The 130,969-nt window shown below is 50.0% G+C and overlaps 6 protein-coding genes across 12 annotated transcripts in view; 2 read left to right on the top strand and 4 right to left on the bottom strand.

Annotated features, from left to right (window-relative positions):
- Nucleotides 1–2,019, bottom strand: part of LOC110592005 (ciliogenesis associated TTC17 interacting protein) — a 6,362-nt gene extending 4,343 nt beyond the window's left edge. The window contains exons 1-3 of the mRNA XM_021702980.1: nucleotides 1,995–2,019; nucleotides 1,739–1,831; nucleotides 56–256 (exon numbers count right to left, since the gene is read on the bottom strand). Coding sequence (XP_021558655.1) covers nucleotides 56–256; nucleotides 1,739–1,831; nucleotides 1,995–2,019 — 319 coding nt within the window. The remainder of the gene's footprint in view (nucleotides 1–55; nucleotides 257–1,738; nucleotides 1,832–1,994) is intronic.
- An 8,374-nt stretch (nucleotides 2,020–10,393) lies between these two features.
- Nucleotides 10,394–69,824, bottom strand: PNKD (PNKD metallo-beta-lactamase domain containing). Of its 3 annotated transcripts, XM_044913755.1 has the most exons (10): nucleotides 69,678–69,751; nucleotides 68,771–68,939; nucleotides 16,768–16,883; nucleotides 16,489–16,601; nucleotides 15,768–15,826; nucleotides 14,954–15,046; nucleotides 14,368–14,531; nucleotides 13,573–13,659; nucleotides 12,533–12,648; nucleotides 10,394–12,314 (listed from the first exon to the last, which is right to left on the bottom strand). In XM_044913755.1, exons 1-10 carry the CDS (start codon nucleotides 69,742–69,744, stop codon nucleotides 12,141–12,143), a joined length of 1,158 nt encoding a protein of 385 aa, XP_044769690.1. In that variant the 5' UTR covers nucleotides 69,745–69,751; the 3' UTR covers nucleotides 10,394–12,140. The 3 variants fall into 3 exon arrangements, with proteins under 3 accessions (XP_044769690.1, XP_021558997.1, XP_021559000.1); XM_021703322.1 differs by lacking the exons at nucleotides 68,771–68,939; nucleotides 69,678–69,751 and adding an exon at nucleotides 30,810–31,006; XM_021703325.1 differs by lacking the exons at nucleotides 10,394–12,314; nucleotides 12,533–12,648; nucleotides 13,573–13,659; ... (3 more) ...; nucleotides 16,489–16,601; nucleotides 16,768–16,883 and adding an exon at nucleotides 67,279–67,655 and having other exon boundaries at nucleotides 69,678–69,824.
- Nucleotides 49,955–66,341, top strand: TMBIM1 (transmembrane BAX inhibitor motif containing 1). 2 transcript variants are annotated; one of them, XM_021703324.2, is made up of 12 exons: nucleotides 49,955–50,048; nucleotides 58,610–58,842; nucleotides 60,206–60,306; nucleotides 61,083–61,147; nucleotides 61,320–61,352; nucleotides 61,864–61,914; nucleotides 62,439–62,478; nucleotides 62,715–62,752; nucleotides 62,950–63,037; nucleotides 63,373–63,468; nucleotides 64,431–64,484; nucleotides 64,909–66,341. In XM_021703324.2, the coding sequence occupies exons 2-12, from the start codon at nucleotides 58,650–58,652 to the stop codon at nucleotides 65,053–65,055; spliced, it is 906 nt and encodes a 301-aa protein (XP_021558999.1). In that variant the 5' UTR covers nucleotides 49,955–50,048; nucleotides 58,610–58,649; the 3' UTR covers nucleotides 65,056–66,341. The 2 variants fall into 2 exon arrangements, with proteins under 2 accessions (XP_021558999.1, XP_021558998.1); XM_021703323.1 differs by having other exon boundaries at nucleotides 61,320–61,373.
- A 290-nt stretch (nucleotides 69,825–70,114) lies between the features above and the next one.
- On the top strand, nucleotides 70,115–75,051 carry LOC110592382 (angio associated migratory cell protein). 3 transcript variants are annotated; one of them, XM_021703347.1, is made up of 11 exons: nucleotides 70,115–70,313; nucleotides 70,774–70,932; nucleotides 71,625–71,744; nucleotides 72,229–72,368; nucleotides 72,619–72,763; nucleotides 73,055–73,138; nucleotides 73,243–73,358; nucleotides 73,504–73,607; nucleotides 73,759–73,849; nucleotides 73,998–74,152; nucleotides 74,576–75,051. In XM_021703347.1, the coding sequence occupies exons 1-11, from the start codon at nucleotides 70,193–70,195 to the stop codon at nucleotides 74,649–74,651; spliced, it is 1,311 nt and encodes a 436-aa protein (XP_021559022.1). In that variant the 5' UTR covers nucleotides 70,115–70,192; the 3' UTR covers nucleotides 74,652–75,051. The 3 variants fall into 3 exon arrangements, with proteins under 3 accessions (XP_021559022.1, XP_021559024.1, XP_021559025.1); XM_021703349.2 differs by having other exon boundaries at nucleotides 70,777–70,932; nucleotides 74,576–75,045; XM_021703350.1 differs by having other exon boundaries at nucleotides 73,998–74,156; nucleotides 74,576–75,045.
- A 315-nt stretch (nucleotides 75,052–75,366) lies between these two features.
- Nucleotides 75,367–78,288, bottom strand: GPBAR1 (G protein-coupled bile acid receptor 1). The gene is given in 3 exon segments (XM_021702981.1): nucleotides 75,367–75,499; nucleotides 75,501–76,477; nucleotides 78,130–78,288. Coding segments are annotated over 2 exon segments (1,065 nt in total). The 5' UTR covers nucleotides 76,433–76,477; nucleotides 78,130–78,288.
- Nucleotides 78,289–82,559: 4,271 nt separating this feature from the next.
- On the bottom strand, nucleotides 82,560–111,907 carry ARPC2 (actin related protein 2/3 complex subunit 2). 2 transcript variants are annotated; one of them, XM_021702759.1, is made up of 11 exons: nucleotides 111,789–111,907; nucleotides 111,490–111,571; nucleotides 103,658–103,692; nucleotides 101,785–101,897; nucleotides 97,147–97,192; nucleotides 93,835–94,021; nucleotides 93,087–93,180; nucleotides 87,585–87,711; nucleotides 86,001–86,101; nucleotides 85,435–85,535; nucleotides 82,560–82,801 (listed from the first exon to the last, which is right to left on the bottom strand). In XM_021702759.1, the coding sequence occupies exons 2-11, from the start codon at nucleotides 111,561–111,563 to the stop codon at nucleotides 82,777–82,779; spliced, it is 903 nt and encodes a 300-aa protein (XP_021558434.1). In that variant the 5' UTR covers nucleotides 111,564–111,571; nucleotides 111,789–111,907; the 3' UTR covers nucleotides 82,560–82,776. The 2 variants fall into 2 exon arrangements, with proteins under 2 accessions (XP_021558434.1, XP_021558435.1); XM_021702760.1 differs by having other exon boundaries at nucleotides 111,848–111,872.
- Between the last annotated feature and the right edge of the window lie 19,062 nt (nucleotides 111,908–130,969).

The raw sequence follows: 130,969 nt of genomic DNA, 5'->3' as shown, positions 1-130,969 counted from the left end.
GTGGGAGGGAGGGGAGGAAGGATGGAGGTGAAGCATCAGGCAGCAAGAACTCTACCCAGGAGGGAGTTTCCGCAGAGCATTTTGTCCATGAAGCCGCGGCTAAAGGCGTGCACGAGGAGGCAGTGCGACCTCACACCAGATTCGTCTGTGTATTTCCCTGTTTGCACCTCAATGATCAGCTCTCCCTGAGGCTCCCCTGTGTCCGAGACCATGGCCAGAGTCTCGGAGAATAGCAGCATCTGCAGCTCCTCCTGCTCTGGGGGTGGGGTGGGGGTCCCATGGGCGCAGATAAAGCCCCAGCTCCTGGGCCTCGGCTCTCTGACCCTCCCCCCAGCAGGGTCCCACCCACCCCTTCTTCATCCCCCGGGTCCCAGGCAGCTCCTGGCTCCCTTCCCTTGGCCTGTACAACAGCCAGCAGGTGAAGACCTCGCCACCACCCCCAGTCCCCATGTCCTTGGGGTCTTCCCTTGACAATTATCAACAAATAGGGGCGCCTGGGTGGCTCAGTCGGTTAAGTGTCTGCCTTCTGTTCAGGGCCTGATCTCAGGGTCCTGGGATCGAGCCCTGCATGGGGCTCTCTGCTTATTGGGGATCTGCTTCTCCCTCTCCCTCTGTGCTCTCTCTCAAATAAATAAATAAATCTTTTATTTTTTATTTATTTTTTTAAAGATTCATTTATTTATTATTTTAGAGAGAGAGAGAGCACGAGCACATGAGCAGGGGGAGGGGAGGGGCAGAGGGAGAGGGAGAGAGAATCTCAAGCAGACTCCCTGCTGAGCAGGGAGCCCTATGTGGGGATCAGTCTCAGGACTCTGAGATCATAACCTGAACCAAAACCAAGAGTCAGACGCTTAACTGACTGAGCCACCCAGGTGCCCCAAATAAATAAATCTTTAAAAACAATTATCAGGGGCGCCTGGGTGGCTCAGTCGTTAAGCGTCTGCCTTCGGCTCAGGTCATGATCGCAGGGTCCTGGGATCGAGCCCCGCATCAGGCTCCCTGCTCCACGGGAAGCCTGCTTCTCCCTCTCCCACTCCCCCTCCTTGTGTTCTGTCTCTCTCTGTCAAATAAATAAATAAAATCTTAAAAAAAAAAGCAATTATCAAAAATAAATAAATACATAAATAAAAAGTAAAAACAATTATCGGGGCGCCTGGGTGGCTCAGGCGGTTAAGTATCTGCCTTTGGCTCAGGTCATGATCTCAGGGTCCTGGGATCCAGCCCATGTCAGGCTCCCTGCTCAGCGGGGGGTCTGCTTCCCCCTCTCCCCCCTGCTCGTGCTGTCTCTCATTATTTGTCTCTCTCTCTCTTAAAAAAAATACACAAAAAACAAAAAACCTTTCTGTATTAAGAAAATATATCTATCGGGGCGCCTGGGTGGCTCAGTTGGTTAAACGACTGCCTTCGGCTCAGGTCATGATCCTGGAGTCCCGCATCGGGCTCGCTGCTCGGCGGGGAGTCTGCTTCTCCCTCTGACCCTCCTCCCTCTCATGCTCTCTGTCTCTCATTCTCTCTCTCTCAAATAAATAAATTAAAAATCTTAAAAAATATCTATCTATCTATCATCTATCTATCTATCTATCTATCTATCTATCTATCTATCTATCTATCAATAGGCCTCGAACCCTTTCTGCGTCCCAGGGGAATCAAGGCTGAGAGAGACGGGGCCAGGTCTGGGCCTTCTGTCTTCCCTCCCCTTCACATCTGTGCTCCCCATGCCCCCACTGTCCAGGCTCACTGAGGTTGCTGAGGAAGTGGATGGCTTCAGCATTGGCCTTTGGGGCTGGCAGACTCTCTTGGGCTGAGGGCTGGTGGTCCTTGGCTTTGGGGCCTAGAGAGGGAGGAGAGGCTGAGATGGCAACCTTGGGGAGAGGGACAGGGGTGGGACAGGGGTCCCCAAAGCAGAATCCCCCAAGGCCACCCCAAGGAGGATTGTGAGGGAGAAGAGGGGAAGATTCCTCTTCAATTTCCTGTCCCAGCAGCCCTGTTCCCACCTGTGGATTGAAGTTTAGAGGACATGCTGCCGGCCTTCTGCTACCCCGGCTATGTCCAGCTGTCTCCATGGCAACCGGCAGCCAGCTACCGCCTCTTAAAGGGCCATCAACACACCTCACAAAACACCCAGACCTTGGAGGCAATGGTAGGAACTGTGCGCTTTGGACCTGCAGAGGGAGCATTTGACATGGCAGGGGGATGACATGGGTCATTAGAATGACCTTAGGGAGCTCCTGGCTGGCTCAGTCGGAGGAGCATGTGACTCTTGATCTCGGGATCATGCGTTTGATCCCCATGTTGGGTGTAGAGATTACTAAATAATAATAATAATAATAATAATAAACTTAAAAAAAAGTGACCTTGAAAGTTGTGGCCCTGAGTCAGACGTGGCCTCACACGTGTAGAACCCATTGGGAGCCACGTGTATAGGACCACATGTGAGAGTGATGCTGGTAACAATGACAATCCCAGCAAACCCTGCAGCCATGCTTACCGTAGGCCCGCACTGTTCTGGAGGGCTGCACACACGTGATCTCATTCAGTATTCAGACCAACCCTGCGAGCAGGTCCTTTTTTTCCCTGCACTTTATGACTGAGAAACCTGAGGCACCAAGAGGTTAAATGTCTTCCCAGGGTCACGCAGCTGATACAGTTGACCCTTGAACAGCATGGGTTTGGGCTGCCTGGGTCCACTTATATGCGGATGTTTTTCGGTAAATATGGTACAGTACTGTAAATGTCTTTTCCTTATGATTTCTTTATTTTTTTTAAGGATTTTATTTATTTATTTAGAGAGGGGAGGGGCGGGGGAGAGGGAGAGAGAGAATCTCAAGCAGACAGGGGACTCAATCCGACGACCCTGAGATCATGACCTGAGCTGAAATCAAGAGTCCGATGCTTAACCGACTGAGCCACTCAGGCAACCCTCTTCTTTATGACTTCTTAATAACATTTTCTCTCTCTTACTTTATTGGTAGAACACCGTATATAATAATAGAATATACAAAATACGTGTTAATCAACTGTTTTATGTTCTGTAAGACTTTGATCAATAGTAGGCTATTAGTAGTTAAATTTGGGGGGAGTCAAAGTTATACCTGGCTTTTCTTTCTTTTTTAAAATTTTTTCTCTTTTTTTTCTTTAAACACAATGTTCAGTTTTATTTTTTAAGTTTATTTATTTAAGTGATGTCTACACCCAGTGTGGGGCTCTAACTCATGATCCCAAGATCAAGAGTCACATGCTCCTCCCACTGAACCAGCCAGGTGCCCCTATGCCCAGATTTTCAACCGTGTCTGAAAGGGGGGAGTGTTGGCATGCCTAACCCCCATGTTGTTCAAGGGGCAACTGTAATTGGCAGAGCCAGGACTCAACTCAAGCCAGTCTGGCTCCTAGAGATAATTCAAAGAAAAATGAAGCAGCAAATAGACAATACATTGAATCCAAACAAGCAGCTCCACAGCATGGGTAGTAATCAGTACCAAAGACGAAAACTGAATTATGATAGGACTCAAACCCCAGGCTGTGGGCTATCTGGTCCCCACCTTGTAAGTTTTCAAGTCTGCATCATAGTGGCTATTAAAAGGGGCTCAGCCCAACAGAGTAACAAAAAAAGAAAACTCTTGTCCAAAAACCTCAATCACTGAAGGAGCTGCCCCCCAGCCCCCATCATAGCCCTCAGGAAGGTAATCTTCCAATGTCTTCTCATCAGGTAATTATCTATCAACTTTGGGAAGATTTAGAATTATGTGTAGAATTGCTTGAGACAATCGAACTAAAAATATTAATTTTTGTGTGTGTCATATTGTGCATATTTGGTATTTCAAGTTCTTTAATTTGGCGTGGAAGCATGCTTAAAAGATAAGTCTTGAGGGACACTTGGGTGGCTCAGGCAGTTAAGCGTCTGACTTCAGCTCAGGTAACGATCCCAGGGTCCTGGAATGGAGCCCCCCATTGGGCTCCCTGCTCAGCGGGGAGCCTGCTTCTCCTTCTCCCTCTGACCACCCCTCTCCCCCACTCATACTCTCGCCCTCTCTCTCTCCCAAATGAATAAATAAAAAATCTTAAAAAAAATAAAAATAAAAAAAGAGAAGTCTTGAGATTCTAATTTACATCAGGCAGTTGAATGGCACCTGGCTGGCTCAGTCGTAAGAGGGTGGAACTCTTGATCTTGGTGCTTGGGGGTTCAAGCCCCATTTTGGGTATAGAGATTACTTAAAAAAAAATAAGTAAAACAAAATCTTTAAAAATTAATAAATTAGGCAGTTGAATAATTGATTTAAACTGAACTCTGAAGTTAAATGCTTACTGGAATTGTAAGTAGAACCAAAACATTTTTTTTAATCTTAAAATTAAAAAAATAAAATAAAATAAAAACCTTGAAATTTGCTTTATTTATTTATTTATTTATTTATTTATTTATTTATTTATAAGTAGGCTCCACACCCAGCATGGAGCTCAATGCGATTAAGACCTGAGCGGATATCAAGAGTTGGACACTCAACCGGGCCACCCAGGTGCCCCCAAATTTACTGTATTTATATGTTTACTTTTAGTAGATTGCAGCTAAAGTACTTGGGAGGCCGGTTTCTTTTTTTTTAAGATAATTGAATTATTTTTATTTTGCTTTACTTTTTTCCAGCTTTATGAGATATAATTGACATGTAACAATCAATTCCTTTTAAAAAGGAGGTAGAAGGTCTGGGATGAATAAATACAACATAAACTACCTAGAGCAGTTGCAATTTTTTTTTTTAAGATTTTATTTATTTATTCATGAGATACAGAGAGAGAGAGAGAGAGGCAGAGGCAGAGGGAGAAGCAGGGTCCCTGCGGAGCAGGGAGCCCGATGCGGGACTCGATCCCAGGACGCTGGGATCATGACCTGAGCCGAAGGCAGATGCTTAACCGACTGAGCCACCCAGGCATCCCAGCAGTTGCAATTTTGAAAAGAGGACCAATTATTAATCAAAGCCCCCTTAAAAGTTATTATTAACATTTACTGGATTTATGATTAAAATATGACGGGTAAATTGAACTTAAAAGTTTTAAAAATGTTTATGTTTTAAAATTTGCAATTTAAGAAACCGAGTATTAGTTTTTAAAATTTTATTTATTATTACTATTTTTTTAGTAAGCTCTATGCCCACTGTGGGGCTTGAACTCATGACCTCAAGATCAAGAGTCGCATGCCCTATGCACTAAGCCAGCCAGGTGCCCCCTAATTTTATTTACTTTTTAAATTTTATTTTGAGTATTAATTTTTAAAAGCCAAAGTGAATTCTGAAGAAGCCTTTCTCTGCACGTGAGAGACTGTCAATGGCATTAAGAAAACTCACAACTACTTTAAGAGGTAGTTTGTTAGTTCCTCAAAAAGTTAAATGCGGAGTTACTATATGACTCAGCAATTCCACTCCTAGGTCTATACCCAAGAGAACTGAAAACATCTGTCTGCACAAAAACCTGTACACAGATGTTCATAGAACCATAGCATCATTATTCATGATAGCCAGAAAGTGGAAAGACCCCATATGTCTGTCAACTGACTCACGGCTAAACAAAATGTGATGTATATACACACAATGCAATATTATTCAACCGTAAGAAGAGTAAAGTACTGACAGGTGTCAGAATATGAGACTTGAGAACAGGCCTAGTGAGAGGAGCTGGTCACAAAAGACCACGTATTGTCTGATGCCACGTAATGTGATTTGCGTAAACCTGTGGGGACAGAAAGCCTGGTGTGGGTATGCAGAGGCACAGAGTGACAACAAATGGGCACTGGCTTTCTTTTTGGGATAATTGTAAATGTTCTAAAGTTAGATTGTGGGGCCCCTGGGTGGTGCAGATTAAGCGACTGACTCCTGGCTCAGGTCGTGATCTCAGGATCATGGAATCGAGCCCCATGTGGGGCTCCTCAATCAACACAGAGTCTGGGTTTCTCTTTCTCTCTCCCCCTCTGTCCCTCCCCCCCACCCCCAAACACGTGCTTTCTCTCTCTCTCTCAAATCAATCAATAAATCTTTTATTTATTTATTTTAAAGATTTTATTTATTTATTTGACAGAGAGAGACACAGTGAGAGAGGGAACACAAGCAGGGGGAGTGGGAGAGGGAGAAGCAGACTTCCTGCGAAGCAGGGAGCCCAATGGGGGGCTCGATCCCAGGACCCTGGGATCATGACCTGAGCCGAAGGCAGACGCTTAATGACTGAGCCACCCAGGTCCCCCAATAAATAAATCTTTAAAAAAAATAAAATTAGATTGTGACGGTCACAAAATAGTGCATATACTCAAAACCACTGAGTTGTACACTTTAAAAGGATGAATTTTGTGTTATGTAAATGACATCTCAATAAAGTTGTTAATAAAAGATAGATTTAAATAAGATCTACAAAAAGCAACCCCTATTGCTTTCATATGTAAATTATATAAAGGTGGAAAAAATATTTTTGATTATTAGGACAAAGTTGGAAAAAAAAGAAGCAAATTATGGCCTAGATGCTCTTTAAGGGGTGCCCATGTGGTTCCCTCCCTACTATGCACCCCCCTCCTGGCCTGAGGGCAGATTTGCTCCCAGAGCTCTTTACCCTTTAGAGTTTCCCCCCTCCCTCCTCCCCTGTCTTTGGTGAGGCCCCTGGAGCTGCACAGGACTCCCACCTGCGTGTCCACACAGGCTCCCATTCCTGAGAGCCCAGGTTCTTTCTCATCCCCCACCCTGGCCCCCCCAAGACCCCTTCCCGTTCGTGCTGGCTATTTCCTGCTAGGAGAGAAAGAAACGTGACAAAGTAGTTCACAGAAGGATCGACATCCAGTTTGTTAGTCCAATTTTTAAACCTCTGTAAGAGATCTGTTACAGACCCTTGTTACCATTCCCCCTTAGAGGCTGCTAGGCCAGGGGAGGGAAGCTCTGTAGCAAGTTGACCTACTAGCTGTGCGGCCATGTTGGGCAGGTTGGCCTCTCTGAACCTGTGACAGGCACAGCCAGTGTCCTCCCAGCCCCTGGGATCAGCACCTACAGAACCACAGCCACTAACGTGGAAAGGGCTCACGATGTGCCCAGCTCAGCAGGTATGAACTCACTCAATCCTCACAATCAGCTTCCACGGTGGTGCAAGCCATGCCCTCAGCGGATGCAGGAGAGACGGAGGCACAGAAAGATTAAGTAACTTGCCCAAGGTCACCCGGTTAATAAATGGAAAGCGTGGGGGCACCTGGGGGGCTCAGTTAAGCGTTTGCCTTCAGCTCAGGTCATGATCCCGGGGTCCTGGGATCAAGCCCCTATGTCGGGCTCCCTGCTCAGTGGGGAGCCTGCTTCTCCCTCTCCCTCTGCTGCTTCCCCCGGCTCGTGCTCTCTCTCTCTCTCTCTCTCTAATAAATAAATAAAATCTTAAAAAAAAATGGAAGTGTGGACCCCAACCCAGATGGGCTGTCTCCAGAGTCCATGTTCTTAATCAGTTTGTCCTACTGTGTCTGAGGGACTGGCCCTCGTTTATTAGTAACAGTAAGAGGAGAGAGAGGTGGCTGTTCACTGAACACCACTGTGCATCTCACTTAGTTCTCCCAGTTGCTCTAGAACGGGGCTCAGTGACATGAGATGCCTGACTGGCGTCACCCACGGTTAACCAGAGGCAGAACCTATATTCCTATCCAGACCCGTCCCTCTCCAAGTCCTCTCTCTGCCACCCTGTCCCATCTTATTATCAAACTATTATCCATCCATCCATCCATCCATCCATCATCATCATCTATCATCTATCATCTCCTTTTCTATTGGTTCTGTTCCTCCGAAGAACCCTAAGACAGATGTCTTTCTCTGCATCTTTTGTGGGGCTTTGCCTATAGTTAGGAACTCAGTAAGTGTAATTGCCTAGGGTTTACTGACCACCTGGGTTAGGTTCCCACCCACTTTCAAAGTCTCCGTGTGTGGCCAGGGCCTTGGAGGTCTAAGCCCACCCCCCCACACACAGGTAGGCACAGGGCTCCTCGCGATCACATGGCAGCTTCCCCGGTCTTTGTTCCTCCCTGGAACGCCTAAGGCTGACCATTTAGTGTCCTCCCTTTCTCCTTTCCTGCCCCTAGAGACAGTCTGTGATTCAGGAAAAAATGAACTGCTTGCTGGTTATTTTTAAAACTAGGTATTATTCAAATACCTTTGGGGCCACCTGTCTACCTCCATTTCTTCTATATAATGAGTTATAGCACCAGGAATCTGATGTAGCATTTTCCAAAGTGACTTCATATGCCCTTGCTCATCAGACTCTCCTAATAGCCTCTAATAAGTGGAATTGTTGGTGAACGTCAGTGATTTGGGGCCTTGCATCATTTCTGGTATCAGACCCCCTATTAGTCCGGGGGACATTTTCCACAGCCTCAGCGCACCTTTCAGTTGGGTCTGACACTGCCCTTCCAAGTGTGGTCATGTGACCTAACCTGGCTGGTGAGAGGGGCCCATTCCCCTAACTCCTGATTGGCTCAGGATTGGGCACATGACCCAAGCTGAACCAATGAAACTCAACCCTTGCAACTATTGGAGGTCCTGCTAGGTTTGATGAACCAACTAGTAGCCTGTAAGCCTAGAACTTACAGACTTGATCTTTCCACTGCAGGGAGAAAGCCTGGCAGAGAATGATACCAATGTAGAAGAAAGCTGAGCTGAATGATAAAATGGCCCTTTGAATCTGTGGATCCAGCGATACCTGCAGTCGCCAGGACATAATGTCCCACTTCTTAATTTCACCAGCTGATAAGTTTTCCTCTTGGTTTAAGTTCCTTACTGTTGAGTATGTCACTTGCACCTGAAAATGTTCTGACTCATTCAAGGTTGTCATCTCCACGGAAGGTGAAGAAACAGGTCAGGGAAGTGAAATTTGCCCAGGGTCACTTGGATGTTGCGTGACAGAGCTGGGAATGGAACCGAAGTCTCTGAGGCCAGTGACACCTGCTGTCTTGTAAGCAAAGGACAGATAGCCTGGTTATTGCTGGTCAGTGCCAGCACCACAGAAAGCATGGGCCATCATTCACAATAATGTCCCAGTGGGCTGATCACCTGAGGCTCTAGGAAAATGATTCACCAACCCTAGAGAACCATCACCAAACGCCCCTTGTAGCTGAGCATACCCAAAGAGACCTGGCCCTGGGGCTTGCCCATTCAAGATAGGAGTGACCCTGAGACAACCACAGAGCACAGAGAGCTGCCCTTCTTCTGGAAGGTGAGGACCATGGCCCCTTCCTCCACGCCCACCCTAAGTGCAGCCCTGATCCAGGAGAGCGGGGGCCATTGCCAAGGTTCCTTGCTTGGGGTGAGGGGCGCCTAGGAGGGTAGGCTGAATTGTGCCCAGGGTGGGAAAACTATGCCTTGGTCTGGCCCCAAGGAAATGTGGAATTAGGCCAGTGCTGCCCCATCTTCAGCCATATCAAGGCCACCTTTAAGAGTTCTGCTATGGGGTTCCCCGGGTGGCTCAGTCAGTTGAGCGGCTGGCTCTTGAGTTTGGCTCAGGTCATGATCTCAGGGTCGTGGAATCGAGCCCCGGGTTGGACTCTGTGCTCAGTGGGTAGTCTGCTTGAGATTCTCTCTCCCTTTCTCTCTGCACACATCCCCCACCCCACCACTCACGCTTTCTTTCTCTCAAATAAATAAATAAATCTTAAAAAAAAAAAAAAAAAGGAGTTCTGCCATGGCCCAGGGCCACCTTTACTTCATCCCTATTTCAATAAATATCTATAATTACTTTCATGAATTGAAAACTGCTTTCACTTTGTGGAAACAAAAGAAAAAAAGAAAACTGCCATCACTTGTCAAAAATATTGACCCCAGGGGCACCTGGGTGACTCAGGTGGTTGAGTGTCGGTTCAGGTCACGATCTGGGGGTGGTGGGATCAAGCCCCAAGTCAGGCTCCTCACTCAACGGGGAGTCTGCTTGTCCCTTTGCCTCCCTCTCTGCCCCTCCGCATGTACCTGTGTGCTCTCTCTAAAATAAATAATGAATTAAGAAAAAATATTGACCTCAAAGGTAGATACAATGAAAACAAAACCACAGTGTTAAAGTTTAACTCAAGATAGTTGGCCGACTAAGGTATGGACCCGGAGTCTGGCTCTGTTAAAGAGACGCATTGAAGAGAGGCTAGCGCCAGAGCCTTGGCCCTCAGGGCTATCCCTCTCCCCTGCGGCCAGGGGTGCACCTGTGCCTCCCAAGCTCTGGAAAACCCTGAGGTGAGCACGCTGTAACTCTGAGCAAGTGCACACGGGCCATGGGAGGGTGTATTTATAGCACTGTTTCCGGGCCAAGGCTCCTGGAGCGCAGGAGCTCCCAGTTAGCAGACTGGTAACTCAGACAGGAAAACGGAACCACCAGTAAAGATGATCTCACTGAGTGATCGAGCCCCAGTTAAATTATTCATTCATTCAAGATTTATTGAGCGCCTCCTGTGGGCCAGGCACCGTGCTGGGCGCAGAATTACAGAGATGCATAAGATACAGTCCATGCCCTGAAGGGTTCACAGTCTAGGAAGGGAGACAAACATGTAAACAAGTAACATACAGTGTGAGAAGTGCCACGAGGGAGAAGCATTTACAAAGAGCAGAGGTAGCCTGGAGGGTGAGGGGCATGGGGGTTGTCTTCCTGGATGAGGGGGCCTTTGAGGGGGGTTGTGAGAGATGAGTGGGTGTTTGCCAGGCAGACAAGGCCGGAGGAGCGGGGGAAAGGCATTCCAGTCTGAAGGAACAGCATGAGCAAAGGCACAGCGGCATGGAACTGCATGTCTCGGGGGGGCGGGGAACTCTATTCTGGAGGTATTGCTAGAGTTGGTACCAGAGGCCATGGCTGGGGACAGGGGCAGAGGCGGGATGATGAGGGGACACTGAGGGCAGGGGGTATCTCGGAGGCTCACCAGAGGCGAGCAGAGCCCGAGGGAAAGCTTGAACACAGGAAGAGAAGGCTCCCAGCTGACCCGAGGTATGCTTGCTCGAGGACCTTAGGGATCCTCTCTGTGGCCCTGAAGGGACCTGGACCAGAGACCAGAGGAGAGGCTGAGCTGGGTTTCAGACCTGGGGTCCTGGAGGCCACCACTCACTCAAGAGCTGACAGCTCTCTGCTCCCAGACTTCTGATTTCTGCACTCTGCTGAGTAGACCCCTTTCCCCAGCCAGGATGGGACCAAGGATCGAACGAGAAATGACATGGGGATGTTCTTGGCAAACCGCAGAGGGCCAGAGGAATGGCTTCGTAACTAAAAGAGGAGAGGGCCTGAGGGTAAAGCAGGAGTTAGAACAAGGCAGAAGTTCCTAAGAACAAGGGCCATCAGGAGAAAACCGCTGTGGCTGGGTGGAGGATGGCTCTCTGCCCCCTGGGAAGGGGGGTCCTTTGGGCCCCGCCTGTGGGGCTGCAGTCCCAGCTCCCAGTGTCTCCTCAGCCTGAGGGTGCTGTTTCTGTGGCAACCAGGACCCTCCCTCTTCCAGGCTGCAGGGGAGTCACTGAGGCTGAGACTGCCCAGACACGCAGACGTCCAGCCCTTTCATCTTTCCCAGAAATGGCTCTGTTTAAAAAATGCCTTCATGGTGGCGGGGGGGACACAGGGGGGAGGCTTGGGGAGGAGGGCCAGTGTCTCAGGACACCGGAGCCCAGCTACCCCTCTGAGTGACCACTTTTCCAAGGCACCACACCTCAGGCCACTCTGGGGGACCTGAGTGTCTTTCCCAAGCCTGGAAGGGAAAAGGGCGGAAAGGTCTCAACCCGCTCACGACTCCTGCTGGCCTGGGTTCAGGGGCTGCAGCGAGTGAGGCCTCCTGAGGGAGCGGCGACCAGCACTCTCTGCTTCCTCACCAGGGGCAGGAGCGGGACCAGGGAGGAGGCACCCTCCCAGCTGGGTCTGGAGATGTCCCAGACCCTTTCCTCTCGCCCTGGATGACTCAGCCTACCCTGCCCCCCCCATGGGATCTCCGAGCCTTTGACCAGCCTCCATCCTCTTGGTCTCATGGCCTCGTCCCCTCCGTCCCCTCGTCCCTCCTCCCCCCGACAGTGCTGGGGCCTGAGGCCCACTGTGGGCGCCGATGAGGTGGTGGTGGCAGCAATGAGGGGGATGGTGTGGTGCGGGTGATGGGGGGGGGGCCTCCCCGCCGTGGGGGGCGGGCTGTGGTAGGCTGGGGGCTGTCACTTGCTCTTGTGCAGGTCCTTCAGCTGGCGGAGCTTCTCCAGGAGCTGGGCCCGGGAGCAGCCGTCGTCCCGGGTGGGACCCGGGCCTGGCCCCAGAGCCTCCTGCAGCACCAGACAGTGCGTCCTCAGGAAGGGGTTGTAGGAACGCTCTTCTCCCAGGGTGGACGGGCACTGTGGGACGAGAGGCACCGGTTTGGCGGAGAGTCTGGAAGCCTCCCTGTCCCCTCCCATCTCAGGGGCCAGGGGGCCTCCCTTGAAGGCCTGTGTACCAAACATGTCGGGGCTCTAGGGATGGGTCTGCAGGCCGCAGCTCAGCATGGAGCGGCTCCTGCTGGGAGTGCCCTGGGCACCGCCCACCCCGGGGCTGGACCCCAGGCCCCGCCCCGCACCGTGCTCTTGCGCTCCATTCGCTGCCTCTGGACCCACTGCATCTTCCTCTCCCGGGCCAGGTTCTCGGGCTCCACCACACCTGCAAAGCCCAGGTTCTCTTCTGCGTACTCGTGACCTAAGGACCACCGGGGGGGTGGGGGTGGGGGCCAAGATGCAGGACACAGAGAGAGGGGTGGTGTGGTCAGAAAAAGCCCTCCGGCTACCTGACGACCAGGGGGAGGGCTAGCACTGCCGGGAAAGCCCCAACCACACGGGGCTGCTTCTCTAAATGTGGGCACAGGTCAGCCACGAGCGAAGGGGCCGAAGCGGTTCAGGGGCAAAACCGCCAGACCTGGAGCTGGGAGCCCCGCATCCTAGCCCTGACTCCGCCCCTGCCCAGCTGTGCAACCTCAGCCAAGTCATGGCATCTCTCTGAGACGCAGTTTTGTCATCTGACAAGTGGGAAAAATAATGCTCCTAGAACACAGATGTGTTCCCGGTGCCTAGGACAGAGCCTGGTATGCGTTTGGCATTCAATCAAGTATTTGTCAAATGAGTGGATGGATAAATATACGTTCCGAAGAGTTGCTGCCATCTCAGCGATGTGTTTGAGGAACTATGGCTATCCAATGTTCGTGGATGTATGTAGGGACATGCAGTGTCTGGACGCCTGGACGGACAGATGTGCCACATACATGCATGGGGATGGATGCACACGCAATGTGGGCTATGGATGCATGCAGTGGATACGTGCAGAGCGGATTTACTGACTTCTCTGATAAGCAAAGGCTGTTTTCTGTTCTCGGCTCTGGCTATAAAATATCAGCCATCTCTCTGGGATGCACTGGGGCCTGCAGGGCTCCCAAGAGGCCGAGGGCTGGCTGTCAGGGGCAGTTGGCGTGGGAAGCAGAGGCATTCAGAGCCAGAACTCCAGAATGAAGGGGGCTCTGCCCTCACGGCTAGAGTTGGCTCCAGAGCTGGAGTGGTGTCCCCTCTGGGCCAGCAGCTGGGGCGGCTGGGACTCCAGGGGAGTGAGGGAGGAGTGGGAGGGGGACCTCACCAGGCCACAGCAGAGTGTCATCCCCCAGCCCCAGCACCGTGTCCAGGGAGCTCAGCATCGTCTCTGCGGTGCCCTCAAAGGTCCGTCCTGGTGAGGGGCAGTGGGTGTGTTACAAGGTAGAAGAACACAGCTCAGTCTAAGGTACATGGAGGGGGGTGGGGACCAGCGTGCATAGCTGGGGCTGGCCACCAGGCCTCAACCTGGCCCCTGCCACACTCACCCCCCAGGCCTCTACGTCCTCCTTCCCACTGGTTGCTGAGCCCACAGTCACTCCCCAACCAAGCCTGTGGGAAGGCCCGCATTGCACATATTGACGCGTGGATGGAGAGGGGGATGGAATCTTCAGGCTGAGTGCCCAGGGCCCCAGGCACAGTTGGTGTGGGGTGGCTCTTTTCCACGGAGCACTTCTTTCTTTGCCTGGGCTGCCCTCTGAGACTCCGCGCAGCCTGGGACCGTGATCCTCCCCTACCCACGGGTCACCCTCTCATTCGGCGCTTCTCCACTTTTTGCAACCTAGTCTCTCCAGGTACTGAAGAACTAGGTAGGCTCTACCCAGTGGAAACAAACGCCCTGCCAGGTCTGTACTCAGTTGCAAGCATTGTCTCATTCTGTGCATCCCCTGTGGGGGAGTCGTGAGGGTGTTCAAAACAATGGGCTAACGCGACGGGAGTAACAGCAAGGCAGTGTCTGCACTGAAAGCAAAGTTTTCGTGCACTGCATGCGGCTGTGCTGTCCTTGGGTCTCTGCCCTGACCCCTACCCCCCACTCCTGCTTCCCTTTTTGGGAGGAACTCACCACAGCCAGAGAGGAAGAGCAGGTCCCCTGAGAAGAGGCAGGAGGGACCCTTGTAGGGCTCCCCATCCAGCAGGTAGACCAGATGGCCTTGCGTGTGGCCAGGAGTGGCCAGAGCCTGGATCTGAAGCCGTCCCACGCTAACCACATCTTGATGACACAGGGGACTGAGAAGCAAGGCAGTAGGGGAGAGAAGGTGCTAGAGCTTGGGCCGTGCTGATCCTTGCCCTACCCGAGGCCCAAGGGGCTGGGTGATTTGAAGGAGGCAGGGACATGCAGTGTCTGGACGGAGCCTTACTGTTTGCCCTGCTCAGTCCTCAGGTCCAAGAGGGAGAAGGGGACAGACACACCCCACACCAGACAGGGAAGGCACTGACAGTGCCCAGGGCTTCAGATCCAAACCCTCGCCTCTCCCTCTCTTGGGGACCATGGCTGGGTGAGTTGGGGGGTGGGCTGTGATATGCCCTCTAAGGGCCACGAAGGGCTTCAGCAAAGATCCAACTGCTGGCAGTCCTGCAATAGTCGACTGCACGATGGGGTGTGGGAAAGGGGGCACGGAAGGCCCACCCACCCCGGGTCAGGGACTTACTGGGTGAGGTAGGGGATGCCGTCCTGAGGGCTCCCATACACCCGACAGTCCTGGTGCCGCCGGCGGAGGTCACGGTTTCCTCCACTGTGGTCCCTGGAGGATGGCAGAGACAGGCAGGGACTCTGAGGGGCAATAGTACTAGGCCTCTTTGCCTTCCTCGTTCCAGATCTCCAGGCCTTTGAGCCCTGAGCCCTAGGCTTCTGAACTGAGCCAAGCTGTCCACACCTCTAGGCCTTTGTTCGAGCTGCTCCCCTGCTCTCAGTGTCATCCCCACGACTTGCCACCCCTCCCCTCCATCGCCCAGCCAGTGCCGACTGATCTTTCTGGACTCTCTCAGCTCCAGGGTCATCAGCGTCTAATCCCTCCAAGTGGATCTGGTCACACTTCACCAAGGGCCTCCACCTCGTGTACTTTGTGCCAACTGCCACCTAAATGTTTGTCATTGTTGTACACTGTCACACAGGCTGTCTCCCCTACCGACTATAATCTCCTTGAGGAAAGAACTCACAGGGTTTGCCCATGTCCTGAGCACACTGGGCATCTAATACATGCCCAAGGAACGAAAGATAAATGCCTGCCCTGCCCTCCTCTAGGGTTTCAGGAGCCTGATAAGTGCTGCGGTGGGAGACCCACCCATTCCCTCCTTCTCTGCTGTGCCCCCATGACTTTATGAAGAAGGTGGGTGCCCTCGCATCCTGACTCCCTGCCCCCCAGCCCAGCCTGTCCTCACTGGGCCTAGTCCTGCCAAGCCCACTGGGGCAAGGGTCGGCCAGGGAAGATCATCTGTACCCAGACCCCCACCCCAGCCCCTTACCAGTGCTTGTGGGTGCAGAGGATGGCAACCAAATTAACGCCCTCCTTTTCAATGGAAGCCTGGGGGAGAGAAGAGGTACTGAGACGGAGGAGCAGTGTGCAGGAAGGGACAGGGACGCAGGTGCTGGGCAAAGGGGGGAGAGCAGGGAGGATGAGGGACAGGGAGGTGATGAGCTAGAGAATGAGAGGGTAGGGAGGAGAAGGCTGGGGAGAAGGGGGGCAGCTGAGGCTGAGCCAGGGCATAGGGGAGGCCATGGGGAGGTGGGTGGAGGGAGGCGCGAGGGGCAGAGGAACACACAGATACATGTGCACACAGAGAAATAAGAAATGGGAAGGAAAGATGGAGAGACCCAGACACTGACAACACAGATGAGGAGAGAAGTAGGAGGGTCAGAAAGGTGCCACAGAAAGTGAAAGACAGAAGAAACCTCAGACCATGGTCCTGAGTCAGCATCCCTTTCCGTCTGGCTCGGCTTCCCCCTCGGCTGTCCCCGTCCCCCCCACCAGCCCCCGCCATGCCCCGGACACTGGCCCCACCCCCTGCTGTGGTTGTGGGGGGTCTCTGTGTGTACTTGCATGTCAGGGTCTGTGTGTGAGGGCACAAGGAGGGGGCACATCCCACCGGCAGAGGGATCAGTGACAGCCCCTCTCCAGTGAGGGAAAGCTGCCAGTCCCCACGATGACCCAAAGTACCCCTGCCCCGCCCCCAGTCCTCCCCTCACCTGTACGGCCTGAGGGTCTGAGGGGTCCACAGCCACAGCCAGCCGGGCATGGGTGTCGATGATGAGGTAGCTGTAGTTGTCTGAGAGGACGGGGATGGGAAGCACCTTCACTCCTGGGGGACAGAGACGGGCCGTGGGCGGGGTGCCTGCCGGGCAGGGAGCCCAGCGGTCGAGGGGGGTAGTATGATGGCGCGTAGGCGGGGGTGGGGGGGGGGGGGGTGGGGGGTGGGGGGTGGGCACGGCTTGGGGCCACGCTGGCCCGGGGCAGCCAGAGCTCACCGTTGAAGAGGCGGGGCTGCGTTCTGGAGTGGCCTTTGGGGTAGCGGTTCCGAGCCCTGCGCAGCTGCTGGCGGTAGAAGAGGTACCCGAGCCAGGTGCGCGTGTACAGGCTGTACCTGCAGGGCGGGAGGTCTGCGCTCAGCCCCGCCCCCGTCTCCACCCTCGGCGACACCCGCAGTCGGCGCGTCTCTGCCGTCACTTAGTGTGTGCCTCCTGTGTGCCCTGCTCGGTCTCTCGGTCCTCAGGCCGAGAGGGAGAAGGGGACAGACACCCCCAAGCCCCAGGCCCATCGGGGGAGATATGAGCTGAGGGATTCACAGAAGGGACTCAGAGGGTGAGGGGTTTAGTCCCCAAAAGGGGTGGAGGAGTTAGGAAGCGAAATGAGGTGGGAGACATAGTTCCAAAGAGCAGTGGCGCATCACATCACGCCGGGGAGCTGCTGAACCAGATTCCCTGCCCCGTCCCCCTGTCTTTGCTGGCTCAGCCGGTCCGGGGTGGGGCCTGGGAATTTGCATTTCTAACAAGCTCCAGGTGCTGCTGGTTGCCGCTGGCCCGGGGACCAAACTCGGAGAGCCTCCGGGTCAGAGGAAACAACAGGCAAGGCCAGAGGCAGCAGACAGCAGGGCCTTGTTTGGGGAAACTATAGAAAGTTCTGTCCGGTGGGTTGGTGGGTTGGTGGAGGAAGCAGGCAGAGGCGAGGCGGGATGGCCTGACCACACTCCCTCTTCCCACCACCATGTCAGGCCATCTCAGGCTACAAATGCGACAGGCGAGAAAGTGGCACAAGGCACAGAGGGGTCTTGTGACTAAGAGTCCTCCAAACACAGGATGGCGGCATGCAGGGCGAGCATGTGACCGGCGCAGGCACACACGGCCCCACGCTGGGTTCAATGCTCCACTGCCGCCATCTTGAAATTCTTCATGATTTTACCTTTGGATTTGTGTCCCGGAAGTGAAGTCTGATAGGACGAGGGAATGCCGGGGTCGAAGCCCACACAGTATGCGCATGCTCGGTCCCTGCTGTTTCCCCCCGCCCCACGTTCACGGTGCCCACGAGCACAGGATTCTGGTGGCCCCACCGTGGTGGGGATTCAAGACTCAAAGGGGATACAAGGTGAGTCTACATCTATGTATACAGAGGCCACGCCTTTGGTCCAAACCAGAACGTGCTTCAGATGCATAAAGAAGGTGTTCTAAGAAACACAAATGACCGAAAAACCCTGCCCCATCCTTTCTTACTCGTGTTACTTCCCTGTATGATCCGTTTTCGCTGCAAACAACGCTACAGGAGGCAAGGGAAAGAGGGTAGCCCATCTGTCCTGTCCCTTCCGTCCTCCCTGGCTCGTTAGTAAGCCGGAGGCAGACGGGGCTGGCAGAATGTGGGTGTACCAAAAGTGAAAATAGAAACAGGTGATTCCGTTTTGTGCGGCATTTCCACTGCTTGGGTAAGAACAAAATACTGTGTACAAGCTAGGAAACGTGAATTACAGTTTCAGTGATTTCATATGTGACTTAAATGTCCTTATATTTGCATTTGAAACTGGGATTGTACAGGGGTGCCTGGGTGGCTCAGTTGGTTGAACCTCTCCCACTCGGTTTCAGCTCAGGTCCTGATCTCAGGGTTTTGGGATAGCGCTCTGCGCTGGTGTGGAGCCTGCTTGGGATTCTCTCCCTCTCCTACCTGTAACCCTCCCCCCCCACCCCCCCCCCGCAAATCAAAAACAAAAAACTGGGATTGTATATAATAAAGCAAAAGGCAAAATTCATGCTGATAATTTAGATTTTTAATTTTTCTTTACTTATGCTGATGTTAAGTAGCAAATTAAAAACATCAGGACGGGGTGCCTGGGTGGCTCAGTCGTTAAGCGTCTGCCTTCGGCTCAGGTCATGATCCCAGGGTCCTGGGATCAAGCCCCATATCGGGCTCCCTGCTCCATGGGAAGCCTGCTTCTCCCTCTCCCACTCCCCCTGCTTGTGTTCCCTCTCTCACTGTGTCTCTGTCAAATAAATAAAATCTTTAAAAAAAATAAATAAATAAAAACATCAAGACAAGTCAAAAGCGAAATCATAGAAGAAAGGAAAAGCTTATATTTTAGTATCTTTCATGGCACCTTTTTCCTGCTCTTTGAGCAAGAGGCTCCAGATTCCATTTTACACCGGGCCCTGCAAATATTGTGAGCAGCCCAGCCAGCTCAGGACGAGCCACTTCAAACTGTCTCACACCTTGGTCTCTCACAAGGAAAAATGAGACCAGGGTGGGGTGCTGGGCTGCTGGTGTCAAAAGCCTCCTGTGTCAATGTTTAGGGTCATCCAGCAAGTCAGTCAGAAAAGGGGCAGGGATTCTGGCTGATTAAGACTGAGACAGAGAAGTGGCACCTTGGTGGTTCAGTTGGTTAAGTGTCTGCCTTCAGCTCAGGTCGTGATCCCAGAGTCCTGGGACTGAGCCCCATGTCGGACTCCCTGCTCAACGTGGAGTCTGCTTCTCCTTCTCCCTCTGCCCCTCCCCCCTGCTCGCTCTCTCTCCTGCTCTTTCTCTCTCAAATAAATAAATAAAATCTTAAAAAAAAAAGCCTGAGAGGAGTCAAGGTGCAGGGTTGGGGGTAGATGATGGACCCTAAATATCTATGGAGATTTGCTGTGTCTATCTTGGGGTGGAGGGGGCAGGGGCAGCCGCTCTTGAGGCCCCTTTGGGAAGAGCTGGCTGATTTGTCTACAAACAAGTTGGTCAAACATGAGCAGGTCTCCATGATTGTATTAGAGATTAATCACTGCCATCTCTGTTCTGGGTGCCCGTGCACCCGTGTGCCTTGGGAAATTGGACACCCTGTGGCAGGGTTTTGCCATGCTTTCTGTGTCTTTATGTCCAGTTTCCATAGTCTTTCTTTCTTTTCTTTCTTTCTCTCTCTCTTTCAGATTTTATTTATTTATTTGACAGAGATAGAGAGTACAGCCAGGGGGAGCAGCAGTGGGAATGGGAGAAGCAGGCTCCCCACTGTGCAGGGAGCCCGACGTGGGGCTCGATCCCAGAACCAACCCTGGGATCACGACCCGAGCTGAAGGCAGACGTCCAACCGACTGAGCCACTCCGGCGCCCTGGCCCTCTTTCTGTTTCATTTTCAAATCAGTTGCAGATCTTCCCACTTTCACCCATGCAACAGTATTTAGTGAGGCCTGGCTCGGCTTTGGGCAGAGTGAGTAAGGCAGAGTCACTGCCCTCTGGCAGCTTATACATAAGCTAGTGGGACAGGCAGGCTAACAAACACATTGTCAAGTCAAGATGACAACACCAAACTGGGCAACAGAACAGAGAATGGTGACATCAAGGAAGGCCACTCTGGAGGTGACATTTCTAAGAAGGGAGGGGGCCCGCTGGGCCAGAATCTGGGGAAGGCTCACCAAGAATGGGACAGACGGGAAGTGTAAAAGTCCCCGCGGGGAGGAAAGCACCCAGCCGGCAGGGGCTGCCCGTTCTCTGCGCTGTGCTCTGGTAATTACAGAGCCGGCGCACCAGATAGGCCCAGCAGGAAGGGATCGGCTGGAACAACATAAATGTCCTGGATCGGATTCTAGACCAGAAGAGGAATGTTAATGGGACAACTGGAAAAATTTCAGTAAGGTCTGGAGAGTCGGTAAGAGTTTATATGGACGTTAACGTCTCGGTTTTGCTGACTGTCTGTGGTTAGGGAAGACGTAGCATTCAGGGGAGCCCGGTGAGAGGTATAGGTGGATCCTGTGTACTGTTTTCGCAAGTCTGAAATTATTTCAAAATGAAAACTTAAAAGATCATAAATAAGTCAATAAAATCACTTTCGTCTGTGCCCTGACACCACCTTGCATCCATGCCTGGAGTCCTGTTCCTGACCTCACTCCTTCCTACTTAGGCTTATAGAAAGTGCCTGGGCCCTGGCCACAGGAAGCTCTGGGTTCCAGTGATGGCTTGGCGCCCCCAGCCCCGTGTCCTTGGGCGAGTTATGGGTCTCTTAGATCAGCTTCATCTAGAGTGGTGACACCATGACTTAGTCCTGCAGGACTGTGTGAACGTTCAGTGACATAAAACAAGATAACAAATGTGAATAGTCCGCCGAGGGCCTTGGTGGGTGGAAGGTTTAGCAACTGTCGCTTCCTTCCCGAATTCGGCCGGGGCCCCCTCACAGCTGTTGGAACATGGCTGTCCACATTCGGGAGGGACTGATAAATGTTGCCTGTCTTCCCTTACTGGATGCTTCTTATATGTGCTTTCTCCCCCAGCGAAGGTCAAGAGCCACGAGGGCAGGGGCTGTGCACTGGGAGGCTGCCATCAACAAGGCCCCTTTCTTTCATTCACTCTCTTCAGCAAATCCTTGCTGCACGTGCTGGACGCAGGGCAGAGAGCAGAGAGCAAGGCCGCCGGGGCTGCCAGACCCCAGACCAGGGAAGGAGTCAGTCAGAGGCGAGCGGCTGAGTGCAGCTGGTGAGGGAAGAGAGCAGCAGAGGGGACGCAGTCTGACTGCAGACAAGGTGCTCAGGGAAAAGGCCTGGCTCTTCCCTGACGGTCACACCTGAGCCGGAACGGAAAGGAGAGACGGAGGGCAGGCTGTCCGGGGCGCACCAAGGCCCCGAGGCAGGCAGGCATGTTCTAGGAGTTGCCAGGCAGGGCGGAGGGATGGAGAGTGCTAGGGAAGGGGTCAGCGGGGTGGGCAGGCCAGCCTGGGGGCGGGGGGGCATTGCTGGCGGGTTTTAAAGCGGGGAGGCACATGCTTTGACTTCCCTGTTTAAGAGCTTGGGGGCCTGCAGTGCTGGAGGGAGCGGTGAAAGGGCGCAGGATGGCAGGTGGCCGGAGGAACTGAGTCGTCAGTGGGGGACATGACAAGGGACTGTCAGGGTGACAGGACTGGAGGGGTGAGGCAGAGGTAGGGGGGAATGGATGCCAGACCTGAGATGGGTGCCCTGCTTGGCTATAGGGGGAGGGACAAGGTGGCTTTGTGGGCCTGAGGTCTGGGTCACTGTACAGAGCACCGGAAGGCTGGCCTGGGCTGGGAGGCAGGGGCGAGGACCCAGTGACTCTGGGATCCTATCGCCAGGCCTGCTCCTTCCCTGACAGTGACTGCTGTGTGACTCTCTCCAGCCTCAGAACTGTGGCTCCTTCTTCATCTGCCTGCTGTGCTGGCTGGGCATCACAGTCGCCAGGGTCCAAAACCGTGCTTGTCAGCTCCTTCCCGTATCCCCCTACGGCCTCGCTCTCTGGGAAAGGCCGTGTCACCCTCCCAGTGACACAGCTTGAGCTCCACATTGAACTCTCTCCCTGACATATGCTACCCCAACTGAATCCTCTCAGTCTCGCCTCCACAACCCAACATGGGCTGCGCCAGGGAACAGGCCCCCGAAGCTCTTCATGAGGTCCTTGCGAAAGCCGCCTTTCCTCAGCTCTCTGCCCAAACCGCAAACCAATGGAAAAATGTAAGTTCTTAAAGCGCCACCTGAACGAGTCCTGCTCCTGCTCAAGAGCCCTCTGTGGCTCCCCACTGGTGACAGGGGTGTGTCTGACAACCAGAATGATCTAGAGCACCAGGTCTCAATGTGCACAAAACTCAAATACACAACATTAAGCTAACAGACATACTACAGGGAAAACAGACAATCTGCAACAGTTATTAAAAATGCCAAAGCAAGGCGCCTGAGGGGCTCAGCCGGTTAAGTGTCTGCCTTGGGCTCAGGTCATGATCCCTGGGGTCCTGGGATCAGCCCCTCTGCCCCTCCCCCCACTTGTGTGCACACACACTCGCTCTCTCTCAAATAAATAAATAAAATCTTTAAAAAAATAATACAAAATAGGGGCGCCTGGGTGGCTCAGTTGGTTAAGCGACTGCCTTCGGCTCAGGTCATGATCCTGGAGTCCCGGGATCGAGTCCCACGTCGGGCTCCCTGATCAGCAGGGAGTCTGCTTCTCTCTCTGACCCTCCCCCCTCTCATGCTCTCTATCTCATTCTCTCTCTCAAATAAATAAATAAAATCTTTAAAAAAAAAAAATTAAAAAAAAAATAATACAAAATAACTAAAAATGCCAAAGCATGCAAAAGCACTATCTATATTGCTTGGGGATACAGGCGGATGCAGTGAAAGAATCAAGACAGCTGAGGGCACGGTCGAGGTGCAGCTCAGCTGGGTTCCCACAGGGGCAGGAAGGAGGTGGGCTGCGAGGTGGGCACAGGGACTTCACCATGTCAGTAATATTTTGTTGCTTAAGCTGGGAGGTCGGGGGAATTGTTATATTATCTATCTTCTTGTGAATGCCTCCAATACCTCCTGCAAATCTCAGACAACCATCCTGCCTCAGCTCCTGCCTCAGCTCCTGCCCTGCGGCCTTGAATACCCTCCAGGCCTTCTGGATTTACTCGAATCCTAAGTATCCTTGGGCACTCGGCTCAAAGCCACCTCCCTGCTCCCTCAGTGGCAGGGCCTTATCCACTTCTCCCTGGTGTCTAATCAGTGCCATGCATGGTGTAGGCGGACTCGGCTGGTGACCCAGCCTGCTCCTCCTGGCTCCTCCGCACCACCCCCCGGGGTACCCCCAGCCCCAGCACAGCACAAACTGGCTCTCAGAAAATGCTGACTTGGTGCCCAGGAACGGCTGGGGGGGGGGGGGGGGGGGGGCGGCCAGCATGCCGGTGTTAAAGCAGCGACCTGGTGCAGAGAGTGCTCCATCAGCTCTGCGGGCCCCATGCCCAGCTGTGGACCTTGTGACGCCTGGTGGGGGCTTATGAGCCCAAGCTGCAACCACCTCTGCCCCTGCTCACCCATCGGCTTCCCACGTCCCTCCCTCTCCCTGCTGCACCCACACACCTGGCCCAGCAGGGTGCTCTGATAACCAGGTCACCTAGACCCAAGGGCATGGGTGGGGCTGCATCACAGGGCACCAAATCCCAACCTCCCAGGCTCTGGGGTCTGGGCCCGGGGCCCCTGAATGGAGGAGATGGAGGGAGCACTGGACAGGGGTCTGCACACGCAGATGGAGCGCACGGGCTCATCTCCTCCCAACCTCACCTCAGCGTAGCCCTGAGCTAAGTGTCTCCCCACCAGTCATCTCCTGTCCACCCCCAAACAACCTGGAGGCAGCTACTATTCGTTCCTCCATGTTATAGACGAGGACACGGAAGCCCGGAAAGGTGGGAAGGGGTCCACTCAGGATCACACCAAAGTGAGTGGTGGGGCAGAGAATCATCCCCAGCAGCCTGATCCTAGAGTTCACACTCTAACTACTAACATCCTCCCCGAACCCCGAATGAGGGCGCAGGATGACATGAGTGGGCCTGAAGTATTTTCGGGTAGACCCACCTCCTCTGAGCGTCTCTGTTGAGAAAAAGGATATGTCAGGGTGATTTCAGTGACGCAGACACGCGGCCCAGTATCTGGCCGCTGGGACCTCTTGGATCACTGGTTTTAGCCTTTTCGAGACCCACACTTGGGCCGAACTCATTACATGTGCTGCATTTTGCTGATGAAGGCAGAGGGTCCGAGACCTCATGGACCTCCGGGTAAGACACCCTGAACTGGAGAATCCTGAAGGTCCCTTTCAAATCAAGGCTCTGATTCCTAATCCCGGATTTATGACTGGGTTGATGGTTCCATGGGCAGAAGAGTAGGAAAACAGAACAGACCCCAGCCAGGAAAATGTGAAGGTGAAGGAGTCACTGGGAAGAACCTGTCCCATCTGCTAGCCCCCCCACCTCGCTGGGAGTCACTGCCCCATCTAACGGGCCCCCACAGCTTCCTTTCTAATTTTGCCAGAGGCAAGAACCAGGAACGCACTCCCCGCCTAGGTTTCCCTCTCTGTGAAACCGGGTGCTCCTCCTCCTCCCTGAAGGAGCAGCTCAGCCTGGAAAGGTCACATGATTTACAAGATGCTGCTGACACCCCAGGGCCTGATGTGGGATTCAAACTCTCTGCCATGGGGTTCCCAGGCATTGTCAGAAAGGTGGGATCTGGGCCTGAGGCCACTGCATCAGAATGATCTGGGGTGCTGGTTAAACAGGAAGATTTGGACCTTTTCCTCTTCTCCCTGCTCTCCCCGCCCCCACCCTCAGCCCCACCCCCACCCCCGATGCCCTGGCCCCTTGCCTGGATTCTGATTCAGCAGTTCTGGGGCCCAGAACTACCCACTGTCCCTTCACCAAAAACAAAAGAAAAGTTTCCTAATTGGTCTCCTGGGACTCAGAAAAACCGCTGTGCAGGTTTGGGTGGGGGTGGGGGCAGATTGCCTGGGGTGATCCCCTGCAGTTGCCCTGAGGGGCCCTCCCTGAGGGCTTAGGGCTGGGACACAGCACCAGTCACCCCAGTGAGGGGTCACGGGCACACCTTTCACTCCCAGCCTCACTGAACAGAAGCATGGCTTCTCTGGCTTCTGAGTCTGAACTTCTAGCCCCATGGGAGGCCTGTGGGCCAGCTGGGGACTGAGACACAGCCCCTCCCCTCCCCCTGCTCCCTCAGACACCCAGTGCAGAACACACAATGGAGCTCTTCTTCCCCTCCTCCCGCGGGCAGTCTCCCCATCTGGGCCAGAGAGGCCTGAGGGCTCCCAAGTGTCAGTCCCACCTCGTCCTGGACCCTGAACTCCACTAGGCCCCAACACGCAGGCCCAGGATGCTGCGGCCTCTGGTCAAGGGGGCACTTTTGGCATCTCCTCTCATGCCCCCCAGGACACAGACTGCCCCAGGCTTTGCACCTCTTTATGAAACCAAACCCAGAAATGCCTGTCTGAGGGCCCAGGGGCCTGCTCTCAGGACCCTTAGGAACAGAAAGAGACTCAATGTTTTACACTTTCTCAAAACTGAGGAAACCAAAGAAGATAATGAGACAGCTAAAAAGGCCCTAGGGAGGGAGTTTCCTGAAGCTGCCGGCAAGCCTGGAGTTGGGGGGGGCACTTCCCCATTCCCAGGAGAGGGGCAGTACCTGCGCGGGGTCGGAACAGGCCTGCCCGGGGGACCACGCGGCCGAGCTCCAGGCTCCATGCCGGCCCGCAGCCCTCACAGCCCTCTCTGGACTCCATCCATCTTCCCCAGAGCGAGGAGGAGGCCGGCTGAGGGCTCTCAAGGGGAATCAGCGGCATCGCCATGGCTGGAGGCCTCTTGGCCAGGTCTCAGTCCTGCCTGCGACCCTGGCCACCTGCCCAGCCAAGGCCCCTGGGTTTTGTTTGATTTGGGTTTGGGTCTGTTCCTTCGGCTTTCCCCTGCTCTCCCTCACCCCAGTGCCAGGCCCTCTTGATTCAGTCCAGTTCCCTGGGCTAGGAGTCCAGTGGGGGAATCAGACCTGTGGACACCTAATGTAAGAACAAGCCAGAATGTGCAGTGAAAGCTCTAAGGGGGAGGCCAGGGCCAAGGTCATGCTGGAGGCTGAGATGAATTTGGACTGGGGAGGCTGGGCAGGCTTCATGGAGGAGACGGCACCTGCGCCAAGCTTTTCATTCATTCAGAAAACTTTTTAACAAGGGCCAACTGTGTGCCTGGCACTGTTCTGGACACTGGGATACATTACTGAAAGATATTTCTTCCCTCCTGGGCTCAGATTCTGGTTGGGGGAGGAAACCAATAAACCAATAGACAAATCAATATATAGGATGCCCTATGGTGATATGTACTATGGAGAACAATAAAGCAGGGTAGAGGGGAGAGCATGCAGGGGTGTGAGTGTTGCTATTTTTATATGGGGTGGTCAGAGCAAGACTCCCCAGTAGGGTGAGATTTGAGCAGAGACCTGAAGGGAGTGGGGCAGCAGACCATGTGGCCATCTGGGGGGAAGAAGGTTCTAGTGAGAGAGAACAGCAATCGAAGGGCTTAGAGTGTTTAGGGAAGAGCCAAGTGGCCGGAGTAGGCACCTTGCAGAAGGAGCAAGGTGAAAAGCATAAAAGGTGGGGTGGGGGATGGGCTGGTCACCCAGGACCTTGAAGCCATTCGGGAGGGATCTGAGCAGAGAATGGCACATTTCTGACTTAAATCTTAATGGTTTCGTTCTAACTGCTGCGCTGAGAATACTTTGGGGGTACAAACGCCAAAGGAAGTGGTCAGTTTAGGAGGCCAGGCAGGAGAGGACCATGGGTTGGCCCAGGGTGACAATAGCAGAAGTACGGATAGGTGTGTTCGGATTTGGGATATATTTTATTTTTATTTATTTATTTTTTTAAAGTAAACTCTACACCTAACATGGGGCTTGAGCTCAAGACCCCAAGATCAAGAGTTGTATGCTCTACCAACTGAGCCAGCCAGGTGTGCTTGGATGTATTTTGAAGGTGAGCTTTGAGAATGCAACAACATTTGACAGGTAGAGACATACGGAGGAAGGAAGGTCTGATGGGCCCCAGACAGAAGTGTAGAAAGAGTTCCAGGCCTGTGGAAGATGGCATTGGGCAGGTCTGCAGGGGGTGAAGGAGGGTCCCAAAGGCCTGGACAGGGGTGTAGGCAATGTGGCTCGGGGAAGGAGGCACCCACTCAGAGCCACGCTTTGGAGCCAAGGGGCCGCTGTGGATGCTGGGGCTGTAGCTCCCCAGGGTCCCAAAGGCCTGTGAAAGGAAAAGGACCCTGCTCCCCTCGTGCAGGCTGCGCTGGGGATGGCCCAGCCCACTGCCTCTGCGCAGCCTTCATTCAGGTCACAAGCAGGTGGGTCATTTACTTCAGGGCCCTCAGCCCAGGATTCTTGCCGCTCCTTGAAATCAAGCCAGTGGGCCTCACAGGCCCCAGAGAAGGGGTTCCTCTTGCAGAAATAGAGCAAGCAAGGTCTGTCCCAGGGACAGTTGGTTTTACCTGGGTCAGGAGAGTCAAGAAAGACCCTCTCTGCCTAGGAATGAAGAGGGGGTTTGGTCAGGGAGGATAGAAGGGCTTTGGCAGCTAGGACTGCCCACCCCAAAGGCTGGCTGTCATCTCCTTTCTCAGTTGTGCAAGACGTTCCGAGCCCCAGACGAGCTCAGCTTTGTTCCCCATTCACCCCCGCCCCCCCCGGGAGACAGAGGCTCTGCTCAGGGCCCCATTCTTTTTTTCTTTAAAGATTTTATTTATTTATTTGACAGAAAGAGACAGCGAGAGCAGGAACACAAGCAGGGGGAGTGGGAGAGGGAGAAGCAGGCCTCCCGCTGAGCAGGGAGCCCAATGCGGGGCTAAATCCCAGGACCCTGGGATCATGACCTGAGCCGAAGGCAGACTTAACTGACTGAGCCACCCAGGCACAGGGCCCCATTCTGCAACACCTTCTCAACTACCACTGAGGAGGCAAAGGGGCAAAAGGGAAACTGAGGCACAAAGCTGGTGGCACACATGGGAGAGTCCCATGCTCCTGATGCCAGCCTCCTCAGTCACCCCTGCCACTCCCTGGGGAACTTGTCGTGCCCTGCCTCCTGCCACAGTTTGGGTCCCTGTTCATGCTCCTTTCCCCTATACTTTGAGAGCAGCCACCAGACTCTGTTCATATCTGTGATCCCACAATCCCAACCCAGAAGAGTTAGGAGTTCACTGGATGAATAAAGGGATGTGGGATTTCCTGAGCGGTGGGTGGACAGGATAGGCTTGGAAAACAGGAGAAGTAAGGAAGGAAGCTCCAGAAGGAGCCTGGCCAATGCCACCCTACCACCCACTCCCCATGCTCCAGAATGAGCCATTGCTAACATTTCCCAAGCACTTACTATGAGCCAGACCTTTGCATTTGTATGCACAATTTCATTTGGTCCTCACGGGATCCCCATGAGGGAGGTACAATCACCATGCCCATTTTACAGATGCAGATAACCGAGGCACAGAGAGGCTGAGTTATCTATCCAAGGTCCCGTGGCTACTAAGCAACAAACCTTAGGATTCAAAAGCAGATTCGTCCAACCCCACATGCAATGTGCTTCACTGTCTCCCATGCTCCCATGTGTGTGTCTATCTCAGGTTAGCCTGGGTGTACCCTCCCTGATGCCCAGGCATCCCCATCCCAAGACAACTGTGGTTATGTCTGAGGAAAGCCCTTTATAAAATTTTCAAATACCACTGATTACTTGTGGTAATCATTAATTACTTGTTATTAATGATAACTGCTCTTCTCTTAGTATTTCCATCACCTGCTTTCCAGCGCCCAATGGAACCCTCTATTTGTGGTCCTCCCAGCCCCATGTTTAGGGTGGAGTGTGCCCCGCACTCTGCCCCTTCCCATCACAGCCTGTCCCATCCTATCCTCCCCTCCCCCTCCTCCCCATCCTTCCTGGAGGCAACCCCCCAGCAGCAACACCTGCCCATTTCCCCCAGACCATTTCCTGCTCACACCCCCTGTCCCTCCCAGCAGCCAACAGCCTTTCCCCCAAGGGACTGAACTGATTGTTTCCCAGACCGTGGAGGGGCAGGATCTGGAATTCTGATTCTAGGCACGCCCTTCTGCTCTGCAAATTTGGGGAGCTGATTCCAAGGCAATAGGGAGATCCAGACACAGGAAAGCCCAACAGAAAAACCAAATTGCAAAGAAGTTCTCTGAGAATTCCAAGTTTGGGGAATTTGGAAACTCCCAGATCCTAAGTTCTAGGAATACCCAGACCCTCAGGATTCGGAGAAGGCGATCTTGGAAATTCTTATTTCAGGACTTCTGATTCCAGTTCTTTGTGGAAACCTTTCTTTTCCACTTCCTCAGGCCATTTGTATGACTTCAATGTGACTGACTTTGAAAGCCAGAAGTAAATTTAAAAATCCTTCTCCACACAGAGCTGTGAAATTCCCAGAAATTTTATGGGGAAATTTTTTTTTAGGTCCCAAATATGAAATTATTTAAATATCTGTAAATCTCATTATTTAATGCTATTTGCAGAGCAATGGTGACTTGGTTGGAGCATTATCAAGAATGTGACCAATGTTGGGGTGCTGGCTGGCTCAGTGGGTATAGCATGTGACTCTTGATCTTGGGGTCATGAGTTTGAGTGCCGAGCCCTACGTTGGGTGTAGAGATTACTTAAAAATAAAAAAAAATCTTAAAAGAAAAAAAAGAATGTGACCAATGTTTGAGCCATTAGAGATGTGAATGCCCCAAAGGCACCCATGCAAGATTCTCTCTCCCCCCCATGCTTTTCCACTTTTCGCCCCACTAGCCGTTGTATCTACTCCTTAGACTGAGTTTGAGTAGAATCCCAGCGCTGAAGCTTCTTGGAAGATCTGGGGTGGTCTGGGCAGGAGGGATAAATTGTACAATGTCCTCTCTGAAGCTCAGGAAATTCCCTGGCTTAGGCCCTCGCCGAAACCTGGCCAGTGGCCAGGGCTCCCACAGTTCCCGTCCCCATCATAGCTGTCCTCAAGCTTGCGGTCCTGCCCCCTAGCCCTGGCTGGCTGCGGGAAGGGATTAGGGGCCCTAGGAAGCCTTCTTGTGGTACCCCCCCACCCCTTTAGTGTCTCCAGGCAGATCAGAGCTGGTTACCCCCCTTGTCTGGCCCAGGAAAGGGGAAAAGTAGGGGGAAGGAAAGAGTGAGGACCGGGGGAAGGGGGTCTGACAGGAAAAAGACATTGGAGGTCAGCGAACCTCCACAAGTCTGGCTGAGTGAGAAGGGTCGGATTTCACAGCCTGGGGCTCCAGACACGGGCCAGGGTGGGGGAATAGAAGGAAAGGGACGGACCTACAGAGTTGGGACTCTCGCTTGGGACAGAAGAGCTTACATTGTGTGGTGGGGAGCTGGGTGTTGGGGAGAAGGACAGGGACACATGGAGGGAGCTGGCGGTTTCAAGTGACACTTCGATGGTCTGAGGCATTCCTTCTCTTCTGCACCTGCCCTCCTTTTCCAGCTCCGTCTCCAGTCCCTCATCTGGCTCTTTTCCCCAGATGTCCTCTCATGCCCCCTTTCCCTGGCCTGCCCCTCCAATCCTTCCCCCGCCCATTCCAATTTTCCAGCCCCCCCAACTCCTGCTCTTCTCAGTTCCCCCAAATCAGTGGCTTCTCCAGCCCGCCCCTTCGATCGCTCTTGTCTGGCTCTGGTTGTCCCAGCCCCCGTCCGAACCCCCAAGCCCTACCCCCGGCCCCCGCCTCTCAGCCCCCTTTCCGCAGCGCGCCCGCCGCGGGAGCCCGGCACTAACCCGATTCGGAAGAGCAGCCGCTTGCTGCGCGCCATGAACAGGCCGCGGAGGGTCCGCCGCGCTCGGCAGCTGCGGGGGCTCACGAGCAGGACGAGGACAAGGAGCAGCAGCCCGCAGCCGGAGACCCACAGCCACGGCGCGGACCAGCTGGGCCAGGCCATGCTGGGGGCAGGCGCCCGCGGCCGACCGGGGGCGGGCGGGGCGGGGCGGGGCGTTGCTAGGCGACGGCTCGGCCCAGGCCCCTTGGCAGGGAATCGGCGGGGTTGGGGCCCCGCCCCCTGAACTGCCAGCCTGGGGGGGCGTGGGGGGCATCCTGGCCCCGCCCCGCTCCGCGACTCGCGTTCGAACCCGCCCCCTCGCCACCCTCGGCCGGGCGTAAGCCCCGAATGCCACCCGCAGGACGCGGCCTGGCCCCGCCCCCGCTGGCCGGCCCGGGAGCGGTCTCCGGACCTGCGCCGATCCCGATCCAAGATCTCCAGAGGGCGGGGAGGCGGTCGAGGCTCGACGGATGCCCCCCCACACCCCCACTCTCGACATCCTCCCACCTTCCCCCAACAGGGGGACTCTGCGAGAGGCCCTGGAATGGTCCTCTTGGCGGGAAATCTTAGCCTGAAACTTTTTCGGCTGGAAGGAACCTGGAAGATCATGTGGGTCAATGGCCATTCATTCACGTATTCATTCACTAAATTACTATTCTGTGCCCTCCTTTGCGCCAAGCACTGTTCTAGGCTCTGTGGATGCAAGGGTCAAAGACACACAGCCTCTACATTCCTGGAGCCTGCAATCTAGATTCTGGCAGGGAAACAAACCAAATAAGCCAACAAACATAATTATATACGCATTTATTTATATTTATATACACACATATATATACACACACACACATATGTACATATTTGTGTGTGATTACAAAGTGTGCTGTGATAAAGGGAGCGAGCAGAGGGGCCAATGATAAGGAGGACAGAGGACCAATTTAGATGGGCGTGGGCCTCCCTAAGCAGGTGACCTGTAAACCATATACCCTTAAGGATGAGAAGAGACCACAAAGGTCAGAGGGTGTGATTGAACCAGGATTATGCAACAATGGGTGGCAGAGACAGGAGTAGGACCTTGGTATCCTGCCTCCTAAGCCCAGTGGAATTTCCACATCATTCCCCCCACCCACCCCCTGCTCCCGCCCCCTGCACTGCTGCCTTCCTGATGGGTTCCAGAAGTTGTTGAGGTCAGTGGGAGGGAAGTAGATGCAAGGGCAGGCGTGGTGACATCGACAAATTTGGGCAAACCTTCTGGCTCCAGCCCTAGCCCTGGCCCAGCACAAGAAGGGAAGGAAATACCGCCAACAGTCAAGTTAGCTCTCTCCTGCTGGGAGTTGGTTGGGGAGGGAAGCAGGTGAGGCAGTGCTCTTGTTTTCTTCCCTGCAGCCTGGGCTCTGGCCTAAGAGGCTGGATAAGCTGACCCCCGAATCACACACTCTCTCCCTCTGATAGACAGCTGGACCTAAAGGCTGGGTCCCCAGCGTGGAGAGCAGAGACATATAGCATCACTATGCACAATAAATTGGAGGCCTCATCCTCACCCTCAAAAAAGCCAAGAGATGGGTTGAGGTATCCCTAAACGGAACTGTAATCCCAACACCTAATCCTGGCTTCATTCAGAAACCCCAGACATGCATGGACTTTCTCTTATATGGATACATCTCGAGGGCCAGAACCTATGGCCTTCTCCCTCCCTGTCTCCTTGCCCACGATCCAGCTTTTTCTCGGAGCCTGGCACACCAAAGGTCTGAATAAACACGTATCAGATAGAATGGAATTAGGCTCCCACCTGTGATTAGCTTCCCACCTGTGAGTGCCGCGCAGGAGGTGGAGAGGAGAGAATACCAACAGGCTACTTTGCAGAAGGCCCTTCCAGGCCAAGGGACTTTGTATGTCTCTAAGTCTGTGTCTGTACATGCAAAGTGAAGAATTATGAAGCCTTATCAAAAGTCATTGTGAACACACCTTTCTGCAGGTAAGGCTGTGCCAGGCATTATATTGGGAAATTAAAACACAGTCTCTGTCATCTGAAACAGGAAATGCAGGCTCAGCCATGAGCCTGCTGAGAATACAGAATGATCGAATTCTTACTCTCCAGACACACACACACCGACAAGATTATAGATAATCATCCAAGATGCATTTTATGAAATACATGGTGCCAGGACAGGGCTGGGGATAAGGAGTGAGGGTGGGTGTTTTAGGGGCCTCATGTGGGCTCAGGAAGCCCTCCTCTCCTCCCCTGGACTGTTCTGGAAGACTTCCAACATCTGCTCCGAATCTGCTTTGAAGATTTTATTTTTTAAGTAATCTTTACACCCAACGGGGGGCTCAAATTTACAACCCCAAGATCAAGAGTCTCAGGCTCCACTCAATGAGCCAGCCAGGTGCCCCCAAATCTGCTTTAGTGTCATCTCCTCTCCCATGAAAACCTTCTGTCCCAGCCAGACTGATGCCTCAGTATTCACCTCCTCCTGAACTTACACCTTATATTACCTAACTATTTGTCTTTCCCTGAATCCATCATATTGCTCCACATCCTTGAGACTTTGCACATGCTGTACCTTCCGCCCGGAGTGTCATTCATCCTCTGTTCCCCCAAAGACTCAGATCAGATGTGCTCTCTTCAAGAAAGCTCTTCTTGAACCCTCCGACCCCAGCATGGGCTTATGCATGGGCCCCTTGTGCAGCTCTAGGTCTCGTCCATAATCCTATCTTTCAATGCAATGCCTCATGCTATATATATAGATATATATATTTGTTTACATGTCTATCTCAAGAGTCTAGAGTCTAGAAGACTTTATTGTCTTCCTGAAGAGTAGGGAGTATGATTTAATTGATTCATCTTTGAATCTCCAGTGTCTGGCGTGGTACCAGATGCATACTAAATACTCACAAATGTTCTTTGAAATGTCCCAATGCCAAGGTCCCTGCTTAATGACACCAAGCCTATCTCTTCCACTTTCTCAGATGCCATTCTTGCCCTTGTCACCATGGACCAGGCACACTGTTCCTCAGATGGGCCAAGCTCATTCCCACCTCAGGGCCTTTGCTCATGCTCCCTCTTGGAACGCTCTTCCCTCAGTTCTTGAACAGGGAGCAGCTTCTCATCCATTGGGTTGGAGCTCAAGTGCCAGCCCCCCCCCCCCCATGATGGGAATAGCCTGTATCCTGCGCTGACTGATGATTACATGGCTTATCCCAGGAGCCCCCCACAGCGGGGTTTTTGCCTCACAGAAGACATGTGGCCAAGTCTGGAGACATTTCTGATTGTCACAAAAGGGAGGGGGAGGTGCGCTAGTGGCATCTGGTAAGTAGAGGCCAGGGATGCTGCTAAACATCCTACGCTGAACAGGACAGCCCCACGACAAAGAATTATCCAGTCCCAAATGTCAACAGTACAGAGGTGGAGAAACGCTTGCATAGGCAAGTGTGAAAATTCACCAGCTTGTGCCTTAAAAATGCGCGCACTTACCATATGTAAGCTATACATCAAATTAAAGAAAAATGCGACCTTCTCTGAGAGGCCTTCGTTGACCACTCCGTCACCGTCGGCTGTATTGCTCTGCTCACTTCCTTCATCACGCTTTTCACACTATGATGTTATTTTGTGATTCTCATCTGCCCCCCCTGCTGGAATGAAAGCCCCATGAAGTCAGGGAAGGATCTGTCTATCTCTGCCCCTCTGTATTCTCAGTGGGGTGCACAATGCCTGGCTCAAAGTAGATGACAAGCATCTGTTGAATGAATGAGTGAATGATAGAAACCAAGAATGAATGAATGATAATTTGGTTATTGCCACTGAGCCCTGTGACCGTCAGAAGACTAGCATTCTGACCAGTGGGTTGAATCCCTGCAGGACTGACATGCAGAAGCCATTCCCCACTCAGGAGGGTGGCTAGTGAACAGGGAGTTGGGACAAGCCTGGTGACGGCCCTTGGTTCATAACATTAGGGGAGGCTGCAGGAGGGCCAAGTCTGAGGAACCCTTCTTTGCCCATGACCTCCTCCCCTGAGCAGCCCGGGGTGCATTGCCAAGGCTAAGGTTTGCCTCTGCGACTCTCCTAGGAGAGACCCCCTTAATCACCTGAGTCAGGTGACTGGCAGTGTGTCATTCTGGCCTGTGATGGGGGGGCTTTAGAGCTTAACTCACAAAGAGTAAGCCTCCCTGCAGGTTCCTGGGGTGGGGGTAGGGGGTTCTCGAATCTGCCCCTTATCCACTTTGCCATCTCAGTTTCCCTGTCCCTGGTGTCTGAATCCTGTCTTCCCAACTGGCCCGGGACCTTCCATTAGGATCGAGAGCCTGCCTTCATCTTGCATCATAGCTCAGGCTTGATGCCTGGCGCTTGGCTGGCGGTCAAGAAATCATGGTATTGATGGTGGTGATGATGACGTCGATGATGATGAGTGGTCAGGAAGGATCTGAGACAGTTGGAGCTGTTTGAATGTTAGAGAAAAGAGACATCTTGTTGGACCAGTGTGGAGAAGTGAGTTCAGTGTAGAAAAGGCAGCCGGATGCAGCAGCGGTGGCTAGGATTATCTGGCCCCCCCTCAGCCCAGCCCCATATCTGCTGCCCCCATGCCGAGCCCACCTTCCCATTGTGAACCTCCCTCCAAGGCGCTGTGCTGTACACTCTGGAACCCTGGTTTGCGTGGGAACAAGTCCCACCCCCACCGCCACCCCCCTGACATCTATTTCCTTCCTCCCTCCTGCTGCCCTGCCTTCTGGAGGGGGAGCCTTCAGCCTCCGACACGTGTCGTGTGCCATTCCAGGGCAGGCTCACTGCTCCTCCTGCCTCGCGTGAAAACCTCTCTCCAGCCCTCCTCAGCAGCACAGTCACTGACCCAGCCCAGACTCTGAAGAGTAGACACCTGTTTTTGGTCTTCCTGCCTGCTTCCTGTCATAAGGGAATTCCAGCAAGCATGGCTCATTGGAACTTTCAGCTCAGCTGTTCTCAAACTTCAGAGAATCTAAGAACCACTCCGGGAGCCTGTTAAAATACAGAATCCTGGGCCTCTCCCCAAAAGATTCCAACTTGGTAGGTCTGGCTAGGGCCCAGGAATCTGCATTTATCGTAGGTTACTCTGAACTCTGCCTTGGCCTCAGTTCCTGACCTCACTTCTAAGGCCTTCAGTGCAACTGAATGGCCTACTCACGTGGTCACACCCTGGATCCCCCTGGAACTTCTCTACCTCGGAAAACCTCTAGTCCAGTGTCCTTCCCTCTGAACCCTCAGCCCCACTTCCTGTACTCCTTTATCTCTAGCCCCTCAAACCGTATGTTTCCTCCCAGCCCCTTAGCTCCTCCTGCCCACATTTCCTTCCCAGTGAGAACCTGGGTTCAGTCCCTGGAACCACTCACCAGCTGAGGAAACTGTCAGCTTCCTCACCCCCTTGGCCTACCAATCTTTAGCCTACCAATGTCCAGACCTGCCTGGACCAACCTGACAACCCACCTGCTCTGCCCCACCCTCATGGACAGGGCTGGAGAAAATGGCCATCCCATGTGAATGAGGGTCTCTACCATTCTGGCCTTACTGGGACCCCCAAAACCAATGCATGACAGTGCTTTGACTTTGCTGAGATACCTGCTCATGACCCCAGTTGCTACTGGAAACCTCAGGCCCACCTCCAATTCCTTTGCTTCCAGCCAATATCCTTCTTAGAGGAAATAATTTCTGTGCCTGCCCACCCCCTACAAATTGTGCTGCTTCCATACACATTTTTAGAGGAAATGCTATTAGCCTTGCTCATACCTTCAAGTGGTGTTCCTGCTGACCACTACTCTTTCTCAACCTGTGAGCAAATGTTAGTATCTCATTGCCTTAAAAAAACTTCCTTGACTTTGTGTCCCTTTCTAGATTCTGTTCTGCCATTTATCTCGACACAATTGAGCTTCCTGAAAGTTTGTCTCCATGGGTTTGGTAGATTGCATTTCAGTTCTCAATTCTTTTTTTTTTTCCCAGTTCTTAAATCTTCATCTCTCCCTGTAAACACATCCCTTGTCATGTGACTATGCACATTTCAATGAAGGTGAAATATATTTCCCCACACCATTGACATTGGGCTTGGTCTTGTGATTTGTTTCCGCCAGTGGAATGTTAGCAGACAATGATATAAGCAGAGGTCTTAAATATGCGATTGTGGTTGAATCTGGTCTCTATATCTATGCCTTTTGCTATGAGACCATCCCTCCGGCAGTTGCTGGTCTAAGGAGGATGAAAAACACATGGAGCCAATTTGACCCCACTCACACCTAGACCCTCCAGCCCAGCCCAGCAGATCCCAGCCTAGATCAGCTGAAACTCAGCCTGCCCGCGGATGCATGAGAGAATAATACTTATCGTATGCATCTCAGTTTTGGATTTGCTTGTTATGCAGCATGATTGCAACACTAGCTGATGGAGACAGTGGGACGCAAAAAGATTAGTTATTAGTTATTAGTGTCCAGGTGCCTGAAACCTGATGCTTGTATAACTGACCAGCTATTTGGAAAAGAGCAATTTAGATCTGTGCCTAACAGAGTGCAGCAAAATAAATTCCAAGTGAATGAAAGTGTTAAGGACATAAAATTAAACCATACAAAATTAGAGGAAATTTAAATACATTCAACCTCTGGACAGTGGAAGACTTTCTAGGGCTAAAAGCAATAGAAGTGTTTTTCTAATTTTTTTAGTAGGCATCTATTACTCTTAGACAAAAAGCAACTGAAGATCTAACAAGGGAAACAATTACCCTTTTAGCTACTTAAAAAAATTTAAACCTTTCAATTAAAAGAAAAACCATGGGATGCCTGGGTGGCTCAGTTGGTTAAACGTCTGCCTTCGGCTCAGGTCATGATCCCAGGGTCCTGGGATCGAGTCCCATATCGGGATCCCTGCTCAGCGGGGGGGCCTGCTTCTCCCTCTCCCTCTGGTGCTCCCCCTGCTTGTGCTCACGCTTGTGCTCTCTCTCTGACAAATAAATAAAATCTTAAAAAAAAAGAAAGAAAAACCATGCATGGGCAAACAGAAGAAAAAGCCAACAACAAAAAACGTGGAAAATATTTGCCTCAAATTTGTCACAGAGTTAATCTACTGAGTAAATAATAAAGACCTTTATAATATAAAGACCTTAATAAATAAGAAAACAAAAAGCCCCCAGTTAACAAAGGTATAGCAGATCCTGCACAGTGATTAATGCCCATTCTCCACTCCCCCCTTTTCCCTTGTTAACCCCTATTTTGCCAGCTCTCCTATGAATGGCCATAGCTTCCAAGTGAGCCCCTCCCCAGCCCTGGTGGGTGGATCTTGACTGGTCCAAGCCAATTGGTGCATTCTTTGCCCTGCCATGTAATTGGTTAGACCCAGGAATGTGATGCAATTCCTGCCATTAGATAATAATAGCAAATATTTATATAGCACAAATCATATGCCAGGTACTGTTCTAAGTGCTTTAGGCAGAAAAACTCTCAGCTCCCACAACAGCCCTGTAAGTCAAATAGTTATCATTCCCATGGCACAGATAAGAACATTGAGGCACTGAGAGATCAAGTCAGTTGCTTCACATTGCATAGCTGTGAGATGGGGTGGGAAATAGGCTGCAGGCCTTCTAGGAAGGTTTTCCTGGTTGTTGAAGAGGAATACAATAGGACTGTGCTCTTTTCTTGCTCCAGGATGCTGTCATCTGCCTGTGTGCCCGGAACTGCAGCAGCCATTTTAGGACTAGGAGGGAGCCGCCTGAGAGGATATTGCAACACGCTGGAGATGGCAGAGCAAAAGTGAGGATCCAACCAATGTCCTTGAAGACATAACCAAGTCCCTGAATTAACCAGTCTGGATTACCTTGCCCCTGGACTTCTCATTACATGAAATAAAAATAGTCCTTATTGTTTAAGCCACATTTAGTTGTTTTGTTTTTTGTTTTGTTTTGATACTTGCAGCCAAAGACATTCAAACTAATACTGTGGGTAAATTGTCCATTTTAATATAAAGTGGGGGAAAAACAGGATACAGACATGTATAAATTTTGTATCATTGATAAAGTTGCTGTAAACAAAAATGCATAGAAGGAAATCTAAGATGCTACCAGTGATGATTGTTGATTGATGGACTTCTGGGGTATCGCTTGTTGTCTTTTTCTTATATTTTAAAAATATTTTCTGCCCTACTATAATGAGAATGTTTTACTATTTTAATAAAAAATTATTTTAGGGGATGCCTGGCTGGTTCAGTCGGTAGAGCATGTGACTCTTGATCTCAGGGTCGTGAGTTCGAGGCCCATGTTGGGAATAGAGTTTACTTAAAATAAATAAATTAATTAATTAAGAAATACATGTATATATAATTTTATTAAAACAAAGAAAGCAGTCCTCCTTCCTGTCTTTTCACTTCGCACTGATTCTTAGACCACTCAACTGAGCTTCTGCCCCACCATTCCATCCTAATTTGGCTCTGACTCCTAGAACATCAAACCCCTTGGGGCATCTGGCCAGCTCAGTCTGTAGAGCGTGCGGCTCTTGATCTCGGGGTTGTATATTTGAGCCCACACTGGGCATAGAGATTACTTAAAAATAAAAAAATCTTAAAAAAACATTAACAAACAGGGGCGCCTGGGTGGCTCAGATGGTTAAGCGTCTGCCTTCGGCTCAGGTCATGATCCCAGGGTCCTGGGATCGAGTCCCACATCGGGCTCCCTGCTCCTTGGGAGCCTGCTTCTCCCTCTGCCTCTCTCTCTCTCTCTGTCTCTCATGAATAAATAAATAAAATCTTTAAAAAAACAAAAACAAAAACAAAAAACATTAACAAACAAACAAAACCCTTTGTCACTGTTCAGTCCTGGTCACCTAACCTCTGGGCAGAGCCTTCTTTTTGCTCCGCCTTCCCTGTCATAGTCTCTTCTGACTGTCCTCCCACAAGCATCCCCTTCTGCTGCCCTTGCTCCTGTTCCCCAGAGCTCATGACGTGGCCCTTTTACTTCCCGAGTCACATTCACTGCTCCCCCTGCCTCCACTTGACATAGAACGCATCGCTCCCAGAAAGGAACGTCCACCCCGGTTTCCCTCTCGAGTTCCAAATCGAAATGCCCATCCTCTTTCTGGTCATTTCCAGGTGTGGCAGGGCAGGTGTAGGGGATCCTCAGTCTCTTTCTTGGCAGAAGGGACTGAGGATCCGCACGGAGCTATTCTGACGACTAACCTTGATTACCCAAGTAGAGCACACAGTGCAGGGTTCATTTGCAGATATTCATTCAGTGATGTTACTGAATCTCGTATGTTTCTTGCAACATCGACGCCTGGTCCTTGTGGGCGTGCCAATACACATTTTAGGAATGGGTGCAGAGGGTGTGATCCTTGCCCTCCATTTCCCGCTGCCATCACCCAAATTTGGGCCAGGGTCCTAACACTCGGCCCACCCACCACAGACACCTCCGTCCCCCATCCAGCGTACAAAGGCTATCAGACAAAGCCTTTGGAAGCCCAACTCTCAATCAGGTCTGCACCCTCCCTGCTCAAAGCCAGCGTCTACACCATTAAATTCACATTGCTTGACTTAGCAATATGGCTTCAACCCAGTTTTCCAGCATCTTATGCTCGCGCTGCTCCCTTCCACGTGCCCCCCACCCCTTCGGTAGGTCTGCCCTGGTCACTGTCCTGGATTATTTGTCCCCTACACCTGCCCCACCAGGCCTGGAGAAATCCCCCAGGCACTCTTCTCTGGGTACCTTGTGCCCCCACACAGCCAAGGTGATCTAATACACTCCCGAAGCCCCTGGAACTCTTTGAGGCTGATTCTCAGTCTGGGGAGTTCTGCAGGCTCTCCCACGGGGAGAAAGGGGGGAGCGTGAGGTCAGTCCCCAGGGAGACAGCTACGTCCTACCTTGGAGCACAGCTCCTTGAAAGCTAAAAGTGAATTTAATCTCCCCTCTGAAGCCCCTTCTGATCACCACAGCTTATGCCCGGTCACTACTCTATCTCCACGCTCTGGAAAAACACCTGCCACATAGTTGTAAACAATGAAATGAATGGTTTGAAAAGTAACCCTCACGATTTTCTCCCTTGAACTGTGGTGGAGTCCAAATGGGGAGCCACTGTACCTTGTTTCCAGGACTGCGGCCTCCCCAGTCTGCCCCTCATCCCAGCGCCCAGTACCGCCCTGGACCCAGGGCAGAGTACCAAGTGCTTTGCTCAGTCACCAGGGAAGGAAGAACAAACCCAGTGTGGATGCTCGTCTACTGTGCACCAGGCAGGAGCGGCACCCTTGCGCATGTCCCTCCACTGTTCTAGCCACTGTGTAAGGCAGGCGATGGTGTCCTCGTGTTAGAGATGAACAGACTGAGGCTTGGCCGGGCTAAATGATGCACCCCCTCACAGAGCTAGTAAGTGACAGAGCCCAAATTCGGTCCTAGTTTTATCTGACCCCGAAGTCCAGGCTCATCCCACTGATGCTGTGTTGCTGGACTTGGCCAGGAAATGGAGAAGCCACTCAAACTGAGGACTGGAGGAGAACGCTGTGAACGGATTACAAGGCGACGCGCAGGGTACAGGAAGCCCAAGGGATAGTGCCGTTCCCCAGGACTCTGACAGGGGGGTCCTGGCACCACCTGTAGGCCTGACAGGTGAGGGCATGGAGCAGGTGTAGAACTTGGAGGGACAGAGATGTGTGGACAGGGCCACCTGACCTTAGGTTGAGGGATGAGCCGGTCCATGGAGACCCTTCATGAAGGAGAAGAACAAATACCCTGACTTCACGTGCTCCTCGACTCCCCTCTCTCCATTGGCCAAACCCAACCGAAGCTGGAGGACAAAGGGCCCACGGATGCGTCCACCCAGGCCAGCTCTGAGCAGTGGAGAAGGGCAGAGATAGTCGTGGGGGACAAAGGAAAAGTAGCCAGCCAAATGAGGCCAAAGAAGTTATGCGGGTTTGGGGTGGCTGTGGGTGGAGATGCATCGATTCTCCAGAGGTGGAGATTCCGCCACCACCTTCCATCCGACGCCCGAGACAGCTTCTAACGGCCGCCCTGCTCTCCCGCTCACACCCCAGCCCATTCTCTGCTCAGAGCCAGGGCATCTTCTTAAAACGAAAACCGAATCATGTCTCTCCTTGGCTCGAAATCATTCAATGGCTTCCCTTTGAAGTAAAATTCAAAATCTTTAACGAGGCCCAAGAGGTCCTGCAGGTCTGGCCCCTGCCCAGCTCCCCAGTCTCCTCTTAGGCTGCACCCCAGTGCTCACCTCACCTCAGAGTTCCCCGAGCACCCCAGGCACTTTCAGCTTCGGGGTAACCTCCGCCACCTCCACACAGCTTGTTCCTTCAGTGGAGAATGATCACAGCATGCCCGCATTGCCACACACACCACCCCCCATACATCACATATGACACACAGACACACATACCACCCACCGTCCACACACACACCCACACCACATACCACACACCACACACATCCATATCCACACACACCCCACACACCATATACCATACACGTCCACACACCATCCACACACACACATCCACACCACATACCACACACCACACACGATACACATCCATATCCACACACACACACCCCACACACCATATACCATACACATCCACACACCATCCACACACACATCCACACCACATACCACACACACACACGCACACACCCCCCTCACACACCATACACATACATACCACATACATCCACATTTGCACACACACACCACATACCATCCACATCCACATATACACACCACACACACACGCACACACACAAACACCACACACATCCACACCCACCGCACGCATATCTGCACATACACACGCGTGCACGCGCGCGCGCAGACACAGCTTGGCTGACTCAGGCTACTCTTCAGTTGCACCCTCACAGGGCAGCTGCTTTGGTCTCTCCAATCTCAGGTACTGCTCTCTTACGACCCCGAGTCCATTTTTCTTCAGAGCAGGTATTACTGTTTTTTTTTTTTTTAAAGATTTTATTTATTTATTTGAGAGAGAATGAGAGAGAGAGAGCATGAAGGGGGGAGGCTCAGGCGGAGAAGCAGACTCCCTGCCTAGCAGGGAGCCTGATGCGGGACTCGATCCTGGGACTCCAGGATCATGACCTGAGCCGAAGGCAGTCACTTAACCAACTGAGCCACCCAGGCGCCCCAGGTATTACTGTTTGTAATGATGTATTTGCCTGTGAGACTAGTCGCTAATGTCCATCTTCCCCACTGGACTGCAAGCTCCAAGAGGGCGGGAGCTGTAGGTATGGTTTTCCCCCCTGTCTGCCTGCGCCTCGGGGCAGGGCTTAGCACAGTTTGCCCCACAGCCCCGCAGCAACACTTGCTGAGTCAGTACAAAAGCACTGGGTGTGAGGCCTGGCTCCAGAGTGCCTAATCCTGAGCCTGGGCATGCCATTCTACTTCTCTGAGCTCAGTTCCTTTTCAAATTAACCTCTTATTATGGAGAACTTAGAACAGCTAAACAGAAGAGAAAACAGTAAAAGGAGCTCTCCTATTCCCATTTCCTAGCTTCCACACTGGTCAACTTGTGGGTTTGGTTTCTTTATCTGTAGGTATGGGAAATTAAGGTGACTTTTGACCATGACTCACAATAAGGACATTTTACATCAAGACTCATACACAGGGGTGCCAGGGTGGCTCAGTTGGTTAAGTGTCCGACCCTTGATTTTGGCTCAGGTCATGATCTCATGGTTGTGGGATGGAGCCCTGTGTGGGGCTCCACACTCATCAGGGAGTCTGCTTGGGATTCTCTCCCTCTCCTTTTGCCCCTCCCCCTGCTCGTGCGTGTGTGTGCTCTTTCTCTCTAAAATAAATAAAGCTAAAAAAAAAGACTCATACACAATAGATGTATACATAAAACTAAAACAAAGTTACACGTAACGATAATAGGGCTTATGTTCATATATTTTTCTGGCCTATTTTTTTTTTTAATGTCGGTATGACTCACTTAATTGAATTCACTAATGGGTCATGATGAGCAATAAAAAACACGGCACTGGATGATCTTCCACCTATGTAGACAAATTGTTAGAGTTCTCCTTTTTTTTGCCAAGAGATGCTAGCCAGATCCCGCCCCCTAGTGGTCATGTTTGGGAACTAAGCGTGTGTTCCTAGAGGTCAGTTTTTGACTTGGGAATAAATTTATTTCGATAAAAAGTGCTGAGTTCAGGTCCTAGGCCAGGCATCTGGGGAGAAGTGGGCGGGTGGGGGGTCTGAGATGAATACAGCATAGACCTTGACCCCCAGATTCTTCCCGCAGTTGATGACCAGCATAACTGCCATACATCCGTGCTGTCCAATATGGTAGCCACCAGCCACATGCGGCCAGCGAATACTTGAACTGTGGCTAGTGGAACTGAGAAGCTGAATTTTAATTTTATCTTATTTCAGTTCATTTAAAGTTAAATGTAAAAATCAACACTGATTTCAGTTACTCAAATATGTTTGGAACAACCTGGGTATGTGAATCTACCTTTTCAGCTGTACATTTTTTATAAAATCTAGATAGTCAGTATTTCTGATGAAAATTTAACATCCAAATTGAGATGTGCTGTAAGTGTAAACTATGCGCCAGATTTCAAAGTCCTAGCATGAAAAAAAATCCTATCAAGAATTTTTTATACTTGGTTAAATGTTGAAATGATGCTTTTAGACAAATGTTGGGTTAAATAAATAAATTATTAAAATTCATTGTACCTGCTTATTTTTACTTTTTTAAAATTTATTTTATTTTTTAAAATATTTTATTTATTTGAGAGAGAGAGTGAAAGAACACGAGCGGGGTGAGGGGCAGAGGGAGAAGCAGACTCCCCGCTGAGCAGGTACCCCCCCCCCCCCCCAAGGCAGGGCTTGATCCCGGGACTCCAGTATCATGACCCGAGCTGAAGGCAGATGCTTAACCAACTGAGCCACCCAGATGCCCTTATTTTTACTTTTTAAATGGGCTTGCTGGAAAATTTTAAATTACTTAAGCATTAGTCAAATTAAGCTTGAAAAGCTTATGACCTCACCTGGAAGAGAATGGGCCACCAGGCAGCAACATCACCTGGAGCTCATTAGAAATGCAGATTCTCAGGTCCCACCCCGGGAAGCAGAATCTGCATTTAGACAAGATCCCCACGTTATCTGTTATGCACACAGAAGTTCGAGAGAGCTCAGTGGCGATCCAGGCTGTGGTTCTCTGACAGCTTTTGTTCGCTCAGTGACATGGGAAGGAAGGCCAAGCCTGAGAGTAAGGCTGTGGAGAAGGAGCTGGAGCTTTGAAGAGATTGACGTAAGTGTGGAGTAATTATCTAGGGCAGGAAGGTCAAGATGAATGCCAAGAAAAACCCAAGTCTTGATGAACTCAGGGAGATCTGTTAGCACCTTGCATGTTTTCCTTCTGCCTTTCAGCTGTGTGCGGGCAGCGTTCTGAGCTCCACCAGGCAGGGGGGCAAAGGAGTGCAGGGATTCCCACAGGGGATTGGGATCGAAGCCGGTTAAGGAGGGAAGTGAAAAGGGGAGGGACAGGGAAAAGGAGATAAGACGCAGAAGTTGTCAATCCTGGTGTGGTCACAGAGTTGTTGCTGTTGGGGTTGTTGAGCTGGGGAGATAGATGGTGATCAGAGTGTGGGCGCTTGACCCTGAGATTACGGAGGGGGCACAGTTACTGGCAAGGAGAGACCTTAGGGCAGCTATTATCTTGGGCTGGGAGTGAGGGAAGAGGAAATGGCTGTTGGCTTTGCGGAGTGTGGTGTTGTTTAGACAAATGCAGGTAAGATATGAGGAAGGCCTTCTTGCGCAGGAGAGGTCTGCAGAAGCTGGGAATCCCCTGACAGGTCAGGGTGACCGAGGAGGCCAAGGTCTACCAGCAGCAGTGGGCAGGGCGAGAGGGCACACCTTAGCTACCGCAAATTCATCTATTCTGGTCCTGTTTAGTCTTCCAAAGGCAATCACACTGCTGGCTAAACTGAGGGGTGTGCTCATCACTGAGTCACTGCGTTTCTCTCTCACAGCCAACCATTACAGTTGACAATTTTTGCTAGGCCCCAAGCCCTTGGAAGCTGCTATTTTGAAACATTACACCCTGTATTATTACCTCCCTTTTTACAGAGAAAGATACAAGGCTCCCAGAAGTTCAGTAATAGGCCCAGCGTCACTAACGCGATTTGAACAGAGCCCAGGTCTGTCTAGAGCCAAAGCTGGCTGAGAATCGGATTCACCAAGGGGCGTTTCTTTCAGCCGCCCCTGAAGATTGATTCACATTTCTGATTCTAGAAAGAGGTATCTCCCAAGGAATGGCCATGGTTTCCGAAGCCCTTGGGGCGATTCTGATGGTCAGGAATGACTGGAAGGCGTTGCCGTGCACCTTGGCCGTGGCGCGGTGGATGCCACGTGGGCTCCGTGGCCCGGCCTCTGTCACAAGGTGACACATCTAGGGAAGGGGGAGCTCTCTCACCTAACCTGTTTCCAGTTCTACCTCGCTGGCAAGATCACTAACAACAGCCCCACATGCATGCCTTTTTCAGTGCTTATCACGTAGCTGACTTCATCTGAGGCTTCAAAAGTGTAGGAGGAAGGAAAGAACAGTATGATTAGACTCATTTATAAGTAAAGACATGGGCCCCAGGCCTCACAGGCATTGAGGGGCAAAGCTAGGACAAAATTCTTGTTCCTGGCACATTCAAATCCACTATTCTTTCTTCTCCCGATTTCTTTATGAAAGTGCTGACCACTGTTTATAGATAATAAGACTAATTTTCAGGGGAAAGAGCTCTAATGCCCTCCCCCACCCCAGCTTGGTGCATTAGAGTCCCTTTAGTGCGGGCGCCTGGGTGACTCAGTTGGTTAAGCAACTGCCTTCGGCTCAGGTCATGATGCTGGAGTCCCGGGATCGAGTACCACATCTGGCTCCCTGCTCAGCAGGCAGTCTGCTTCTCCCTCTGACCCTCTTCCCTCTCGTGCTCTCTGTCTCTCATTCTCTCTCTCAAATAAATAAATAAAATCTTTTAAAAAAAATTAGAGTCCCTTTAATTCAACAGATATGGGGCAGGGCTGTCTGAGGCTAGGGATGAATGAGACTTTGTCCTTGCCCTCCAGTGGCGAGAAAGAGGCATATTTACCCCCATATTTACTTCTGAAAAACAAAAGGGAGCTCTTTGGAGAAAGTGAGTGATAAACGAAAAGACCTCCTTTCTCGGGTGGAGTAACGCATAAGCTCTAAGTGATCAGGCACAGGGCAGGAGGAATGTATAAGACAGATTACTGAAGCCCCGGGGCTGGCTGCAGAGAAAGCTGAGCGTTCCAGGGCCACTCCCTTCTGGTTCCACCTGGGCTCCAGGAAAACAACTCCAGGCCCCCCCCCCCCCCCACTCCTGCCAACCTCCCCTCTCCAATCACTATGCTCTGGCTGCCCCATCCCTAAAACAAACATCAGCCTGATTCCTTTCCTTCCTTCTATTCTGCCTCCTGCTGCCTGATTTGACTGAACTTGATTTGACTTTCCTCCTGGGGCAGGGTTGCCAGAACACAAGAAGCCCAGGTAAATGTGCACTTCAGATAAGCAATGCACACTTTTTAGTCTAAAATGTTCCCAAATACTATATGGGACAATGACACATACTTATACAAAAAATTATTTGTTGTTTGTCTGAAGTTCAAATATACCTGGTCATTCTGCCTCTATTTGCTACAGCTGGTCCCCCTACTCCGGGGGCACCATCAAGCCTCCCACGCCCTTCCCGATTTTCCTCTAGATGGCTATTGACAGCCACATGCCTCCCATTGCCCCGGAGGTGAAATCTCAGTTCTGACCCCCTGTCTCCTTGCTCAGTCCTGTTTTGTTTTGTTTTTTTTTTTTTTAAAGTAGGCTCCATACCCAGCATGGAGCCCAACACGGGGCTTAACTCGTGACCCTGAGATCAAGACCTGAGCTGAGATCAAGAGTCCGATGCTTAACCGACTGAGTCACCCAGGCGCACCCCCGCTCCGGCCCAATTTCTTAGCACTCCCACCCCACTCCACCTGCTCAATCCTAGATTGCTGGGAGGTAGGGACCCTAAACCCCTTGCTTAAGATGTTGTCCCCAAGTGAACACTTCTTCATCCCAGCACTTGCCAAACTGTCAAAATGAAAATGATGTGGTCTTTTACCATCTCCCCTAGACTGTGAGTTTCTTGAGGACAGGGGCTGGGCTGCAGTCCTTCAGTTTTGTCATCTCCAGAACCAGAAATTCCTGTCTGCTTGACACACAGCAGGGGCTTAGTTAGTAATCTGCTGAGAGTCTTATAAATAAGGCCTTTATCCCTTTTATCCAGGGATAAAAGGGGGTCAAGAGAAGGAGACATCATTCACTGAATGCCCATGGTATGCCCTGGGCCAGGTGCTTCGTTTCAGATTCTTGTAGGATTATAATCTTGATTCCATGATCAGAAAATGGGCTCAGGAGAAAGCAGGCAGCGAGGCTTGTCTCTACATTCCCCTTTCCCATGAGGCGGATGTGATTGCTGGCTGGGAAAACAAATCTCCCTGGAGACTGTTCTGGCAGTTCCAGAAAGTGGAGGGTGTTTTCTGGAGAACAGGCCCAAGTGTAGAGGACATGAAGAGGTGCCCCGAGATCTGGCCAGATTCTGCGGAGCTTTACATTTCACCGGAGGCTCTATTCTGCTATCAGAGAACTTGCTCCTGTGAGCTCTTGCTGGTAAGCTCACGAGTTGGGAGGGGACTTCCTAAAGTGAGGTTCGTGGCTCCTAAGATCTGAATTCACATTGAGAGCTGGGGTGGCTGGGGGAGGTGGGGGCTAGCCTGCCAAAATGTCCACAAGTCCCCCTAAGTAACTTCTACTTAAATTATATCTATATGAATAAACATACAAACTGTGTGTGGGGGAGGCAATTAAAAAAAATCTCTATTTTAATTGGTTTGAAATATACAATCTGAGTGGTAATTTTGCTTACTATGCTTACTGGTAGGCACAATGCTTTCACTTATGGGCTTCCAGGTAAGTCCATGGGCCCCTCCTTCCTAAGCTAGACTGGGCCACCAGAGAGAATCATGTAAAGGAAAGTGCTTAGTGATGGGTCTGGAATCAGGAGGGCATCCAGCTGTGTTTTGTCAAGTCTACGGGTCCCACCCCTGCCATTCAAGAAGTTAGAGCCCTAGAGGCTGTGAAAGACATCCAGTGGTAATGTTGATTTGTAGCTATTAGCACTAGATAAGCACCTGAAATTAAGCTGTTCATCAACTGGCAGCTTTGGCGTAATGGAAAAAACATGGACTTTGCAACTATACAAACTCGGGCAATGTTTCAAAAACTCCCAGAACCCGTTTCCTGGTCTGTAAAATGGCACTAGGAGGGCATCCTTGCCTTAGTGGCTGGGAGGGCTGAGATGAAGGCCCGGGAGTACTAGTAACCTACCTCCCAGGTCAGGATTTCTGAGTCTAAAACACCTGCTTTCCTGGTTGAACTAACTTCAAGCAGGAAATGTCCTAGTTCCCAGGGACAGAGAGATTCCAAGTCCCGCCTTTACGTCTGGACGTTTGAAGTTTTAACCCTGTGAAGTGCGTTTGGTTTAAGAGAAGAGAACTGTCAAGGATGTTCACCACGGATTTATGTCTAATAATGAGAAACGAGAAACAACTGAACTGTCTTCCAGTAAGAAATTGGTTGAATAAATGAGCACAGCTATGTGATAGAATACTTTGCGGCATTAAAATCATGCTTCTGAAGAATTAGCTAGTGACAAGAAAAATGTTCATGATAAAATGTTAAGTAAAATAAAAGCAATAGATAAAACATCATACAATACGCCCCACTCTGGAAAGATAAGTAAAATACATGGACATGGAAGGCAAAGAAGCACAAACGCAAGCGCTTTCCGCTGGAAGTCGGGAGGCGTGGAGAGAACAGATTTTCCCCTGTGTGTCTGTGTTTTCTAAGTTTTCATCAGTGATCGCGTATTGCCTTTATATCCGAGAGAACCCTAGACGGTCGTTGGGGCCTCGGGAGGTGCGCGCAGAGCGGGCGGACGCGGGCGGGACCCCGGGCGGCCCCCAGCGCCCCCTGGCGGCGTCCCGAGGCCCCGCCCCACGGGGGGCCGGAGCGACGGGGCGGGGCGCGGAGCCCCAGCCCAGCCCAGGCCCGCCCAGCTCAGGCCCGGGCCGTGCGCTCCGTGCGGGACTCGCTGCGCCTGGAGGGAGGTCGGGAGCGAGGCCGGCAGCGCACCGTCGGAGCGGCCAGGCAAGCCAAGGGGCCGGGGCCGGCGGGAGTGGGGGTACGGCGTGGGCCGGCGGGGACGGGGCCAGGGCTGGGGCGGCGCCCCGAACTTCCTCCGAGTGCTCGGCCCGGGGAGGCGGCGCCAGATGAGAATCTGTGGCCCTCGCCCTGGGAGTTTCGCTTTCCCGCCGGCGTCCGGGCGGCCGAGTGGCGCCTGTTGGGCGTTGGGAGCGGAGCAGTGGGTTGTGGGCACCGGCGAGCGGGCCAGGGTCTGAGGGTGTCACGTCCCCCTCCTTCTGGCGCGTGTGTCGCAGGGCGTGTCCACCGTACGAGCCCCCGGCGTGGCGGGCTGTGCGCGGGAGGAGGGCTGTCAGGGCCCTGGGCCGGTGCGAGGGGGAGGGGAGCGGCCGGGAGGCTGGTGCCAGTCTAGGCGTAGACAGGTGAATGAGTATGCGAAGGGGGGAGGGGGCCTGGCTTTCGGGGTGGAAGCAGCCAGCGGCCCACCGTGCTTGGCGTGGGGAATGGCCACTCCTGTCACCATGACTTTGCCTCAGCCCGCCTGCTTCCAGCCACTGTCCCCAGGCGGGGTTGGGAAAGCAACAAGGAAGTACTGTCCTCGCGCCCTCTCTGGGTCAGCATAAACACCCGACAGGAACCTGGGAAAGGGGAAAACAAGTGGAGCCCCGGGAAGGAGCCAGAAGACAGCGGGAGGGCAAGCAGGGGAAGGCTGCTGGGAGGCTTGGCCCTGATCCCGGGGTCCCGCACCAGCTCTTGTCCTCTGGGGGTCTCCATCCTCTCACCCCCCTGTGGCCTGGGTGTGGGATCCAGGGGGTGGCCTTCTACCTAACGCCAACGTTGGCCATGGGATAAGTGGGGGAAGGCCTGGGAACTAGGGTCAGAGCCAGATGTCATGGCAGTTCCCTCGGGTGTCCAGTTCTCCGGGGCTCTGAAATATTCATCTCACTGGTGAGCTTTGGTTTCAAAGGCCAGTGGTGGCCCGGGGAGCTGCGTGCTGCCTTGGGGCTGCTTTGCCTGGGCCAAAGGGGCAGCCATACTTTTTCTTCACCTGCCTGCCATCCCTGTCTCTCTAGGCAGGGGACCCAAACAGAGAGCCAGTTTGTAACTTAGAAAGAAGTGGTGGGCCCACATAGTGTCAAGGGCACTGACTTCCTCTGTCTTCTGGTGCCATGACCTCAGGGCCTCACTTGTAAAAATGGGCACGTCAGAGAGGTAATGATGGGTTACGCTGTAAGTGTGGGCAGTGCTTCGTGTCATGGGCTGGGGTAATAGCCACCTCAGCTCACACTCCGCCCATGGGGACGGGGGCCTCAGCTGGAAGCTGTCCACCTCAGAGCACTTCCACCCCCCCAAACTTCTCACCCTGGGTCCTTCAGAAAGAGCAGAAGCCCCAAAGAAGGAACACACACTCGTGTCTTCGGAGCGCTGAAGTGGGCGGGCCAGAGCGTGGATGCTCCGATAGCTCTCGGGGAAGAAGTCCTCTGCTAACAGTATGGTTAACACTGATGTGAGCTTTCTTGAGTATTCTGTTGGGAATGCCGTGGAGGGGATGGCCTTGACCGGATCCTCCAACCCTAAGAGTCTGGGATTCTAGACCAAAACCTGGGTCTTGTTTGGAAGTAGAGATATTCAGAAGTCCACAGGCCACAGTGCCGACTACTGAGAGTACTCAATGCACTAGTCAGGGAGGAAGATAAGAATGAGTCTTTGTATTTAATGATTTGTATTTTTCCCCATTACATATAGGTGATGTTAGGGGATGCCGGTCTCCTAGTTCTGTGCTAGTTGAGGATGTCCCCCAGCCCTTGACAGTAGATCTCACTGTGGAGATAATAGCAGCTGTCTTGGGGGGTGGGCGGCGGAGAGGAGAGGACCAGACCCTCGCCGGGGATCAAGCTGACTCAGAATGAGGGGACATACTTGTACTTCACGCGACTGCTCTGAGGGCTGTAAGGACAGGGATTTTAAGATATGAGGAGTTAGGACATGAATCATTCTCAGGGCTGGGTCTATCTGTAAAACAAAGGTGGACTGGTCAGGATCCCACAGGATATTAATTAGGTGTGCCCTGATAAAAATGTTTCAGGCTTAAGAAAGTTTGGAGGGAAACTCAGTTAAACAAAGTTGAACAGTTTTTGCTCACTGCAGGACTGCTCAGAGGCTGAATATGCCATTGTGCCTTGGGAATCTCTGAAAGGGGTATGGATTGTTTTTCAGACTTCTCTGTTTCAGAACTCGTCCATTAACATCTCCTGGGGTGGTGGTCTTTAGAGCAGTCCAGGAAATGCCTGCTGGATGAGTTTAGCTCTCAACTCCATGGTTCTGGGTAATTACTCCCTCCCCCCACTCTCCCATGGGGGCTGCTATGAGGGAAAAGGAGGCCAAGGGAGGTCAATTGCCTGGTGGCAGGGTTAGAACTGGAGCCCAGGTCTCCTGACCTCCCTCCTGCTGGTACTCTTTCTTGTCTACACTGCTAACACTGTTTCCCTGCAGGCTCTGGGGTAAGTGAGCGCCTAGCAAATGCTGGCCGTAGGTTCCAGAGGGCAGTATGGGGGCAGTTTGGGAGGAGAGGGTGCTAGGGTCAGTCCCATCCCTTGAACATGCCATGGGTGTCTGCCTCTGTAGATGGGGAGTAAGCCCAGGTGTAGATTCTTTAGGAAGCAGGTCATTCTGCCCTGAAACCTGCTGTGCTCTGTTAGGCTGCTCCTTCGGAAGCAGAGGCTGTTGGAGTTGGAATAGGCTTGATCTTTTGGTTCGGTGTACCTGTTTTATGGTGGGAAAAAGAGAGTCCGGGGATGTGGAGTGGCCCACCCTGACTCACAGCAGAGTTAGGACCCGGACAAGAACTCCACTCCCTGCCTTCTAACCCAGAGCTTTGTCGTGGACTGACTCTCTCCAAGGGAAAGGTCTTCACTAGGTCACCCCACCCCAGGTGCTGGCCTGTGCACGCAGGTAGCTGATGGGGGTGTCTCAGGAGCTTGTGTTCCAAGCAGGTTTAAAAGCAAAGGGCTGGAACTCTAAAATCAGACGTCCAATCTGGGTTCAAACACATCTCTGCTGTTTGCCTGCTCTGGGCCCCTAGATGGGTTTTTCCTCTGAATTTCAGCTTTCTCCTCTGGAGAGTGGGGATAAGAATATGCACCCTGGAGGGCTGTTGTCAGGCTCAGACCTGCCTTAGTAGCCAGTGCCAGGTACCCGGTACTCACTGCTGTATAAGCGTCTCTCTTCCTTCCTGCCTGCCCCGCCCACCGCAGGGAAGGGTTACGCAGTTCCCGTTCTCCACAGTGGCTTGCTAACTACGTCTGCCTCTCCTCCCTCCTAATCTGGAAGTCCTCTGGAAAGGCAGGAGTTGAAAGGCAAAGGGGGAGGTGGCTAGGGGCTCTGTTTCTGATTCCTCCTTCCTTATCTGCATTTCCAGGCCGTTGGGACCAGTGACGTGGCTGGGGTCACTGAGCTTACTGGCACTGGTGACACACTTCTACCCCCCCCCCCCCCCAGTGAAGGGTGACAGAGCTGTGGGGCCTGGGTCCTCCCCTGCTCTCCAGGGCTTCTCTCCCTCCCCACCCCTCTCAGCCTCCGATGGGAGAGAGGCCGCCCTGGGCTCTAGATCGGGCTGGGAGGGGAGTCGTGGGTTGGCAGTCTTATCTATTTCTGAGCAGGGGGGCACGGAGGATGGGGGGTGGGGGGGAAAATGACTTGTCGTGGCTCCGCCTCAGCTGTGTGTGTGCTTGTGTCTGTTACTGGGTTCTTAGGCAATGGGCAGGGCTGGGAATGGAAGTTCCAAACCCATGACCTAGAGGGCCTTTTGTGGGCTGGGCCGGAACTTTCTTGGTATTGGGGTTTCCTTTTCTGTCAGGCAACCAGGTGATTTCTAAAGGCCACTCCAGCTCTTACGACTCAGGTTTTAGATCCCCTCAGAGTCATCCTGTTATTCCCAGAAGCCAGGCAGACAGAAGGATAAGTTGATTCTGGGCCTCTTGGCCCGTGTGCAGCAGGCCTGGTGACTTGCCCAGACACTCCTGGGTGTATCTTTTTACTTCTCTGCCCTGGTGGCTCTGTGCTGGGGCCGGGGCGGGAGGGGAGTGGGGGGCCGGTTCCTGGGGGTGGGGGAGGGCTAGGAGAGGTGGGCGTAGGTTGAAGGAAAAGGGAGGGAAGGAGACTGGCATGAGACCAGGGGCTGTGCTCCCGCGCCTGCTGGGGCGGTTTCCTGAGATGCACACTCTGAGCTGTTCTTTCCATCCTGGCTCTGGGCATCCGTTCCTGGCAGAGAGAGGAAGGGAGGCTGCCTGACCAGTCAGCTGCTCCTTTCCACCCCTCCCTCCGAGACACACACGCACACGCGCGCGCACACACACACACACCCTCACCCTCTTGCTGCAACCTTTCTGTGTGGATTCCAGAGCCTTAGCCCTCAGGTGCCCCCATGGGAGCCCGAGCCTGTACCGCACTGAGATGGCTACAGGGGAAGGAGATGCTTCCCCCTCAAGGCTGTATCTGAAAACCTTGACAGCCAACAAGTCCTGTGACTGAGCCCACCCACTTCTGCTGCCAGGATGGCTGGGTCTGGAAGAGAAAGGAGAGCTTCTGGCACCTTCCTGATGGGGGGATTGGGGTCATGAGGATGGAGGAGCAAACTTAGACCTGTAACATGGCAGGGATGGGGCAGAGTTAGAATGTCTTGATAACAGGCATGGTGAGGAAGAATGTTCTAATGATTGAGGCTGCCTGCAAGTGATCAGCCTTGCTCCCTGTTACTGGAGTGTGTTCAGGAGAAGCTGAATGCCTACTGTGTTTTAGGAAAATTCAGGCTTCCAGTGGGGAGCCTTAAAGGTCCCTTTTAGCCCCTGGAGACTGTGAGCTCCTCCACTAGCTCCTGACAGAACCCAAATGACCCGATTCCTGGTTTCTGGTCTCTGGATTGTCTCCCTCCTCTTTCCCCTCATTCCTTTTCGACTCCATGTTCTCCAGCTCCCACCCTTAGTCATAGCTACGAAAGTTAACACTGACCACTTCCCCCTTTCCCTACTACCTAGGCAGAGGCCAGCCCCAAACCTCATCCTTAGCTGAGGCCTCGATGACAGGGAAGGGGCCAGGCCCCTCATGTAGCTGGGCCACAGTCAGTTGGGCCCCACCTGGCCCTGCTCGGAGGTGAGTGAGGCTGAGCTTAGCCACTCCCCTGACCCGCCTGAACACTGTCTCCTTCTCCTGTGCCCAGGACTCTACCTCCGGAGAGCCGGGATGTAATCCTAGCCCCGGGCCCAGCTCCATGACCGTGGATAGGTCACTCTACCTTCCTGTCCCATTGGTAAAGCGAGGGGTTTGGCTCACCTTAGATGAGTGGGCTTGCTTTCAGCTCAGGCAGTTAAGACTCTCTCTGACCACCCTCTTCACCTCCTGGCGGTTGTTTGGGAACTGGGGTTGGGGGGCGGGGATTATAAAGGGGGCTGAATAGCTCAGTGTCCACTTGCTATGTAAGCCTTCTGTTGTTGTTAGAGTCTTAGATGGGTAGCCATCTAAGACTCTAACATGATGAGACGTGACGAGAGGCTTAGATAGACAGGCTGTCCAAATGTGGGATTGGAGCATGGGCTCTGGAGTCCGTCTTGGAGCTCGGGTGTGGACTTCATCACACCCTAGCTAAGAAACCTTGGCCCAGTGACTTAATCCTTTCTTCATTTGTAACTAGAGTAACATTATCCACCCTGTTGGACTACTGAAAGGATTAATAAAATAATAACTAAAAACAGCCACCATTTACTGTTTTTATCAGGGGTCAGGTACCCTTCTAAGTGCTTTATGCATATTTTTACAATTCTGTGGAGGGTACAATTATAGTGTTAAACACATTTTCCAGGTGGAGAAACCGAGGCATAGTGAGGTGAAGTGGTCCAGTGCCAGTCTCTGGTAAGCCTGGGCTGGTGGCTGAGCCCTCAGAGAACTGGACTGTGACCTGCTGATGTCCCCAGCAGGCAGGTCTACTGGTGAATTCCTCTGAAACCAGAAGAGTCAGAGAGGGGGGCAAGGGTGGGCGAGGGAGTCTGTGTGCGTCTGTAGCCTTCTGAGCTGGAGCGGGCCCCTGGAGTCCTGGTGGCCCCTCCAAGGCCGACCTTTCTCTCGGTGACTCACCCCGCACTCTGGGGCCACAGCCCCTGTGTCTGGGAAGGGACCTGTTGGCCTGGTTTGGCCCAGAAGGAGGGAGGGCCAGCTGCTGGCTGGGCAAAGGGCAAGCCCCGTGTAGCTGGGTGCCTCAGATAATTCACGGTCGGCTAGAGCTGGAAAGGAGTTCACAGATCATCTGGCCCATGACGCCTCATTTTACAGAGGTGCACCCTGAGCAGCTGACAGGGCTGGGTCATGGCGGCATCACTGTGGTGGCCCAGCTGGGGCTTCTGACCACCGGGCCTTCCCTGCCAGTGTCTCTTGGGTCATGTTCGGCCTGTTCATCTGCGTGCCACCACCCAGATGGACCCGGGGCTGAGATGGCCATAATAATGACAGATAGCCCTACTCCAAAGGTGACCTGTTCAGACCTCTTCCTACAAACAGGACGCCATTCTCTTGGTGGAGTTAGAAGGGGGCTCCTGGAGAGGGGCGGGCAGGGCGGTGTAGGGAGAAGGAGCCTTTGGCCTCAGGGGAGGAGAGCCAGTTTGTGTTTCTTCCTTTTTAAAAATCTACAGAAATTTCCATGTTACAACTATCTATGCTAATTTCCCTACCCTTACATGGGACCAGAACTTTCCCACAGCAGTTAGTATCTCTGTTTCTGAAACAGCACTCAGTGTTTGGTCTTCTCCTGTTCTCTTTCGCTCCTTATCTCCTCAGGCCGCTCTCCTCCACTGTGCAGACCTTCACCACAAGCCTGCTGTGGACAAGTTGGGTCGCTGTGTCACACCCTCACTGCTAGAAAGGTCTTCCTTATTTCTGACCTGACACATTCTTGTTGTGCTGGTCTCTCGGCTCTGGGAGGATGAACAGCTTTCCTCAAAGTAACCCATTTGAGCTGGCCTGTTATGCCACCCCTCCGCCCTGCCCCTCCCTACCACCTTCCTCTCTGCACTATCCCACTTCTCCTAAGAGAGAAGAGGTAAGACAGTCCTTTATCTGATCCCTGGACTCTGTGGAGTACCCTAAAAAGAGAAGCCGGTTCTCTCTTCCTTTCAGCAGAGGTTCTGAGGATGTCTGCCTGCCTGGATCTGGGGGGGGTGCTTCCTCCCTGGGGGGTCCTGAAGGTCTGCCCCTTGGGAGATGCTGTAGGAGGAGGTCATGGCACTGTCAAGGCTCATCCTAACCAAGGACCTAGGGCCTTTCTGGGACCTCCTCCTTAGCTCTTCTCCAGCCCCGATCTTTGCAACCTCAGAGGGGACACCAGGCCTGGGGGACATTTATCTGGCCTAAGAGGCCTCGAGAATGTAGCCTAACACAGAGTGTGCATACCCAGGACCCTGAAGGCCTCAATTCTGGTTGTGCTTTCACCTGCTATTTCTGTGACCCTGGGGAGGCACGAGTCCCTTCACTGTTCTGTGCCTAATTCCCTTATCTGAATTGAGCGTTTGGGGCCATACAACCTGGAGGTCCCTTTGAGCTGTTTTGGGGGTTCCCTCCTCCTCATTCCTCAGCCCTGTCCCGGCTGTGGGGCTCTTCCTGCTGCAGAGAAGGTACGGGCAGACTCCTCAGCACTCTCTCCTCCCCACTAGCCACAGCCCCTGCTGAGGATCGCGGGGATACCAGAGGCCCCGGCGTTCAAAACATGTTTCTGTCCCTCCAGCGGGGGTTCGGGGCCCGCACACACTGTTCTGCTCCCAGCACACCCGGCGGATGTGCCTCGGCTGTTATCTGAAGGAACCAGAAAGTCCTGTCTCTGGCCTGCCCTTTTGTGCAGCTTCCCAGCCCTGAGTGGCCAGCCTAGGGCACCCACTCGCCTAGGCCTCTCTGGCGTCCCCTGACTCAGCCACTGGCCATGGGCCCGCTGCCCTCCGGCTCCGGGCCTGGTGGCTCGGCCTTGGGGCTAGCTTGTTGTCCTCCGCGTGCCCCCCCTGCCCCCCACTTTGAGCCTTGGCTCCTCCCCAACTCTGCCTTTCAGGCCCATGCCTCTGCCACCTGCCCTGGGGGCTGGGCTGACCCCTGCAATGGGTCCCAGCTGGCTGTGTGACTCACCCCGAGGCTTGGCTGGGCCAGCAGCCTTCTTCCCTGGTCACTGGAAGCTTGGCTTAGACAAGCACGGGGTGGGGGTTCCCGGGCCCGCCCCCTGCCCCTCACACCAGCGGTGCCCAGTGACTGCTCTGGGCTCCTGCACAAGCCCCCCCTTCTGCTTTCCAGGGGCTTGAAACTGCACAGGAAGGAGGGACGGGGACAGAGAGCTGGCATGAATGCCGAGGGGTGGGGGCTGAGCTGGTGGCGCAGGCAGCACTGTGGGGACCGGGAGGATGGCCTGTGGGCACAGGATGACACACGGGGGTCGTGATTAAGAGAGAAAATAGGAGGGTCCCCTCTCCACAGGGACAGCCTGGACTGGGGCCCGGTGAGCTGGGTCTGGGCACTCCTGACTGCTTTTCTCATCTCCATTTCAGGTGCCAGCAGCTGGGGTCTCCCCTCAGCCCTTGAGCGGCCATGTCCAACCCCAGCGCCCCCCCTCCGTATGAGGACCGCAACCCCCTGTACCCTGGCTCTCCGCCCCAGGGGGGCTATGCGCAGCCGTCCGTCCTGCCTGGGGGCTACCCTGCCTACCCCCAGCCTGGCTACGGTCACCCTGCTGGCTACCCGCAGCCTATGCCCCCCATCCACCCGATGCCCATGCGCTACGGTGAGTCCCTGAAGGGAGCCCCGGGGTGGGGGCGATGGGGCAGCACTTGTCCCACACGAGCCACCTCTTTTCCTTCCCTCAGCTTCCTGTTTCATCCCTTTTTTCATCTCCTCTTTAGTTCTTTGTTTCCACATCGTTGTTACCTCCCCACTTGCCCCCTCAGCACCTCGCCCCCCCCCCCCCCCCCCCCCCCCCCCCCCCCCCCCCCCCCCCCCCCGCCACCTGCCACCTCCCCACCTGCCCCCTCAGCACCTCGCTCCCCCGCCCCAGACGCCTGCTAGCCACTTTATTCAGCAAGGAGACCGAGTCCATAGTCACACACCAGAACTTACACATCAGATGAGAAAGTGGCAGGATGAAGTAACTAGTTACTTCAGAGCGGCTACCTTAGGAGGAAGCCATTTCCGTGTCCTAACTTTACAGGTGCCACCTCTGCCCCCAGAGTCCTCCCTTAGGAATTGCCTTTAGAACCTGAAACACTTTTTTTTGGGCTTGTTTTGTTAATATTCTCGGTGCTAACAGGTCCTCATCTGTTAAGGTAATGTCTGAGTTTTGCAAACATCCAGAAGTTATTTGGATGTTTGATAAATGTCATGGCAGGTAAATGCCCTGTCGGGTCAGAAGTGAGACATGAGATGCAGCGCCTTTTTGTGAATGGCTCATGTGTGGATTCTGAAAGCGGTTCCTAAGGAGGCACTGAGGGAATGTTTTGAGCCCCGCAGCCTCTGGAATGCTGGGGCATGGCCAGCTCTCAGCTGCCCATACGTGTTCATACGTGTTCTGGTGGGGATGTTAGCGCACCGGTCACGTTCACAGTCACACCTTGTCCTGGGCACGTGGACCCCTGGCATCCCTGAGTGCTCAAGCTTGCCGGATGGAGGACATGGCCCTCACTCTGTTCTCCACCCTCCACACACGTGCTCTGTGTTTCTCCCTGCCTTTCCTCCTTTCATTTCTGACGGCCCTGGCATCCTGCCGCTGATGCTCCAAGCCCTGCCCATGCCTGGCCTCCTCACTAGGTCGTGACCCCTAGATGGCAGGGACCATGTGTGTTTACACCCCAGAGCACCCAGGTGTGGGCCGGACACCCTCACGCAGGAGCCCTCAATGAATGCGCACTGATGGATGGGCTCACACCTAAGGCCCCTTGTGACAGGGACACACGGCTCCATGTGGTGCCCAGGCCAGCCCTGGGTCACTCTGAGGGCGTCTAGAGGCCCTGGCTTGGGTGAGGAGCTCCTGAGTTATGGCACCTGTCTTTTGGCTGGAGATACTGGAGACTCTGACATAATGTCATGCAGGCTTTGGGATTGAGGCCACGTGTCCCAGTCCCCGGTTGGTCACACGTGATCTGTTCCTCCAGGCCCAGGCCAGGGCTATGATGGGGAGGAGAGAGCAGTGAGTGAAAGCTTCGGGCCTGGTGAGTGGGATGACAGGAAAGTCCGGCACACCTTCATCCGAAAGGTGAGATGCGGGCTGGGAGGCCACTGTCCCCGGGCCCCTTGGGAGGTGGGAATGGGGTGCGGACGGGGTGCGGAGGGCCAGGCACTGTCAGCCCCGGGCACTCATTCCCATGGAGATATGCTGCCGCCTTCCAACTTTTTTCTAGCTCTGCCCTGCCCTTGGGAGGGGCGTCAGCTCCTCCTGACCCATGTTCCCTGCCTCTCAATCCTCTCTTCCTTGACCTTGTGGCAGGGGACAGATTCAATCTAGGAAAATCTAGGCGGGCTCTGCCAAAGTGTCCTGCCCTCCCCAAACTTCTTTCTCTTGTGGGACTGGAAGCATCTTGAAGCCAGAATGATCATACTTGTTTATACTCCTCCTCTCCCCGGGCTCCCGTGTGCACAGCACCCTGCTGAGTAGGCACAGAAACTGCTGTGTGAGCGTGGAGGACTACCTGGTAGTGAGGCAGGGGGAGGAAGCAGGGAAGCGAGGCTGGCCGTGGGACATGGCGGGTGGGGAGAGATGGCAAGGAGCAGCCGGAGGTGGGGGTCAGCCCTGAGGGTGTGGGTAGTCTCTGAGCCAGACTCCTCACTCCAGGGTGGCCTTCAGGACAGGCGGCAGCAGGGAAGGGCCCCTGAGTGGAAATGAAATAAGAAGAGATCCTCCAAAATTAAGAAAGAGCCCCCTCCCCGCCAGTCAGAGAGGGTCTTTGGCCTCCTGGGTGGGGGGCTGGCTGCTTCCTGGGGGGATGGGTGGGACAATGACACGTGCCGCCCCCACCCTGGCTTGTGTTCCAGGTTTACACCATCATCTCTATCCAGCTGCTCATCACGGTGGCCATCATCGCCATCTTCACGTTCGTGTGAGTCTGAGGACGCTGCCCCGGTCTTACTGGGTCCCCTGCGAGGCGTGCGGGGTGGGGTGGGCCCTGTGCTCAGATGGACCCTGAAGGGAAGTGGGGGGGGGGCCTGGGCAGGGAGGTAGCCAAGCCTTGTATGACTCCTCTCCCCTCCCATCCTAACCCTGCTCCACAGGAAGCCAGTTGGCGACTTCGTGAGGAGAAACCTGTATGTCTACTATGTGTCTTAGTGAGTCTCCGCTCCCCTCTGCTGTATGTGTGTTGGGAGAGGGGGGCAGGGAGATGAGGGGGGACCACTGACCAGCTTCTCTCAGGGCAGGGATCCAAATACGTTTTGAGAGGGGCCCTTCAAGTTGCCAGCTGTGCTGGGGAGTGTGGGTGTGTGGGAGGGGCCAAGTGAGGCGTGACAGCACCACAGAGCGCCTGGAAGCAGGGGTAGGAGACCGGTGGCAACACGCAGACTGCCAGCGGGTCCCCAAGTTCTCTTAGCTTATCTGCCTTGGTCTCCTTCAGCCTCCGTCCTGGCTAAACCCTCCGTCTCAGAGGTTTTCAGTGCCCTTGGCTGGGGTACTCTTGTCCTGGGTGGCTTCCCCTCAGACTTCCAAAGGGTTCCATGGGCCCCCAGCCCGCCGGCCTGGGGAGTGCTGCCAGGCGGGTCCCGGAGGGGGCCGAGGGGTGGATCAGGCTTGTGGGCTACTTCCTCATCTCTTTCTTCCCAGTGCTGTCTTCCTGGCCACCTATCTGACCCTCGCCTGCTGCCAGGGACCCAGGTGAGTCCCAGACAATGAGAAGGGATGGTGGGGGGCAGGAGAGGGGGGACCAAGTGTTTGGGGAAGAAAGGGGATCCCTATAGCAGCTGTGTGGTGATGGGCGCAGCTGAGGTTCAGGTGTGTTCAAAGTCCCTTGCCTGTGTGTGATCGATTCAGTTGTGTGGCTGTTATTTTTACGGTACCTCTGCAAGGTATGTAGCATTTTAACCATTTAACAAATAGGAAGCACCCAGGGCTCAGGGAGGCTGAGTAACTTTCCCACAGTTAACACAGGCAGGCCGGGTAAGAGCTGCAAATGGATCCGGGTCTTTGTGGTTCCACAGCCCAGGTCTGTCCCATTGGCCCACGCTGTCCCTGCACAGAACACCTGAGCAGGTCCCAAAGGCCATGCCAGCCTCCCCGCCCCCCCCCCCCAAGTCAAGGCCACATTCTCCAAGCACCTGAGCCAGAACTACCTGCTGCTGAAAGAGCCTCTGATACCTGGCTGGCCCCAAGTCACTTAATCACGGTCTTTTTCCCTTCAGACGCCGGTTCCCATGGAACATCATCCTGCTGACCATTTTTGTAAGTCAAGAAGGGGTGAGGGAGGGTGGGTCCGAGGGGAGGGCTGGGGACACAACCGTGGCGATGTCCCTGGCTCTCTCCCCAACCCTAACCTGACCCACGCCCTTGGTCTCCTCGTGGCTGCCTCTTTCCTGCTCGGTCACATGTGCCCCCAGCTCTGGTAGTCCACCTGGGCTGTGCCTGCAGGGGCCCCGCCTTTCTTACGTGTTCCACTCTTATCTCTGTCCTCCCCTCAGACTCTTGCCATGGGCTTCATGACGGGCACCATTTCCAGGTACACTCAGGGACAAACCATCACACTCTTGTGAAATGTGTATTATGGGGGAGTGGGGTATCCCTGGGCTGGCAGTCCTCTGCATTGGGCGGGGGGGGGGGGGGGGGATGCCGGGCAGGATCCTTCTAGAAGTGGTAGTTTTGAAGTCATTCCTATATGACTTATGCCTCTGGCCTCTCCGAACTCCTTCCCCTCAGTGTGTATGAAACCAGAGCCGTCATCATTGCAATGATCATCACTGCTGTGGTGTCCATTTCAGTCACCATCTTCTGCTTCCAGACCAAGGTGAGGGTATGGGGAGGGGTGGGGGGCACTTCCCTGGCCACCCCACCCGCCCTTTCTTTATATAAACCTGGCCCTCCAGGCTTGGCACTGCAGCAGGCCTGCCAGGGCCCAGACCCGTCTACACCAGGGATTTCCCTTAAGAGACCCTAATCCCCTTCCCTTCCTATCTGCACCTATAAAACTGTTCCCTGTGTCTGTCTTTAGAATGTCATGGTTACTCCCGTGCCTTCTAGGAGGCGGCACTGGGATTCCCTGGTTGGGGAGGCGGGGCAGTCTGGCTGGGCTGCTGGTTGTGACACTCGTCTGACAGGTGCCTCCTTTTCCCTTTCTGGCAGGTGGACTTTACCTCGTGCACAGGCCTCTTCTGTGTCCTGGGAATTGTGATGATGGTGACTGGGATTGTCACTGCCATTGTGCTGTCCTTCAAATATGTGAGTGTCCTGGGAGAGCTGGGGTCAGCGAACCTAGCACTCGGAGGAGACTTTCTGTATCAAGTGTTGGCCAGGCCTTCTGGAAGCTCACAACTGGCTAGCAAAGGCTCCAACACGGGAGCACCATCATTTGGGTTAGGGTAATCTCTATGTGGAGATGAGAAGGGCCTGGGAGCCGTAGAACCTAAGGCCCTGGATGGCATTGCAGAATTCTCGTGGGAAGTAGTGGGGAGATCTGCCTGGCAGCTTAGGTTAGGTTCTAGAAGAGAGATGGGAGAGGCACCCAGGACTGAGAAGATGGGCTTGCATGGAAGGGACCTGCGAGGAGGGGAGCACCGTGCTGTGAGGGCACCTGCCTACTGGACCATGGCTGGCCCTGCCCTTCTATGAACAGGCACCTGGAGGGCTCCAGGATTCTGGCAGTCCTTAGGGTGGCTGGGCTTCCTTCCCAGGCTGGCTGCAGGAACCATGACTGAGCGCGGACTAGGACTGGGGGAAAGGGGACAGGGCTCTTCGACCAGTGCTTGCCTGGCTCTGTCTCTCCCAGAGCTACAACACAACCACCTGCTTTTTTCCAGAAGTACAGTGGACACTTCTGTACCCTAACTTTGGAGATTGGTTTCATATGACCACTGGAGGATGGCCTGTTTTCTCTGTCCGAATTTGTTACTCTTCTTTTTTTTTTTTTTTAAGTAATCTCTACACCCAGTGTGGGGCTCGAACTCACAACCCCGAGATCAAGAGTTGCATGCTCCACTGAATGAGCCAGCCAGGCATCCCAAATATGTTACTACTACTGCTTTCTTCCCCGATCTAGAAGGCAGAAGTGGTCCTTTCATGTAGCTAGCTTCCTGGGTCTCCCTGCTCTTCCCTATTCCCCTAGGGGGAAGCTGGTTCTGAGGGACTGCCTGGGTCCGTGCTTTGCTAAGATTTCTAACACCATCCCTGTCCCCTCTCCCCAGATTTATTGGCTCCACATGGTCTATGCTGCTCTGGGGGCCATTTGCTTCACGTTGGTAAGTAAGGCCCTGCTCCCTCTTGGCAGGGGAGCTGAGGGGCTGGAGGGGAGCAACTAGACAGACAGAGCATGAATTCGGGCTGCTTGGGAGGCAGGGAGTGGGCCACAGTTACCTTTCTCTCTCTCCGCTGTCGAGATGACTGATGTTCTGGGCGATCCTGCCACCTCTTTCTTGTTCACCCGCCAGCTATGGAGCATACCCAGCAGGCCCTATTACGGATGGGGGTGTGTCTCTCTCCCTTTCTAGACTCTGAACCAATTGAGGGTAGAGACCACGTGCTGTGCTGTTCGTTAACGTGTCCCTAAGCATACTGCATGGCACGGAGGCTCCCAGGACGGATCTGCTGATGAAATGAGAACCAGGAAGGAGCTCCGGCCACAGAGCCCCTGGGTCCTCACGCGTGCCTTCCCTATTCCTACAGTTCCTGGCTTATGACACGCAGCTGGTCCTGGGGAACCGGAAGCACACCATCAGCCCCGAGGACTATATCACTGGCGCTCTGCAGATCTACACCGACATCATCTACATTTTCACCTTTGTGCTGCAGCTGGTCGGGGATCGCAATTAAGGAGCACCGCATTCCGCCCCACCGTGGGCTCCCCCTTCCCTGGAGGGCTGGGCCCTGTGACCGGAGTCTGGACCTCAGATCTCTTTCCTTCTCCCTCCAGTAACATGCCCAGTTTCTGTTCTGTCCTGGAATGGGTGGCCTCTCTGGTGATAGATGCACAGGTTAGCTGGTGGGCTGGAGGAACTGGGGACTAACTCTTGCCTTTGACAGACCCAGAGGGTACTAGGCAGATGTGCCTTCTTCCTCCACCCACTACATGGCACCAAACTCTTCTCAATAGCTGGGGTTGCAGGGAAGGACAAGAAGAGCCTACTCTGTAGCCAAAAAGGAGTATGAGGGGTAGAAGTGACTTTGAGGTGATGAAGTGTCCCCTCCCACCTCTGCCATAGGCTTCTGGGCTCTGTAGCTAGAGCTATTTCCTCCCTCAACCCCCAAGTCAGAGAGCTTTGTCCCCAGCCTCCTGGACTCCTAGGCCATTGTCCTGTACTCCTTTGACAACCCTTCAAGCTCCTGAAGGTAGAAGAGATCTGTGCCCATGGGTCTCCCCTGCTTCAATCCCCCTGTTTTTGATGGCATATACATATACTGTTTATTTGGAGCAGGGGAGGAAGAGGGGAGTAAGCAAAGTCAAGCACAGGGGCCAATACAGAGTGGCATCTACCCTGGGCTTCCTCATGGCTTCTGGTGGTGGAGAGGACAGGCTTGTTCGCAGCCGTCTGGTCCCCATTCTCCAGAGCTGCCTGGGGCCTCCCTGGCTGCTTCTGAGATCTCTGGTCAGAGAGACCTCTTGCTTCCAGCGCCCAAGCTGCTCAGAGCAGAAAGTGAGGAGCAAAGGTCAGGAGATGGGGTGGTTTGTAGGACTGTAAGTGTGGCCAGGAAGTAACGAGGGTGAAGAGAGGCCAGGGTGGGGGCAGGGGAAAGGCTCTGGGGTCTTCCGCCTGGTCTGAGGGATATGAAAGCCTCCTGTGGTATCCATGGAAACTTCCGTGTTCTTATGCTAACCTGGGGAGGACCCGGAGCGAAAGGAGACTTCTGCTCTCAGTTTGTACTGGGGGATTTCAGACTTGGGCCTTATCTCTCCAGCCAGCTGCCACTTTTTCGCAACACCTAGTGCCTCAAGCTGGAACGGGGGGAGGGGGACAAGAGTCAATCTGTTGGTGGGGGTGGAAACCAAATTAGCCCAAGGATATAATTAGGACTTCTCTTAACTACTTGGTCCTAAATATATCACGCAAAAGGACATAACTAGAAATGTAATAAAGTTTTATGTTTAGGAGTTAAACCCCTATCTGGCTCTGGTTTCTTTGCTTTAAGGTGGGAGCTCTGGGAGTGCTGGTTTGGCTCTGCCCAAAGCATCCGCTTCCTACCTCTGCCTTCCGGCTTGGCGTCTTCTGCCTTTTCTAAGATAATCAAATATATTTTGCCCCAGTGCTTCCTGGTGATGGATGCAACAGACTGGTAAAGGTTCAACCCTGCAATATTGGGTCTGGCAGGGACCGGTCAGAGCAGTGGCACGTGTCCTTTTCTGCATCCTAGACCCTTTACAAATGCACATGAGAGCTATGAACTCTCCTCCCCACAAAGCTGTATGTGTTCACACGACTTCACATGTGGGGGTGGAGGGAGATGAACCACAGGTTCAAGTTTAGAACCCATGCCTTAGAAATCACTAGTCCAGGGCGCCTGGGTGGCTCAGTCATTAAGCGTCTGCCTTCGGCTCAGGTCATGATCCCAGGGTCCTGGGATCGAGTCCCACATCGGGCTCCCTGCTCTGCGGGAAGCCTGCTTCTCCCTCTCCCACTCCCCCTGCTTGTGTTCCTGCTCTATGTCTCTGTCAAATACATAAATAAAATCTTAAAAAAAAAAAAAAAAGAAATCACTAGTCCAATCCCTGTTACAAACAAGGAAACTGAGGTCCAGAGTGCCCAGTCACTTGGACCGGACCAAGAGGAGGAGTGCTTCCCCCGCCTCACTCTGAATCCCTTTTTGATTCTTTTTATTTTTCATTAGAGGCTCAGTGAGACCCCACCCTCCCGGCCAGCAGCTCTGAAGGCTTGGTCCCCAGGGCCTGAGCCTAAGCTTGTTGTACTTAAGTCTCCGTAGTCTCCCCAACCAGCCAGCCAGGAACACTGAGCACTCCTGTGAGAGGAGCACATGTGAGTAACCAACCCCTCCCTCGGCCCCTCCCCTCCCAAGGATTTCACAAGCCCACTCCTGGTTCCTTTGCGCTCAAAACATTCCAGGACTTTATTTGCCTTTGGCTGGCTTCTGAGGAGGGGCAGGGCAGGGGGCTGGCAGCGCCCTCTGGCGGACCTCATAGGCAAGGACCGGAATCTTGGCCAAACCCAGAGGACTTCAGTCTTGGAGGCCACAGTCAATACAGTCTAGGGGAGGGTGGCTGTGTTCCTCAGGCTTGCACCCCCGACCCTGCTTCAGGAGACGGGGCATGTTGGGAGGAGGCCCTGAACCTCTGGCTCTCATACTCGCCCGTGTTGGATGCCCGCATGTTCTGCCGAGCCTTCATCTGCTTCAAACGGTCCTTGTCCACTTCCCGCTTGGTGAGGATGAAGAGGAGGATACCACAGGGGAAGCCGATGGCCCTAGGGGTGGGGAGATGTGCACGGGATTTGGGGAGGGGCCAAGCCTGAGCCAGAGGAGCTGGGGCAATCTCATTCCAGCTTCATCGGTTGCACGAACACCGCAATACCTCTCGTGTCTCTGCAGCCTCCGCACTGGCTGCTGGAGGGTCAAAAGCCAATCAGATCCTGCTGCCGCACTGCTTAAAACTCTCTAAAGCTCCCCATCACTTCCTGGCCAAATCCAAACTCCTAGGCACAGCACAAAAGGCCCAGTGTGGTTGGTCCCCTGCCCATCTTTTCATTCCTTTCTCGTATAGCTTTAGGCTCCTTGACCTGAGAGCCCTGCGATCCTGCCATACGGACTATGCAAGATTCTCCAGATGGCCCATCCTCCTTCCCTCTCCAAGTGTTGGCAAAGGTTCCCTCTGCCTTAACCGCCCCACATCCCCTCCTCGACTCCCCTTCATCTAAGTAACCGCTACCTGGGAGGCACTTTAGTGTGGGGGGAGAGGGCATGGAGTCATAAGACCTGGTGAGAATCTCACCTCTGAACCTTACTTAGAGTTCCCTCCTCTGTGAAATGGGATGTAATTAAAAAAGAAATTTTTTTTTGTATTTTGGGTTTAGGGAATGTGACATTTATCTCAGAAAAACTAAAACATTACACTGTAAAGTACTGGCACACCTCAGGTGTGGAAAAAACTGTTAATTTTCCCCTCCTTTCCTTTTAATGTTGATCAACAATACATATTAAGGTCAGAGTCAGATCCAAATAACGAAGTATTGGACACCTTCTAGATGCTACTTATACAACTAACATAATCTCTCATGATCTCAATGAAAGAGCTCAATGGGCTTTCAGCCCAAGCTCCCAAAAGAGAGAATGAGGCCAGGCACCCAAACTCAAATCAGATTAGCCCAGCTTACTACACCGAAAACCCACTGTGTCTCCAATTCCACATACTTTCCCACCTCCCTTGCGCCATTCCTCTGAGATTCCAGTCCTCACGTCAAGCAGTTCTGTCCCCACAACCTCAGATTCAACTCACCACCTGAAACTTGAAGAAACTTTCTGGGTCCCGCCCTCCACTGTGCCACTCCCCACTGGTGGGCAAAGAGTTTTAGTTAAAACTCACCAGGCGAGTCCCACAGCTTTCATGGGGTTCTTGCCCCTCTTTCTGGGAATGTATTCCAGCTCAGGGGATAGGGTCTCCGGTTCCTCCTTGCACTCTGGGGAACTGTGGCTTTGCAGTGCCCGGGTCCTGTTCTGTGAGGCCTTGTTAGCTGTGGCTCCTGAGAGAATCCCTGCAGATGGAAGGAAGGAAGGTCAGTAAGAGAGGATGAGAAGAAAGCCCAGGGGAAAAAGGGGAGAGACAGCAGTTTGGAGTAACAAGTGCCAGGGAGAATCCAAAGGGAAAATGGGAAAATTGCCATCGAGGTGGCACGTCTGGAAGCCACTTCCACGTCACTGCGGGCTCATCACCCTGGTGCCAGGAGAGCGAGCTTCGTTGTTCTTCATCTGCTCAGACGACAGAATGTGAAGGACTGCAGTGGGGCTCACATAAGTCGTATCAAGGAAATCCGAGGAAAGGTTTTCAAACTGCAGGATGTTAGCACTGGGAGCTTAAAGGTAGTCTACTCCATCCCCTTATTTTATAGAAGAGGAAACTGAAGCCCCGAGAGCCGAACTGCTTCGCCCAAGGTCAAACTGCTAATTATCCGGGGCTAGAACCCAAGCCTCCAGAAGCCCAGGGCTCTTTCCTCTGCACTGCGGTGAGTGTGAAACACCTGGAGCGCGGGAGTCTAAAAGGCTTCCTCGGAGCTCCCTCTCGCAGCATGACCCCACAGGTGTCGCGTAACTTGAGGGCAGGGGGATGGGCTGGGTGACCTCTAGAGAGTATCTTTGAGCCCCTTGACTCTTTATGATCCTGCAGAGGGGTGCAGGCAGGAATCGACAGCCATGACCTCCTGCTATCGCTGGTTGGGATGTATAAAAAAGGGGATCCCCTGCCGTCCTGCCCTCCCCGGGGTCCCTCTCCTTACCCCGGAGGACGCGGGCATTTCTCGCCCCCCGGCCCTTCAGCGCCGTAGCAGCTACCACCGCCGCCATGCTCAGATCCCACCCCCTCTTCACCGCGCTCCGCGCCGGGAATTGTAGTTTGCGTAAGGGGCCTCCCCCGCTCCTTCCGTCCTGCCTACAGACCAGAAACTACATCTCCCAGAAGTCTCCGAGGGGACCCTGGAGAACTACCCTTCCCAGGAGACCCCGGAGGCGCGCACGCTCGCTTGTTTCTCTCCTGTTGGAGGCGGAGTCAGGCCGGGCGGAGTTTGGGTTCTCCCCGCCACGCCCCGGCCCCTTCTCCCAACTCTGCCCTGTGACTGGTGGGTCGGCCAGTTAGCCCCCTTCGCCATTGGCCTAGCGGCCGTCGCTCTTCCTGCCGGGGAGTCGCCTACGCCTACTTCCTCCCGGGAGGAGGGGCTCGAGTTCCGCGTCGTCGCGCAGAGCTGACTCTGGGAGGCGTTTGGGCCCAGAGAAGTGGATCGGCCGCTTGCGCCGCATGGAGTCCGAATCCGAGAGCGGGGCCGCCGCTGACACCCCCCCACTGGAGACCCTGAGCTTCCATGGTGATGAGGAGATTATCGAGGTGGTAGAACTGGATCCTGGCCCGCCGGACCCGGGTGAGAACTGCCGCTCCTCGGGCCGTGGGACAGGAGGCGCTCACCCCTGGCCTCTGACCCTTGCTTCTCCCCACTCCCTTCCTCTCCCCACCGGTCATTCCTACCGACCTCTTTCGCCCTTCCCCCCTTCCCTGCCCCCACACTTAGTTCTCAGGACTGGCAGGGGTGGGGGTTCCCCTGACGCCTCCTCTGGCCCTTCCCCTCACACACCCCCTTCCCATCATCCCCTCGGTCCTCCCTTCCTACACCGTCTCTGGCCAACCCCGGGTCCTCAGACCTCTCCTGTCCTCCGTCCCCAGTGCCCCCTCCTCCCTGCCGCTTCTCCCCGCGCTTCACCCTCTCTGTCTGACCTCAGCCGACCCTCTTGCTACACCCCAGCGCCTCAGGCCTCCCCACCACTTCTCCCCTGCCCTTTTTCTTACTGTCTGCCGAGCCCCATCTCTTAACCCTCTCCCCAAAGCAGATGATCTGGCCCAGGAGATGGAAGATGTGGACTTTGAAGAAGAGGAAGAAGAGGAAGAGGGCAACGAGGAGGGCTGGGTTCTGGAACCCCAGGAAGGGGTGGTCGGCAGCATGGAGGGCCCAGACGATAGCGAAGTCACCTTTGCATTGCACTCAGGTAGGTCTCTGAGGAGATCCGTCATCAAGTCATTAACTCAGTGCACGTGGGCATCTGAACATCAGACACCTGCTGTGTAGGGAGCCTTCCGAGGGACATGGAGGTGGGAAAACAGAGGCTGGCCTTGCCCTGGAGGAGCTCGCAATGTGAAGGCCTGGGGGAGAGCTTGGCTCCCGGAGCCAGCTGAGACACCTGGCTTCAAATCCTCCCTTTGCTCCTTACAGATTTGTGATCTCTGTTAATCTCTCTGGGTGTTAGTTTCTTTTCAGAAAGTCGTCTTGTTGTAAACTAGAGGTAGTAGTACCTTTTTGAGCATGTTTTATATAATTCTCTCAAATGGTGGCCCTTAATAAGGTAAGTGACAGGGTGCTTTTCTCACTCTGTGCTCAGCCTGGTGGCAGTCCGTGCTGAGACCTGTAAGCCTGCACGTGTACCCTCCTCTTGTCTGTGCGTCTGTCTGGGGTGGTGAACGCAGCAGCCCTGGGGAAGGACTTGGAGCTTGGCAAGCACGGGGAGGAATTGCTCCAACAACTTGATGCTTGAAACTTAGAAGAACTTGGATGCACTCTTCTTTTCCGGGAGGAAAGACATGTTGCTTTGGGTGGAAGGGGGTGGGTTTCCTGAAGGTCCCGAAGGACAGAACCTGGGGTGGGAGCCCTGTCCGCTTACTCATGGCATATCTCTTTGGACAGCATCTGTGTTTTGTGTGAGCCTGGACCCCAAGACCAACACCTTGGCAGTGACAGGGGGTGAGGATGACAAAGCTTTCGTGTGGCGGCTCAGCGATGGGGAGCTGCTCTTTGAGTGTGCAGGTGAGGGAGTACGGTGAGGTCATGTTCCTTTGGAGGTCATAGGGGGCTAGCCTGCAATGGTTGTGCAGACAGCAGCCATTTACTGGTGCCCATTTGGGGCCAGTTCTATGCTGGACCCAAGGACCTCAGAATAACCTAGTCTGTCTTGGGCATGGGGAGGGAGCCAGTATTGGCCAAAGGAGTCTGGGGAAGGTCTGGGAGGAGGTAGCAGCAGCGTAGGATATTTAAAGAGAGGAGCCGGTATTTTGGGCAGAGGTGTGGAGTGGACAGAATGGGGAGGACATAGGCCTGGGCTAGGCATGGTGGAGTGGGAGGCGAGCATTACCATCCCTAGGGAGACCTCCTGGAGTGGCAGTGAGCAGGAGTCACCTGTTACGGTGGGACCCAGCCTTCTTCTCTTCCCAGCTGGTCCTTTCTGGGGGTCAGCCACCTGGGTCCTGTTCTCCTGATGTTCTCCTCTCTTTCTGTCTCCTTCCCTTTGCAGGTCATAAAGACTCTGTTACTTGTGCTGGTTTCAGCCACGACTCTACCCTCGTGGCCACAGGGGACATGAGTGGCCTGTTGAAAGTGTGGCAGGTGGACACCAAGGAGGAGGTGTGGTCCTTTGAAGCGGGAGATCTGGAGGTGAGAGCATCAGAGTGGTGTTCAGCTGCGCGGGGCCTTGGGGAGGAGCTGGGAGCTGGGGGGGTCCAGTCTCGCCTTTACTAGACCGAGCCCGCTCTAAGGCAGCGTGCTCTCCACGTGCAGCAAGAGTGTGGGGCTGTTTCCTGTCCCGTCCCTGCCACCCTCGGAAGCAAGGACAGCTTGGGTGGCGCTTATGGGACGGGCTCCTAGGGGGGACAGGCCTCCCTGCTGACCCTTGCCCTCTGCCCAGTGGATGGAGTGGCACCCTCGGGCACCTGTCCTCCTGGCGGGCACGGCTGACGGCAACACCTGGATGTGGAAGGTCCCAAATGGTGACTGCAAGACCTTCCAAGGCCCCAGCTGCCCAGCTACCTGTGGCCGAGTCCTCCCTGACGGTGAGGGCCGCTGCCCTGTCTGTCTTTCCCGGGGCGCAGAGAGCTTGGCTCCAGGTTCACGCGCCTTCCCGGGCTCCCTCCTGGGCCTTAGCCGGCCGGCTTTGAGCTCTGCTGTCCGGAACACAGACCCAGGCCCCAGAGCCAACCGCTTCCCCTTTCCTGCCCTGACTGGCTGCTAGTCCCTAGTCCGTTCCCTTACTTCCTGGTCTCCCCCTTCCCCCCCATTCCCTTGCCGGGTGTGCCTGTGAGTGCTGTCTGTCTTTCTCTTCGTCCGTGCCTGCGGCCCTTCAGGGAAGAGAGCCGTGGTCGGCTATGAAGATGGCACCATCCGGATCTGGGACCTGAAGCAGGGAAGCCCGATCCACGTACTAAAAGGTCTCCAGGGCAGGGCCAGGGTTCACCGGGTGTCTGTGCAGAAGGCCTGGGGCAGGCGTCGGGGGCCGCGAGGAAGCCTGACTTAGCTGTGTGCTCCGTCCTAGGGACCGAGGGTCACCAGGGCCCTCTGACCTGTGTCGCCGCCAACCAGGACGGCAGCCTGATCCTCACCGGCTCCGTGGACTGCCAGGCCAAGCTGGTCAGCGCCACTGCTGGCAAGGTGAGGGCGACCTGGAGCCTCTGCTGCCCGTGTTGTGTGTCCCCCCCACCGAGGGCTCTCTCGGCTCCTCTCCTGGCCCCTCGTCGCCTTCCCTCCTTCTCATCAGCCCTCCTCCCATCCTCGGTTTCTCTCCCACGGCTTCTAGGTGGTGGGGGTTTTCAGACCCGAGACCGTGGCCTCCCAGCCCAACGTGGGAGAAGGGGAGGAGAGCGAGTCCAACTCCGTGGAGTCTTTGGGCTTCTGCAGCGTGTGAGTGTGAGAAGGGCCTCGGCCTGGAAAGGAGAAAGCTGGGGAGGACGGGGTTTGGCGAGGGGTGCCTGGGCCGGGGAGCCAGGGAGGAGCGTAGGGTGCGTGAGTGCACATCCCTCCATGAGCCTTAGTGGTGCTCTCCTCTGCCCAGGATGCCTCTGGCAGCTGTTGGCTACTTGGATGGGACCTTGGCCATCTATGACCTGTCTACGCAGACCCTCAGGCACCAGTGTCAGCACCAGGTACGGGCAGCCTGGAGCTCCGGCGTGGCACTCTGTGGCCCTCCCCACCTCCCCGCTGCTCTCCCCGCCCAAGTCAGGGCAGGCGCCTCCCGCTCTCCCAGCCCTGACATCCGCTCTGCCCGCTCTGTCCCGTGGCCTCCCGGTGCAGTCAGGCATCGTGCAGCTGCTGTGGGAGGCGGGCACCGCCGTGGTTTACACTTGCAGCCTGGACGGCATCGTGCGCCTCTGGGATGCTCGCACCGGCCGCTTGCTCACGGACTACCGGGGCCACACGGCCGAGATCCTGGACTTTGCCCTCAGCAAGTACGTGAGTTGGGCAAGGGCTGGAGTCTCTGTGTATTTGGAGGGTGGGAATGGCACCTGGGGGGCCGCAGGGTCCTTGGGGTGTGGGAGGGGCTTCCTAAGGGAAGCTGGGGTCCAAGGCCTGGTGTGTGAGCCCGAAGGGCGGGGAGGCCTGAGGGTGACCTGCGTGGGCTCTCACATCTCCGTTCCGGGGCTAAGGGCCTGGGACCGTCTCCCCCATGCTGTGGGCTCTTCTCTGATCCCCTTACTGGTTGCTGGCGTCCAGTGTGTTCACTCGACGTGGACACGTCAGCCTGGTGCCAGGCACCAGGGATCTAGGATTGAGGATGCCCTGGAGGAGGCCACCTGAGGGTCCCTGGGTAATGGGCTTGGGGCCGGGCGCCACGTCCCTCAGTCCCATCGACCTGCGCTTTCTGTCCACAGAGATGCCTCCCTGGTGGTGACAACGTCAGGAGACCACAAAGCAAAAGTATTTTGTGTCCAGAGACCTGACCGCTAATGGCTGCAGTCTCTGCTTTGGTGTTGAGGGGTGAAGGGAGAACCCCACCAGCAGAGGCGGTAGGGTATGGGGGAAGAGGAGGGGGGGCCTCGGACTACTTTCCAACCCCTTCAAACTGACTTGCTCCCTCTTGTCCCTTCTCTTAAGAGACCCACCCCTTGGGTCCCCCCCCCTCACCTAGACGTGCGGGTCCCTCGGGGGGGGGTTGGGGGGGTGGTCAGGCCTCTTTCTCTTTCACCTTCATTTGCTGGTGTGAGCCCCCGGGGGTGTGTGTTTGTTTGTGGGGAGTAGGTCTTTGAGGTTCCCGTTCTTTCCCTTCCCAAGTCTCGGGGGGGTGGAAAGGAGGAAGAGTTATTAGTTACAGATTTTAAAAATGTAAATAAAATATACTTCCCAGAGACGGTGTGCGTGTGGATTTTGTGGCGTCTGGACATGAGGAACCAGTGAGGGACACGTCGGGGTGAGGCTCCCTGCAAAGTCTGCTAGGCTTTGAGATTCCTCAGCCCACCGTCCGGGGCGGTGGCTCGTGCTCCCCGACCGTTGATTCTGAGGGAGTCAGATCTGTGGCTGCGTGTCCGGCTTTGGTTTCTTTGCGCTGCTGTCCCCCGCCCCCACCGCTCTCTCGGAGCTGCGGAGATAACCGTGAGCAGGGCCGGAGGAGTTTATTTGGTCAGGGTGGGGTCACGTAAGGGCAGGGCCTCTGGTCTAGGGTGGTCTAGGGGCTTGGGGACGAGAGGAGACTGGCTCGGTGGCCGAGATGGACAGATGCTTCGAGTAGGGGCCAGCAGAGGCCCTTGCCCCGGTTCGGGTCAGGGTCCACGCTGCTTGCGCTGCTGGTGTGGAGGGCTGGGCCCAGGCCGGGGGGCTCTCCTCCGCAGCACGCGCAGGCACCTCCGGGCGGCCGCCCTCCAGGGGCCCGTGTAGCGCTGCTCGCCCAGCCCCATGGCCACGGGCACGGCCGCCGCGCTGGCACTGCCCAGCGACATGAGGGACAACAGAGTTCCGGGCCCCAGCAGCAGGCGCTGCTCGAAGGCCAGGACCGACAGGAGCAGGGTGACCACGTAGGGACCCCAGCACAGCCCGAAGAGCAGCGTGGCCCCAGCCTGCGCCCTCGCCTGCCTCCAGGTGAGTGCCCGCGCCAGGGCCGAGGGCGCGCCGCGGCTCACCGCCCGCTCCAGCCGGCGGATGTCGCTCAGCTGGCGGCGGGCGGCGGCCAGCACGCGGGCGGACAGAAGGGCAGCGGCCCCCACGGCGGGCAGCAGGAGCCCGTAGACTTCGAGGTAGAGGTAGGGCACTGGGAAGACGGTCTGGGAGCTGCAGCCGGTGCCGGGGTCCCAGCGGTTCCACCCCAGCGCCGGCAGGCTGGCAAAGAGCAGCGGGCCCGCCCAGGTGAGGAGCAGGGCCAGGCGCGGGCGCCTGCGGGGCCGGAGGGGCCACAGCACGGCCACGTAGCGCTCGCCGTGCACCAGCAGGAGGTTGGCGAGCAGGGAGAGGAAGGAGAAGTTGGGCGCCAAGTAGAGGAAGAGGCAGGGCCAGTAGCCCCGGCGGCTCTGGCTCCAGAGGCCGGGCAGCGTGGGCAGCGCCAGCCCCGTGAGCAGCCCGGCCAGCAGCAGGCTCAGGAAGAAGCAGCCGGCGGGCGTGTGGCGCAGCTGCCGGTCCCGGGCGATGCCCAAGGCCAGGAGCAGGTTGGCGGCGACGATGAGGCTGGCCAGGGTCAGGGAGAGCCCCCAGGCCCCCGCGGGGACGGGGCTGGGCGCCTCCGTGGTGCCATTGGGTGTCATCTTGGGCCCGGGGCCGGGGGGCGCCTGGAGCAGCAGTCGGCGGGCCTGCGTGAGAGACGGGCGGCCCAGTGATGCAGACGGTGCCCGCCGGCGGGCCGCGGGCCTTACATGTTTAGCGGGCACGCTTTTTTTTTTCAATTAAGTGCCAGTTACGATTTACATAAAAGTCCGTATTTTGGGCTTCCCACCTCCCGCAGCAAGTCTGTCCCGCGGCTGGAGCTGTGGGGTGCCTGTGTTCACCCAACTCCCCAGGCCCTACCCTGCTGGCGGGCCATTGCCATTCCCTGTCCGAGCCCCTCCGGGCCGCCGCGTTTGATGCCTGCGTTTGGACCGAAGGGCGGACCCACCCAGCCCCAAAGCCCCAGAGCATTTTGTCCACCCCTGCCTCCACAAGGCAAGGCCTCTAAAACTGGCCAGAAGGGAGGACAGGGTCTGGCTGGTGTGAGTGGTTTCTGGCCAGCCATCAGTTGAGAGCCTCCTTCAGGTCGGGCTGGGGCCAGTGCAGGGTGGGGGTGCTACGATGAAGGAGGGGTCTCTGTCCTCAGGTGCTCCCAGCCTGCTTGGCACCAGAGCATTAGGAGAGGGGAGGCTGCTAAGGATTGGGGGGGCGGGTGGGGGCGACAGGCAGAGGCGAAGGCAGGGCTGGCCGAACACCTGAGTTAGCGACAGGCCGGGGCCACGGGTGGCAGCAGCAAGCAGGGAGCCCCGTCCCCTGAGCACCTCCCTCCCCCGCACAGCCGGTTACAGCTCAGTGAGCAGCCTCCGGGTAGGACTTCCAGCCCATAAACTTGACTCATCCGCACCACATTAGCAACAGGGCCCTTCCTGGGAACTGGAGGAAGAGAGGAGTCACTGGGGAGGAGGATGCCGGCAGCAAGGACGGGCCCCACACCAGAAGCTGAGCCCAGAAGTGGCGGGGGGGAGCCTGAGGGCAGGGCCTGGCCGTTCTGTGGCTGATCTGGCCCCGCCCTTCCCTTTCTTGGTTCCGTGTCCTCAGCCCCCTCCGGCGCCCTGGCCCCAGGGCCACACGGTGGGGAAGAGGAGAGTCTCGGCCCTGGGGAAACTCTTGCTGCTGCTGTCAGCAGGGAGCAGCTGCTGTTGCTAGGGTTAAAGTCAAGAAGGAAAGGATTCCCACCTGCCCCCAGCCCCAGCTCACCGGATCCGAGGGCACCACCGCCACCCCGAGCTCAGGACCCTTCTCTTCCCAGCTGCCCACCCCCGCAAGGCCGGCCAAGCCACACCAAGCTACTGCCCCTCTCCCCTCTCCTCAGCCCATTTCCTCTTCCTCATCCTCCCTCACCCCTCACCCCAAGCCCTCTACCCAGGACATCCTTCCCCCTCTATCAGGCCCTTCAGTTTCTGTTCCCTTCGTCCCTGTGCCACCTTCATTAAACCCCATGAGACCTCAGGGTCCGTGACTTCAAACCTGGACTCTGGAGTCCGGAGCTGGAGCTCCCAGCACTGCCCTGGAGTGAGTCCCCACCCCTCCTCCCCCGGGGGCAGCATGAAAGGCAGGGCTGGCCCCAGGGCCACCTTCCCAGAGCTGGGCTGGCCCCGCGAGCTGCACGCCCTGGAGGCTCAGGTGGCTTGGGCGGGCTGCACTGGCCTCTTCAGCACCCGGGGCTGAGGTCTCCCGGTGAGGCTGGGTGCGGGGTGGATGGGGGCAGGTGAAGGGGGAGGAGGGCGTAGCTACTCACATGGCTGTTGGGGGCAGGTGTTGCTGGCCCAGCCTGGGCTTTCCCCTCAGTGTCAGGGTGTTGCCATAGGCAGGCCTGCAGGGCTTCTGGCGCTGTCTGGTGTCCCGGCCGGTGAGGACATGGTGCCTCCACTCCGTGGGGACCGCAGGGCCCCGGGCTCTCGGCTGCCCAGGCTCTGCCCCTGCCCTGGGTTCTGGAGGGATGGAGCTGGGGTGGGTGGGGCTCAGCCTGGCCCCACCTCTGGGGGGGTGGGGCCTGGCACACACTGGGCCGCAGGGGCGGGGAGGCCTTCCCATCTTGGTCCAGTGCCCTTGCCCTGTGCTGTACCCGCATGCCCCCTCTCCAGCCACCAGCTATAGCTTGCCACCAAGGTGGCAGATCCCCTACCTCAGGTCACCCAACTTGGAGCCCTGTCACCTGCTGCTTGCCTAGCTAATGGGAGAAATGCAGTCCACTCAATGAATAATCAGGGTTTCGTCTCCCCCTCTCCACTTCCTGTCCCAGCGAATACATTTACATTTGATGGGTCTTAAACCCCTGGAGTGGCCAGCCGGCTGACAGCACACCCAGCTCCATAATTCTGAAGAGCAGTGTCTGATGGTGCCAGGGCTGGGGGTGTTTGCAGCTTGAGGATCTTCCCATCCTATTACCTGATGGGCCTTTCAGCTTATAAAGCCAACCTTACCTTCTAGAACTTGGGGTCATTCTACACTTTTCTCAACTGCCTTGAGTCAAGTTCTGGGCAATGAGGTAAAAATGGCTCTGGGGGTGTGGCACTGGGCAAGCTAACTTCTGGGCTTGTTTTCCTACCTGTAAAAGGGGAACAAGTAAAACTACCACTCTGGGCTGTTGGGGGAATATCATGGAGTAACATCTGTGACTGCATATATCCCAATGTCTGACACTTAATGGGAGGCCTCCATGGTGAATAAGAGGCGTGAGCCCAGAAAGCCTGGGCTTGAATCTTAGAATCTTGGCTGGGATCCTTTTTTTTTAGCTGTGTGAACTTGGGCAAATTACTGAAGTTCTTTTGCCTTCGTTTCCTCATCTGTAGAATGGGGCTTATATCGCGCTCACCTAGGGCGAGACTAACTGAGCTAATACGTGATGAAGACTTAAATGAGCACTAGGCACACAGGCACTCAATGAAAGGCAGCTGTTAACATTTTTAGGATTTCTGCCCTCTGCATGTTGCTTCCCTCCAGCCACCTGTCCCCGCTAAGAAAACTCCGTAGAGAAAGGCAGACAAAGAGCTCATGAAAAGCAAGAGGGGATGGCACTTCTGCCCCACAGACAGCAAGGAGAGCAGGTACAGGAGAGGAAGGGCAAGTGCAAGGCTAGGGAGCCAAGAGGTGTGATGCTCCCATTTTCACTGGTATCAAGTGAGGCCTTGGGGTGCTAGAAAGAAGGCTGAAGTGGGAGGGAGCAGGTTGAAATTGCAGCAAGAAAGCCGGAGATGAGACAGGACGGAAGACCTCCCTGCTCAAGAGCACAGGTCGATGGAGTGAGGGGACCTCTGCGCCCTCAGCGGGGAAGGGCAGGGAGAGAGAGCCGGGCTGAAGGCTGGCGGCCCGAGGGGTCTAGCTCTGCCCATCCTGCACAGTGGTCAGGGGGCCCGGGGAGGCAGGACTTCTGTTGGGACAAAAAGTGGGAAGAGGAAAGCATCCAGCCTCAAAACCCTCCTCAAGCGAGCTGGCGGCCAGAGGACGCGGGCTTCCAGCAGCCGGCCCTCAGGCCCACGCTATCTGGTCGGGCAGAAGTCAGAGGCTCTGGGAGAGTTCAGACTGGGGCCTGGACACAAGTGGGTGTGGGGCCCCTCAGAAGTTGGGCTGCCAGGAATAAACAGACCTCCTTCTGTTCCCAGCCCTGGCCTCCTCGGGATCCAGGATGTCTGTGTTTCTTCTTCGCTGCTTTGTCTAAACAATGTCTGTGGGATGACGTCCGAAGGGGGCGGCTTAGGCGGCAGGGGCTGGGAAGCCTGGGTCCTGTCTCCTCCTCACTGGACCATGTGGGCCTTCTCTGCTCCCCCATCCATCTCTGGCACTGGCTCATCCCCGGCCTTCTAGACCCTTGGCCCACAGGAGGGCTCTGGTGCAGTTTCCAGACCCTCCATTCCAGCTGCAGGCCAGTCGCCGTGGTCCCCGTTCTCCTCTCCTCAGGCACAGCCTCTATGCTATGGCGGGGCCCAACCCTGCCAGGGAATCCTCCTGGGCCTCCTTCGTCCACTCCATTCTCTTGGATACTGGCAGCTCTTTGCTGACCGTGGGGGCCCAGGGCCGGGTGGGTGTGCTATGCAGGGGCTGGGGCACTCGCTAACTGGATGAGTGCAGGCAAGGAGGCCCCGGGGCTTTCTGGACCCTGGCTGGCCTCCAGGAGCCGCTGTCAACACTCGTCACTCCCCGCAGGCAAGAGCAGACAAGCCCTTGGGAGCCTCTGGAGGGCCCTGGGCACAATCCTGGCCAGGACCTTGGCCTCAGGAAGCCCTGAGCCAGGTCTCTGGGCAGAAGAAACCCTTGTCCTTCCTGTTAGGGTTAAGCCAGACTCTCCACGGCCCCCTCCGGGCCACTGCAGTGTTTCAGCAATCCCTGAAGGGGGCAGCATTGCTTGAACTCAAAAGAGCCCCCAGAGCAGACCCAGGTTTGGGTCTTTGGCCTCAGGAGCTGTTGGGACGAGGGTTTTCACTTCCAGTGGGACCACAGGGAATGGAAATGGCAACTGCTAAGTATGGGCTGCCCAGGACAGGGCTGACGCAGCAGCGGGTACTTCCTTTTCCAGGTCTGCCACCCACCGGAAGCGGGTGACAAGGGGCCACTCCTCCCCAGTGCACAGGTTTGTTGGGATGGGCACTGAGCCCCAAACTAAAGAGCCCATTTCCATGGAGTCCAGGTGACTGAATGACCTATATAGCTTTCAGATTTCTTGATGGTGACCCACAGTAAAAAAGGGTGTTTTATAATCTAATCAAGATGTGTGTACATGAACACACACACTCCAAAATCAATACTTACCCTTGAGAAATGTGACGTACTCTGATCTATACTATCCCATTGAAAAGACAAAAGAAAAAAAAGCTGGGGCGCCTGGGTGGCTCAGTCGGTTAAGCATTTGCCTTTAGCTCAGGTCATGATCGCATGGTCCTGGGATCGAGTCCACATCAGGGTCCCTGCTCAGAGGGGAGTCTGCTTCTCCCCCTCCCCCCACTTGCACTCACTCGTTCTCTCAAATAAAAAAAAAAAAAAAAAAAAGGCCAGTAATGAAGTTACACACGTGACAGACACACAGAAATACACACCTGCCCCGCCTGCCCCCCACGCAGACATGCACGCACGCACGAGTCAGGCCAGACTGTGCCCACGACACAGTCCTGGCCAAGATACTGCACTACCGTCATTCGAGATGCTACCACTGGGGGGAGCTGGGTGAAGGGCACACAGAATTTCTGTAGTATTTCTTACGACAGCATATGAACCTACAGTGATCTCACAAGTTTAGGAAACAAAAATGTCAGGACAGTTCACGATTCATAAATGGGTCTCAAACCAGTCTGAAACCCACTGCACTAGATGGAGACAAATTAAAAGGGAAAGCAAGAAGCTAAAAACGGTCAGGATGGTCCTCAGACCATTTCAGGTGCTCATAAAACTCTCCCGTAATTCTTTACCAAATTTTCTGAACGGTTTTATTTTTGGGATCAGTGTCCTGCTAGCTGGGGGACAGCATACATTGCTAGGCTCGGTACTATTAGGGGAGCATCTCCCCAAAGGGAATTCTGTGGAAGGCCAGTCTTTTGGGCTACTGTATGAGAAGAGAAAGGGTGGCCAGTTACTCTAACGTCTGCATTGGGTCCACACCCTAACACCCATCACTGTCCTGCAGAACACAGGCCACGAAATGCATTTTGGGAAGTGCTGTGCATTATTCATGATGAAAGAATAAGCCAGAAAACACATCACGTGACTGTCACGGTCCTGGAAGCTTCTTGCCACAGACAGAGTAATAAGTAAGCTTTATAGGAAGCACGTTCACGTTTATTCAGAACTGCCAACTAAACTCACTAGCCAGCCATCCTCTCCTCAAAGGGGTGGTGGTGGGGGGGGTTGTCGAGGGACTCCTGATCTAAGGCTTCCCAGATTTGGGTCTGTAGGTTCAAGGGCAGCACCATGTATACCCTTCCTCCCTCTTCCCCCCTTTAGTCTAGAAACCCAGCAAATTCTCATGTAAGATAGAAAGATTTTCTTTATTAATGACCCCAACCGTATTTCTTTAGATACAGGAGTTTTGAACTCAAATACTTAGGAGAAAACAAGTTAAGATTGCATTATCCTGCAACTCATTACCAGTAACATATTGCAAAGCGCAACAGCTTGGAAAAGAGGGAGGAAGGCAAGGGAGTGAGGGAGGGAAGGTAAAGAAAAGGAATTAAGTTGATCAAGTGGAATTTTTTTTTTTTTTTAATTCTTGAGAACTATGAAGTCCTTGCAAGCACAGCTCGTTTCTGCAGATTATTTTCCAAACGTGTACAAAATGGAACCAAAACGGAGAATCCCTTAAGAACCTGAAGAGGTGCAACATGAAAAGCTACGATTATCCAGTAGCAAGCGTTCCAGCCTTCAGCTGCCAGCCGCCTCCTCTTCCTGTTCCCGAGAGTTAGCGGGATGAGAACGTCTTCCCCCTTCAAGAGCAGAGAGAAGTGTGAAGGCCGGTTTCTGGCTCCCCTGTCCTGCCCCCCGCCCCCGGGATGGGATCTCAGAGACACCAGACACAGGTGCGAACGTTCCTCAGAAGATGCGGGAACTCTAGGCCCGGAATAAGGCCCAGCTCCCACAGAGAGTTGATCAGCTCTTTCTTCCTGCTGAATACTTACTTCGGGGAGACCAGGGAGCACCTGTGCCACACCCACAAGGACGGTCGATGTACCAAGTTAGACAGGACAATCCCTTGCCCACAATGTCTGGATGGCCTAGACCTACTTGAATTTCAAACTGGGCTCGACCCTCTTCTGGGTTGAGAGCTCAGGCTCCCCTTACACAGCTTGTACCTTTTCAGCCTCGCACACAGCAGTTCCTTCTATTTTTCACCATGGGAGCAGGATGCTCAAAACTTCCAAGTACAAGAACTTTGTGTTGCCACGCAGTGACCACACTCCGGGTTACAGAACACTCGCCTGACTTTAGGCTCCTGAGTCCTGGCCTTCTGTCCCACCCAGGATTTCTCCGGAAGGGCCAGCTTTGGGAACAGGCTGGTTCCCAAAAACAGAGCTCATTTGGTAAAGCAGCCTGGAAGCCAGGGCTAGGAACTATGAGAAATTGGGGCAAAGAAAGGGGGGCTAAATCTTCCTGTCCTGAATGTCTCAGCCACCCCAAACTGAAACCGTATTTTTTCAACCCCACCCCTCCATGCAAAGCTGGCGAGCGTTCGAGAGCACCAAGCCAGGCCTGCCATCCTATTCCATGCAGCCCCTCCATTTCCGCTGTCTGGGCTGTGTGTGCGTGTGTGTGTCCTGGCTTCTCTACTCATCCTTAGTAACGTGATCTGGTTTTCAGCTTGGATGTGGTTGTTTGCCTCCGCCTCCTCCTTTCTGGGGCCCATCTCTGCTAAAGGGAGGTCACAGGACAGAAAAAGGCAAAGCTGCTCTTTTTAGCTCCCAGGAAGGTTTACGGACAATTTGTTGATTTCAAGGATCTGTCCTTCCCCAGTTACGACCGCACCCATGTCGCAGCATCCCAGGACCACCTGCCGGCAGGCTAACAGGGCAGGGCAGAGGCCCTGTGGGGAGACACTGGGCAGTGGCTGCCTCGGTGGGCTCTTCTGGACAGACGAGAAGTTCCAGGGCTGCAGCGGACACAGGCAGCCCCATGACAGAGTATTTACGAAGCCAGCCTTCCCATTTGGTGTAGGACAGGCTGGCCAGGTCAGGCTTCCTTCTGCTATGCCTGGCTGCCTGTTCACCTCCGAGCCAGTCTCTCCACTGGCCCTGAAAATGGCACAGCATTGGTCACCTCCCGCTCTAAAGTCACCACAGCGGTGCCCTGTGAGAAGGGCAGTCCTGTGGAAAGCAAGAGGGGCAGGGGAACTTGTAAACCCCAGGAGGGAGGCCAGGTTTTAGAAGAGGCGCAAAGAGCATGTGTGTCCCAGGACATACGCCCTCCCCACCCTGTGTCAGTTTTGCCCACTTTAGGCCTTGCCACAAAGCTGCAGAGCAGAAGGTGTGATGCTGCCATTTTGTCACCATGGCACCTGGACACCCCTCTGGAAGCAGAGGATCCAACTATAGACTGAACCCCACTCCCCAGGCTCTGGGCAGGAGGTATAGAGTTACTACTGAGAGAAGTCTTTGGTACCAATTTCATGAGATGGGCAGCCTCTAAAGCCTTCGCCTAAGAAGTCAGGAGTGACTTAAAGTGCTTTTATAACCATCAGAGGTTTCTGAGCTTGAAAACCCTTGGCTCCGGTACCAGGAGTCAGGCACCGCTCTCATCCTGTCAGGTGGCAGCAGAACCTAGCTTGGCAGGAGAGGCCTCCCATGCCAGGGGAGGGAACCCGGAGCCCTGTGCACACCATACCTGCCGAAGGTCCCCCCCGAGAGCAGGAGGCGTTGGCAAATACCCTGGCTGTGAGGGATGTGCAGAAGCTTAGTTCACCTCACGACTTGAGTTCAATGGGCACAAAAGCTGGCAGATAAGCACTTATTCCTTATCTTGAGAACAGGATCACCTCAATTTCACAGAGGGGGAACCAAAAAACCCTGACATTTTGCCTAAAGACCTAAATCCCTATCTAGGCTCTAAACCATGCTGGCCTCTCCTGCATGGAGCCACACACTGGAGCCCCCCAGTTCAACAATTCCATCCCTGAGAAAGACAACGTCATCTCCATGCAAAACTGCCGAGAAGCAGACCAGGGGATAAAAACACTTAAGGGGTGGCTCCAGGCCTGTTCACTCAACTAAATGTCCATAAGCAAATCTCTCCCTTTCTCCAGGAAGATCTTGAGGACTGACCTAACTCAGGCCCAAAGAGAACACAGTGTAATTCAGTAAAAAGGTCCCGTTGTGTTTTCCCTAGCTGACATTCCCCTAGCTCACAAAGATGTGGAAACAAGTGAATCCAGCCCGGCCCACTCAGGAATGAAAACCTGTCCATCTTGCTTTTAGTCAGTCAGGTGGCTATAGGCCCGACCCTGCCTGCCTCTCACATGTAGCTGCTGCCCAGACACCTGGAGGGCCAGGTCATCAACATCCACTATTTCCCTCTTGGTGAAATCAGGAAAGGAAGGTGGTCCTGCTTCTGAGACCGCCCTACTCACGTGATTGTTTTCATTTCTTTTTTCTCGGCATCTGGACGTGCACGGTTCAGCACCTTGAGGAAGTCAGATGTTTTTGCCCGCATACGTGTGTGAATATAGGCCTGGGAGCAAACACAATGGGTACTGAAGCAGTCATGTTCTAGAAAAACAGCTTTGCTTTCAGTAGAAGTTATCAGGAAGGTCTGGGAACATATGCCCTGGGACTGACACAGGGCCTTATGCAGGCAAGCAGGAGGGCAACTTTCTGGAGATACATCTGCATCTCTCTACTATGGGGAGGGGTAGTGGGGAGAGATGGAAGAAAGGCCATGGTATCTTAAAAGTCTCTAGAACCATTACAGTTCATAGCAACAGCCTGGACTACAGCAATGACTTTTTTTTTTTTTAAAGTAAATTCTACCCCCAGTGGTGGTGCTCGAACTCACGACCTCAGGATCGAGAGTCGCACGCTCTACCGACTCAGCCAGCCAGGTGCAGCCCACACAGAAATGACTTTTTGTGTTATTAACTCTGGTGGAGAGAATAACCCGGAGCATAGGAGCTGAGCTGCCGTGGGCCCTTCTCACCTTAGAGCACTTGATGTGGTAGTGCAGATAGTCCCGGAAAGTGTGGATCAGGTTGATGGTGTTGTCTCGAGCGCTGGCATTGGTGTGGCGAGGGAACAGCACTGCCGGCAGGGACACAAACAAGACATCAGGGTGTAACATCAAGGCTGAAGGGCGGGAAGATCAGAGCCTACAGTCAGCCCTGATCTCTCCCTGCCTGAGGACAATGCACTTGTTTCATTCTGCCTAGGCTTTGTCAAAGTGTTCTCCTTCACAAGGAAGGGATGAGTACTGTAACAGGGCAGGTACCAGGGAGTGCAGATGGAGGAGATCATGGCAGAACACCAGGTCTGGGCTCTAGCCTGTGGCTGTGCGTTCTGCCATCTATGCCCCGCCTGCCCCACGCCTACCAGCCTCTGCCTCTACGGCACAGCAGTCTCCTGAGAAGGTGGTACCGCTGGCTGGGGGCGCGGGGGGCCTTTGGAGAAAACACCGTATAGACATCAGCATTAGGAAACAGAAGCCTGCCTATCTTCCATCCATGGTGCTTGAGCCTTCAGAGGCACTTGGTTCTGTGGTCTTGTGGTGAAAACGAGAGACTCTAAGCTCCCAGGACCTCAACTCTTCTCATGAGGACAGGGAGCAGGAGCTGCTTTGGCTGAGGGATGAGAAAAGCCCCTCCCCTGGTGCCATGCACTGAAGCCCCCTGTAGCCACTCCGCCGTCTTCACCCCTTCCTTCAGCTTTCTGGAACCCTCTCCATCTCCTGTACCTACTCTACTCAGTGGTCTCAGCAGCAGTAAAATCCTCCAAGCGGGACGTTTGCTAACATGAAAAGGAATACCTCAAAAGAAAGGGTGGGACCTCTGTGTCAATTTGCCGAGAAGAAACGAACAGCAGGACAAGAGCTAACTATGTGGCATAGCGACTGTACCGTTTCTGCAGCATAACGAGAAAGGCTGCCAATTAAACCGCATGGCGTGCACTGTAAGCTGCGCCCCAGCCTCAAGGACAGTCAAGTGAAAGAAAACGTGTAGCTTAGAGGTCACGGAACATGGTAAGTCAGTGGGCTCATCACCAATAAACAGGTACACCTTCAGTACTGAGGTGACTTAAATTTCAGAAAAGGCAACATTTTAGTGGCATTGGGTGCAATGTGTGAATGAGCTGTTATTCCCAACTGTTAGCTATAATCAGAAGCCAAGCTCACTCGTCTGGAGTAACCATAAGAAGGGAAGACTTGAACTTCTTCAGTGGAGTAAGTGAATCATGGCCAGAGCTCTGGCTTAGTAAGCAAAAAACCAAGAAATGTCAAATGCAAGAGAACTGCCTCCCACCCAGCTGCTTAGTGATGTTCATGTGGTCCCGACTCTTAACACTTGACATCAGGGGCTCTATTTTTTCCCCCAGGATTTAAGAAAAACAGGGAAAAAAGAAAATGATTATGGCACACCCTCCTACAGTCAGAGCACGGGCATATGAGAACGATCTGGTACGCCTGCTTTTGCCCCTTTCCCATTTTAACAAAGGTCTGTGCCGTTTCAGGCACCCTGCAGGGGAAGCCACCAGAGGTGCACGACCTGGCATATCCCCCCAGCCTGCTCACCGAAGGTAATGTAGCCAATGTTGTCGCCCACGGCAGCGTCGGTGTCTTTCAGCTCCAGAGGAGGTTCCCTGTGGCTAAAGAGGACCTGTGGGGCTGTGTGGCTGGCTCTGCGGCCTTCTTTGAACTCCTGCACAAAGCAACCAGAAGAGAGCGTGACGTGAGATGAATGGCAACTTCCACTACAAGGCTGGCCCTACGGGGTGTGACTTCTGTAGCACCCCAGACTGGCAGAGGGCTAAGAAGAAACACCTGACATGAAGCAGGACAAGTGCCGGCTGCTACTGATGCGATCCGGATGCAAAAAGATTTCCCCAAAAGATTTATTTACTTAAGAGCTCGTGCATGAGAAAGAGAGAGAGAGAGAGAGACAGGAGTGGCAGAGGGAGAAGCAGACTCCCCGGTGAGCAGGAAGCCCGATGCAATGCGGGGGCTCCATCCCAGGACCTGGGATCATGACCTAAGCCAAAGGCAGACGCTTAACCCACTGAGCCACCCAGGCGCCCCTGACGAGAGCATTCTTAATCCTGTTCCCTTTCTCTTGTTTGGGAATGACAGAGGCAATTAAAGTTCATCTGACACTAAACAGACAACGAACTGCAAAGCATTAGAACCAGGTTACATTTAGGATTAAGGACTACTGCTGATTGTTTCTTTTGATTTCATGTGAAGAGCCTGTATTTATCAGGAAATCTTGACAATCTCAGGGTGCATGGAACCTAGGCTCTAGCATGCTTAAGACTCAAGATAAAATCTTAACTCCTTTCATCTTTGCCCGAAAGCCCCTTATGAGCTGGCCCATTTCTCACCCCTCCCACCCCCATCCCTGCTTCTTCCCCTTTCTTGAAAACCAGGCTTTCTCAGGGCTCTGGACCTTTGCACAAGTCCTGTTTCATGGAGGTATCTTAGACCGTTACTGTTTAGAATCCACCAATCAGAACTTTAGACTAAATGTAAGCCCTTCTCAGGGGCAGAAGACAACGGAGTTAAAGAAGCTGAGTTGTTTTAGGGTTCGCTGAGAGGAGGAGGCTGTGTGACATGAGAAGTGAAAGCCTGACTGTTAATTCTGGTCTTGAATGGCTACAGACTCAATCACCACCACTCTGCCTAAGAGCTCATCATCCATAACAAAACGTCCCCACCCTCATCAAACGACAGGAAAATGAGGATGTAAAAACCAGGCCATTCCCCCCTGTTTTAATCTTCAAACCTCAAGCTTTTCTAATGCATACATTCCTTTGTACATACCAAAGTGATACAAGGCATCCCTGTCTCAACCCAGATCTGCAAGAACAGAACTAGATTTTCCAGCAATGCCAGTAAAACAGGGTGATCCAAATTCACTGAGTGATAGCCGAAGGACGGAACCAAGGGCTAGGTAGTTCTAGGAGTGCCGAAAGCATGCTAATAGGGCTGTTTCGTCTGCACTGCTCTTCTGCTGCTGCTCAGCTATGACCTCCTCTATCCTGCCATCTCCAAAAGACTCGGGTAGCTGGCTGCCATCTCGTCGGGAGTTCCCATGTCTTCTAAGTCTCTACTATGGCAATTTACTATGCACTAAAGCATCTGGCTTCTCTACCAGGTTGTAAGCTCTGCAAGCCAAGGATCCTCCTTTATTACTCTGTATCCATTCCTCTTCCTTCAAAGAGGCTGGCTAGCACATGGCTTGCTGAATGAAAGTAAGCACTTTCTACCCTAGCTGAGTTACAGCTGTGGCACTGTAAAGGGACAGGAACAATGCTTCCGTTTGTAGGTAGGAAGAATGCACACAGGGCAGCAAGCCCTCAGCAAATGAGTGGCAAAAGGATAACATCTGAGGAATTCTAACGCCCAGTCTGGAATCTCACCTGTTCCACCACCCTGCCTCCTGAGCTGGCACTGCTTGGCTTCTAAAGCTTGGTGGAAGATAAACTAACATAGACAGGTTAGGTTAGCTCCCTATCTTTTGTTTCTCAAATGAAAAATATTTGGAGAGGTATGGAAGGAGTCAAGATCATTCAAAATGGAAATTCCTAAAGCAAAGCTTCTGAGATTACCCTTCTCTAGAAAACGTTACTTTTCATTCTGCAAAGGGGTTGGGAGGTTTTCTCACTTTTTATTTTTACTCTTTAGCACCCCCCCGGGGGGGGGGGGGAGAAGCAGAGAAAATAGAACAGATAATAACTGCCAGCGTTTTCTTGTGTTTAGTAAGTTTCTCGAAGGCTCCAAATCACTGGTACCTGTTGGCATTCATACCCAGATGGGGTGAATGTAAACCCATGGTGACCTATTAGCGTGGCTTCCATCAGTTCTGTGTACGGAAAATGACACGTGGATCTGGTTAAAAATGCACTTCTGATTTGGGTCTATCCTTTCGGCGCTGTCACGTCTTTGTTTCTTCTTGGTACGCTCTCTTAAATAATACTTATGAAACAAATCAACCAACCCACCCAAACAGTTCTCCTTTTTCATTAGGGTCTTTGTCCTGTGCGTGTCAACAATGATGCCTCTTTTTTCTTCCTCCAACTAGGATGTCTTTTGAGTATCACAATACTATTTCTCTCTTCCATCAAAGCACAATTTATGATAGCAAGTTCAGAATAAATCCAAGTATACACAGAAACTGAGTATATGATAAAGGTAGCATCGTAAATTGGTAGTATAAACATGGGCCTTGAAACAATGGCTACTGAGACCAGTGGGTAGCCATTTAGAAAAAACGATGGATGCATCTTTCATACCATATACCAGGAGAAAACTCTGAACAGGTAATCAAAGATTATGTGTAAAATATGAAACTGTAAAAATACTAAAAAATAATACAGGTACATTTCTTTACAATCTTAGAGTAGGAAAGGAGTTTCTAACTATGACTCAAAATCTAGGAGCCGCAGAAGAGACTGACTTAACTATGTGAAAATAAACTTCTGAGTTGAGGGAAAAAAAAACTCCACAAACTCTAATGACAAACTGGAAAAAATATTTGCTACTCCTACCATAGATAAAAGGCTTATCTCTCTAGTATATAAAGAAATAGAGAAGATTAGCAACCCAATAGAAAAATGGGTAAGGATAGAGACCTCTCTCACAGGGAAGAAAAATAAATAGCCTTCAACCTAAGAAAAGATGTTGGACCTTGTTCCCAAGAGAATGTAGATACCATTTTTCATCTATCAGATTGGCAGAAATCTGAAAGTCTGACAACATACTCTGGGAAATCGGGCACTTTCATGCATTGTAGGTGGGAGGCAAAAGGGTACAACCTCCGTGGAGGAGGGTCTGGCAGTATCTACTAAAGCTCCTGACTTTCACTCAGTGCTCCCACTTCAGGAAAACATCCTACAGCTGTAACCACACAGGCAACCAGGTAGACAGGGTTCTCAACATCCTATCTTCACACCTGCCTCAGAGGCAGATTGCCTGTGTCTTGTCCCTGAACATACAGAAACCAGTGGTCTGTTTAACTTTTCTTGGTTATGGGGCGGACGTTAAGATCTAAAAATATGAAAAATATTCTAGTTCACCATACTCTATAATCTCCAAAATCGTATTGTTCCTAATGCTTTTCACAGAATGAGCAGTGACATGGTATCTACCAGACTTTCTCTAGTGCTCAGCTTGCATGCTGACAAAGATAATGCACCAAAGGCAAACACTAAAATATCCATGTGAGTGGGGATTGGAAACTCTTTTTCCCAAAGGCAGGAAGCATCCCTCAGAGTTGGCCTGCTGACTGCCAAAGCAGGAATCGTGTTCTGACCAAACTGGAGGTCCACGCCGGGAGGGGAAAACCCATAAAGGCCCACAGCAAGCAAGTCAGTGACGTGGAGGAACTTCAAACAGTGTCCCTGGGTCCCAGCACTCTGTGCTAGGCATCCACTGTTCTAGGAATTTAAAATAACGAAGTCCAGGAAAAGTCTCAGATGATTTATTTTGGAGTAAAATCTAGCAAAATAAGCCCAGGTTTCTAAGGTCATTTCAAATAAATTGCCCAGCCTTCGACTCCATGGAGAAGGAGGCAAGGCAGATGGCTTCCCGAGCACAGCCTTTTCACAGCCCGGGACACCAGCTGGGGCTGCATGGTGCCAGTCCAGTCACTAACTAGAGATACTGTCAGTGCAAAAATGCAGAGACTTGCTTTTCCCTTTTAGACCAGTGCCCTACTGCATGTATTTTGAGGGAGGAGTTTAAATTCATATGCAAAAAAATACACAATACTCTCCTAAGGAACAAATTTCCTGTAAGCTCTCCAAGATAAGTTCTGTTTAAAGCATAAAATGGAACAAGACTGGTAAAAAACCAGCCAAATCTAAATATATACTTCATAGCTTTTAAAATTAGTTTGTCAGTCTGGATTCAGCCCAATTTCTAAGCTACTGCATTTAATTCCCCTGTCATTTCTGCCTAAAAACAGATGAAATGCCTGTCTGGAAGCTTACATTTAGGACCCAAGATATAGGTCTATATATCTGTGTGTACACACACACACACACTCTCTCTCTCTCTCTCAAAGTTTAGTACTCTCAAATGCTCAAAGTGTCAATATCCTAATTTTTCTGCATTGTGGCTCCAAAATTAGAGTTTCTGATTAATTAGACTAAACACAAAAAGCCACTAGAGATGGATGAAATTGAGGCTCTCACTTTTGAGTATTTCCCTAGCCGCTTAGAGAGGATACCCATAAAATATCCTTACTACATTAAGCACAACCATTTTTCAACTCCATGTAGCAAAAATGATTCTGTCCCGGAATTCTTAAATCTCTTCACCCTGCCAAGCAACACAATGAACGTACAAAAGGTGTTGGAAAATTTACCCACTGTACTAGATATTGAATGCTGAGCCATCTGGGAAGAAATCAGCCTGGTTATCACTTCAACGACAAGCTCTCATTATCTTAGAGCCAGCAACTGGTTAGCAGACAGCATGACAATACCACAATGGGGTATTGTATCAAACTGGAGTCCAACTGTACCAGAAATCCAATTACAAAATGTCCCACTAAGCCCCGTTCCTCTTCTTGGTAGGTGAGCTGCTTCTGAAGGAGGCGCTCTATGGTGACCTCAGGCAAACTCCGGCCAATTTGCCTCACTGTCTGCTCAACGACTCTACCCTAACTGATGTACTATCTACTACTTAGGAATTTTCTAGAGATTCTGTTCTGAGAAGACTTTAGTACTAAATCAAGCCAAGAATGGACCTTGCCAGAAACTGCAGGAAGGGTAGGAAACATGACTAAGCTTTAAATCGAAGACCCTATGGCAGCAAGGGTGCTTAAAACTCAGTCATACCATTAGTATGTTTAATCCTCAATTCACTCTCCAGTCCAATCCAGTCCTGCAAAAGGCTAAAGGCACTAAGGAAAAACTACACGCAGTGAGTCTGGTGGGAGCTGTTTAATGAAATCTTCAACAAGTGCCAGCACCCTCAGAGTGGCCAGTTCTCTCTTCTATGCTCATGGTGTGCTTCAGTGCCAAGGTATAAACCACCACCATGGTGTCCCCCCATAAGATGTCCGATCCATACCTGCATGAACACTTTTCCAATGACCACATCGTCATCATCTTTGAACACTGTGCTGAAGACTACTGTGACTCTGTCCTTTTTAGATTCAACGTACCTGAGGGGAACAAAACCCATGAGGTAAGAAGTACAGAATCAGCATGAGACTTTGTCAAGAACTCGATCTCCAAAGTGAAGTAGGTGGGTAAAGTCCTAAATCTCTTAGTTCATAAAACAAGGCATGCCAAGGGAGACTCAGTATGTATGACCAACAAAGTCAGTATAACACATGCATGCCCTGAGAGGCAGGAGAGGAAAATCACCCTGAGTAGCTGGTACTGACTTGTCTGTGTGGTAGGACATGGAATCTGGGGTTACTAACTCTCAGAACTTCACTTTAAAAAATTTCTTTATATACTAGGAGAGTCCTACTATGTAGAGGATTCAAGAGTTGCAAACACACAGAATGCACAGTCCCCTCTCCCTCCTCGTTACCCCGGCTGTATGACTGAAGGGGAACTTCAATAGTGGTGCCTTAAAGGAAAGCAGTGGATTCCCCTTTCATCTTTTGCCAACTTCTGGTATCTGGAGACCAGCAGAAATGGCCCCCTTTTCTCCTCTGTCATCTACATCCTGGCTTAAAGAATTTTATGAGAAAGACATGTTAGGGGGATTCACACAATAGAGCTTAAGGTCTGACTTAACTGTGTATCTTTCAGTAAGGGCATGTTAACAGCCACACCCAGGCTTTAGGACCAAGTTCTATACTCACATGGTCTCATCATCCCTATAATGGATAACTGCCCTGTTCTCGCCTTCCTTGCCCTCTTCTTGGAATTGGAAATATTTCTCAAAGACAGAGGCAAAACAATTTCGTTTCAACATGCCAGCCTGATGCACAATGGAATCCTTGGATGCTGGCAGATTTTCAAGGTCATATAGCAAAGAGACATTGTACCCTGGAGAGGGGGAAAAAATCAAAAAACAAAAAAAAACAATGGTTATATTAGGAACAAAACCAAAAAACTTTGCAGGTTCTAATGACATTTTATTTTGTGTCAGTGTCCATATTTTTAACCGAGGTAGATTGCTATCCATTCTCATCTGCCTCAAATGGCAAATGAGGTAAGATAAAACTTTCTTATAAAACCACTGTAAATATATATGTAGCTAATTAACAAATGCTATGCAAAAATTTGAATCAATATCAAAGATGACTGATTACAAATAAGGAATAGGAAGAAGCCATAATCCAGGAACTTTAAGTAGAAATTTAGTGTTCTAGACACAGTAGTGAAGGGGGCACTTGTGTATGCTATCAAGCTATAATAATAGGAGTTACAGATTTTCCTCTGATGGTTTAACTGCCAAGTGCTAACGTAAGTCAGCAGCTGGGTAGCTTTTTGATAAAAAAACAAAAACAAAAACCCCTTACATACCATCACAAACCCTTTGTGGTAGGAGGCAAGGTATGGACAAATCTAAAAAATGTGTGCGTGCGTGTGTGTGTGTATAGTGTGTATACTTCCCCAGTAGCTTTTACGTGTAAACGCTATAGAAATTTCACAGTGTTTTAAAATATTTTACTTCATTTGATCTCTGTAAGAATTCTTTGAAGTAGGCAAGTCAGATATGGTTATTCCCATTTTAGAGGGAAAACAAGTTCAAAGGAGCAGAGTGCCATGCTAAATGCAGCATGATATAGAGGTGTAAGCAACTCTATTTTGCGTTGAATAGAACTGGGTCCAAATCCTGGCCTTGCCACTTTGTGACCTTGGACAAACTATCTAACCTCTATAATTCCTGCATCTTATTTAAAAAGGGTGGTGAAATGGGGGAGGCCCTTGGGAAAATTTAGAGAGTGTTAAGTATTTTAAAGTGCCCGGAACACAGTAGGTCATCAATAAATGGGACCTGAAGCCAAGTCTGCTGACCACTGCATGTTGAGTACGAGTTCCAGCAAACACGGTTAGGACAACTGATTAGTTAATCAAACAATTAATACATGCCAAAAAGCCTAGAGGTGGCTTTGCAAGAGTATCTGTACATCACTGAGGATCATTTCATAGTCTAGGTAACGGCTGGGAATAATTTTACCAGAATTGTATGGAATATCTTTTTTTTTTAAAATTTATTTATTTATTATTATTATTTTTTAAAGATTTTATTTATTTATTTGACAGAGAGAGACACAGCAAGAGAGGGAATACAAGCAGGGGGAGTGGGAGAGGGAGAAGCAGCCTTCCCGCCGAGCAGGGAGCCCGATGCGGGGCTTGATCCCAGGACCTGGAATCATGACCTGAGCCGAAGGCAGACGCCTAACGACTGAGCCACCCAGGCGCCCCTGTATGGAATATCTTAAACATTTATACTTTGTCACTATTTAATTTTTCCCCAAGAGCATTCCTGAGGTCTGTTTTTTGTTGGATTGATCTTCACGGAGAACATGGGCTATCTAAATCTCTGTTCTAGACTGTGCTAACATATTTTTGGCACTCCAATATTAAGTAATACCAATCATCATTCCATTTTGGGTACCTGAAAACCAGATAGGCAAACAGACTACAGGATTAAAGATTAGACAGAAAACGAAAATATATAGTTGAGGTTTGTTAGTTTTAAGAAGCCAATAAAACTAAGTAAAACTATAGCTAAAGTCAGACTCTAAGTAAGGCTTTGATATAATAAAGAGAAACATACTGAGGACAGATTAAAAGTAAAAATCTAGTATGGCCTGGACAACTTGCCCAGACAAAGCCACAGAAAAACAGGAGGAGACACACTACTTTCACACGTTTTTATACTTTGCACTTGTATGAACACAAGGTCTGCAATCTGGCAATGGCCTGTGCTTTTAGCAGGAAGTGGAAGAAAAGGCCCAGGGACAGAAACATAAGCACTCCAGTGGTTCTGATAGATTGTAGGATATGAGCTGGGTCAAGCATGCCCAAGAGTTCCAACACAATTTTTTCTGTTCTAGTTCTGTTTCTTTCTTCCTTCTTCTCTCTCTGAAATTCCTGATTCCCCTTAAAGCCTAGTGTTATTTATTTTTTGGTTTTTATTTCTCGATATACTTTTACCATCAATTTGGGGATGAACACATTCTAGTATTCTTTATGGACTGCAGTCAATGCTCCCACCTACAGTACTCCTAGTAACAAGTTACATCCCAAAGACCTCTTTCTGTATTTGGTATTTTGTTTCCACAGCATACAGAAGACAGGGGAAGGTCTTCTCTTGGGACTGGTGAGGCATGTCACTTTATAAAAATGAAAACAAATAAGCAAACAAAAACCACACAAGGGTTGGGGGAGGAAATAAGCTAGCAAAAGTAACAGCTGTGAAAAGACAGATGTACTTCCTTCTTAGAACAATTTGCTAATCAAAGTACCACAGGAACAAAATACTAGTAATATTATGTTCAAAGGAACTTATTAACCACTTGGTCCTCATCAGGGGGCCCAGCTAAATGCTTCAGAATTTGAGGCTACCACTTATTCACAAAGATGAAAATAGTGTTCAGTTTTTCTGCTTTAAATTTCCTGTAAAGCAGTAGGAACGTAGCTGTTGTAATCAAGGAAGGCCATGGTGCTTTTCAATTCCTCTGGCTGCAAAGAGGCTATTTATTCTTTATTACAAGAATGGGTTAAAAGGGGGGCTGAAATTTTTGTTCCTTGAATATGTGAGAATAGTTGTGTTTCCTTCTCCAAAAGTGCAGAGTACAGAAAATGGTACTACTAGGGGCTAGGGCGAAAACCAGTGTTTGCTCAGTCTCAAAAGGCATTTTAATCACCACGAGCAAACAAAAGTGGCTCACTGGTTGCAAGTTACTTGGCTCCAGCACCTAAGTGTTAAAAATGACACACATCAGTTCTGCAAACCACACCGTGTACCACTACTGGACAAAGTAAAGCCCCTTAAAAACTATTTTTATGGAGAGGGTTGAAGTGCGAACTGGGCTCAGGCAGAAATATTTGTAAAATGAACAATATTTAAACGAAATGCTTTGGTTAAAAAATAGCAGAGTACAAACATGACAGGTCTCTTTCCATGTCACTCCACAGTTGCTCATATTACTACATACCTGATTCGGGATTTACCAAGAAACTCCCGTACACCCTCTTTAGTAACTAGAAAATACAAAAACAAATGTTAATCCAAAGGTCATGATAATGTCATTATTTTTTTATTTTTATTTTTTAAAAGATTTTATTTCTTTATTTGACAGAGAGAAAGAGCACAAGCAGGGGGAGTGGCAGGCAGAGGCAGAGAGAGAAGCAGGCTCCCCGCTGAGCAGGGAGCCCAATGTGGGACTCGATCCCAGGGCCCTGGGATCATGACCTGAGCCGAAGGCAGTCGCTTAACCAACTGAGCCACCCAGGCGCCCGATAATGTCATTATTTTTAAAGCACTGTATTTGCCACGCTTCTTCTAAGACAGAATTTTTCATTTGGTGGATGGGACACTGAATACACAAGGGGAAGCAGATATATCTGAGTTCCTAGGCAAGTCACTCATGGAACTGAGATTAAATCCAAAAGGTTAGGGGCACCTCGGTGGCTCAGTTAAGCATCTGCCTTCGGCTCAGTACATGATCTCAGGGTCCTAGGATCGAGCCCTGTTCAGCAGGGGGTCTGTTTCTCCCTCTGCCCCCTACTCATGCTGTCTCTCGCTTTCAAATAAATAAATAACATCTTTAAAAAAACCCACAAAACCTTGCTTAAAAAAAAAATCCAAAAGGTTAATCTAGGATCTGTTTTTCAATCAAGCTCATCTTTTACTCTTTTAGGACCTGGTCACACCCTTTGTATGTTCTCTGTTCTCCTCCTGTATATCGCATATTTGCACACAATCATTTTTGTTTTCAAGAGTGCAAAAGGATGTTAAACCCAAGTGAGAGTAGATTATGTTAGTTACCAACTAAGTACAGGCCGAACCAGTAACCCAGGTGAGTGAAGAGATAAAGCCAGAATTGCTGGGAACAGATTCTAGTTAGCCTGCTTATCTTGTAAGCCTTAAAATTATTTAGCTCATCATCAGTTTTATGACAAAAGACAAGAGATCACTGAACCACAGCCATTTATTTATACTGGTGGGTCCACAGAAAGCTGTACTCTCTAAATGTCCCTCCCCTCAAACCAATACTTACTGCTGGCTACTCTCCAGCTTTGGGGAGTAAATGATAAAACAAGAACCCTTTATACACCTTCCTATTTCTCTGTCAGAGCGACTGCTTTACCCGGTGGAAACTGTTCCTAGGCTGACAGTTATAAGAAACAAACCTTTTGGAAGGACTAGTTCAGACTTAAATGTTATATAGGCTACATTAAGCAGTAGAAAAAAGCAGCTATCGGATGATAGAAAAAAATAAACATTAGAGCCATCAGAACTTAATAACTTTTTGGTATTTAGTAGTCTTGTTTAAGAGGCAAAACAGACATGGCTTACTCTTTTTTTTTTTTTTAAGATTTTATTTATCTGACAGAGAGACAGGGAGAGAAGGTAACACAAGCAGGGGGAGTGGGAGATGGAGAAGCAGGCCTCCCGCTGAGGGGAGAGCCTGATGTGGGCTGGATCCCAGGACGCTGGGATCATGACCTGAGCTGAAGGCAGACGCTCAACAACTGAGCCACCCAGGTGTCCCAGACATGGCTTATTCTCAAACCTCATTAAAAACATACTTAGGGAGGGAAGGTGTCGTCACTATTCCACAAGGGAAAACGGAGGTCCATGTATGTAACAGTATATTTAAGATTAGTACAACAGGCTGCAGGGTTTTGTCTCTAGACATTTAGTCAATTTCTCAACACTATCTCACCACAAACACACTAATGATCCTCTGGAATTTTCCGGGATATCAAAAAAAAAAAGAAAAAAAAAAAGGACACTTAATCTATGACAAGTTACCAAATTAAAAGTAAACAAAAGCATTAACTTTTGTTTTAATTGTAAGAGTTACACATGCAGGTTTTACAGGATTCCATCAGCCAGAGAAAAGCAGTGCTAATGCAGGTAGTCCTAGAAGGGAGCTCCCATGTGAGCAGGCTCTGGTCTCTGCACCCACTCATGCCTGCATATGGGGGCTGGCAAAAAATAGAGCTGAGTGAATATTGAGGTTTTTTTCCTAATCTTACTTTCCATGTACCCTCTAGATACTAAAAAAAAAAAAAAAGCGCAGCAGCAAACCATGTATTTTACGTCCTGTTTGAAAAAATTATCACATGGTGAGGTTCTTTCCTTTCTGTTCTTAAATACTCTTTAATATTCCACGTATTTATTTTACCACTTTCCTATAGCTGGAAGAAATTCTCTATCTGCAAACTATGGAAACAGAACAGACCTCAACGCCCGACTGTGAGCACACTTGTCTGTATATAGGCAAATGACAAGTAATGCCACGTGCAGTTCCGACCTGGTGACCATACAGCCACTGTAAGGTTCTCTCTCTTACAGAAGAGGAACTGAAGGGAGCGGTTAAGGTCACAGAGTTTGTTGGTGGCACAGAGAGATCTCACCTGTAGGTGCACCATATACTACTTCTCCTAAAGACTCTTGCGGTGGGGGAAGTAACAGGCACCTCCCAGAAGAATTTTAACTAGCATGGAATCTCTGAGCTGCAGTACTGCACCGTGTGTCCTGTGGGTACTTGGAGGAAGGGGAAATTCGATGTGGAAGAAAAAAACATAGCTCCTAAGATTTAGTTTAATTCCAAGCTTAATATTCTGAGATCTGAAAGGTTCTTAGAGCCAAACATACCGTTTAACTCCTCTGCTCCTTCCACTTGGCAAAACCAGCCAACGCTTCCCTGTTGATATCACTTGCACGTTTAACCACGATTCACTTTTCTACTGAGTGCCCCCCTCTTCCAACCTGACGCCAGGAGATGGGTGGAGGCACCCCATCAGTCCTCACCATCAGACTTCCCACCACCAGACTTTCCCACCCTAGCAGCAGGGGCTTTCTGCCTTGAAAAAGGGCCTGGGCAAAGTAGCAAGCTTCCTCTGGTTATCACAGGCTGGTCACTGTTTAACCAACCCAGAGAGCCATTTACTGTGTACTCTGCTCCAAAACTGTGAGTGTTACTTGCTCCACCCACTTGGGCGGGTGGGGTTGGTTGGTTGACCCTGTGGGAGCTACAAGAATAGCACTGTGTTGTGGAGTTCCAGTGTGCAGAAGGCACAGACTGGAAAGATTTAAGAAATCTAGCTTTAACGCTTTCTTTCACTTCCAAAGATTATTATTATCATTGTGCCTGCATCTTAAAGAGAGGACTGTCTGGGGAGAATGATTACACAATTTTGAGTTGTCTGTTCAAAGCTTTAACAATTCTTTTCAGGTAGTCATTTTATGGTTAATCAAAAGCGGGGCCACTTTAACAGTCACTTGTTCCCTTTTGTTAATCTGGTAAAGGGAGCTGGCCACTAACTTTCATAGAATGATCCTTCATATGTTTTATGAGACGAGGTCTTCCTCCTGAAGCTTTTCTTTCAGATAAAATCACCCCGAATACAAATTCTCTACACATCTCTTCTTCCATTGAACTTATGAGGCAAATGAGAAAAAGTTTTGGCTCTTCCCTTGAATTGCCGGGACAGATCAACTGCTTACGAATAACTAAGAAAAACGACTGCCTATGGCTCTTGGGACTGTATTTAATATCAGTTTTGGTTTTAATACCAAAATATTATTGAGATGGATTTTGATCTTTTTTTTATTGCAAACAGCCTTTTCATTGCATAAATTTTAAATATTTCAAAAGCTACTGCTCTTTATCAGAAAGAAAATAGAAATTACTGCTCTTTATCAGAAAGAAAATAGAAATAGCCGTATCTTCATTCACCGGATTAAGGAGAACCTAGCTTGTTAAAACTAAAAGCTGAAAACTGATTCAGGAACTGAGTCATACTTCCTGCTTTGAGACCCAACCACAACGTGTGCACACTAGTGTAACAGCATTTTCTTTCTTCCATAAATGGCTCTCCCCAGAGCAAATATAGTTCAACGGGAACCAAACCTGCTACTTTAGCTATAGAAAGAAGCCAGTGAATGAGGCATGGCCAATGGACAGCCTTTCTTACTTCCCCAAAGGTAGTCATAGGGAAGAAGAGAAACTTAAAGCGGCCAGCTCTAAAGAAGTTTAAATCAAAAAATTTAAAGGGCAGATTTGTGCTTAAATTTCCAGAATGAGAAATTAAGACCATAAACTTTAAAGGCCAGAGCTGTATACCTGCTTCACAATATTATAGAAATAGAATGGAACCCATCTATCTTGAGATAGCTATTTCTTAAGTAGGCTCCACAATGTGGAGCCCAACGCAGGGCTTGAACTCACGACCCTGAGATCAATACCTGAGCTGAGATCAAGAGGTGGATGTTGACTGACTGAGCCACTCAGGTGCCCTGTGATAGCTATTTTTATAGTGGTCAAAGAATGTATTCTTTGGTGTATTTTTGGGGAACTAAAGTTGTTTTTGTTTTCATTGGTTAGGGAACACCTTTATTTTTCTAGAGTAATGAACAACAAGCAAAGCTCCAAAGCTTTTTCTGAAAAACACGCTTCTTTATATCATTATGGGTCAAGAGGCCCTGGTTAGGTGAGCAAGCTGTCCGGAGTGGCCAGTGCCAGTAGGCGTGACCAGTGCCACAGACCTTCTAGGAGTGGCAAGCTGCCAATAAGGTGAAGAGGAAATAAGAGTCCCAAGGAAAATGATGTGGAACATACCTCATCAGCACCATGTGCCTGAAGTTCCTTGTAGAATTTCAAAGAAATACTGACCATCACTTTTGTTTTGTCTCCATTAGGATTTGAAATATGATAGAGGACTCCATCGAAATCTGTGAGAAAAGTAAATAAAACTGCTTAACTTGGAAATGGGAAATAAGATCTCAAAGCACCTGCCTACCTTGTTACAGGCCACAAGGAGGTCCTCCTTGGAAGCAGGCATACAAGTAAAATGGTATTTATTTTAAATCCATGCAGAAAGTCAGCAAAAACACTGGGATAGAACTATCAAGTACTTATCTCTTTGCTCTCTTCTAAAATTACAAAACTATTCTTACCTTCATCACAGCTTGGTACTGAAAGTATTTTTTTTTAAAAAGCTTTTGCTGGGATGTATTTTATTTTTTTTAAAGATTATTTATTTATTTATTTGAAAGAGAGAGAGAATGAGAGAGAGAGCACATGAGAGGGGGGAGGGTCAGAGGGAGAAGCAGACTCCCTGCTGAGCAGGGAGCCTGATGAGGGACTCCAAGAGTCCCGGGACTCCAGGATCATGACCTGAGCCGAAGGCAGTCGCTTAACCAACTGAGCCACCCAGGCACCCTGCTGTGATGTATTTTAAACAAAGCTACAATATAACGTATAACGGACCCCTAGTTTCCTCCATGTGACCTCAACAATTATCAACACATGGCCAACCTTCTTTCATTTAGACGTCCCCTCCCAATGATTTATTCTAAAGCAAATCTGAGACATCACATCATTTCATCCATAAGTATTTCAGAATGTATCTCCAATGATAAAGAAGGATTTTTTAAAAAACACAGCTACAATACCATTGCTATGCCTAAATTTTTAAAAACAACCTCTTACTATCAAATATCCAGTCAAGTGTTCAAATATTCTACCCCCCCCCCAAAAAAAGGTTTTAAAATACTGTTGTCTTATTTGAATTAAGATCCAAATAAGGCCCCACACTGCATTTGGTTGTTTCTTAAATTTCTTCTAATCTATATCCAGGCCTCCCCTCTCTTTGGCTTCTATTTTTCTACAGTACAGAGAGGATTTACCCTGTGTAGTCCCTGAAGCCAGGTGCTGAATGCCATCACTTTAGGGAGACCTGGCATTGCTAGTTAGTGGGAGGGGACAGGGATGGTGCCTGGCCTCCAGTCACAGCACTTCAGAGCTGCAAAAAGTCTTCCAAGATCTAGTCAAGTATCCTCACCTTATAGAGGGTGATTGTTTAACTCCTCAAAGTCCACACAGCAAGTGAGTAGTATCAATATCTTTTTTTTTTTTTTAAGATTTTATTTATTTATTTGACAGAGAGAGACACAGCGAGAGAGGGAACACAAGCAGAGGGGGTGGGAGAGGGAGAAGCAGGCTTCCCGTGGAGCAAGGAGCCCGATGTGGGGCTTGATCCCAGGATCCTGGGACCATGACCTGAGCCAAAGGCAGACGCTTAACGAATGAGCCACCCAGGCGCCCCTCGATATCTAATTCTTAACAGGGAATAGAAAGCAGTAACCTCTCTCTGCCTTGTTGAACAGGTCTCTAGTATTTTCCATGTTTTCCCGCTACTCTAGTGCTAGGCAAACTGAGATGAAGACTGCCTGAAGACAGTAATTTAGCATTTCCAAATTAAATAAACTTGAGTTTATACCACAACAGTAAGCCCAAACTTCTAAAATATCAGCAGGTAACTTTACACAGTTCAATAAATCCATGAAATAACTATCTAAAACAAAGACCTTGAAAAGACTTGACAATCAAGGGATAGCACCCCAAATCTCAAAACTTATTTTAGGAATGATTTTGTTTTCTATTTTTATATTGTGCTTTCTCTTAACAGGGCTGAAGGAAGGACACTTACCCGCAAATGTTACTTCTACTGCTTCTGGTTTGTTACTGCAAAACAAAAAGAAAAGTCCCTTAGTTAAGATTAGTTGTATTGCTGCTTGGCTTCAAGGGGACTTGCAAAGACTTCTGAGCTTTATTTCAGATAGGAACATTCTGGACCAATCTTATGCTTACTGCTGACCTGAGAACACAACTCATTTTCTCATGTACCTGAACCTTTGGGCTCACTTAAGGTGGAGGATACTTTTTTGTAGCAGGACAGATAGTTTTTGTTTTCCAGCTGCTGTCGAATCTTTGTCATGGTTGGTGCTTAGCTTCAGTTCAGAATTCCTTAAGACTATGATATGCACATTTGCATACGTGAACTACAAAATGCTATCTTCTGATCAATGTCTCCCCCACAGGACAGTAGTGATGGATGTGGAGGTAGTACATGCAGCAGGAAAGCTGCTAAACAGAACGTAGAATTTTTTTTTTTTTAAGATTTTATTTATTTATTTGACAGAGACATAGCAAGAGCAGGAACACAAGCAGGGGGGGTGGGAGAGGGAGAAGCAGGCTTCCCGCAGAGCAGGGAGCCCGATGTGGGACTTGATCCCAGGACCCTGGGATCATGACCTGAGCTGAAGGCAGACGCTTAACGACTGAGCCACCCAGGCACCCCAGAACGTAGAATGGTTTTAACTCACTAAAGATGAAAGGATAATTCCAGGCCATAAAACAAAACAGGAAGTTCTATACCATTTCAAAGACAATCTCTAAGTCTTCCTACACGTCTTTCCCTCTCCCTTAATGTCACCCAAGTATTCAACACTCTACTTCACGAAGCCCTCTGCCTGGTTCTACCCTAGTTTTGTTTTGAAATTCCTGTGCTGCACCTGCATAGAAAGCATAGCACAAAGTAACACTGTGAAATCACTGGCAACAGTCAAGACACCAATTTTCCAGCTTTAGCTTTTCATCAGGACCATGTTTTCAGACAAATTAACACCTGCACACCTTTATTTTCTCTTACTCATCTATAAAATGGGAGAATACAAGTGATCCTACCGACCTCATAGAACTGCTAAAGATAAAGCAAGAGAACAGATATGAAACTTATCCTGGAAGGCAATGACAACAGCCTGATACTTTCTGTGCAGCTCCCTGCTCAGCCTCGTACAGAAACTTCTACTTGATAAATGCTGCGGAGTTATTACCTAGAAGGCATGACATACATCCTAGCTATAAACAATCATGGTCAATTAACCTCCCATGAAAAGCAACCTTACGTGATTTCCCCACTTCTCAAAGCCCAATGGTAGGAAACAAAGGAAGACTCCACGTTTTTTGTTTTAAAGATTTTTTATTTATTTGACAGAGAGAGACAGTGAGAGAGGGAACACAAGCAGGGGGAGTGGGAGAGGGAGAAGCAGGCTTCCTGCTGAGCAGGGAGCCCTATGTGGGACTCGATCCCAGGACCCTGGGATCATGACCTGAGCCAAGGCAGATGCTTAATGACTGAGCCACCCAGGCGCCCCAAGGCTCCACGGTTTTATCTCTAACGACCTAGGACTCTAATGATTCCACTTTGTTTTATGGACCAGCAGACAAGACACACACATTTCCACATTTATCCTTGCCTAATTTGCTCAAGACCTCACCATGAAGTACATCTTTTTTACTTCTTTTTACATCAAGTACATCTTTTTACTACTTCCGCTCCCCTACCTGTAAAGGGCACCACGACTGAGCTGCCCTCTAGGTTGCTGGGAAATAATGGAATACACAGGGGAGTTTATGAGTGTTAAAAAGCTGCTGCAGATGTTATACAATACCGTTCCAGGAAACTGGCTTCTATGAAGTGTACGTTAGCCCTGTTGAAAAATCAACCGATATAAGTCACATACAGAGTTCTACTCTACTCTTTCATCATAGCCATCCATGTGTGGTTTAGGAGAATCACTCTGGGAGACTCTAAGAATGAAAGCACCGAGTGGGTTTACAGAGAAGCAGTGAGTTCAGAATATGATGAAAAGAGCGTGATGAAAACTTAAATTGCTTCTGATCTTTCATTTGAAACTACAGCCAGGAGACAAAGACAATGAATGGCCAACCACCATTCTTCACCTCTAAAAAGCCAAGAGCAAAGGAAGAAGCAGCACAAACATTAATCTAGGGCTCACCTGAATGAATTATGAAGAGGCTGCACAATGGGAGGGAGCACCAAAGTATATTTTCCTGGGGAAGGGTGGCTATGCCAAAAAGTCAGGGTGGAGGCTTGTAAAAGTCCATATTGCATCACTTAGCAGGTGGCTGGGTTTTTCTTTTTTGTTTTTTTTTTTTAATCCTTAGGTTTTAACTCAGCCAATGAAGGACTGAGTTCCTCACTCTCCTACTTCAACAGATGGAGAAAAATTAGGTATAAATAAAAAACCTTAGGGTTCCAAGCTATAAACATTAAAAATTTTTGGAGTCCAATGCAGGGCTTGAACTCATGACCCTGAGATCACGACTGAGCCGAGATCAGGGTTGGAAGCTTAACCGACTGAGCCACTCAGGCGCCCCCCCCCCAACCTATAAACATTTTAACTGAAATTCTGAATTTCTCTAGGCTGTAAAGTTCCCTAAGCACATATCCCCACTGGGAGAAGCTGCTTAGGAAGAGCTATACCAAGTGGTTTGCTGCCTGACTCGGGAATATTTGTCAACTCACCGCCAGTAATATTTTAGTTTACTATTTGTGGCTGCACAATAGGTTATAGAGAAGACAGGCTGTAAAGGAGAGCATTTGTCCAAAGGAGTCTTCCTGAGAGGTCATGTGGGTCATGTGCCCCAACAAACAGACCATAGCAAGAGTGAAATATACCAAACAGGATGGTGTGTCAATTCCAAGACCAGGTGTTTGTTATTTACTTCTGTGGTTTAAAACCATGGAGCTAGAGGGGAATAAGACTGGTCTGGGGGAAAGGGCACCACTTTAACAGGCCCAAAAGATAAATGGATTAAGTTATTTTTTTGTTTTACCATCTGCTAAAGTTTCAGATGCTGGGAATGAGTTTAATCACAATAAAAGCAAGTCCTTAAGAGCTGACAGTTCAATTCAAGTCCTGTCACTTACTGGCTATAAACCACACTCAATGTTGTTCAGATATTGCTGAGCCTCAGGTTCCTTTTCTAGAAAATGAAAATTAAAAGGTTGTTGTGAAGACTAATTGAGATGACATGCGTACAGGAAAGTTTCCCAACCAGTGTCTTGTGACCAAGTTACAGACATGCTGAGATAATGATCCTCACAGCCCTCAGAGCCACCCAGTAGCAGGAGCTCTAGGCTAGACCATTTACTCAAATGTGCCATACAAATATGTTGTGTGTGTGACAGATCATAAATAAGGTTAGAAGTCACCAGTGAAGGGTATCTGCACAGTGCTTAATGAATTAGTCTACTCCTTCCACAACTCCCAAGAGGCCCAGTTTTCTCAGCTGTAAATGGGAACTGCTGTCACACAGGCACATTTTGAAATCAAATGAAGTTACAATTTCAAAGCTTAGAGCAAAGTGTCTAATTCATAGACGGTGATCGATGAAATTCAGAATTTCAGTTAAAATGTTTATAGGTTGGGGGGGCGCCTGAGTGGCTCAGTCGGTTAAGCTTCCAACCCTGATCTCGGCTCAGTCGTGATCTCAGGGTCATGAGTTCAAGCCCTGCATTGGACTCCAAAAATTTTTAATGTTTATAGCTTGGAACCCTAAGGTTTTTTATTTATACCTAAAACTAATTCAAAACCTGAATTAGTTTTTCTTCTACGTGAAGTCAGAAGAGACCAGACTTTGAAGCCATCCATGGTTGGGAGAAGTTGTGGGATTGTGCTAACTCCCAGAATCAGGAATTGGTCAGCACTGTAAGGAGAAACAGAACAGTGTTGTGATATCCAGAATCCTAGAACAAACCAGCTAGATAAGTCCTCAGGGTTACTGACTGGATAGCACAAGACACTAAAATACATTCAATTCATTCAGACGGGTTTCAAAAGCTATTCTTAAAATCCTTAAAGAACTCCTGACAACTGTATTTTCCAATCCTCTTTTCTCATTAAGGATTTTGGAGTTTTTACTCCTGAATGCATCCAATTCCCCATCCGGGCACTTATGTGCCTCTTCTACTTACCCCTTCTATGAGCCGAATGAGAGAAATTATTGAATTCGGCTATCTCACCGTAAAGTTTTCGATCACTCTCCAGTTAATTCCCCTATAAGGCTCCCATCAACCTATTTGAGCCAAGACTAAAAAATGTGGTCCCTACTCTCTGCTAAGCCAGATCTCAAAATATGCAGAACAAAGATGATCTAAAAGCTGATTCACACAGTATCAGAATAGTGATAAATTAAGCACCTAAAGAAATTAAGATCCATTCCACCTGGCCTCATCCATTCCTTCAAGAGAATAGTTACTGAGCTAACTATACATACAGTGAGGATGCTGGGAAAGAAAGATGACCAAAGTGATAGGCCCTGCCCTTAAGGAGTCATCAGTTTCTTGGAGTATAGCTCTGGAGCTTCATGCACAAAGCGGTGCCGAGGAGGTCAGAAGCCAGGCAGCAATGTGCAACTATAATGACCTGTAAAAAGACCAACCAGACCGGGCACCTGGGTGGCTCAGTTGGTTAAGTGACTGCCTTCGGCTCAGGTCATGATCCTGGAGTCCCAGGATCGAGTCCCGCATCGGGCTACCTGCTCAGCAGGCTTCTCCCTCTCCCGCTCCCCCCTCTTGTGCTCTTTGTCTCTCTCAAATAAATAAATAAAATCTTAAAAAAAAAAAAAAAAAGACCAACCAGACCATTCCATTTCTTCTAGATGTTTAAGCAATGTCCCAATTCCAAATCACTTCAAATCAGTCTGTCTCTCTGAGGACACATGCAGCATATTTAGGAATCAGAATAAGGTATCAGCAAGATTTAATTTATTCCTTTCTCAAATTTCTCCTCCCACAGTCCTTGCCCACCCCAACTGGCATGGCTTGCTTCACTCCCCCTCACACAACCACAGAGCCTCACAATATGCACAGCTGTGGCAAGGAGCCAGCATGCACTTAAAATCAACAGCAATTCGCATCTGACAGCATTTCCTCAATTCTGGACTCCAGACTTGAAGTTGACAGGCCTAGCTTCTGAGGCTGAAAGGTTCTTGTATGTATACAGTAACAAAAAATTAAATTAATTTGCCAGATTATTTCTGTTTTAACTGGGCATCTGGATAAGAATTCCTAAATGAAAAGGCAATGCTGTTGACAAGACCTGCACAAGCTTATTTGCAGTGTTGAGCATGGCTTCTTAATCAGCATATTCTCATAGTGTGTAGGATGTCGAGTAGACAATTTACCAATAATTACCATTTTGTGACGATATATGAACCATTCCAATAAGCCATTTTCCCCAGGAGTGTGGTAGGAAAAAATAAAAAGCAATTTGTTAGGAATGAATCTTAGGCTTTTTTGGAACTGCCTCCAAATTAAAAGGTGATCATGCCTAAATGTTCAACAGTTTAGATTAACAATTGCTTTACCCAAAGTTAGTTTAGACTCTTAGTAGGATGTTATAGGCAACATTCAGCAGGATGGTCTGAGGCATCATTTAAAAAAAAAAAAAAAATCAACCTCAGGAGGAAAATTACTGCAACTGTATTTTGAAGCATATATCACAGACTATCTCATGCTCGCATGTTCAGTAGCTTCAACAGTGCTACTGCTATTCAATAGAACTTTCTGCAAATAGTGGAAATGTTCTACATGTGTTCTGTCCAAATATGGCCGCTACTAGCCACATGTGGGGGCAACTGAGCACTAGAACCCTGGCTGGTGTGAGGAAGCCACGGTTACATCTGCAATCCCACCTACCTCCTACCTCCTAGGCCTGCTATCAGGGTCTCTTCAAAGATCTTCAGAGCGCTTTTCTGCAGAGTATGTTTTGAGCCCACTTAAAGTCACATCTCAAAGGGAAGACAGGCCACAATAGAAGCCAAAATTTGCTGCCCTGCCCCAATATCCAACATTGCTATAACATATACCTCGTTAAGAAATGTCTTAGAAGTTCTAACTTATGCTTCCAGACTTGAGTGCCTATTTTAATTCCTCTGAAACGGTACTTTGTTAAGAGTTAATTTTTTAAAAGGAAAAGAGCTGATGTTCTGGATAATGGGCTTCATTTTGGAATCACAAATACACAAATAGATGTAAATGTACTTCTACACTACAAGGCATGCTTCTACTTGAAAATGAACAGACATTTATCTTGTAGATCAGCTTATAACCACCCAGGTCTCATTCTTTGCTAGTCTGAACTCGAGAATGCACTTAACAGATTCAGCTGTGAAAATGCAGAAGTTAATTTAACTTCCTCCGATGTGCTACACTGCTCAAAAGAAGTACCCAGCCATCACCCAAAATAAGACTCTGAGCTGATTCACTCAAACATTTAAAATGCAGAGGAACTGGTGAGACTGAAGACAAGAAGCAAGTTAGCTTCAAATATAAGTAACTGCAGCCCCTGGCAGGAAACAGCAGCTACTGCTTACTGTAAGCCTTACTTCAACTAAAGCCATGCTTTACTTTACAGATAAAATCTGTGACCTTATAAAAGAGACAAGAGACACAGTCTGTTCAATTTAAGCAGTGGGTTAGAAGTATTTTTTTTTAATGCCTCCAAGCCCCAAGTTCATTATGAGCACTTTAGAATTTCCCCTGCACCAACCCTTTCCCATCTGCAGATCTCCAAGTACTTCTTTCTTATGACTAGTTCCCAGTTCACCAGAAGGTTTGCACTTATTTCCTCAACTGTGCAACCAAGAAGCGAAGCCCGGGGAAACGAGGCAAAGGGGCTGGCTACAGGCCACCGAAAATTAGAAGCTAAAACCAGATCCTTGGCTCACGTTTTAAATATTAGAAAAGCAAAGCAGCTTCGGGGAAGGAGGCTGTTTTCTACTGATTCTTGTGTTTCACAGAGAAGGCTGCCTTAGAAATATGTACTAACCTACCTTTAAAAAGGCCAATGATAAATAAAGGTTATCTGAGAACTTTACAGACTTTGGATGCTTCTAAGTGTGTACCTGGGCCAGGATTACCACACTAAAAATCACAGACCAGGGGTTTTATATTAAGAGTTTAAAAGATAAATGGGCGGAGAGAGGAGAATTAGAACCTCATTAGAGAGATAAGGGAGGGGTGTGAATGGGGAGACTATCAGCTCTGCTTGAGAAATATGTAACAAAATGGCCAGTGTGTCTTAACAGTAGGGTTCGGGAAGGGAAACTACACAAGTCGCGTTTTTCCGGCTGCACGACTGGGTCTTTCAGTCTTGCCTCCAGCTCCTTTAGACGCTGAGGTGGGGCTGGGGAGCGAGAAGGCCGGTGGGGACGTGGGCCTGCATCTTCTTCCCTCCTCCAGTCCTGGGAATTCCTGGAAACTCCTTCCAACCCAATCTCAAACGGGCTTTCTTGGGGTTCAGAACAATGACGGGGAATACAGAGATAAGGGGTCCCCTGCTCGCTCCAGAAGGCAATGGGACCCTCCGGCCAGAGTTCCGGCCCCAGCTGCCCTCATGTTCCACAGGTCTCCTGCCCTTTGGCACGAGCGCTCCGGTCCACTCGCCGCTTCCGCATCCTTCCTCCAAGCCTCTCCCCACGCATCTCTGCCCCTCACCCCACCGCCCAGTGGGCGGTCGCCTCCCACGTTTACCCCGCCAGGGCCGTCCCCACACCCGGCCAGGTCTCCCACCTCGTCCCTCCAAGTCTGGGGGAACTGAACGACACTGCGGACTAGCAGGGGTCAACTCTGCCTCCCCCGCCACCCACCGGCCCCGGGCGCGCGCTCACCCGGCGGCCGCGTTCTCGAACTTGAGCGCGAGCGTCTCCTCGATGATGCGGTTGTTCACCTCCAGCAGGATCATGGCGGCGGCTGCCCCGGGTAGGGGAAGGAGAAACAAGGGAAGGTGAGGGTGGGTAAGGGAGGAAAGGACGGAGGGAGCGGCCCTGCTGCCCCCTGAGGAGGGGGGTTGGGTGGGGTAGGAGGTCAGGGGAAAGGAGAAGAGGGACCGGGGTGGGAGAGAAGGGGAAGACGCGCGCGCTCGCCCTCGCACGCACTGACTGTGGAGACGCCCACCCACCCGACCGACCTGGCCCCCGAAGCCTGAACCCGCCTGCCGAGCCGCCGCCGCCACCGCTGCCGCCTCACCGACAAGCCCGGTCCCCGCCCAGCCCCCGGCTCCAGCCGGCCACTTCCGCTCTCACACCCACTTCCGCTCGCTGCCCGGACGCGCGGCCCCGCGGCCCCGCGGCGCCATTTCCGCTTTGACCCCTCGTGCACGCGCACGCAGGGGCGCCGCGGAGGCTGGGCTGGCGCATGCGCGACCCTCACCCCATCCCCCGGTTCCTTCCGCTTTCCCACAGCCTCCCCTTCACTTCCAGCTCCTGCAAGTTTGTCTCCTCGTCAGGTGTCATTCTCCAATGCCTGCCTCACTGTCCAGCCCCTCCCTCCCGCTCGTCCCAGAGGTCCAGCTCTACCCTTCCGGTCGTGTCATTTCAGAGACGCCGCGAGGAGCTCGCCCTTGTCCTCTCCTAGCCGGCTCCTTTGCTCTCAGCTTGTCGGCGTGCCCCTTACTTAGGCCACACTGATGGCTTCTAGCAGCACCATCACGAATTCATTTCTCCAACCAATATTTAGCAGGCTCCTGGCTCTGTGCTGGGGGTACAGTGGTGAATGATACTGACGACATCTTGCCCTCATGGAGCTTACAGTCTGGTAAAGGAAACCAAGTCTCAATTATATAACTACAAATAATTAAACGAGCAATGAAGGAAAGCAATGAGAAGTCACCTAGGTGAATAGGCCTCCCTGGGTTTGTCATGCCTCCGTTTTTGTGCCTGGGAGCTGCCTCTGGGTGCCACGAACATGATTTGATTTCTGTCTGACACCCTTACGTTTCAGTGCCTCTGCCAGAGACATACCTTCATACTTATCTGAAGGTGTGTGCCTTGTTCTGCATTTTCCCTCCTCCAGGGAGAATCTAACAAACTTAGTTGAGTCTCTTCTACATGCATTGATTTATTTTCTGCTATGTACTCTTGGGGTGGGAGTGGGAGAATCCAAAAAATGAACAAAAACTAGTGCCTGTCATCGAGGCCCAGACAGCACTTTAAAACAGATTCTTATCTGCTAATATTTTAGCATTAATGTTTATTGAACTAAAATAATGCACATACATGATGTAAAAAAATATATATGTATATATATATGTAAAAATATATACATAAGCTAAAAGTCTTGTAATGGTCTACTTTGTAAAGGCAGTATCTTCAACTCTTATGTATGCATCCTGATTTGAACCATGTATCGAAACAAATGCTTGTAATATTCTTGATTTGTTAATTTTCAGCATTATCTGTTGACTTCCTGCCGTAATAAGAACATGATATTTCACTTCTGCCCCCTGCTCCCTGCAGTTATGTAACAATTTTTGGTGAAACAGATAATCATTTAAATTATTATGTATGCACATACTGCTTACCAGTGAGCCCCAGAGTACGCTACAACCATGCCTTCTAACTTATACAACCTTTCATTTTTTTAGACTTAATTATTGCCTTTTTTCTCTCTTGTAAATTTTCTGTATTATCTACAGTTGACTGCCCATCCCCTCTCCCAAGTGCTCTAAGACTCTGTCAAAGTCTAGCAATATTTTCCATATACTCAAATACATAAGTTCCACTTTTTCTATAGAGTCTTTGTCCCAGAGCTCTCCTTTCTCTTGTTTTAATCTGGATTGACTGCTCTCTAGACTTGCTGTACAGTTGTCATTCTGGGATTTTCCTTACTGCTGTTTTGGGCCGTTTTGCCCACTTCCTGGATCCAGTGGCTTCCTTTTCTTGCTTTACATCCTTGTTTTGCTAAAGCATCTTCTCTAGTAACTTCCTAAGGAAGAGACTTAAGGGATATGTTGTTGGAATCTGCATTTTTTTTTTTTAAAGATTTTATTTATTTGACAGAGACACAGCGAGAGAAGGAACACAAGCAGGGGGAGCGGCAGGCAGAGGAGAAGCAGACTCCCTGTGGAGCAGGGAGCCCGATGCGGGCCTTGATCCCAGGACCCTGGGATCATGACCTGAGCCGAAGGCAGACGCTTAACAACTGAGCCACCCAGGTGCCCTGGAATCTGCATATTTGAAAATACCTTTTTTTTTTTTTAAGTAATCTCTAGACCCAAAGTGTGGCTCTAACTCAGGACCCTGAGATCAAGAGTCCCATGCTCTACTGACTGAGCCAGCCAGGTGCCCCCATATTTGAAAATATCTTTATTCTAACACTTGGATTGTAGTTGGGCTGTGTTAAAAAGAAAAAATGGTGTTACTTAGGCCAACTCACCAACCTGGGGCTTAATACTTAACCAAATTATGCTTTCAACCTCCCCCAGAAATATAGTCTTAACCATTATTCAGAAATTTTCTGATCAGCACCAGTAAGGTTATCAGTCTCATGGGCCCTCTCCATCCCCAAAGGAAGATGAAGTAATCCACCTACTAAGACCCCTCTGTCCCCAAGTGAAGGTGACTTCACCTGAAATAATCATTTTTTCTGTTTGACTTCCTTGTCCTGCCTTTATAATAAGCCTTTCCTGGGGTGCCTGGCTGGCTCAGTCTGTAGAGCGTGTGACTCTTGATCTCAAGGTCATGAGTTCAAGTCCCACGTTGGGCGTGGAGTGTACTTAAAAAAGCAAACAAAAAACTTTTCCTTTTCGGTAACCCCTGAGAGCTACCCTCTACGGATGGGATGTTGCCTGATTCATGAATCATTTAACAAAGCCAATTAGATCTTCAAATTAACATGGTTAAATTAAAAAAAAATTCATTTATTTATTAGAGAGAGAGGGTGCGTGCACAAGCTGGAGGGAGGGGCAGAGGGAGAAGGAGAAGCAGACTCCCTGCTGAGCAGGGAGCAGGATGCAGCACTTGATCCCAGGACCCTGAGATCATGACCTGAGCTGAAGGCAGACACTCAACTGACTGAGCCACCCAGGCACCCCTAAATTTTGTTTTTTTAACAGCTGGGTATTGATTTCAAATTTGAAAATAATTTTTTCCTCATAATTTTGAAAATATTACTCCATTATCTTCAACCATCCAGGGGTGCTATTTAAAAAGTCTGATTCCTATTCCTATTCCTGATCCTTTGTGTATCTTCTCCATCTCTGGAAGCATTAGAATTTTCTCTTTAGGCTATTGGTTGGAAATTTTAGAAGTCCAATGCGCTATCCATTGCGCAACAGAGCCACCCTGTTTGGAAATTTTATAATGATATATTTTGCTGTGACTCTTAATGTTTTTGTGCTGAGCACTCATTCAAACTGGAAACTCATGTACTTCAGTTTGGGAGGGAATTTTCTTTTATTATTTCCTTGATCATTTCTTCTCTATTTTCTTTGTTCTTTTTCTGGAATGCCTGTTATTTAGAAGTTTCATTTCTGGATTGATTCTTTAATTTTCTATTTCCTATTTCTTTGTGGTTTTTTTGTTTGATTTATTTATTAAGTTTTATTCATTTAAATAATCTCTACACCCCATGTGGGGCTTGAACTCACGACCCCAAGATTAAGAATTGCATGCTCTTCCGACTGAGCCAGCCGGGTGCCCCTGGTTTTTATTTTTAGTTGTGGTTAAAATACACATAATATAAAATTTGTTGTCTTAGCCATTTTTAAGTGTACTATTCAGTAGTGTTAAGAATATTCACATTGTTGTATAACCACTTGTTTTCATCTTGCAAAACAGAAACTCTCTTCCCATTGTTTGTTGGTTTTTGTTGTCCTGTTTTTCTGGGATATGTCCTTGTCATTATCTTTAACCATGTTAAGTTTCGGTTTTTCTATCTTTAGTTCCCAAGACCTTTTTAATGACTGACCCCACCCCATATTATTCTATCTTTGTTTTATGGACAAGAATATCTTCTATCTCTCTGAGACGTTATAGTGTGTTTTAGTTTTTCTTCTGCTCTCTGCTTTGATCTGTTTCTTTGGGTCCTTTTTATGCTCATTTATTTAGGTCTCTTTCTTTTATGTTAATGGCTATCCTCTAAAGTCTGGCTACTCTAGCAGTCTGTTTATATTGAAGAATGAGACTCTAGGAAGCAGAAGGGAGACTCAATGTGTGGGCAAGATGAGTTCACTAACACCTTGCTATTCAGAAGGGACCACCAGCATTGGCTTCATCTGGGAACTTTTTGGACATGCAGAATTTCAGTCCCCATTAGAAACTACAGATTTAGAATCTGCATTTTTTTTTAAGATTTTATTTATTTATTTGACAGAGAGGAGAGAGTGAGAGCACAAGCAGAGGGAGTGCGAGAGGGAGAAGCAGGCTCCCCACTGAGCAGGGAGCCCAATGTGGGACTCAATCCCAGGACCCTGGGATCATGACCTGAGCCTAAGGCAGACGCTTAACCAACTGAGCCACCCAGGCGCCCCTAGAATCTGCATTTTAACAAGATCACCAGGTAATTTAAATGCATGTAATATTGTGAGAAGCCCTGGATTAATGGGCTTCACTATAAGGTGCACCAATGGTGTGCCAGATTTCACTGGGGGCCCACAAAGTCAATACTGGGAGGTCTTTCTCCAGAAAAGAATCCTCTAGTTGTGTTGGGGGCTTTTAAATTTGGCAGTGAGCATTCCCAGAGTGTGTGGGAGTGGGGAAGAATGCTTTGACTCCCAGCTGACTTCTGTTTAATCCCATTATTAGCCCTGCACCTCCCTGTTGCCTTCCACTGGGTTAGAGTCTATAGGAAATGAATCTTTGGTGGTAGTAATGGAGGAAGGGGTGGAAGTGGGGCAGGTGGGGTGGGAAAGGGGTAATCCCTTGACTGCTGGTGGACTTGGAATGCCAAAGACTTTTGATATGGATTTTCTTTATCTCGGTTTTGGTTTATTTAAATTTATAACTAATAGGAGATATATCTTTGTACTACCACCCACTTTTCTTGAATCTTAACATTTTATAAATAAACCTTCTTCAGAGCTTTTTAAAAAAGAATTATAGTTGAAACTTCCTGTGAATCCCGCCAGATTCCATTCCTTTCTCTCCTTCCTTCCCCACTCCATAAAGGTAACCATCACCCTGCATTTGGTGTTTATTCTTCTCATGCATGTTTTTACACTTTCATTGCATTTGTATGTATCCATAAACAATGTATAGCACATTTGGCTGATTTTAAGCTTTTGTTAATAGTTTTATACTGTATATCTCCTTTGAAACTTGTTTCTTTTAGTCAACAATGTATTTTTGAGATTTACCTATGTTGTTATGTGTAGGTATTTTAACTGTGATATAGCATTACAATGTACCATTATACATTATGATTTTAAAGGTATTCATCCATTCTCCTACTGAAAACACCACAGTTTTTTTTTTTTCCAGTATTTCTGCTATTATAAGCAATGCTACTTTGACCATTCTTGTACCTATTTCCTATATATAGATGTGAAGATTTCTTTAGGGTATGTTCCTCGGAATGTAACTGCTATTATGTGGGCTACAGACATCTTCAACTTTGCTGGATGTTGTCAGATTGCTTTCCAAAGTAGTTGTACTGATTTATACTTCTACTGGCAATGTATGAAGGTTCTCATTGCTCCCTGTCCTTGGTTGCACTTGGTATTGTCAGCCTTTGAAATGGATGGATATGAACAAGCATCTTATTGTTTTAAAAATAAGAATTAGCTAGGTGAAAAAGAGGGATGTATGAAGGCCTAGAGGTGAGAGAACACGATATCTTGCAGAAAGTGAAAGACCAGTAATTGTGGGGTAGAGCTGGAGGGGGGATGTGCCAAGAAATTGACAGCTGGAGGCACAATAAGAACTAAGATTTATTGCAGTTGAAGATTTATTCTGTGCTATGTACTGTTTGAAGAGCTTTACGTGTATTATCTCATTAAAACCCTGGGACAACTCTGAGAAGTAGGTACTCCTATTTGTTCACTTTGTAGGTGATGAAACAGATGCTGAGAGGCCGAAGAATGTATCCAAAGTCATATATGTGGCTGGTCACTGAGCTGAGATTTAGGCTTCAACTGTCATGCTTTTGATCACTCTGCAATATTGGTATCTGGTGCTGAACTGGATAGTTCTGTATCTTAGTTTCAAGGGTGATCAAATCAATGTATAAAAAAACTGGACCTGGGCGCCTGGGTGGCTCAGTTGGTTAGGTGACTGCCTTCGGCTCAGGTGATGATCCTGGAGTCCCGGGATCGAGTCCCACATCGGGCTCCCTGCTCAGCAGGGAGTCTGCTTCTCCCTCTGACCCTCCCCCCTCTCATGCTCTCTTTCTCTATCTCATTCTCTCTCTCAAATAAATAAATAAAAAATCTTAAAAACAAACAAACAGAAAAACTGGACCTAACACTCCATTAAAAATGATGGCAACAGCTTCTAGATTGAACCTTCATCCTGCTGAACCCTGATGTCCAAAGTAGGGAAATTGTTCTAAAACAGTCAGAAATTTGTTGCTTTTGGGCTTGAAGATAAAGGTGGGAGCTCATCCTGGGGCTGGGAGGCTGTCTGGCTGTCCTATTTAGTCCTCTGGATCTACTCTTCAACCTCCACTCTCACATAATCAGGGCCCTCTTGCACTTGGGCTTTGTGGGCTAGTAGGGAGGCCCAGCAGGAGGAGGAAGGAGAGAGAGAGAGATATCAAGGTATTTAATCTCCTGCTTCCTCCTCCTCGGGAGGTTGCCTCAGGCTGGCTGTGTCCCTTCAGTACCTGGTAACCACCTCTATTCCGCAACGCTGAGGGCCTGGAGGTGGTATCAACTTGACTGCTGTTAGTCCTAGCTTACTGCACTCTCTCTTGTGGTTCCTGTACAACCAATCCAAAAAAAAATTTTTTTTAAAGATTTTATTTATTTGAGAGAGAGAGAATGAGCGGGGTGAGGAGGAGCAGTGGGAGAGTGAGAAGCAGGCTCCCCACTGAGCAGGGAGCCCAATGTGGGGCTTAATTCCAAGACCCCAGGATCATGACTTGAGCTGAAGGCAGCCACTTAACTGACTGAGTCACCCAGGTGTCCCACATCCATCGAAACAATTACTGAGCTGGCAAGAGCTGTCAGAGACTTTTGGTGAGTCTCAGTGTTTTACGTAGCAGCTACCATCCCTCATCCCTATAGGAAGTAGTCATGTGGATGGCATTCCACATCTCTGGTGTGCCTTGCTGATTCAAGTGTGGGCAATAGGGACCAGATAGTTCTGTATTTTAGTTTCAAGGGTGAAACTTTTCTTTCTTTTCTTTTCCTTTCCATTCTTTTTGTTTCTGGATCCAGAAATCTCTGTCAGGTCACTGACTGACTACAGAGATAATAAAATGAGAGTTCAGTGACTACACATAATAAAGAATATAGTCTTTGCAAAAACGGTTTGGGAAAGGTACTAAATAAACAGATGACTGCAAACTTCATCAAGCAATAACAACAGTCCTTATATGTGGGAGAATCTGATTTCCATAGTTACCACTTTAACATTCAAAATGCCTAATTCTGGGGCGCTGGGTGGCTCAGGCATTAAGTGTCTGCCTTCGGCTCAGGTCATGATCCCAGGGTCCTGGGATTGAGCCCTGCATCGGGCTCCCTGCTCGGCGGGAAGCCTGCTTCTCCCTCTCCCACTCCCCCTGCTTGTGTTCCCTCTCTTGCTGTGTCTCTCTCTGTCAAATAAATAAATAAAATCTTTAAAAAATGCCCAATTCTTATGTAAAATTGGAAAGTATACAAAGAAACACGAAACTATGGCCTATTCACAGTAAAGAAGAAGAAGAAGAGGAAATTGATAGAAACATCCCTGAGGAAACCCAGACATTAGACTTACTAGAAAAATACTTAAATAAACTGTCTTAAATACACTCAAAAAGTGGAAGGAAACCACGGACAAAAAACTAAAGAAAATCAGGAGAATGATGTATGAATACACATACAATATCTTTAAATAAAGAGATAAAAATTATAAATAGGAACCAAGTAGAAATTCTGGACCTGAAAAGCACAAGAGTAGTTTATCAAAAGGTTTGAGTAGGCAGAAGGAAGACTCAGCAAACCTGAAGATAGGGCACATTAAAATTACCTAGTTTGAGGAACAGAAAGCAAAGAGAATGAAGAATAATGAACAGAACCTAAGGGGCATATGGGACACCATCAACAATATCAGCATACACATTATGGAAATCCCAGAAGGAAAAGAGAGAAAGGGGGAAAATATCTGAAGAAGTGATGGTGACAAGCTTTATAAATTTGTTGAATGTCATGAATATACACCAGCCAGTAAGCTCCAAGAACTCAAAAGTAGGATAAACACAGAGATCCACACTATAATACATTATAACCAAACTGTTGGAAGCTAAAAACAGAGAAAATCTTGAAAGTAGCAAGAGAGAAGTGGCTCATCATTTACAAGGATCCTCAATTAGATTTAATGCTGATTTCTCATCTGAAAATACAGAAGTCAGAAGGTAGTGGAATGAAATCTTTAAAGTGCTGAAAGAAAAAAAACTATCAATCAAGAATTCCATATCCAGCAAAACTATCCTTAAAAAAAATGAAGGCGAAATTAAGACATTCCCAGATAAACAAAAATTAATGGAATTCATTGCTAGTAGACCTTCCATGAAGAAATGCTAACAAGAGCCCTTCAGGCTGAAACAAAAGGACCCTAGATGGTAACTTGAAGTATTATGAAGAAATAAAGTTTATTGGTAAAGGTAACCACATAGATAAACATAAAAGCTAGTATTACTGTATTTTGAATGTAACTCTTCTTTTTATTTGCTATATGATTTAAAAGCCAAATGCAGAAAATAATAATTTTTAATATATGTTAACAGGCACACAATGTATAAAGATGTCACTTGTGACGATGACAAAATAAAGAGGAGATGGAGCTGGATAGAAGCGGAGTAAATGTATGCTATTGAAGTAAGTCTATATCAATTCAAACTAGATTTTTATTAATTTTTTTTAAGAAAGACAGAGGGAGAGAGAGGTGGGGAGGGGCAGACGGAGAGAGAGAGAGAGAATCTTAAGCAGAATCCAAGCCCAGCATGGAGCCCGCCATGGGACTTGATCTCCAGACCCTGATATCATGACCTGAGCTGAAATCAAGAGTTGGATGCCTAACTGACTGAGCCAGCCAGGGGTCCCTCAAACTAGATTTTCAAAATAAATTTAGGGGGCGCCTGGGCGGTGCAGTGGGGTAAGTGGCCAACTCTTGGTTTTGGCTCAGGTCGTGATCTCATGGTAGTGGGATTGAGCCCCATGTCGGGCTCTGCACTCAGTGCAGAGTGGGCTCGGGATTCTCTCTCCCTCTTCCTCTGCCCCTCCCCCTCATACTCATGGTCTCTCAGATAAGTAAATAAATATTTAAAAAAAATAAAAATAAATTTAGGATGTCAATTGTAATCTCCATGGTAATCACAAGATAATAACTGAACAAATGTATGGAAAAGGAAATGAAGAAGAAATCAAAACTCTACACTAGAAAAATCAATCAAACAAAAGTAGGCAGTGTTGGAGGAAATAAAGAGCAAAAAAGATATAAGATGCAGAGGAAACAAATAGCACATAGAAGTAAGTCCTTCATTATCAGTAATCATTTAAAATGTAGATAGACTAGGGGGAGGAGCAAGATGGCGGAGGAGTAGGAGACCTAAATTTCGTCTGGTCCCAGGAATTCAGCTGGATAGGGATCAAACCATTCTGAACACCTACGAACTCAACAGGAGATCGAAGAAAAGAATAGCAGCAACTCTCTGAACAGAAAAGCGACCACTTTCTGTAAGGTAGGACATGCAGAGAAGTGAATCCGAGGGGATATTCGGGAGGATAGACAGTGGGGGAGGGGGCCTCCATTGGCCGCTTCTGGCAAGTGATAGAGCTGTGGAGCACAAAATTGGAACTTTTAGAAGTCGGCTCCTCTGAGGGACGTCGCTCCAGTGGCTAAGCCGGGGGTGGAACCCTTGTGGGACAGTGTGGTCTCAGGACCCTCGGGGTCACAGAAAGACCAGGGGTGCCTTAGTGCGGCAGAGCTCCCAGGTATCGGAGCGGGGAAGCCGGCTGCAGAGACGGAGCCCAGGCGCAGGCTCTCAGCTCGGGGTTGCCATAAACTGTGATCCGCAGCACAGTCAGGCCACTGCTCCTCCAGCAGGGACCCAACAAGCGGCAGATCCGGGGAGACTCACCTTCCTCCCCCGGGAGGAGAGGCGCAGGAGTGCACTGCAGGGATCTGCTGGGTTTGGAGACTCCACACGGGGTCGTGTGCCAGAGATAGAAATGCTCGGTCACAGGCTGGGTGAGCACAGAGTGCAGCCGGAGACTGGGGAGACCGGAGTGACTGACTGCTTTTCTCTGGGGGCGCACTGAGGAGTGGGGGCCCGAGTTCTCGGCTCCTCTGGGATGGAGATTGGGAGGCCGCCATTTTCACTCTCCGCCTCCAAAGCTGTACAGAAAGCTGGCGGGGAACAAAAGCTCCCGAGAGCAAACCTGAGCAGATTACTCAGCCCGGACTGGGCAAGGGTGGGGTAATTCCGCCTCCGGCAAAGACTTTTGGAAACCACGGCAACAGGCCCCTCCCCCAGAAGATCAGCAAGAACAGCCGGCCAAGACCAAGTTTACCGATCAATGAGAATGGCAGAACTCCAGCGCTAGGGGAATACTGCACATAGAATCCATGGCTTTTTTACCATGATTCTTTAGTCTTTCCAAGTTAATGTTTTTAAAATATTTTTTCTGAATTTTTCTTTTTCCCTTTTCAACCAACATCTTATCAATCCCTTTTTTAAAAATCTTTTTTATTTTTCATTTTTAGAGTCATATTCTATCCCTTCATAGTAGTTAACCTTATTTTTGGTATATATATAAGTTGTTCTCTCTTTAAAATTTTGGAATACAGTTTCTTCTAACAGACCAAAATATACCCTAAATCTCTAGTGTATGGCTTTGTTCTAGTCTCCTGCCTGATCACATTCTCTACCTTTTTTTTTTTTAATTCCTCTTCTTTCTTTTTTCAACCAACTTCTTATTAATTCCTTTTATAAAATCTTTTATAATTTTCATCTTTACAGTCATATTCCATCCCTTCATCATAGCTACCCTTATTTTTATACATATATAAGTTTTTCTTTCTTTAAAATTTTGGGAGGCACTTTCTTCTAACAGACCAAAATACCCCCAAAATCTAGTGTGTGGCACTGATCTATTCACCAGCCTGATCATATTTGATCATATTCTTTTTTTTATCTTTATCTTTTTCTTTTTCTTTTTTTTCTTTTTTCTTTCTTTCCCTTTCTTTTCCCCTGGTTTCAGGTCTCTTCTGATTTGTTTAGTGTGTATTTTTCTGGGGTTGTTGTTACCCTGTTAGCATTTTGTTCTCTCATTCATCCATCGTCCTCTAGACAAAATGACAACACGGAAAAAAATCACCTCAAAAAAAGAAAAAGAGGCAGTACCGACTGCCAGGGACCTAATCAATATGGACATTAGTAAGATGTCGGAACTAGAGTTCAGAATGACGATTTTTTTTTTAAGATTTTATTTATTTATTCATAAGAGAAGGAGACAGAGAGAGAGGCAGAGGGAGAAGCAGGCTTCCTGCTGAGCAGGGAGCCCGATGCGGGACTCGATCCCAGGACCCTGGGATCATGACCTGAGCCGAAGGCAGACACTGAACCATCTGAGCCACCCAGGCGCCCCAGAATGACGATTTTAAATATACTAGCTGGTCTTGAAAAAAGCATGGACGATATTAGAGAAACCCTTTCTGGAGAAATAAAAGAACTAAAATCTAACCAAGTCAAAATCAAAAAGGCTATTAATGAGGTGCAATAAAAAATGGAGGCTCTAACTGCTAGGATAAATGAGGCAGAAGAGAGAATTAGTGATATAGAAGACCAAATGATGGAAAATAAAGAAGCTGAGAAAAAGAGAGATAAACTACTACTGGATCATGAGGGCAGAATTTGAGAGATAAGTGATACCATAAGATGAAACAACATTAAAATAATTGGGATCCCAGAAGAAGAAGAAAGAGAGAGAGGGGCAGAAGGTATATTGGAGCAAATTATAGCAGAGAACTTCCCTAATTTGGGGAAGGAAACAGGCATCAGAAGAAAAAGATAAAGAAAAAGAAAAAGATAAAGATAAAAAAAAGAATATGATCAAATATGATCAGGCTGGTGAATAGATCAGTGCCACACACTAGATTTTGGGGGTATTTTGGTCTGTTAGAAGAAAGTGCCTCCCAAAATTTTAAAGAAAGAAAAACTTATATATGTATAAAAATAAGGGTAGCTATGATGAAGGGATGGAATATGACTGTAAAGATGAAAATTATAAAAGATTTTATAAAATCCAGGAGGCCCAGAGAACCCCCCTCAAAATCAGTAAAAATAAGTCAACACCCCGACATCTAATAGTAAAACTTACAAGTCTCAGAGACAAAGAGAAAATCCTGAAAGCAGCTCGGGACAAGAGATCTGTAACCTACAATGGTAGAAACATTAGACTGGCAACAGACCTATCCACAGAGACCTGGCAGTCCAGAAAGGACAGGCATGATATATTCAGAGCACTAAATGAGAAAAATATGCAGCCAAGAATACTATATCCAGCTAGGCTGTCATTGAAAATAGAAGGAGAGATAAAAAGCTTCCAGGACAAACAAACACTAAAGGAATTTGCAAACACAAAACCAGCCCTACAAGAAATATTGAAAGGGGTCCTCTAAGCAAAGAGAGAGCCTAAAAGTAACATAGACCAGAAAGGAACACAGACAATATACAGTAACAGTCACCTTACAGGCAATACAGTGACACTAAATCCATATCTTTCAATAGTTACCCTGAATGTAAATGGGCTAAATGCCCCAATCAAAAGACACAGGCTATCCGATTGGAGAAAAAAAAAACAAGACCCATCGATATGCTGTCTGCAAGAGACTCATTTTAGACCCAAAGACACCCCCAGATTGAAAGTGAGGGGGTGGAAAACCATTTACCATGCTAATGGACACCAAAAGAAAGCTGGGGTGGCAATCCTTATATCAGACAAATTAGATTTTAAACCAAAGACTGTAATAAGAGATGAGGAAGGACACTATATCCTACTTAAAGGGTCTATCCCATGAGAAGATCTAACAATTGTAAATATCTATGCTCCTAACATGGGAGCAGCCAATTATACAAACCAGTTAATAACAAAAGCAAAGAAACACATCAACAACAATACAATAATAGTAGGGGACTTTAACAACCCCCTCACTGAAATGGATAGATCATCTAAGCAAAAGATCAACAAGGAAATAGAGACTTTAAATGACACACTGGACCAGAGGGACTTCACAGATGTATTCAGAACATTCCATCCCAAAGCAACAGAATACACATTCTTCTCTAGTGCCCATGGAACATTCTCCAGAATAGGTAACATCCTAGGTCACAAATCAGGTCTCAACCTGTACCAAAAGATTGGGATCATTCCCTGCATATTTTCAGACCACAGTGCTTTGAAACTAGACCTCAATCACAAGAGGAAAGTTGGAAAGAACTCAAATACATGGAGGCTAAAGAGCATCCTACTAAAGAATGACTGGGTCAACCAGGAAATTAAAGAAGAATTAAAAAAATTCATGGAAATGAAATGAAATGAAAATGAAAATGAAAATGAAAACTGTTTAAAATCTTTGGGTTGCAGCAAAGGGGGTCGTAAGAGGAAAGTATATAGCAATACAAGCCTTTCTCAAGAAACAAGAAAGGTCTCAAATACACAACCTAACCCTACACCTAAAGGAGCTGGAGAAAGAAGAACAAATAAAGCCTAAACCCAGCAGGAGAAGAGAAATAATAAAGATCAGAGCAGAAATCAATGAAATAGAAACCAAAAGAACAGTAGAACAGATCAATAAGACTAGGAGCTGGTTCTTTGAAAGAATTAACAAGATTGATAAACCCATGGCGAGACTTATCAAAAAGAAAAGAGAAATGACCCAAATAAATAAAATCATGAAATGAAAGAGGAGAGATCACAATCAACACCAAAGAAATACAAACAATTATAAGAACATATTAAGAGCAACTCTATGGCAGCAAATTAGACAACCTGGAAGAAATGGATGCATTCCTAGAGATGTATCAACTACCAAGACTGAACCAGGAAGAAATAGAAAACCTGAACAGACCTATAACCACTAAGGAAATTGAAGCAGTCATCAAAAATCTCCCAAAAAACAAAAGCCCAGGGCCAGATGGCTTCCCAGGGGAATTCTACCAAACATTTAAAGAAGAATTAATACCTTTTCTTCTGAAACTGTTCCAAAAAAATAGAAACGGAAGGAAAACTTCCAAACTCGTTTTATGAGGCCGGCATTACCTTGATCCCCAAACCAGACAAAGACCCCATCAAAAAGGAGAAATTACAGACCAATATCCTTGATGAACATGGATGCAAAAATTCTTTTTTTTTTTTTTTAGATTTTATTTATTTATTTGAGACAGAGAGAATGAGAGACAGAGAGCATGAGAGGGAGGAGGGTCAGAGGGAGAAGCAGACTCCCTGCCAAGCAGGGAGCCTGATGCGGGACTCGATCCTGGGACTCCAGGATCATGACCTGAGCCGAAGGCAGTCACTTAACCAACTGAGCCACCCAGGCGCCCGGATGCAAAAATTCTTACCAAAATACTAGCCAACAGGATCCAACAGTACATTAAAAGGATTATTCACCACGACCAAGTGGGACTTATTCCTGGGCTGCAAGGTTGGTTCAACATCAGCAAATCAATCAATGTGATACAATACATTAATAAAAGAAAGAGCAAGAACCATATGACCCTTTCAATAGATGCAGCAAAAGCATTTGACAAAGTACAGCATCCTTTCTTGATGAAAACTCTTCAGAGTATAGGGATAGAGAGTACATATGTCAATATCATAAAAGCCATCTATGAAAAACCCACAGCAAATATCATTCTCAATGGGGAAAAACTGAGAGCTTTCCCCCTAAGGTCAGCAACACAGCAGGGATGTCCACTATCACCACTGCTATTCAACACAGTAGTAGAAGTCCTAGCCACAGCAATCAGACAACAAAAAGAAATAAAAGGCATCCAAATCGGCAAAGAAGTCAAATTCTCACTCTTTGCAGATGATATGATACTTTATGTGGAAAACCCAAAAGACTCCACCCCAAAACTGCTAGAACTCATACAGGAATTCAGTAAAGTGGCAGGATATAAAATCAATGCACAGAAATCAGTGGCATTCCTATACACCAACAACAAGACAGAAGAAAGAGAAATTAAGGAGTTGATCCCATTTATAATTGCACCCAAAACTATAAGATACCTAGGAACAAATCTAACCAAAGAGGCAAAGAATCTGTACTCAGAAAACTATAAAATACTCATGAAAGAAATTGAGGAAGACACAAAGAAATGGAGAAACATTCCATGCTCATGGATTGGAAGAACAAATATTGTGAAGATGTCAATGCTGCCTAGAGCAATCTACACATTTAATGCAATCCCTATCAAAATACCATCCACTTTTTTCAAAGAAATGGAACAAATAATCCTAAAATTTGTATGGAACCAGAAAAGACCCCAAATAGCCAGAGGAATGTTGAAAAAGAAAAGCAAAGCTGGTGGCATCACAATTCCGGACTTCAAGCTCTATTACAAAGCTTTAATCATGAAGGCAGTATGGTACTGGCACAAAAACAGACACATAGATCAATGGAACAGAATAGAGAGCCCAGAAGTGGACCCTCAACTCTATGGTCAACTAATATTTGACAAAGCAGGAAAGAATGTCCAATGGAAAAAAGAGAGTCTCTTCAACAAATGGTGTTGGGAAAATCGGACAGCCACATGCTGAAGAATGAAACTGGACCATTTCCTTACACCACACACAAAAATTGACTCAAAATGGTTGAAAGACCTCAATGTGAGACAGGAGTCCATCAAAATCCTAAAGGACAACACAGGCAGCAACCTCTTTGACCTCAGCCACAACAACTTCTCCCTAGAAACATCGCCAAAGGCAAGGGAAGCAAGGGCAAAAATGAACTATTGGGACTTCATCCAGATAAAAAGCTTTTGCACAGCAAAGGAAACAGTCAACAAAACCAAAAGACAACCAACAGAATGGGAGAAGATATTTGCAAATGACATATCAGATAAAGGGCTAGTATCCAAAATCTATAAAGAACTTATCAAACTCAACACCCCAAAACAAATGAGCCAATCAAGAAATGGGCAGAAGACATGAACAGACATTTTTCCAAAGAAGATATCCAAATGGCCAACAGACACATGAAAAAGTGCTCAACCTTGCTCAGCATCAGGGAAATCCAAATCAAAACCTCAATGAGATACCACCTCACACCAATCAGAATGGCTAAAATTAACAAGTCAGGAAACGACAGATGTTGGCGGGGATGCGGAGAAAGGGGAACCCTCCTACACTGTTGGTGGGAATGCAAGCTGGTGCAGCCACTCTGGAAAACAGTATGGACGTTCCTCAAAAAGTTGAAAATAGAGCTGCCCTATGACTCAGCATACTGGGTATTTACCCCAAAGATACAAATGTAGGGATCCGAAGGGATACATGCACTCTGATGTTTATAGCAGCAATGTCCACAATAGCCAAACTCTGGAAAGAGCCAAGATGTCCATCGACAGATGAATGGATAAAGAAGATGTGGTATATATACACAATGGAATATTATGCAGCTATCAAAAGGAATGAAATCTTGCCATTTGCAACGACGTGGATGGAACTGGAGGGTATTATGCTGAGCTAAATAAGTCAATCAGAGAAAGACACGTATCATATCATCTCACTGATATGAGGAATTATTAATCTCAGGAAACAAACTGGGGTTTTTTGGAGTGGTGGGGGGTGGGAGGGATGGGGTGGCTGGGTGATAGACATTGGGGAGAGTATGTGCTATGGTGAGTGCTGTGAATTGTGTAAGACTGTTGAATCACAGACCTGTACCTCTGAAACAAATAATACATTATATGTTAAAAAAAAGAAGATAGTAGGAAGGGAGAAATGAAGGGGGGGAAATCGGAGAGGGAAGAAGAACCATGAGAGACTATGGACTCTGAGAAACAAACTGAGGGTTCTAGAGGGGAGGAGGGTGAGGGGATGGATTAGCCTGGTGATGGGTACTAAAGAGGGCACGTACTGAATAGAGCACTGGGTGTTATATGCAAACAATGAATCATGGAACACTACATCAAAAACTAACAATGTATGGTGATTAACATAACATAATAAAATAATTTTAAAAATGTAAATAGAGTAAACCTACTTTATCAAAAGACAGAGATTGGCAAAATGAATTAAAAAACATGATCTAACCATATGTTGCTTCCAAGAGACTCGCTTTAGATCCAAAGACACAAATAACCTGAAAGTGAAAGGATAGAAAAAGATATTCCATGTTAATACTAACCAAAAGAGAGCTGGGGTGGTTATACTAGTATCAGAAAAGTAGATTTTAAGTTAAAAGTTGTTACAAGAGGCAAAGAAGGACATCATATATAAATAAAAGGGTCAATTCATTAAAGAAGATATAACAATTATAAACATATATACACCAAACAACAGACCCCCCCCCAAATATCCGAAGCAAATATTGACAGAATTGAAGAAAGAATTAGACTGTTTATAATAATAGTTAGAGTTGGACTTCAGTATCCCACTTTGAATAATGGATTGAACATCTAAACAGAAGATCAATAGGGAAATAGAAGACTTGAGGAACACTATAAACCAACTAAATTTGACACACATATACAGAACACCCCACTCTACAATAGGAGAATATACATTCTTCTCAACTGTACATAGCACATTCTCCAGGATAGAGCATATGTTAGGCCATAGAAAAATCTTAATACATTTTAAAAGATCAAAATCATACAAAATATTTTCTCTAACCACTAGAGAATGAAGCTAGAAATCAATAACAGATGGAAAACTGGAAAATTCACAAATGAACAGAAATTGAACAACACACTCTTTAACAACCAATACACCAAAGAATAAATCACTAGGGAAATATTTTGAGATGCAAAAAACAAAAACACAATATATCAAAATGGATGGAATGTACTGAAAGCAGTGCTCAGAGGGAAATTTAAAATTGTATGTGCCTACATTAAAAAAGAAGAAAGATCTCAAATCAACACCCTAACTTTACACCTTAAGGAACTAGAAAAAGAAGAGCAAACTATTCTTAAAGCTGGCAAAAGGAAGGAAATGATAAAGATTGGAGCATCTGGGCACCTGGGTGGTGCAGTCAGTTGGGCGTCTGACTCTTGGTTTCGGCTCAGGTCATGATCTCAGGTCGTGGGATGGAGCCCTGCATTGGGCTCTGTGCTCAGTGTGGAGTCTGCTTGAGACTCTCACCCTCTCCAATGCTCCTCCCCTCCTCACTCTCTCTAAAATAAAGAAATGTCTTAAAAAAATAGATTGGAGCATAGATAGAGAATAGAAAGAAAATAAAGAAAAACAATGAAACCAAAAGAAAAATTATTTTCTTTGAAAAGATAATAAAATTGACAAACTTTTTACCTTAACTAAGAAAAAAAAGAGAGAAGATGCAAATTACTAAAACCAGAAATGAAAATGGGGACCATACAGAAAATAAAAGGATTTGGGAGATTATTGTGAATAAGTATATGCCAACAAATTAAATAATGTAGATGAAATGAACAAATTCTTAGAGATACACAAATTACCAAAACTTACTCAAGAATCAGTAGAAAATATCAATAGACCTATAACAAGTGAAGATTGAATTAGTAATAAAAAAACCTCCTGGGGCGCCTGAGTGGCTCAGTTGGTTAAGCATATGATTCTTGATCTCAGCTCAGGTCCTGGTCTCAAGGTTGTGAAGCCCAGCATGGAGGCTACTTAAAACCAAACCAAACCAAACCAAACCAAACAAAAAATAAAACAAAGCAGAATACTTCCCAAGAAAGAAAAGGTATTTATTTATTTATTTATTTATTTATTTATTTATTTATTTATTTATAAATTGAGGTGTAATTTACATACAGTGTTATTATTAGTTTCAAGTGTTACAATATAATGATTCAACAATTACTCAGTGCTCACCACGGTAAGTGTAACCACCATCTGTCACCAAACAATGTTATTACCACCTTAGTGACTATATTCCTTATGCTGGACTTTGTCATCTCTGTGACTTATTTACTTTGTAACTGGAAGTTTGTACCTCTTAATTCCCTTTATCTATTTCACCC

This window comes from Neomonachus schauinslandi, chromosome 3 (genome assembly GCF_002201575.2).
Source record: "Neomonachus schauinslandi chromosome 3, ASM220157v2, whole genome shotgun sequence".
In the NCBI taxonomy this organism is placed as follows: Eukaryota; Metazoa; Chordata; class Mammalia; order Carnivora; family Phocidae; genus Neomonachus; species Neomonachus schauinslandi.
The sequence above is the reverse complement of the archived record's forward strand: the minus strand, read 5'-3'. Positions and strand labels throughout refer to the sequence as shown.

Excerpts from the sequence above, each read along its gene's own strand:
- ARPC2 (XM_021702759.1), bottom strand. The coding sequence starts at position 111,563 with ATGATCCTGCTGGAGGTGAACAACCGCATCATCGAGGAGACGCTCGCG. Across the intron at positions 87,712-93,086 it reads TTGGAAAAGTGTTCATGCAG|GAGTTCAAAGAAGGCCGCAG; the intron begins GTATGGATCGGA and ends TGCTTTGTGCAG. Across the intron at positions 86,102-87,584 it reads CATTGGCTACATTACCTTCG|TGCTGTTCCCTCGCCACACC; the intron begins GTGAGCAGGCTG and ends CCCTGCCGGCAG.
- LOC110592382 (XM_021703347.1), top strand. The coding sequence starts at position 70,193 with ATGGAGTCCGAATCCGAGAGCGGGGCCGCCGCTGACACCCCCCCACTG. Across the intron at positions 72,764-73,054 it reads TGGCCGAGTCCTCCCTGACG|GGAAGAGAGCCGTGGTCGGC; the intron begins GTGAGGGCCGCT and ends GCGGCCCTTCAG. Across the intron at positions 73,359-73,503 it reads TCAGCGCCACTGCTGGCAAG|GTGGTGGGGGTTTTCAGACC; the intron begins GTGAGGGCGACC and ends CACGGCTTCTAG.
- PNKD (XM_044913755.1), bottom strand. The coding sequence starts at position 69,744 with ATGGCGGCGGTGGTAGCTGCTACGGCGCTGAAGGGCCGGGGGGCGAGA. Across the intron at positions 68,940-69,677 it reads AAATGCCCGCGTCCTCCGGG|GGATTCTCTCAGGAGCCACA; the intron begins GTAAGGAGAGGG and ends TTCCATCTGCAG. Across the intron at positions 16,602-16,767 it reads GCAGCCCCGCCTCTTCAACG|GAGTGAAGGTGCTTCCCATC; the intron begins GTGAGCTCTGGC and ends TCTGTCCCCCAG.
- TMBIM1 (XM_021703323.1), top strand. The coding sequence starts at position 58,650 with ATGTCCAACCCCAGCGCCCCCCCTCCGTATGAGGACCGCAACCCCCTG. Across the intron at positions 62,479-62,714 it reads TCATCCTGCTGACCATTTTT|ACTCTTGCCATGGGCTTCAT; the intron begins GTAAGTCAAGAA and ends TCCTCCCCTCAG. Across the intron at positions 62,753-62,949 it reads ATGACGGGCACCATTTCCAG|TGTGTATGAAACCAGAGCCG; the intron begins GTACACTCAGGG and ends CCTTCCCCTCAG.